The 144,179-nt window shown below is 46.2% G+C and overlaps 1 protein-coding gene and 1 long non-coding RNA gene across 7 annotated transcripts; one reads left to right on the forward strand and one right to left on the reverse strand.

Moving 5' to 3' along the window:
• Positions 1 to 34,228: 34,228 nt before the first annotated feature.
• Atp1a1 (ATPase Na+/K+ transporting subunit alpha 1) lies at positions 34,229 to 62,332 on the reverse strand. The gene is made up of 23 exons (NM_012504.1): positions 62,084 to 62,332; positions 52,562 to 52,672; positions 51,744 to 51,803; positions 49,969 to 50,172; positions 49,304 to 49,417; positions 48,761 to 48,895; positions 48,535 to 48,652; positions 47,872 to 48,140; positions 47,187 to 47,385; positions 46,395 to 46,504; positions 44,333 to 44,467; positions 43,690 to 43,882; positions 42,350 to 42,525; positions 41,264 to 41,400; positions 40,166 to 40,316; positions 39,728 to 39,896; positions 39,451 to 39,605; positions 39,168 to 39,291; positions 37,871 to 38,016; positions 37,619 to 37,749; positions 37,095 to 37,196; positions 34,984 to 35,075; positions 34,229 to 34,584 (listed from the first exon to the last, which is right to left on the reverse strand). Exons 1-23 carry the CDS (start codon positions 62,093 to 62,095, stop codon positions 34,556 to 34,558), a joined length of 3,072 nt encoding a protein of 1,023 aa, NP_036636.1. The 5' UTR covers positions 62,096 to 62,332; the 3' UTR covers positions 34,229 to 34,555.
• A 211-nt stretch (positions 62,333 to 62,543) lies between these two features.
• LOC103691652 (uncharacterized) lies at positions 62,544 to 78,936 on the forward strand. Of its 6 annotated transcripts, none has more exons than XR_001836836.3 (8): positions 62,544 to 62,810; positions 63,791 to 64,032; positions 64,138 to 64,238; positions 67,682 to 68,352; positions 69,648 to 69,828; positions 71,073 to 71,163; positions 73,054 to 74,083; positions 76,256 to 78,936. It is a non-coding gene; the product is annotated as an uncharacterized LOC103691652 (long non-coding RNA). The 6 variants fall into 6 exon arrangements; XR_010064366.1 differs by having other exon boundaries at positions 67,682 to 67,886; positions 68,256 to 68,352; positions 73,054 to 78,936; XR_010064364.1 differs by having other exon boundaries at positions 73,054 to 78,936.
• The last annotated feature ends 65,243 nt before the right edge of the window (positions 78,937 to 144,179 follow it).

The raw sequence follows: 144,179 nt of genomic DNA on the forward strand, positions 1-144,179 counted from the left end.
TGACAAAACCAAATTTACACAATATCTTTCTACAAATCCAGCACTACAAAGGATAATAAATGGTAAAGCCCAACATAAGGAGGCAAGCTATACCCTAGAAGAAGCAAGAAACTAATCGTCTTGGCAACAAAACAAAGAGAATGAAAGCACACAAACATAACCTCACATCCAAATATGAATATAACGGGAAGCAATAATCACTATTCCTTAATATCTCTCAATATCAATGGCCTCAACTCCCCAATAAAAAGACGTAGATTAACAAACTGGATACGCAACGAGGACCCTGCATTCTGCTGCCTACAGGAAACACACCTCAGAGACAAAGACAGACACTACCTCAGAGTGAAAGGCTGGAAAACAACTTTCCAAGCAAATGGTCAGAAGAAGCAAGCTGGAGTAGCCATTCTAATATCAAATAAAATCAATTTTCAATTAAAAGTCATCAAAAAAGATAAGGAAGGACACTTCATATTCATCAAAGGAAAAATCAACCAAGATGAACTCTCAATCCTAAATATCTATGCCCCAAATACAAAAGCACCTACATACGTAAAAGAAACCTTACTAAAGCTCAAAACACACATTGCACCTCACACAATAATAGTGGGAGATTTCAACACCCCACTCTCATCAATGGACAGATCATGGAAACAGAAATTAAACAGTGATGTCAACAGACTAAGAGAAGTCATGAGCCAAATGGACTTAACGGATATTTATAGAACATTCTATCCTAAAGCAAAAGGATATACCTTCTTCTCAGCTCCTCATGGTACTTTCTCCAAAATTGACCATATAATTGGTCAAAAAACGGGCCTCAACAGGTACAGAAAGATAGAAATAATCCCATGCGTGCTATCGGACCACCACGGCCTAAAACTGGTCTTCAATAACAATAAGGGAAGAATGCCCACATATACGTGGAAATTGAACAATGCTCTACTCAATGATAACCTGGTCAAGGAAGAAATAAAGAAAGAAATTAAAAACTTTTTAGAATTTAATGAAAATGAAGGTACAACATACCCAAACTTATGGGACACAATGAAAGCTGTGCTAAGAGGAAAACTCATAGCGCTGAGTGCCTGCAGAAAGAAACAGGAAAGAGCATATGTCAGCAGCTTGACAGCACACCTAAAAGCTCTAGAACAAAAAGAAGCAAATACACCCAGGAGGAGTAGAAGGCAGGAAATAATCAAACTCAGAGCTGAAATCAACCAAGTAGAAACAAAAAGGACCATAGAAAGAATCAACAGAACCAAAAGTTGGTTCTTTGAGAAAATCAACAAGATAGATAAACCCTTAGCCAGACTAACGAGAGGACACAGAGAGTGTGTCCAAATTAACAAAATCAGAAATGAAAAGGGAGACATAACTACAGATTCGGAGGAAATTAAAAAAATCATCAGATCTTACTATAAAAACCTATATTCAACAAAATTTGAAAATCTTCAGGAAATGGACAATTTCCTAGACAGATACCAGGTATCGAAGTTAAATCAGGAACAGATAAACCAGTTAAACAACCCCATAACTCCTAAGGAAATAGAAGCAGTCATTAAAGGTCTCCCAACCAAAAAGAGCCCAGGTCCAGACGGGTTTAGTGCAGAATTCTATCAAACCTTCATAGAAGACCTCATACCAATATTATCCAAACTATTCCACAAAATTGAAACAGATGGAGCCCTACCGAATTCCTTCTACGAAGCCACAATTACTCTTATACCTAAACCACACAAAGACACAACAAAGAAAGAGAACTTCAGACCAATTTCCCTTATGAATATCGACGCAAAAATACTCAATAAAATTCTGGCAAACCGAATTCAAGAGCACATCAAAACAATCATCCACCATGATCAAGTAGGCTTCATCCCAGGCATGCAGGGATGGTTTAATATACGGAAAACCATCAACGTGATCCATTATATAAACAAACTGAAAGAACAGAACCACATGATCATTTCATTAGATGCTGAGAAAGCATTTGACAAAATTCAACACCCCTTCATGATAAAAGTCCTGGAAAGAATAGGAATTCAAGGCCCATACCTAAACATAGTAAAAGCCATATACAGCAAACCAGTTGCTAACATTAAACTAAATGGAGAGAAACTTGAAGCAATCCCAATAAAATCAGGGACTAGACAAGGCTGCCCACTCTCTCCCTACTTATTCAATATAGTTCTTGAAGTTCTAGCCAGAGCAATCAGACAACAAAAGGAGATCAAAGGGATACAGATCGGAAAAGAAGAGGTCAAAATATCACTATTTGCAGATGACATGATAGTATATTTAAGTGATCCCAAAAGTTCCACCAGAGAACTACTAAAGCTGATAAACAACTTCAGCAAAGTGGCTGGGTATAAAATTAACTCAAATAAATCAGTTGCCTTCCTCTATACAAAAGAGAAACAAGCCGAGAAAGAAATTAGGGAAACGACACCCTTCATAATAGACCCAAATAATATAAAGTACCTCGGTGTGACTTTAACCAAGCAAGTAAAAGATCTGTACAATAAGAACTTCAAGACTCTGAGGAAAGAAATTGAAGAAGACCTCAGAAGATGGAAAGATCTCCCATGCTCATGGATTGGCAGGATTAATATAGTAAAAATGGCCATTTTACCAAAAGCAATCTACAGATTCAATGCAATCCCCATCAAAATACCAATCCAATTCTTCAAAGAGTTAGACAGAACAATTTGCAAATTCATCTGGAATAACAAAAAACCCAGGATAGCTAAAGCTATCCTCAACAATAAAAGGACTTCAGGGGGAATCACTATCCCTGAACTCAAGCAGTATTACAGAGCAATAGTGATAAAAACTGCATGGTATTGGTACAGAGACAGACAGATAGACCAATGGAATAGAATTGAAGACCCAGAAATGAACCCACACACCTATGGTCACTTGATTTTTGACAAAGGAGCCAAAACCATCCAATGGAAAAAAGATAGCATTTTCAGCAAATGGTGCTGGTTCAACTGGAGGGCAACATGTAGAAGAATGCAGATCGATCCATGCTTATCACCCTGTACAAAGCTTAAGTCCAAGTGGATCAAGGACCTCCACATCAAACCAGACACACTCAAACTAATAGAAGAAAAACTAGGGAAGCATCTGGAACACATGGGCACTGGAAAAAATTTCCTGAACAAAACACCAATGGCTTATGCTCTAAGATCAAGAATCGACAAATGGGATCTCATAAAACTGCAAAGCTTCTGTAAGGCAAAGGACACTGTGGTTAGGACAAAACGGCAACCAACAGATTGGGAAAAGATCTTTACCAATCCTACAACAGATAGAGGCCTTATATCCAAAATATACAAAGAACTCAAGAAGTTAGACCGCAGGGAAACAAATAACCCTATTAAAAAATGGGGTTCAGAGCTAAACAAAGAATTCACAGCTGAGGAATGCCGAATGGCTGAGAAACACCTAAAGAAATGTTCAACATCTTTAGTCATAAGGGAAATGCAAATCAAAACAACCCTGAGATTTCACCTCACACCAGTGCGATTGGCTAAGATCAAAAACTCAGGTGACAGCAGATGCTGGCGAGGATGTGGAGAAAGAGGAACACTCCTCCATTGTTGGTGGGGTTGCAGACTGGTAAAACCATTCTGGAAATCAGTCTGGAGGTTCCTCAGAAAATTGGACATTGAACTGCCTGAGGATCCAGCTATACCTCTCTTGGGCATATACCCAAAAGATGCCTCAACATATAAAAGAGACACGTGCTCCACTATGTTCATCGCAGCCTTATTTATAATAGCCAGAAAATGGAAAGAACCCAGATGCCCTTCAACAGAGGAATGGATACAGAAAATGTGGTACATCTACACAATGGAATATTACTCAGCTATCAAAAACAACGAGTTTATGAAATTCGTAGGCAAATGGTTGGAACTGGAAAATATCATCCTGAGTGAGCTAACCCAATCACAGAAAGACATACATGGTATGCACTCATTGATAAGTGGCTATTAGCCCAAATGCTTGAATTACCCTAGATCCCTAGAACAAACGAAACTCAAGACGGATGATCAAAATGTGAATGCTTCACTCCTTCTTTAAATGAGGAAAAAGAATACCCTTGGCAGGGAAGGGAGAGGCAAAGATTAAAACAGAGACTGAAGGAACACCCATTCAGAGCCTGCCCCACATGTGGCCCATACATATACAGCCACCCAATTAGACAAGATGGATGAAGCAAAGAAGTGCAGACCGACAGGAGCCGGATGTAGATCGCTCCTGAGAGACACAGCCAGAATACAGCAAATACAGAGGCGAATGCCAGCAGCAAACCACTGAACTGAGAATAGGTCCCCTATTGAAGGAATCAGAGAAAGAACTGGAAAAGCTTGAAGGGGCTCGAGACCCCAAAAGTACAACAATGCCAAGCAACCAGAGCTTCCAGAGACTAAGCCACTACCTAAAGACTATACATGGACTGACCCTGGACTCTGTCCCCATAGGTAGCAATGAATATCCTAGTAAGAGCACCAGTGGAAGGGGAAGCCCTGGGTCCTGCTAAGACTGAACCCCCAGTGAACTAGTCTATGGGGGGAGGGCGGCAATGGGGGGAGGGTTGGGAGGGGAACACCCATAAGGAAGGGGAGGGGGGAGGGGGATGTTTGCCCGGAAACCGGGAAAGGGAATAACACTCGAAATGTATATAAGAAATACTCAAGTTAATAAAAAAAAAAAAAAAAAAAAGAAAGTAAATTAGCTAGATATGCTGGTCACTAATCATAGATGGATGATGAGAATGTAGATTGACCCAAGGAAGAATCCCTGGGCTTCTGGCTTGAGTGGACTCCATTGAGATGAGCAAACTTTGCAGGTGGGAAAAGCAAGGTCAGATTTTTGTCTGAGTCACTTATCTATAATGACACCATACAGGCATCTCTACATATCTTTGTAGATATGTAGAACATTTAAGCACTCAGCGAACAGTTTTGAAGTACTGCTTATATATCTGACACTGTTCTAAGCACCGAAGCCAAAAGAGGACAAAATATGGGAAATTCACTGTTTCCCAAAAATATTGGCCTTTTGCTGTTTCCTGTTCACTACATACATTCAAGAAACAGTCCTTGTTGGGTTAGTTCCCAGAGAGGCAGACATGGGTAGGTCATGTGGAAGGGAAGAGAAAAGGATGGAAAAGAACTTTCTAGTAATGTGTAGTGGCCTCTGTTATTATTAGAGTCATACCATGCTCCTCACAGCACCTTCATACACACCATTGTCTATTTTTGTCAGGGTGTTAGTATGTAGCCCTGGCTGTCCTGGAGCTCACAGTAAGGACCAGGATAGCCTATAGATCACCGAGATCCACCAGCCTCTGCCTCAGCCTCCAGAGTGCTGGGATTAAAAGGTCTCTGCCACCACACCCAGCACATTATCTCCATTCTTATAGAAAAGAAAAGAAAAGGAATCCTCTCAGGAACAAGCACTTCATCCTGAGGCTCACAACTAGTAAGTCTCATTGTGTCAGACTAAAACTATGCCTCTCTGCAAACCAGAGTAAGGAATGTCAACCCCTCATTGTCTTATGAGGAAGATAAGGCTGCGAGTGGCTTGATTTGGGGCCCAGGCTTGACTAGCAAGCTGAAGACAAAGGCGAGGTAATGAGATAGGTGTTTGCGTTTGTCTGCCTGTGGCTCTGCACAGATCACACACGTGCAGCCATAGCCACCTGGGAAGATACTGCTGTTGGGATGAGATTCGAAGAGGTCAGCCTCAGGGTCAAGAATAACTGTGGACTGTTTAGCTGAAGAGCCAAGGATAAGACACAGCAGGAGAAAAAGGAACCTGTGGTTCTATACTTTGCCCAGATAGACCTCTGCTGTTTAAAGCACAACCTTGACCTTGTAATGCTGAATTTACCTTCTTAGGAGTTGGTTTGGTCTTGGGGGAAATCCACAAGTGAGATAAAGATAAGCAGGGGTTCTTCTAGCAGTGTGTGATCAACAAAGGAACAGAGATTTGCTTTGAGAGGGGAGGAATGAAACATCAAGGAAGGACTGAAGGGCCATAGTACATCCAGAGAAATAGCCTGAGCCTCACACGCAAGGCCTCCAGAGCCCTTCCCTGGAAGAATTAATTGAGCTCCCAAAGGATCCTATTACAGGGGTTGTCAGAACCTGTGCTAAGGAGGACAGTGATTGGATTGTCCAAAGTATGGGAAGTGAAGTCAGAAAGGATGGAGGGCACACAGAACAGGGCTTGATAACCACAGTGCTGACGCCTGCTCTCTGAGGGCCTGGAATCTTCATCTAAGCCTACATGCTGGACCAACTTGCAGGGCAGAAAGAGGGCATCCTCCCTCCTAACTCCCTTCCCAGGGTGCCCCATCTTTGCTTCGCCCTTCTCTGATTGGGGCTTCCTGCTGGTCACTAACACAGCAGGCCCCTGTGTGAATGCTAATCTCTCCCTCCCAAACCCACGGTTGACTAAGAGCAGTAGGAATCCTTAAAGGGAATGTGTCCCTAAAACAAAGCCTAAGAAAAGGCCTAGGGGCCCGAAATGCAGGAGTGCAACTGCCAGCCAAGCCTGCAGTGGGACTTCCCTCCCCTGTGCAAACCTGCCTCTCAGAGCATCAAAGTACCTGAGGTAAAAGCTAGTGGCGTCGTGCACATCTCCTGAGACTTGAGGATGGCATCCCCAGACGTCCTGCTGGCCAAATGGACCTCTTTCACGTGAGCAGCATCCTTCTCTCTCAGAACTTCTGGGTGGCAGCCCCTGGGTTTGGCTCATGGAAGCAATGTTCACTTTCAGTTCTGCGTGAACTGTCGAGTACGCAGCCCTTTGGGGAGTGCAGACTGAAATGCTTCTTGGGATCCCACAACTCCAGATCTGCATAGGGTACCTAAGTAGAATCTTGGAGGAACGTGGCCAGGGAGGGTCCCAAGGTCTCTGTTTTCACCAGTTTCATCACCACCATAATCAGAAAGGCATATTTCTGTATTCTTTATCTGTTTTTTATTTTCTCGTTAACTAGAGGATCAGTGGATGAAACCTTTATCAGAATTTATAGACACATGGCAATAAGAAAGTGGCAAGGAAGGAAAATGTAGGAAAATAAATAAAGAACTGACCGGCATTCTAAGGTTTTTGTTTTTGAGATGGGGTTTCACCTTGTATACTTGACTGGCTTGGAACTCTCTACGTAGACCAGGCTGGCCTCAAACTTACAGAGTAATGAGTACTTACCCTACCTCCCAAGTACTGGGATTAAAGGCATATGCCACTCACCACACCTGATTCGATTCTAAGTATTTTTAATGCCCAGACTAAATATCACTTCCTTTGGAGCACCTTCTTCATTCCCAGAGCTGGTCGTGGGTCCCCGTAACAGTCCAAGAGCGCACTCTGTTTCCTCTCAGCAGGACCCCCTGTCATCTAGAACAGTTACCTCATCAGTGGTGCTTCCTGCTTGCTAGACGTCAGTGAGCTCATGGGGGGCAAGGCCACTGCCCACCTCACTCACATGTCATCCCAGCACCCAGCTGAACCTCAGCCACGATACTCATTAAATGAACCAACAGCCGATATCAACATTCACTCTCTCCCAGATATTGATTGCAGGCAACGTGACTGGATAATTTCGTGGATTTGATCAGGAAAGATGTTTCTAGAGAGCAGCAAGAGTCAAGACTGTGGTGCAAGTAGACATGAGACACTCATCATGCACGCATACAACGTCAGCTCTTTGTTAGCATTCAGAACATAGTGGATGGGAGGAAGTACATTCCCCATTGATTTAGCTTACACAATGATTCCAATTAAAATCGGGGGTTGGGGAGATGGCTCTGGGCAAAGTGCTTGCTGAGCATGTATAAGGACCGGAGTTTGGCTCCCTAGCAGCCAGTAGATACCAGGCATGGCAGCACACACCCACAACCCCAGCACTGGTGGTCAGAGGCAGGCAGATCTCAGGGAGGCTAGCAGGTCAGCCAGTCTCTCTCCACACTAGCAAGCTCTAGGTTAGTAAGAAACTCGGCTCCGAGAACAATGACTAAGTAGAGAAGCAATCGTGGGAGATATGTGGTCTAAGCCCTTGACTCCCACATGTACCTGCTCTGGTGAGTACACTCTCACATGCCACATGCTTATGTGCACACATGCACATCACACACACACACACACACACACACACACACACACACACACACACACACACACACCTAAACTCATAAAGATGAAGGACAAGTGGGTCATGCTAGGGAGAATCCAATGGTTTGGAAGTGTGGGTGAGTTGGAGCAGGAAGGCAGAGGGGGTTATGGGGCAACCCTCCTTCAGAGCCACTTCCAAGCAGCCAAGACAGTCACGTTGATGCTCAGGAAAATTGAGCAATGTCTGGAGTCCTAGGCCGTCCAGCAAGGCCCTGGCTCAGACATCGAGTAACAACAGAGTCCATGTATCAATGTTTATAACAGCTGTATTGATAGCAACCCAAACCTGGGGACATCCAGATGTCCTTCAGTGAGTGGTAAAAAACAAGCTGTGGCACATCTATGCCATTGAATAACCCTCAGCAGGGACTTCTGGGGTGATGGAATATTCTCAATCTTTCTTTTGGCTGTAGTTACTTGAATGCCCAATTCATACACACAATGACTTGGGCACATCTCCAAAGATTTACGTTGGGTTAAAGAAAAACAAAAGTGAAACCCCAAACAAAACACTAAATAGAGGGCACATTAGTGTTTGCTGGGAGCTAAGGAACAGTGGGGTTTGGAAGCAGAGGCAGCATGAGCAGGAAGCGGGCTCCTTGTGATTTATCACAGCCTGTTTCTTACTGTTTTACAAGATTGCCACTGGGGACATGGGAGAGGCAAGCTCTCTATCCCTCTTACTATGGTGTGAAATATGTATTATCTCCCAAATCCAGGTTTAAAGGACTGTATGTGGAGGCACTCAGTCTGTGAGGTGTTCCGGACAAACACCTAGAAGATGGAGCATGGATTCAGACTTAGGAGTGGCTTCGGGTGTGATTGCAAAGACATAGTGTGAGGGGATTTTTTCTGTGCCCATGGGACATTCTGAGTCTCTCATAAGTCTACACATGTATTAAACTTTGTAGATCTGTATACCAAAAAGAGGAAACTTTAATATATAGTCATTAAATATGAGAAGTTTAAAAACACATGTATTGTCTCCCTATTCTATATAGCTCGGTGTACAGCAACCAAACACAGCAGGTTTTTTTTTTTTTTTTTTTTGCTTCTTTTTTTCGGAGCTGGGGACCGAACCCAGGGCCTTGCGCTTCCTAGGCAAGCGCTCTACCACTGAGCTAAATCCCCAACCCCCAAACACAGCAGTTTTAACGGCAGGAGCAGCTGTCATTGTCATTGTCATCATTATGTTTACTGATTACTTTAGTCAATCTTCACAGCAGCCTGTGAGGCAGTGGTTCTCAACCTTCCTAACGCTGTGACACTAATACAGATCCTCACGTTGTGGTGACCCCTTCCCAAGCATAACATTATTTTCATTGCTACTACATAACTGTAACTTTGCTGTTGTTATGAATCGTAATTGTTGGGTAGAAATCTCGGCTTGCATCCGGACAAACCCCACCAGGCCAACACAGTTCCACGTGGAAAGGTTTAATGAAAGGATGAGACAAGAAAGAGAGAGAGAGAGAGAGAGAGAGAGAGAGAGAGAGAGAGAAGAAAAAGAGTAGAGTAGAGGAGTAGGGTAGAGTAGAGTAGAGGCTGGCCATGAGCACATGAAGAGAAGGGGGGAAGGGAACAGGGAGAGAAGGGGCAAAGGGGAAAGAGGGTAAGAGCAAGAGAACAAGAGCAAGAGAATGAGGCGTGGGCAAGCAGACCATTTTATAGTGTCAGGCACACCTGGCTGTTGCCAGGTAACTGTGGGGCGGAGCACAGCTGGCTGTTGCCAGGTAACCGTGGGGTGGAGCTCAGACAGAATGCTGACAGTAATGTAAATGTCTGATGTGCAGGGTAGCTCGTATGCAACCCAGAGGGTAGCAACCGCAGGTTGAGATCAGCTGTGAGGGGATGAGGGCAGGAACTATAAACCCCATCTTATCCCGAGATCAACTCAAGCCTTCAGGCTTGGCTGCAAGTCTGTTACCTGCTGAGCCACCTCACTGGCTTCATGAGCCCCTTTTTATGGTGAGAACACGAAGGGTTAGAAAGGATAATCTCTCTTCCAAGATCTTACAGTGTGAAGTTGTCTTCCTTGGAAGGAGAAGCAAGTTTTCCAGCCGTGAGCAGATAAGCCTAGGAGGCCAGGGGAAGTGACCATTATGCTAGCCAAAGGATGTTTTTGTTACATTTAGAGAAAGATGCGCTTCCCAAAGTAGCTGAGCCATCAGTGGTCCTGCGGTGTGACCGAGCAGGATAACAGGTGCTTTATCTGTTGCATTTGGCTTTGGCACATAAAACCATTTGCTTTGGAAACAATCAGTCAGGGTTAGGAGTCAATCTAGTGACAAGTCTTTTTTTCCAAGCCTGTCTCCCTCTGGCTCCTTTGGGATGTTGTCTAAGGCCTTTGGTGTGAGGCCAGGAATCACGGGGAATAGTCACACAGTAGGTCTCATTGGCAGCTTGGGAGAGTCCCATAATATTCCCTCTGCCTAGAAGCTCTGTCCCTCAGAAATCTAACTGGTTCCACCCCCAACCCCTTCAGATCCTATCACCTCAGTAAGCTAGTTAACAGAAAGTTCACTGAGGTTGGGGAGTTTATGCTTTTGATGGCCTCTGTCCCTGAGTCTGTCATTTCCCTGAGGTGTGGACTGGCTCTCAGGGCCCCTCAAGCACCTGAGTTCTGAAATTCTGACCTCTGAGAGGCTGAGTCTGTAGCTCTCAGAGACCCCTGTGAGCCTCATGCCCAGGGTTGGGGCCAGCTATGCACTCTGTGCTCAGTGACAAGGGGAGCCACAGCCCAAGCAGAGTGGGTACTAGAGGGACTGCCATGTTATCTGATCTATAGCTGCTCAATCTTTTAACAATATATGCTGGAGACATGTCCATGAAGGATGTCACTGAGGTGGGGGAAGAATGCAGCCGTTGTCTGGGCCCAGAAAACAAAGGCGGGTCTGTGCACACGTGGGCACTCCCGGCCCGGCTGGATCAGCTGCTCTTGCTTCCTCCTTTGCCATCACAATACAACTACAGAGATACAGCCCGCCCTTCAACCCCCGCCCCAGGAGAACCAGGCAATGGGATTTCTGCCCACTGGGTGCCCGCTGAGCAGAGCCAGCAACTCCGGCCTCCCAGCCCCCTTGGCTCCTGGTGAGTCTAGAATTTCCGTTGCCTGCCTCTCCCTGACCTCATTTGCTGTGCCCTCTCGTCTTCCTTTTCTCTTGTCCTCCCAGGCACACGTGGAGGGGCAGATCCAGGGTGATCTGGACTCTGCTGATTACCAGGGAGCCAAGGCTGGAAGCTGAGTCCTTATCTGCTGGGTGGTGGCCAGCTGTGGTGCAGGGTTTACCCCAGTGCTGGGGAGCAGCAGCTGTCCTGGCCTACCACCCTCACCCTAGACACTAGACAAGGGACGTTTCTAGTCACAGTCCCTACCATTGCCCAGCATGGGGACGAAGTGGGATCAGGGTGCGAGTGCCTGAGATGTGACCATAGGGACTCGGCATTCCAAGCAGCAGAAGTAGCACAGGCTAGGTCCTTCCGCCCTGAGTGTCTCAGTTTCCTTGATGATAGACATCTAGGAGAACGTTCTTATATGGAGGGCTGTTGAGAGCTCTGTGGACCTTGAAGCAGTCCTTGGCGTGGTTAGCTGAGAGTAAGCCCTGAAGCCACAATACGTGCACCGAGCATCAGCACCTAAAGCCCTTCATTTGTTCAACTGCTGAGTGCAGACATTCAGAATGCTCGATAAGTCAGTGAAGAGACAAAATCCCTCCAGCATATAGGTAATCTCCCTTCCTTCCTGCCTTCCTGCCTTCTTTCCTTCCTTCCTTCCCGTCCTTCTCCCTCCTTCCTACTTCCTCCTCCCTTCTTCACTTCCTCTTCCTCTTCTGTGTCTCCTCCTTCTTTCACAAGCTCTCACTCCTAAATGGAGAAAAGTGAGAACTGTGAGCCATATTAAATGAAAGGGCACCGTACATTAGAAGGGAGCTAGGGCTCAGGGCTGAGAAAGAGGGCTCCGGTGTCAGGCATCAGGAGCAGGAGTCAGCCGGAGGATGCAGTGCTGAGGCCCGGGGCTGTCTTTGGTGATGACATAAAGGTCTAAAGGAAATTTGGGAGGGAGCCGTGTGGGTGTCTGGTGGGGGAGAACTTTCTAGGTGGAGGGGGTACCTCGTTACTTCCTAGGGTGGGCAGCTTTCCTGTTGTGTCTGTAAATTGGGAGGACGGCCATTTCGCTGCATAGAGTGCAGGAGAAAGAACTGAAAGATCAGGATGAGGGCATAAAGCGATCTGATAGCATGAGACATTTGAAATAGCGTTATGTCTGCACTGAACGCCCAACAGGGCGGCTTACATAATGGTGCGTCGGATGCCAGGAGTTCGGCTTCCTTACACGGTGTCAAGGACTCCCCCAACAGGTTCTTCTAATTATTCTTGGGGTGTGTGTGTGTGTGTGTGTGTGTGTGTGTGTGTGTGTGTGTGTGTGGTTGTTGTTGTTGTATGGACTTGGTACCCTCCCTCTTCCCACCTTTCCTGTTACCAAGTTAGATCTCAGCAATCTCTTGTCACTCTCTGGTTTACCTGCAACATTCCTGGCAGGCCGCTGTGAACTGGCAGCCCTGCCCCTTCCCGCAGTGACTGACACTGAGAACATACAGGCTTCCTTATCTCTACCCTCCTCCCTGACCCCAGAGGCCCTTTCCTGACTGGGGTTTGTTTCTCCTCTCTCACTTGGCTCTGCCCTGAATTCAGCAAACACCCAACCCACTCATTCTCTTGATGGGTATGTAGAAGGTTCATCCCTAAAAACCCTATTCTTGCAAAAATCCAACAGGAATCCCCTCCTAATGATGGTCCTCCTGTTTCCGGTCCTGCTATGTATTGTCATTGGTTGGGAAAGTAACTTGGCAGAGCTATAAGGTTACAGATACCCTTTGATTTGGAAATTTCGTGTTTCGTGTTTCAGCTAAAGAGAATAAATCCGGTTAGAGAAATACCCCACATGGGCCCGGAGACGTTCAGTTGGTAGAGTACTCCCCCAGCATGCCGGAAGCCCTGAGGGATTGCCCACCTGTGATCCCGGCACTCTGGAGGTAGAGGCAGGATGACCAGGAGTTCAAGGTTACTCTTGGCTACTTAGTGAGTTTGAGGCCAGCCTGACTACATAAAACTTTGAGAGGGGGGTGGGGTGGGGTGGGGTGGGGTGGGGAGAAAAGAAGGCAGAAATTTAGAAAAGAGTGAAAAGCGAGTGTGAAGTCGTTCATGTAAATAAAAATGTGCATCTTAGAAATGTTTATGATATGGAACACAAAAATGGTAGCAATGACTAAGTATTTGCTAAGAACCAGGCATCATTAAGTGTTTACTAGTATTGTTTTATCCAGTCCTCTCCCTGTCTCTTTAAGGAACAATGATTATCTAACAGAGAACTACAACTGTCATGTGTTCAAGTGAGGGTCATGTGTTCTCTAGAGGAACAGACCAATATATTTTAATATATTAAAAGGGATCCACTGGACTTGTGGATTGTGGATATAGGTAAAATAGTGCCATACATTAGATCCAAGGCATATACAGCCTAAGGGAACGCCTGCCCAAGCCCTGCAAGCTACTGTACCTATCAGAGCTGTAACTGTATCTTTAAAGGGCATTCTATCACTCTATCAAACTGTTTGCTTCAGGATGGTGGGGAACATCGTAGGGCAAATGAATCTCATAAGAATGAACCCACTGATGCACAACGTTAGCTGTAAAGCTGGTTCCCTGGTCAGAAGCAGTGTTATGTGGAGTAGTGTCAGGGGAGAAGCCATTCATTCCCTAAGCCTGGATCTCCCCATCATGGAGGATTAGTGTGTGTGTGTGTGTGTGTGTGTGTGTGTGTGTGTGTTTGTCTGTGTGTGTATATGTGTGTGTATGTGTGTGTGTATATGTGTGTGTGTCTGTGTGTGTGTGTGTGTGTGTGTGTGTGTGTGTGTGTGTATAGTTTTATTTTATGTATTTGTTAAAACACCTTTATTGCTACTCAGGACAAAGGCAAAAGTCACCCTCTGTAAAAATTTGGAAGTACAGACATTTACAGAACTTCAGCTGAAGCTTCCTTCTGACCAGGAATGGAGTAAAGACAGAGAAAGGAAGAAGACAGTGGCCATCTTAGTCAAACTTAGCTGCCGTCCAGACATTGTCTTGTAGTGGTTACAGATTGTAGCTATTTCTGCAGAGTCTGTGGCCAGTGCAGGAACTTCATGCATTTGGCTATATCCCTGGGTGACTTAACACCAACCAGGTCAATGTCAGTCAACTTCCTGGCTGCCCAAACTCTTAAGTTCCTCTGGAAATCATTCCTAACTGTGGCAAAGTGGTAGACACTATAACAATAGGACAGTGATAGCGGTTGGTTTGGGAAAAGAGCTGACATGAAATTATGTTTCAGAAGTGAGCATCATTGAGAGAGAGAGGGTCTCACAACCACAGGAGCTGTGATCTGGCCTTGAGGTGAGAGAATATTATAAAGGGGTAGTACATCATATCTGCAATGACGTGATGGAGAGAGAGAGAGAGAGAGAGAGAGAGAGAGAGAGAGAGAGAGAGAGAAAGCGCCTTTAAAACCTGGGGAGAAGCCTTAAGAGGATAGCTTAAGATAACAGAGAATCATACATGGGATGAAGGGACATGCCCAGAGGGAGCCTGAGAGAGCATAGGGAAACACCTGACAATATCCTTTCAGGGCAACAGGACAGCCTGTGACACAGGAGGCATAGAGGGTAGAAGTATAAATAGGGGCTCTGAGGCCACAGATGTCATAGATTCTTTATGCCTCAGAGAGAAAGCTGCAGTGGGCGTGGCCTGATTCCTTCAGGTTTGGGGAATCTGGCTTCTTGTAGTGAGACACCATGCAGCTGGTCCCCCACATAAGTTATGGAGGTGTCCTTTGCCAAGCTGTCCCACTCGCTGAAAGCAATAACAGCAACTTTACTGAGGATTTGGTTTTGAACAGCAAATCTATTTAAGTATTCCATCTCCTCTGAGCCTTTGAATCTCTTCATCAAAACTAAGGCAGGGGCATTAGACCTCTCCAAGTTAACAGCAGGTCATCTTGTGACCTGTGTGTCAAAATCAACAGTCAGCCGCTTAAATAAGCTCTCGGTACTCTCTCTCTCTCTCTCTCTCTCTCTCTCTCTCTCTCTCTCTCTCCCCTTAAAGCTTGGTACCTTCTCTTTTTAACACAAATTATTTTTTCTTGCAAGAATTCAATAGCAATCCCCAGGGCTAATGATGGTCCTCCTGTGCTCAGCGCTAAACAAGACATTCAGAACATTTACCTACCAACGTTCAGAGAACACTGTGGACGAGGAGGCAAAAGGAACCTAAGAGTCGGAGGATAAAGGAAGTGCTAGAAGATGCTGGACCAGCATGGACTGTGTCTCATGAACTCACAGTCACAGTGGTTACCTGCAGGAGACCCGAGCAAGATGGAACCCATTAACATTCCAGCACAGATGCGGGCTGGGCACATGTGGCCCAACTTCTAGGAGCTATTTGTAATGGCTGCTGGGGTTCTTCGGGTATGTAACCACTGACAAGGCACCTGTAATCGGACGGCCACTGGTGGGGGAATAGAGCCAAGAAGGGTTGGGGATACAGCTCAGTGGTAGAGGACCTGTCAAGCTTTTTATAAGGTACTAGATTCAATCCTTAATTAGTTAGAACAAATGTGTTATATCCATAGTGAACATTAGTCATGAAAAGAGAACATGATCTCGACACTTACTGCATTAGAGGAACGTACACGCTAAGTGCCAAACACTGGGTGGAAAAGCCTTACTGTGTGCTTCCACCTAAGTGAGACATAATCTCTAAGATTTCTATGGAGAAGTACATTCGTGCTCATCTTGAGTTAAAGAGGTGATAGGATGGGCTGGGGAGCTAAGGGACACCTGACAGGGTGTCTCTGGTTTCTAGGTGTTCTGCCTCCTTCCTCCGACAGAGCAGCATCCAATCTCTCAGTGGATCCAACCCCTCTCCCAGCACCGTCTTTCAAGTGATTCACCCTTCTGTAAACCGACCGGGCAACTTCCTACCTCTGTCTTTTCTTCTTATTGTGTTCTCTGCTCCGAATGCCTGCTCTTCATTTCCTCATTAAATTGCCCTTTTCCTTCCATATCTAAACCTAATTCATCTTCCTTCCCTTCCTATCTGCTCCTCTACCCTCTGTTCCTCGGATCATCCAGCATCAGAGTATGGCTCCTGCCCTCAGAGGCTCGTTATCCTTTGTAGCTGGTTTACAGTGTTACCCATTCAGACCATTGTAAGCAGTTTTACTTCTCCAAAACATGTTGACTCTTTTAAGACCCAATATAATTACCAGAGTTTTTAGGATAAACACCTTAGGCCAGTGGTTCTTAACCCATGGGTCACAACTTTTTTGGAGGTCACATCTGAGATATTTACACTATGATTCCTAACAGTAGTAAGATTACAGTTATGAAGCAGCAACAAAATGATGTTATGGTTGGGGTCACCACAACCTGAGGAACTGTATTAAAGGTCGCAGCTTTAAGAAGGTCGAAGATCCCTGCCTTAAGCTCTGGCAGGCTTGGCAAGCTAGGCTCTGCCAACCATCCCCAGTAAACCAAGAGAGGAAAAGCAAAGCAAAGAGATTTAGTCAATATGGACCACATTGAGAAGAGGAGCAAATAAAGTGGTCCTCAAGTTCATCCTCTAGAGTCAGACATAAGGTTCAGCTTCAAGTAGAGGCCAGAAGATTTGGTTAGCAAGCAATGGGATGGGGGTGGGGGAGTGGGGGTGGGGGAGGGGTGGTCTGTGCAGGAAAGGGAGGGAGGAGGGACGGACAACACCAAGGATGTCAAAATTAATTTAAAGAATTAAACAAAAATGGCATCCTGCCCATCATTGCCTCAGCATTATGTCAGCTCTGGTCTGGCTGGCAAGGTGGTCTGGTAAATTGTCAGACTGTGTGCACTCCCTTCCTGGGAGGCAAGGTCCTCTTCTGACTCTCATGGGGCTTCGGCCTTCCCCTTTGGGTTGGGGGTAGTTGTTTCAGTAGTCTGCTAACGGAAGGGAGAGGCACTCGTACCTTTACACTTTTTTTTTTTCCTGCCTGGATGATTACAATGTAACAACTAAACAGAAGGGAAAGGCACTCGTACCTTTGTACTTTTTTTCCTGCCTGGATAATTACAGTGTAACAGTCTGTATCATCTCCGGGTTCCATGGAACACGAACATGTGGAGAACCTCGTTTCTATCAACGATGGCCTGAGCATTTTCCTTACTTGTTGGGCTGTGCTTCCCAGAACTTCACATGACAAGTTTGAAACTCCAGATGTGCTTGTAAAGATAGTGTGCCTCTTTACAGTAGTACCCTGTCCTCCTTTAAAGCTTTTCCAGCCCATTCATTTGCATGGGGCTGCTGTGTTTATTGCTCTCGTCTGCATTTGAGTCTCCCTGTATCTTTCCTTAGGTCAGTTCCAACACTATTAAATGTCAGGAGAACGGCTCACCACCCTGAGAGCAAGTTGACTTTGTCCCTCAGTGCCTAAGGACTGCAGAGGGAGTAAGGGAAACCCAGAATCCTCAGCTCCTGTGATCTGTTCAGCTGAGCCCCGCAGTGAGCTTTCTTTCTCAAATCTTGCTTTTCTGCTCGACATAAAAACCCTCCAGCCCTTAATAGCTATATTAGTAAGTTGCAGAGAGTAAAGGTGGATCTTTGAGCAGAAAACCGTTTTTCTTCTGTGTGACTTTCAAAGGTCTGCTGTCCTTTTGCCCAGAATTCTGTATGGGCAGTGGCAGCTTGTTTTCCAGAGGGACACATCTCCACCGGCCCTTGGCTGGACACCAGGCGATAGCTCACTTTTATAGAAGGGAAGATGAAATAAGAAGTCCTGGACTGCAGTGTCTGGCCACTTCGTTCAACTAAAATTGAACGAAGAATTCCTGCCTTATTTAGGGGTTAGCGAAATGTTCCTGTATTTTGAAGAAATTGCTTCATCTTTTAGATCTTCAGTGTCTTCCATGATTGTCAAATACCCTTCAATTGTTTACCTTTGGTTGGGGCTGATCGGATGGTTCAGTGGGTAATCGTGCTTGCTGCCGAGCCTGTTGACCTGAGTTCAATCCCCAGGCCCTACATGGTAGGAGAGAACCAACTCCTGCTTCGTGGGTTACTTGTTACTTTATGTCTCTCCTCGGCTGCCATCTGATCCTTAGCAGGCACACAGAGAAGATAAGAGTTTCCATTCTGTAAAGGGAAGCTCTGTTTATGCTTGAAACTATGTATTTTATTTATGTTTACCTGATTAATTACTGACTCTGCAAGGCATTGTAAGATGTGGTCTATGAAACTTCTTGTAGCCTCACTTGCTTCAGAAAACAAATGAAGCTCTTAATTCAGTTCTTATGCCAGAATGTAAACTTCGTAAGGCCCTAGTACAATCCTCCCTTGTCCCCCCTCCCTCCCCCCTCCTCCCTCCCCCCTTCCTCTCTCTTGTCTCCTCTCCTATCTGCAAACCTCCCCTCCTATCTTCCCTCTCTTTTTAAAAAGTATTAGACGGCGATTTATTTATTTTTAGCTCATGTGTATGGTGTTTTGCCTGCCTATTCGTCTGTACACCAGGTGTAACGTACCAGAGGCCAGAGGAGGGTGTTCTATCTTCTGGAATTGGAATTACAGACAGTTGTGAGCCACCATGCGGATGCTGAGAACTGAGTCAGGGTCCTCTGCAAGAGCAGTCAGCACTCTTAGCCACTGAACCATCTGTCCTTTCCCCGCTATCTCCTCTTTGAACTAAGTTCTCCTTTGAAGCTTTCCATTCTGTGTGATGTCTGAACTCTGCCCCACTCTCCAAGGGTGCCGATGAGTTAGCTTACTTCTGACCCTTTCAAGTCGCATTTCCTGAGTCTAAGAAGTACATGATTACAAGAGCCTTAGAGACGACTGAGTGCCGACACTTAGGATTGCAAGCAGGCAGAGCGTTTGTTAGGGCTTGATTTTAAGGACGTTTTCAGTATGACACAATGTACATCTCAGAATCATGGACTGCATTTCAATTTTGAAGGGAGACTCCTTTAGGATACACAGTTTGGTAGGGAGAAAGGCTTGAAATCACAGGGGGCTTTGGCTGTATATGACTTTCCCATTACAGCTGTAACAAATGATCACAAATTTAATGACTTAAAACAACACAAGCATATCAGTTTACAACTTTGTAGGCTGGAACTCCACCCTGGGTCTCACTGGGCTGAAGTGGAGGCGCCAGCAGGCTTGTCTTTTTTTTTTTTTGTTTTTGTTTTTGTTTTTGTTTTTGTTTTTTAATGGAAAAGAATTAGATTGCCTGTTTTCTCCAGTGTTGGACAGCCATCTGTATTTTCTGTGTATGGTCTCTTTCTCCACCGTCAAGGCAGAGTGTTGCTTCTCCATGACCATCCATAGTCTTGTCTCTCTCTGCCTCCCTCCTCCCCTCCGAGATCCTCACAGTGACCTTGACATCTTTATAGTCAGTATAACCTTCTCATTTGAGGATCATCTGATTATCAACTTTAATACCTTAATCCCCATAGCTCTGCAATCCTCATATTCACGGGGTCTGTTAGCATGCAGACATCTTTGAATGTCACCACTGTGTCTGTCAATCCTAAAAATAGAATTCCCAGTGTGGCAGAGTTTGTGAAAAATCAGGGTTGGGAGGAAACATGAAAGAAACCAGTCATAAACTAGCTTCTTTTTGAGTTGTGACCTTTTCGCGTTGTGTGTTAGACAAAGGGGTCAGAGAGCAGCAAGTGAGTGTTTGCTGTCCCATTGGATATCATGGGCATCCAGAAGTGTTTACAGAGAAGGCACTGTCTGTACTGTCCATGCAAAACACTCCTCGGGAACCCCCTGGGCTAAACACAACTGGAAGGAAAACTGCTAATAGTTGGTGGGGGTGCGTGGGAGAGAGAGAGAGAGAGAGAGAGAGAGAGAGAGAGAGAGAGAGAGAGAGAGAGAATGGGTTGCAAAGCAGTCTCAGAGAAGACTCCATTTGCAGCTTTGAAGGGAGCAAGGAGCCAGACGTTTGTTGAAAGGATTGGTGTTGGGATGCATGACTACAGGTGCTGGTGCTAAAATACATCATTTTCTCTACCTTCTCTGCTCTTGGTGACTGGACATCAATAGCCTGCTTGTGGGCCTCACTGTTTGTAAAGCAGAATTAACAGATATGCTGTAAATATTAAGAGAAAATAGCATACAGAATTGAGCCTTTGCCCAGGACTTGCTGATGGCATCCTCCTTCCCCACCATAATGCATAGGTTGCACTATAGTTGACAAGTGTATTTTGCAGCTGCTTTTTATAAATGTAAGGAAACAGAAGGCTGACACCGTGAGCAGGGAGCAGAAAGGAACCAACCAAGTCAGGCATCCAGCAAACAGTAAGGACTGTGCCAGGGCCTCTCCGGTGCACCTACCCTCTGCCCCATCTATCATTCGAGACTGTGTACTCCTAAGTTGCTCTACCCAGGACACTACACGCACGAGTCTAGACATTGTTCAGATAATGCAAAAGAAATCTAGCACAAGCCAACAGTGGTGTCTCTGCAAGCCAGCCCTGCCAGCCAAGGGAGCCCTGCAGCCTCTAGGTAAGGGGTGGGGGATGGGGTAAGTAGCTCCCTGTAAGCAGCTGACTTTTGGGCCTGCTTAGGCCAGTTGCTCCCTTCTCCAGTAAATCAGACTTTAGAGTAAGCAAAGGAAACACTGACACACATCCACTCCGAACAGCACAGAGGAAAAGCCTTTGCCTTGTCTTTAAAGGGCACCTTAGTACCTGCCAGCCGCATGCGTGAAGCCCTTTGTGTGGTAGCCATGGTGCCTGCCCTGTAATCTCACTTAATCCTTATTTAACCCTCAGGGCTCTGCCCACTTTACATATTGGGAAAGAAAGATGCAGAAGTGAAGAGAAGGTTGTTGTAGGTCACAGGGAATAAACAGCCGAGGCCGAGTGTGAGACTGGTTCGATCCGGACGGTTTGCTCCCACTGTCCAGATGTATGTGGACATCTTTCTGGAATCAGTTCTTTTCTTCTTTCTTAAGGCAGAGTTTCTTGTTGGTGTTTCTGTTATGCTGTGTACTCCAAGTTATCCAGACAGTCTTCTGCCTCTGTATCCTGTCTCGCTGTAAGACTGCTAGGACTACAGATGTGAAACCATCTTTATCTGGCTTTGTCCAGGTCACCAGACTTACCCAGCAAGCGCTTTTACCTACAGAGCCATCTCTAACCCTCCCTGACCCTTTATTCGATATACACACGTAATAGATGCTGTTGTGTGTGCAGGACTGCGTTTGATTGGCTTTGGGAAGCGAATTCAAGGCTAAGATGCACGCTACCCAAACCCTCAAAGCCAAAGCTGGGAGCACGAGAAGGCCTGGCTCTGCAGTGGTACCCACGCCTGTGTCCTGTCCCACATGGGCCCAGCCTAAATAACGCACTGATTCCCCTTTCTGTGTGTGGCTCCAGGTGTTGTATTTAACTTTAAGAGGTGAGACACTGCAGTATAAATGTGGCCATATGTCAGGTGTGCGAGCACATGTGTGCATACGCATGTGTACCCATGTATTTATGTGTAAAAGCCATCTCTCAGTGCCAGCTAAAAATAAGAAGCAGTGTGTCTGTGCTGAAAATTGAGGGCACCATATGCTTGCATTTCTAGGTCTTCCTGAGAATTATATAACTGACCCCAAAGCTGAGAGGGCAGGATCAGGGCCAGCCGTGGGACATATTTCTAATGAGAAATGCCGAGGAAGGCCTGACCTTGAGGAGAATGAGCTTGCCAGCCCATGGAATGTTCCCAGCCTTGGGCTTTAAACAACAACGTATTCAGAGGTTGAGTGCTCTGCTGAAAGCAATCTGTCCCCTTGCTTTGTTTTGGGGACTTATCAAGGTGAACCCTGGCCCTTAGAGGCACTGGATATCGAGTTTAGAGCTGGGCACTGCTGTCAGAAATCTTCTCAGCCATCTCTAATTAGCAGGCTCTGGGGCCGCCCAGGGTCACACAGTCCAGGCAGAGGAGAGACAAGCAAGAGTTCTAGTCTCCCCACTCCCAGAAAAGTACCCCAGAAAGGCATCCTGGGAGAAGAGAAGCAGAAAGGTTTTCTGGGAGAAGAGCCATGGGAGGCAACATAGCCAGCAACAAAAGCTTATCAAGGGCTCCCTCTGTGCTGGCCCTCCACAGGGGGGAGGTACCTGATTGCTGCAGACCCATTGTGGGCCTCTGCGGCATTCTTCCCTAGAAAAGCCTCCCTCAATAACCTCTATTTCTGCTTTCTCTTACTTGACTAAGTCCCTAGTACAGAAATCTGGGACTTAAAGTTGACTTTTCGAACAATGGATCATGAATCACCTGTAGCCTATATGTTTGGTGTAGTGGGTGATATTCACCATGTAAAAAATACAGCGAGAAATTTGATTAGACTAGACTAGAATAGGGTGTAACCAAGGGCACGGGGGATAAACAAAAGTAAGTGTGGTTCCTGTTATAGTCCTGTGAATGTGGCACCATGATCTAAAAAGTAATTTCTGTTTCTCCTTTCAGTACTAGGGATTGAACCCAGGGCCTAGGCAAGCACTCTACAAAGTGTTTATAGGTGAAATGACAAACTCAGAAAGAAGTCATGATAGACAGACATAAATAGACAAATAAAGATAGACATGATGCCAGTGATCATTCAGAGTAGACGATAACATATCTGTTTCATAACCATCTGTGTTTCCGTGTCCTGTCAAAAATGTTTTATAATTAAAAAAATTAAAATCACACACAAACAGAAAAACGTTCATGTTGCAAAAATACATTAAAATGATGACGATGATGATGATGATGATGATGATGATGATGATGAATATAAACAACCACCAAGGGAGCTAAAGAAATAGCTCAGTGGTTAAGAATGTTTACTGATCTTACAGAGGACCCAGCTGGGCTCCCAGACCCCACATAGCAGTTCACAACCATCTATGACTCGGGTTCCAGAGGATTCAGCATCCTCTTCTGGCCTCAGTGACTCTGCACACAAGTGGAACACAGGCATAATTTCAGGCAAAACACTCATCCACATAAAATAAAAATAAATAAATCTTTAAAAAAAAAAAAAGGAGACAACAAATCACTTGGGCCTATACGTCCAGGGGATCTGATGCCCTCTTCTGGCCACCATGGGTATCTGCACACATGGGTGCACATAACCTCATACAGTCACAAGCACATGTTATGTTTAAAAAGATAAATATCAAATCAAATTGGTTAAGATAGGTCACACAGGGGTTGGGGATTTGGCTCAGTGGTAGAGCGCTTGCCTAGGAAGCGCAAGGTCCTGGGTTCGGTCCCCAGCCCCCAAAAAAAGAAAAAAAAAAAAGATAGGTCACACAGCACAGCACTATAGAGAGCTTGTTCTGCATGTGTGTAGCCCTGGATTTGATCCCTAGCAAAATTCAGCAGCTCTCCCTGGGGTTGTTATAAGAGTGAGAGTTTGGCAAGATAGAGAAAAATAGCAAAAAGAACTGGAGAAAGATTTGGCCTTCCTACATTCCTTCAACTCCCCCACCCCCACCCCATATAGCATATATCAGGGGGACACAGGTCAGATTAAGGGACAAAAAGCCAGCAGGGGCTTTTCAGAATCTACCATTTTTTCTTAAGAGGCCTCCTTCAGTCCCAGAGCATGGTCTGGCTTTTCCTTTAGGAGCAGCCTTTCGTGCACTTACCACCCATCATCTTGAGGCATGATCATGGCTCTGTCTTCCCCACTATACTGAGCAGCAGGTTTGTGCCTCTGTGTCCACAGCCTGTGACACAGTGTATTCTGTAAGAGTTGTTTAGTGAGAGACAGTCCGTGCTGGTCACTTGTTATCTGTGTTGCCTTATGGTGTTTTAAGGGGGAAGGAGTGTCTCCATTTGACCCACAAGAGGACAGAGGCCCAGAGAGGCCAAATATCTTAAAGTCACACTATTAAGTGGAAATAGAGCTAGGATCCAGTCTGTCCATAGAGCCAGTATTCTTAGCCACTGCACCATATTGTCCTGAGGGAGGGAGGGAAGCCACTGGAGTTTAGAAACCCTGGATTCTCTTGGTGAGGTTGATGATATATGTTCTGGGTGTTGTGTGGCTGAGAAGGGAGGGGCATGGTCAGGGACATTGAGAACGGAAGAGACGAGTATAGCACAAATAGCCACAGATGGCCTCCAAGTGATTATGGTCCAGGCTAAGCAGCTTCCCTAAATTGTTAAGGGGCTGATTGGCTGAGGCTCAATCCCTTCTCGGGAGAAGCATAAAGGTCTCTTCCCTTCAATCTCCCCAATTTCTTTTCCATTTTGAGGTAGGATATCATGTAGCTCAGGCTGGCCTCTCACTTTCAAGGATGACCTTGAACTCCAGATGCCTCTACCACTGTGTGTTCATTGCTCCCATCACAGGTGTACCCCAGCACCTGCAGCTTCTAAACTGTTCTTAATCACTGGCTCTCCGTTAAGGGTGATTGGGTGATTTTGTTCTCTAACACACATCCGGTGATGCTAACACATCTGGTGATGTCTAGAGATAATTTTCACAGTCACAATGTGGATAAGGTTATGTGCTGGTCGACCTTAACTTGACCATCTTGAGACATGTATAGAAGATTGGTAATAAGAGTGTCTGTGAGGATGTTACCAGTGGGTAGGGGGAACTGCTCTGAATGTGGGTGGCATCATCTCCTAGGCTGAGGACCTAGAATAAAAGAGGAATAAAAGAGGAAGGAGGAAGAAGCCCCACAGCACAGCATGCTGTTCTCTCTATGACTTGGCGACTTTGTCTCTCATGCTTTTCCATCACTAAACACTGCCTTGCTATGGCTGAGAAGCATGGAAGCTGGCTTCATGAGGGCCAGAGTGAACCTACCTACCTACACACACACACTCACACACACACACACACACACACACACACACACACACACACGGATGTTGACAAAGACCAGGGGTGCTGGTAAACATGGTATGGGGCATGGGCTACAAGAGAAGAATCCTCCACAAAGGATTTTCCCCAAATTATTAGCAAGGCCAAGACTGAAAAAGCCTCCTCAAACCATTCTTTCTTGTTTGTTTATTTGGTCTTAGGTTTTATTTGTTTAATTTTGGAAGATATGCCTATTTAAAATAGAACTTAAACTGAAGCATGAGAAAGACACTGACAGTATTTATTGCACATTAATCTTTACTTACTGAATGTGTTATGACCAGTGCAAATAATTCTTTTTTTTTTTTTTTTTTTGGAGCTGGGGACCGAACCCAGGGCCTTGTGCTTGCTAGGCAAGCTCTCTACCACTGAGCTAAATCCCCAACCCCCAAATAATTCTTAAATGAAGGATATCACGTTAGGTACCATTGGGTTTGAGAAATGGCAAAATACAATGCAAAATATAGTATACACAGTTAACACACATAATAATGAAATGAAGCAAATGGTTATACCTTTTCAATTCATACACATTTACTTTGTTAAGACAATATCTTAATGGAGCCATTTTCATGGTATAAAAATATCCTGCCTTCTCAATCACTTGATGAATAATTGGCCAAAGTCCCAGTGGTATAGATTTAAGGAAGACCCTTTCCGTCTTTTGGGAGAAATATTTAAATAGATCTCAGGTAGTTAAATATGTGTTAAGGTAGTTTAGATTGCCAAGTGTTAAAATTCTGGGTAGTTCGTTACCACACAATCATACCCATCTTAGTAAACATATTGGTTTATTAAAGCTGGCTTGCTATTTCCTCTCCCTTTATTTCTTACCGTCTTCATCTATAATATAGTCACATATAGTGTTTGCAGGACTGCAAAATTCCAAGTCCAGTTGATAAGGAAATGGGAATGGGAAACTTTCACAAGATCCGCTGTAGGCATAAATCTTTTGCAACCTACTTTCAATAAACATTCAACCTTTCCTTTTGCCCACCGCCCAGCAGAGGCAGTGGAAGAGAACAGTATTAGGATATGGGGGTGGACCTGTTAGCTACTGGGAGCAAGCTTGATCCTTCTCAGTGCTTCAGTCCCACAGCAAACACCAAGTATGACTCAGCAGCTGCAGACCAGGCCTCTCGGCAGGCAGGCAGACACCGCATGCGAACCAGCAGCTGGCGTTCAGTTCTGAAGAAACCGCAAGACTCTCCAACTGAGGGGAGGCTGCAGAAGCCACAGGAACCTCATGAGCAGCTCTCGGGCGAGTTTCTCTCCATGGTGACATTACCACAAGTGGAGCTCAACAACACTATGTGAGGCGGACCTATAGGAGCATGTCATTATTAGTGAAGAATAGCGAGGCGGAACAAACCAAACCAATGCTCAGTGCTCGTCTCCCACTGTCTGTGGAGTCATATTTATTCTCCTTCATCTGAGGTCCTTTCATGTGTTTGTTCTATCAAAACATCCTTTCACCCGTGTGCCCCAGCAAAACACCATTTGACATGGCTGACTTTTCGAAGAAACTAGGAATTTCTACTTCAGTCCAAATAACAAGCTCTGGGCTACCACCAGCTGTGAAGGGAGAAGCAGCGTTCTCCAGAGATGAGATCCATCATAAGTGGTCAGGCCTATGGCCATATGAAGACAACACAGGCAGCAATGAGTGGATTCAGCGTGTTGTCCACGTGCACACCTTCATGTTCCATATGCATATATATGTAAAAATAATGATTATGGAAGGAGAGGTCATGGATTTGATAGGCAGGGGATGTCACCTGGTTGTCCTGAGACTCATTATGTAGATCAGTCTGAACTCAAATTCATAAAGATTTGCCTTTGTCTGTCTTCCAAGTGCTGGGATTAAAGGCATGTGCTACCATGCCCAGAAAAAAAGTCTAGTTTAAAAAAAAATATTTATGAGGGGGTGAGCATGTACATACACCGTAGCACATAGTGTGCATGCCAGGTGCCTCAGTGGTTAGAAGAGGATGTCAGATCTGGAACCAAAGGTACGGGTGGTTGAGAACTATCATGTGACTGCTGGGAACTGGACGTGGGTCCTCTGCAAGAGCCACGAGTCTTCTTAATGGCTGAATCATCTCTACAGCTTCCCTTAAAACATTCTGTACATGGAATATGCTTCTGAAATTTCATCCACTCTGCTTCTCCAAGTGCCAGCCTCTCAGCTTCCAGAGGCTCTGAGTCCCAGGACTTGGCACACACAGGATGCTGAAGAGTGGCTCCTGAGTGCTGGGCAGTCTCATGCAATGGCATTTATTTGATGGCTTGTCGCAGCCACCCCACTGCGTTTCCACTTTCTGGTGCTCAGCCCCATCGGTGTGCTAGCTGACATTTTACAGCTGCTCTGGGGGGAAGCCCATTTTGTCCAGTCTGTGGTATTTGACAATTTCCATGGTGTAACTCTTCCAACCTTTGCCAATCTTGCGTTACCAAGGTGAAGTTTGCTGGCTTGCAAAATTCATAAAACTAAATAAAACAAATGAGCTGCTGCCGGCGCAAGCTAGCTCCCCCGCCCCACTGTTTAATCTTCTACCGTCTCTCTTCAGCCACACGAAAGCTTCATCTATGGAGCCAATGGCTTGGTGAAGTCAAAGTTGACTCTTCACCCTCGTAGTAGTGCGACACACTGAGCAGTCCCACGCTGGGAATCTCACATCCCACCACAACCCCACAACTCAGGACTCAGCCACCTTCAGTTCTGTGGTTTCCCCTCCTCCTAGGCTGACTTCTCAGATTCCCGGAGTCTGGAATCACTTGGAGAGCTTAAAAGAAGTTTCCCTCCCTGCCTCACTGCCTCCTTCCCTCCTCCCTGAGCCCCTCCCCTCTCCTTTCCAGTCCCCCACCCCCTTCATCCCTTCCTAGTCAAGGTACACAGCACAGGATGCATCTTAAACTTCCTATGCAGCCCATGAATGTGCAATCCCCCTGCCTCAGTTGCCCACGTTCTGGAACTGCTGGTGTTTACCATCCCACGTGGCTAAGAAAGTTCATGGTCTAGCAAGTCCACAGGTGTTGCAGATACTGGCAGACTCGATGGTTTTGAGAGCATTGCCTTAAGGCAAAGGCTCTTAGCATTGGCTTCACATTGGCTGAAGTACCCTGGGAATTTTAATAGGTTCTGATGCTTGGCTTCCACTTTCCAGAGCTAAATTTCTCTGTGTGGTTTCAGGGTGCTTTCAAAGAGGAACCTGTGCTAAGGAGCACCGCCGTTCCCCCCACCCCCACCCAACCCGAGACGTGCAGCTGTTGGGTCTTGTGATGTGAGCGTTGCTGTAAAAGGCACAGGTGCTGACGATGGATCCAGTCATCGACGGGGGCAGATCTAGTCCCGAGGACTCTGCGTTTATGAGTGAACTAATCTGTGGATGGATTCGGAATATGGTGGTGTTATGGAGAGGCGGTGAAAACTTCTAGATATGGGACCTAATTGAAGAAATAGGTGACAGGTGGTGTATTTTTAGGGGCTGTATGTTGCCTTACCTCTTCCTCAATCTGTATCTTGTCAGCTGAGGAAGACTGGTTTGGTATTAAGTGCTTCCCTCTATGTGACAAGAATACACCTTGACCTCTGGCCCACAGCAATGGAGTCAGTTGGGGATTGGAACCCTGAAACCATGAGCCACAATAAACCCTCCCTCCATCCATCATGTCAGGTGTTCTGTCATAGGCACATGGAAAGATGACTACCGAGGTGAAGGAGACGATAGTGTTGTGTGAAAGGGCATCCTAGGTAGGGTTTCTAGTGCTGTGAAGACAGCATGACCTCGTAGCAACTCTTAATTGGACTTAATAAGGCACTTAATTGGCTTACAAGTTTACAGGTTTAGTCCATTATTGTTACGGTGAGAAGCATGGTGGCTTGCAGACAGACACGCTGGAGAGGTAGCTTAGAGTTCCGTATCTGAATTGGCAGGCAGCAAGAAGAGAGTCAGCCACTGGGTGTGGCTTGAGCATTTGAAAGCTCAAAGTCTGCCCCCTCCCCACCTCTAGTGACAAACTTTCTTCAACAGAGCCACACCTACACCAACAAGGCCACACCTCCTAGTAATGTCACTCCCTATGAGCCTATGGGCTAACGTTTTCTTTCAAACCACCACCAAAGGCTTGTGGTTGAGCCAGGGAGTGATACATGTGTTAGCTCACATCCCATTGCCTCAAAGAGTCCCTTGACTGACCCTCCAGGAGGGTGGGAAGTGCGATTCAGCCGGCTGCTGCAGAAGAACAGGGATGTGGCTATCTGGTTGCTAGCTAGCATCGCTGCTGCCGTCTGGGAACAAGTGCATCTCGGATCCTACACTGTGCTATGTTAGAGCGCGGGAGAGTTCAGATGTAGGGTGAGCACGTCAGGTTAAAACGACCAATGGTGATATGAAATATTCTTATACGCATGCCCAGATGGAGCCTATGTCAAAACCACGTTCCACAGACAGTGCTCAATACTTCCCCATCCACTCCAGTCACTCGCTTTTCCCGGCTTCAGTTTCTCACTGTGAAGTGTCTACTTGTATCTGGTTCCTGGGATTCCACATGGTAAACTCCCACGGGCGGTGATGCAGGCAGAGCAGCCGCTCAATGGATGCTGGCTCCCCTCCCCCGTGGGTGCCAGGGCTGAGGAATGGAAACAGATGGCCCAGGGACACACAGGCACACGGGGCAAAGAGCTGGCTTTGAGGCTTTCACTGTCTGCTTTGGTGTGGGGGGAGACTCACCCCAGAGGACTCTCACTGTAGTAAAGGGAGAGTGTACGTTTCCAGGGCAACGGTTGGCACCCATGCCCTTCCTGTCTGTCACTCCAGGAAAAAGTTTTAAACCTTGCCATAGGTTTTTTTAGTGGATCCATTATTCGTACTATAAAAGGATTCTTCAAGTATCGAGCAGTCTCTTTAGACATTTCTGCTTTCCTACACACAGATTAACTACACTGAGTCAGAGCCCTAAATGGAGAAAGGGAAGGGAAGGGAGGGCAGAGGGGACAGGCAGGAGGGAAGAGGAAGGGACCTCTGCCTTTCAGAAAAGCTGGTCTGAAAGCCACAGTGTTTAAAAAATTACCACCATCGTGAGCTGCGGCAACAACAGAACAGACATGTAAAACTCTGACAACTAGGGGACCGGTTAGCAATGCTGAAACCCAGAAACTATCCTCTGCAACCTGTAGGAGGAACCAGACCTGCCACCTTCCCTGGGAAGCTGCCCCAGACGGACTGCCCTGGGGCCCGATGGGAGAAGCAGGCTGAGCTGCTCTGGATTATAGCTGCCTGCCTTCACGCTTCCTGGTTACCCGCTTCGCAGCCAGATTACTCAGGTCCTGGGGGCAAATTCATTTGAGTAACTGTTCAACAGCTTGCACTCGGTTTCCGAGAAACTTTCTGCGCTCGGGTTTGAATGCCAGCTCTAACCTCCCCTGTTCTTTGTTCCTCATAAAAGCGCTGCCCTTCCCAGGCCCTGGGCCTCAGCACTGCTCTCTACCACAAGGTCAAAACTTGCCAAGCATCTGGGGTGCCAGAGTCAAAGCATTAGCATCCCACATGGCGTGCTGGGTGTCCTGGGTATGGGCTGGGGAGGTGGATGTGTCACCTTCAGTCACTTGTCAGTGGTATGGCACGGGGAAGTCACCTCGCATCTCTGAACTTCCGGTTGTTGCTTGCTTCACTAGCAGATGGTTATTATTTAGAACATTGCCTGGCCGGTGATAAGTTCGATGTATAAGTAAGAGTTGCACTAAGTAGGAACGCCAAACCTTCCCTAGTTTTACCTTTGCTGAAACGGGTTGGGGGAACTTTTATCTAACTTTATGAAGGCCTAGCCACATGCAAGCCCTTTCTGCGGTTTATTTGATCTCTGCAGCAACCTTGTGAGGAGTGGGTAATGGCCGTGGCACACTCTATGGGGAGAGAGGCCTATAGAGCCAGTGACTTACCTAGGAGAGCTGAGGAGCCAATACCTCGATGCCTACCCAGAGATACCCCGCTTCCAGATGCGCAGGAGAACTGTCCCCTTCCCATAGGCGTATGTGCGTGCGTGCGTGCGTGCGTGCGTGCGTGCGTGCGTGCTTGTTGTCTGTGTGCCCAACAGGAGGCCCTGTCTCTGTGAACATCAGGACATGCTGTGTTTGCACCTCAGGGGAGTGGTTTGGGGGAAAGTGTGATCCTGCCCCCAGATTTGCCCTTTGTCTTCCCTTCTGTGCTACATGGGACTCTGGGCTTGGTCTCTTTGCCCTTCTCTTTGAGTAGAGAGTTCTGGCCACTGTGTGACACTGAGAAGCACTGAGCTGAGCACAGAGTTCCCAGTGGTAGGTGACTACAGAACACATTAGCAACTGTAGTTAGAATTGGTTATGAGGCACAAGTCAGCCATCTGATGGGCCAGACCATCCTCACTGGGGAGAGAGGGGTTCTCATGAGATCCTGTGACACCCAGATCAACCACAATGCTCTGGAACCCGCAGTCCAGGGTGCAGTGCCTTTACTGATGCCTCTGTACCTCTTAGATCTTGTCTTCTTCATGACTAAGACGTGGTCCCCCACTCTAACTCCATATCTAGCTTTAGATATCTGCTTGTCCTTCTGATTTCAAACTCTGATTTCAAACATCGGTGTTGAGAGAGAGGGACCGTAAGCCTAGATCACAGGCTGATGGCACCCTGGGCTTAGATCAGATAGGCTAAGCTCTTCCCTTTGGGAGATAGTGGCACCAGTGACCCTCCGATTTAAAATTATGGCTGCATAGGCATGGTGTACTTTTTATGTTATATACTGTAATTATGTACATATGTAATTATGCAATATACAGAACTACGATATATATATAATTACATAATTATATAAATATACACACACACTCATACATACAGATATATAAATGAGGAGAAGTCATTCAATTACTAAGCAGCCATACCTGAATCTGGGCTGAAAATGCAAAGCCTGCGTCCTTGGCCACCTTACTAATGCCCACATCCTGGCGATTGCCTCAGCATGGGAGGAGGTCTCTAGAGCTTCAAAGTTTTTGGCTTGGGAACAGGTAATGGACACATCACTGCCTAGATTATGTTCTTTCTGCAGGTACTCAAATAGGTTTGCCCTTTACGTAAACTGTCTAATTCCTGTGGACTGTCTAATTCTCGAATACACGACCATGTCCAAGATTCAAGCAGATTTAGGGAGGAACAATCAGCTTAAAGGTGTAGATCACCCCAGCAGGAATACAGAGCCAGGAGAGAGAAGGGTAGGAGGCTATTCCCATGAGGACCAAGGAGCAAGGAGCTGGTAGAGAAGAGGGGCTTGAGTGAGCCAAGATGGCTCTAGGACAGGAGCTGTTCTGGAAGTGAGTGGTAAGGCATGTGGCATGTGTGTCACTGAGGGTACGGAGGATTAAGGAGTGTCCATTACTGGACGGTCTGCTCAATGTGATTTCAGTCACATGGTTTCAGTGGGCTGCTGTCAAGGGAAGAGGGAGGAAGCACTTTCCCATTGGGAAGTGAGCAAAGAGAGGAAAAGAAGTCATTGTTCTTCTTGGGCCTTTGTTTGTGGCCTACAAAAAGTGTGCAATGGCCACAGGGAGGGGTGGGAGCTCAGGACCTACAAGGCCAACAAGACTCACATTCAGAGGCTTAAAGGACCAGTAAAGGAAACGGTGCACGGGCCAAAGCCTTGGGGACCACTCTAGAGGGTGGTCAGGGAAGGCTAAGATGCCCATCTGTAGGGCACAGACAGTTGACTGGTCACTGACGTCATCCTTAGAAATTGTTACTATGAGGAGATTCCTCATAGCTCATGAAGCCTGAGTGTGAGGAGGATAGCCTAGCGCTCAGTTTCACAAGGGTGGGAAGCCCCAGCCATTAGATTTGTTTTTGGCAATAGCTTGCCCTGAACTCAGGCTACTTAACTTCCTAGAACAGAACAGTAGAGGGGCTCTGGCAGGCAGCAAGCAAGCCGTCCTCCAGGGAGGGCCTAAGGTTTCAGGCTGAGTCAGATCCTTAAGTAGCCCTCACCTTCGTCGTCAGTGTACTCTCACTGGCCAACACCCTGGAGTGACAGAAAATGAACATAGAGTGTTAAGGTTGGGACAAACAAGTTGGGGGCAGTCTAAGGTCACAGAGAAGTCTCCTCTAGAGGACACCCCAGGGCAACTTATTAACCTTGGTGGGGAGCCTTCTAATCCCAGGGTCTCATCTTTCCTCCCAGTTTAGATGTTGCTTTGAGAGACAATTCTTGTTGAAGATGACTTGCTTGCAAACAGTGATTGGTAAAGAGCCCAAGGCAGGAGATGGACTAAGATGCTCGTCCCAGGCTTGAAGTTCTAGTGGTAGCAATGGGGTTTGTGGCATTTGCTCACCCATGCACACTTCAGAGCAGCACGGAAACATGACTAATGGGTTCGACTTCTCAGAAGAACACATAGATCATCTGGTAGATGAAGGTCAGTGTTTGGAACCAGAGGTGAACATAGCTTCCCTCGGGGAGTGGCAATGAAAGAGTTAACAGCCCTGTTTAGCACTCCACGTGACCTCAGAACCTTTCATGTTTCCTCAAGGCCTCTGCACATAACTGCTTCCTAGAACTGGTGCTGGTGGTGCTAATTTAGGGAGGAATTTATGGACTGAGTACCAGACCACACAGGCTTGACAGCCATGCAGACTTTCCCATTTAGAACAAACTGGCTCTGAGGCACTTGGAGCTGTGCTGGATTAGGAGAGCAAGCAGGAAGGCCTGAGGGACTGAGATTTGCATAGGCCTTGGCTGAGGTCAGGAATTCTTCCAGGTGAAGTGTTCCTCACTAAGAAGCCAAGAGCCAAGGAACAGGTGGGGTTATGGCTATGGTAACCAGGGCCGTGTCCAGGAAAATGGGTCAGGGAAGCTCATGTATCTGAAGAATAGGAACAGTTTCCTCCCGGCCCCTGGCTCTCCGATGTGGGTGTCAGTCACCTGGGGAGCTTATTAAAGTCTGCCGACAGCCTTGTCAGGGCTGGGCTGCCTCTCCTAACAAGGCCCAGGAGATGCTTCAGAGCTGATGGCCTGGGGATCCGCCAGTGGAAACACTGCGATGCTCCTCACATACAACCTCTGCCCAAGAAGCACAAGGACTCGAAGTGAATTCCGTTATAATAGCCATCTTTATTTGTAAAAATCCAGATATAAAACGTAATCTTTCAGTCTTTCCAGGTTTTCCTTTTTTACAAAAACAAAAAGGCACATATAAACCTTCCCCGCTGTCGTCCCCGTCCACGGTGTTTTTCGGGCAGCCCTCCCCCCGCCCCCCATTACAGCTACATGCTTCATTCCAGGACGTCTGGATCCCCACATGCTTTGGTGCTTTCCTACCAGGGTAGAGTTCCGAGCTCCAAGACTTGAAGTACACAAAGGGGGGGTAGGGGTAGGTGCAGTGTGTGGCACAATGTTCCACGGCGTGCAGGGCAGTGGGCTAGTAGTAGGTTTCCTTCTCCACCCAGCCTGAGAGAGACAGAGAGAGAGAGAGGGACATATGTAGTGAGTCCACTTTTGGGAAAAACCAGGACAGTGACTCCCTAAGGATAATCGTGTGTGTGTGTGTGTGTGTGTGTGTGTGTGTGTGTGTGTGTGTGTGTGTGTGCGCGCGCGCGCGCACGCACGTGCGTGCCCGCTCACACATATGCATGTGTGTACCCTGGACCTCAGATGGAGCTAATTAACTCTCTCCAGGAATACTGTGTTATTATTTGGTTTATGTCCAGGGTGTCTTTACATTTGCTTTGCACTTGTTAAGGTCTTAAAATCCACGATGCGTTTCTACCTTAGTTCAGTTCTGTCTGTGGAAGCCACATCTGTAACCTGACATGGGAGGGTGTCCAGCCTGCCTGTTGGCCCACTTACCGCCAGGGCGTCGCCTGATGATGAGCTTCCGCACCTCGTCATACACGAAGATGAGAAGGGAGTAGGGGAAGGCACAGAACCACCAAGTAGGTCTGGAAATTAAATCAGCGCCAAGTCAGACAACACAAGAAACAAGTCAAAGGAAGACAGAGAAGGCGTACATCTTCTCCAAAGTGACCAGAAAACCATCAGAAAGCTGACCACAGGCACACTTAACTATGGATTCATTCACAAAATTAAACAAACAAACAAACAATTCTCCCCAAACCCAATAGAAGCAGCTTTCCCTACATTGCTAGGCCCAGCGTCAGAGGCCAGCCTACATTGTATGCTGGAAGCCTATTCGCCTTAGTTTTCCTACGAGTCAGGCTGAACCCACTATTTTCTGTTGCCGATCTGAGAGTGCATGAACATTTTCTTTCTTCCTTTCCTGAATTACTGAAGCTCCCAAGCGCATTTGTCTCTCGCCTTGGCATCGGCAGACAAAGCACTGCCAGTGTGGGTCAAAGCCACTTAATTCAGACCCTCAACATGGTCTCTGACCATGGAATCCGGGAGGACCAGCTGAGCCCTGACAGATGACAAAGGTCTTCAGACGGGGAGCCTGGAGAGGCTGCCACATGGTCCCCAGCAGAGACAGGCTCCGGGAGGCCTCCTGCAGGCACCAGGCTTCCTTGACTACAGGCTCCTGGATAAACAAAGGAGGAAGGATGGCCCTGCCAGCTTTGCAGTCTCCGCCCTTCCTATGTGCCCAGAACAGCAGTGGGAAGGTGACCTCAGAGCCTCAGCCAGGAACAAAGTCCCGATCAAATGGAGGAGAAGCTGCCAGGAGCAAGTCAGGTCACAGAAGAGTCAAGTGTCCAGAAAAGGGCAGTGTCCTGAGGCTCGGCTCTTCCTCACTGGGACGTCCCAGAGGCTGTGTGGCAGCCTGTGACCTTTCTGTCCCTCTCTCATTCAATAAGGCTCAGGCCAATATAATCCAACCTGGACACTTCCTGCATCCCGTACTCTATGCAGGGTACTACGGAACCTGACGCAGTAACCAGAAAAAGCCATAAAGATTATCTGGAGAGCAGAAACAGCCAACGCCAACAGAGATGTTGCAAGGACTCCAGCCCAAAGGGGCCATCAGGATTGATGGGTTGGGTGGGAACATCCTTACCAAAGACATAAGTAGGGAGGATAACAGTGAACTGACCTACAATGGCCTTGGACAGGCTGAGAGACACACCCTGGATGCCTGCCCCACCTTGCGCCATAGACTCTGACTGTAAACTTGATGAGGCCAAAGCATTTCGATTCTAAGATGAGATCAGTGCATGGACGTTGGCAAGGGGCCGGGAAGGCCCGGATGCGTCTGAGCAATGTCAGGGCCGGGTGGAACTCAAGAGGCTGATGCTCTCAAAGGATCTTATGTTGGAAGAGTGTTGTATTTTGACGCTCACCATGTTTAATCAAGTTGTAGCTGCTTAGCCTCAACCACTTACTGGACAGCAGCAAATGGATGTGGAAGTTTCCACTGGCTTCCAGACTTTGTGGTGAGCACTGCGTATAAAAACTGAGGCCACAAAACTGAAGCACAAAGTCATTCATTCACTATGTTTAAGGCCGGGCTGCTTCTGAACACAGAACAAATTGGGAATTTAGTTTCTAAGCTGCAGAGCTCCCCTCACAACTGACTGTGAGGTCAAGGGAATCACAGATCCTCTCCAAACTCCTTTGGAGTCTCCAGAAAGGTGGAAGTGATATGTGACTACAGCAAGCAAACAGGACTTGGGCCTGGGCCTCTAGGTCCCAGAACAGCTCTAGGTGGCTCTAAGGACAGCTGGACTTTGCAGCAGAGGACCTGAGGGCTCAACAGTCTGCCGCTGAGCAATCTCAAGGAAGCAGATCCTGTACAGTCTCACCTTGGGCCAAATCCTTGGCTCTGGAAGGTCTAGATTTGCCGGTCTGGTTTATTGGCAGGCCTGGCTCTCCTGGCTTTCCTGTCGTCTAGTGCAGAGGAACTAGTTCACACACCACCCGGACTTCAGGCAACTCACACTCGGCAGGAGGGGAAAAGGCACACAGACTATGTCTACACCTTTTGGAATGTAAGAGGCTCAACTTACTTGAGGGGATACATCCTAAGGGCTGCACCCATCCCAGGGCAGTAGGACAGGAAAGCAGCAAGAGCTGTCTCTTCAAAGAGGCCAAATATTAAGATCTTGTTCCTAAAATTCAAGGGAGACAAAAGTTCATACGTTGCAAATGCAGATTTCTTTCCTGGTGCTGTGTGTCAGGTGGCAGCATGAGCTGTCATCGAGATCTGAGTGGCAGGATGGGGGTGGGGGTGGGGGCAGGGGGATGAGCGTTCTTCTTGGCTGGCATGGATAGCATTTTGACATTGTAACATCCTTGTACAGACTTGAGATCTGCAGGTGGCGGGGAGAACTTAGAAACAAGCAAGAAAACCCAAACCTAAACTACCCTTCAGGCTTAAAACTTTTACGCTGGGCTCTATTCACAGGTATCCTGACGTGATGCTGCCTTCAGGGTGCAGGCCGGTGGAGATTCCAGGAACTAGGTCATGGATGTCGGGTGCTGAATTTATTCTGAGGGTTTGTGTAAAATTACCAGATCCTTCACAACTTACTTCATTCCCTGCTGGAAGACAGAATTCCTTCTGGTCTTGCAGATGACCAAGTCAGCCCACTGCACTACCACGATACTGACAAAGAAGGCCGTGTGGCAGGTGAACTCCACAATCTTCCTCTGCTCGTAGGTCTGAAAGGTGAAGCAGGCACCTTAGCCCAGGCTCCTCCCCAGCTCGCACAAGTGGCCATGCTGCCGGTCCTCAGGGCTGGAGGAGCACTGGCTTCCATCCCCCCAGTAAACGGTTACTTACCCACTGCTGCCCGTAGCTGTCCTCCACATCATTGATCCAGCGGTCATCCCAGGTCTCTCGGATGCCCAACAGGTGAAAGGGCAGGAAACCGTTCTCAGCCAGAATCACAAAATAAGTGAAGAAGCCTCCCAGGGCCTGGATCATACCTAAGTTGGAAAAACCCTCTGAGTGCTAGACCTGACCCAAGGCACCTTCTCCTCTCTCTCCACACCATCACCTCAGCAGCCCCAGAGAATTCTGGAGCTGGAGACAGAAATAGATGGGTTTCCGGGATCCCCAACTGATGAAGGCACAGGAAGGCTGTCCCTTACATGCTGAGGGATGGGAGGGAGTACATGGAACACACTGGGCTCAAGGCCACTCTGCTCTTTGGGAATAAGATACAAAGGTCTTCCTTTTAAAACACCCCCTCCCCCATTAGCTGCTTCTGTCAGGGCACAAACCCAATAGGAAATCAGTTTTTCTACTATTTAATCTAAAAAATTATAATTTTTTTCTACTTTAAGACTTCCACACACTGCCACTTTGATGACCACCCTTTTTCTCTTGCTATCCAATCCAGCCAGGAAACCCAAGTTTCCCAGGACAGAGTCATCACTCTTTCAAAACTTGGTCTTCCTCAAAGATGTGGAACCTTGCTGCCAAGGGTCAACTAATAAACACTGGTCATAGTTTTTATATACTGCTAACCCATGCCTTCTCTAGCAAGTATTCACAGACCTAACTGCTGGCCAGATCCAATCACACATGGTGGCTTTCACCTGGCTCTCTTGAAGGAGACAGCCATTAAGAAATAGGGGATTTGGATTTCCTATCTACCAGCTCTCCTACTGACTGGTCAGTCTGCTGGAGCAGAAACCAGTGGGAGATGGGGATGGGCGAATAAACCATCATTTGGAGAGGACCCATTGAGCAAACTGTCAAACTGATAGGATTTTATGGTGTCAAATTCTCAATCCCATGAGGCAAAGCGATGTGCCCCCCCACCCCCCCCACCCAGGGGAAGCGTCTAAGTTGACAAGTGCAGACCCAGGCACTGATATTGCACAGGGCTCTCAGATGGGAAGGTTGCCACCGCTGCCATCACAAAAGCCACCAATCAGGCAGCTGAGGACATCTTCCATGGCAGACTCCAGTCTGGTCCCCATCTCCCTTTACTGCACACTCAGAACTGAACCCAGAGCCTTACTCTATAGCTGAGCTCTCTCCTCATCCATCACTCTCCAGTCTGAACCCTGCCACAGCTTATCCCACCAGGTCCTTCCTAGCACATGCCCTACACAGGGGCAAGGCTCACCGATCTGTCCATAGGCCATGCTGATCAGACGCTCGTTCACAAGTTTGTCCGTTTTGGGATTTCTGGGCTGCCTCTTCATGATGTCACTTTCAGCCTGTTCATAGGCCAGAGAGATGGCGGGAACCTACGGGAGGCGAGAAGGAACAGAACCTTTTATTATAAAACTCTTGCTCCACTGAGAACCTCTTTTCATATACCAGACTCACGGGTCCCAGGAACAAGACCTGGTAGCAGCCCTCGGGGATATATTACCACTACTTGCACGGTTACGACACTCACGTACCATGTCAGTGCCCAAGTCAATGCAGAGGATGGTCACGGTGCCCAGGGGCAGTGGAATGTTTGCAATAATAAATATCAAGAAGGGGGTGATTTCCGGAATGTTACTTGTTAGGGTGTAAGCAATGGATTTCTTCAAGTTATCAAATATCAGACGACCTAGAAAAGCAAGAATGTTTTTACTGTCGGGGCTTGAAGAAACGGACAGATGAAACGGAGCACAAGCTCGCTAACTGCCCTTTGGGATGAGCTGTCGGTGAGCCTCTTAAAGGTGCTCTCACCTTCTTCTACTCCAGTCACGATGGAGGCAAAGTTGTCATCCAGAAGAATCATGTCAGCAGCTTGCTTGGACACATCCGAGCCAACAATCCCCATGGCAACCCCAATATCTGCCTTTTTCAAAGCTGGAGAGTCATTGACACCATCCCCTGTGACAGCCACGATGGCACCCTGTCCAGAGGAGGAGATGGGTAGGTTAATAAAGCACAGCAATGGTAAAAATTAGGGGAGGGCCTTCTGGCAACCTCCACTTCACTGAAGACAGGAGCACCCATTCTGTTGTTCCACAAGACTCCACTGGGGCTTAGCTCTGGGCTATAGTACAGCTGAATCCTTCTTCCTTCGCCTGGAACTCCCCACCACACAGAGAGCCTGTTCTCTCTAGTTAGGTGCTGCTTTCCCCAGAGCCTGATGCCCCATGGCCATTGTGGCTCACTGACCTGCCGCTGGCAGCCCTCCACAATGATGAGCTTCTGTTGAGGAGAGGTCCTAGCAAAGACAATCTCCGTGTGGTACCGCAAAATGTCATCCAGCTCCTCAGAGGTCATGTCCTTCAAGTCACTGCCATGTACTACACAGGCCTTGGCATCTCTAGAATTGGGACCAAGAAAGTAACAAAGGTCACCTACCCATTCCACAGCACTTCCACAACAGAACCAAGACCCAAATGACTTCCCTGTCACTTAAGAGCTGGTCCTGTTCAGTATTTATAGATTGTCATATAGATCTCCTCATTCAAGGCTCACAGCCACGGGTGGGAGGCCTGCTTGCCGCTTCCCTCTCCCCAACTCCATCAGACAGACTAACAGACACATTCTTAGAAATGGCAGAGCTGAGAGAAACCCTTTCCTAAACCCAAATTAGGGCAAGAAAGCCCAGACCACACCAGAATGAAAACAAAACATCAGTCTCCACCATATGCTTTTTAATTAATGAGCATGTATGCTCGGGTGTGCATGCATGTGGCTGATGTGTGTATGTAGAAATGCATGCCAAGCCACACATGTGGAGGGCAGAGGACATCTTAGTGGGGTCCTTTCTCTCCTACTTTCAGATGTGTTCCAGGGATCAACCTCAGGTCACCAGGCAAGCACCATTACCGCCCGAACACTTTACCTGCCTTCTATTACCCACGTTCTACTTTGATGAACTCTCCCTTCTTTGTTGCCTGAGCTACCTGAACAATTGTCTTTTCTCCTTTATTTCTTCAGTGTGGAGCTGGAAACCGACCAAGCACGAACAGCCCAGTGGCTAGTGCAGACAATTTATCACCTGACCTCTCCAGTTCCGGGCGCTCTGAACATCCCTAAGCCTCTACTTCCCAGTTCAGCAAGTGGGATTCCCTCCCTGCCTATTACATCATCACAGTAAGAACTCAGAACAGCAAGCACCATGTGGATTAATGTGACCTCTCCCTATGAGCAACAAGGTCACGCTCTCTCTAGTAGTGTGGGAGCACTCCCTACTCCCTTGGTGCAAGCCAAGAAACAAATCAGTCCAGAGCCAGGAAGGGACTATACTTCAGCTTCTTGCCGTACCTGGGGTTCACCTGGTTCACTGGAATGTTGAGGCGGGCAGCAATGTCTTCCACGGTCTCGTTACCTTCTGAGATAATGCCCACCCCCTTAGCAATGGCTTTGGCTGTGATTGGATGGTCTCCTGTGACCATGATGACCTGAAACAGGAAACTGAATGGTAGGCATCAACTCATCAAAAATATAAACACATAAAATATAAACACATATTTCAGAAAAAAACACAGCCCAATGCCATGACTATATCCACAATGCATTATGTTGTATCTCTTTTTACAGAAACATAAAAGTCACATTTTTTTAAAACTATCAGAGTAAGAAGACCTAATATCGGTTGGGCTAGGACGCCGTGTATACTGCTGGATAGCACTTCCACACTCATCCGGTTCTGGAGGACGACTATAGATTTTATTTAGAGTATGTGTGTATGAGTTTGTGTCAAGGGGTTGGGGACAGCACACCAAGTGCGGGAGTCCTTGGAGGCATCAGGCCCCCTGGAGTCTGAGCCACAGGTGGTTGTGAGCTTCGTCAGGTGGGTGCCGGGAACCAAACTCAGGTCCCTAACCACGCAGCATGTCCCCAGCCCATGGTTTCTTTTTTTTTTTTTTTAATATTTAGAAAAGTATCCTTTAAAAGAAATAAAGTACTGAAAAGATAATTAATATCAAGCTTCTCAGTGAAGGATCCTCAGGAGCCTGAGGACAGCAGAAGCAGCCTCGGGGGTAAAGGCAGCACAGTACTGAGGCCCTCAGAAAAAGAACAGAGACCGAATCACTGAGAAGCCAGCTCAAAACATGGGGTAGCATGCCATTCACTGCATTTCCAAATTTAAACCTCAACCTTTCAAGAGTATCTGACCCTTCAGGGTTACACCTAAGGCTTAGGAAATGAGAGATGGATAGACACTATTGGGGGGGGGGGGGAAGGGAGGGAGAGGGAGAGGGAGAGGAAGAGGGAGAGGGAGAGGGAGAGGGAGAGGGAGAGGGAGAGGGAGAGGGAGAGGGAGAGGGAGCACTGTATGGACCAGGGCAGTGTTTGGACCAGGAACCACAGCTCTGTGACAAAGCCAAGGAGACAAACAGGCCATACCTTAATCCCAGCGCTGCGGCATTTGCCCACAGCATCGGGGACAGCAGCTCGAGGAGGGTCAATCATGGAGATAAGACCCACGAAGCAGAGGTTATCCACGGGGAAATTGACTTCATCAGTGTCAAACTGGAAGCCTTCGGGAAACTGTTCGTCAGGCAGAAGGAGGTGGCAGAAACCTACAAGGGAGGGCAAGTACCTGTTAGGTTTCCAGTGCCATAGGCTGTGAGGGTCAATTGCAGTCCTTCAAACCATCATGACTATATGGGCTACATGTTAAATGTCAAAGTTTAGGAATAATACAGAGTCAGTGAGAGAATAAAAATGGCCAGAGGACAGAATTCAGAAAGAATTATCCAGGGTCAAGAATACTCAGTGTGGGGACCATTGGACCACTAGCTTTAGCACCATGCCGTTAGGCTGCTCAGTGTGATGAATTATACATAGGCACCTTATCTGGAAAACTGAGACTTTCTTCCTATCTAGTCATTGTTACTGAGCGCCTGTATGGGCATTCACAGGAGCGTCTCTGAAGACGGACACAGAACAGACATCCTGCTGTGATTGTAACACATGGCTGTCCATTTTAAGACATAAGACATTCAGACTTTGCCTTCAGCACTGTGTGACAGTCCCAAGAAGAGTAGATCCCTCTTACTTGGGGTTGGGAAAAGCAAAAAAGCAAAATGACCTTAGAGAAGACAGTAGTCTTTCTATTGGGCAGACATGTGGGAGAAACTGCCTATAGGTTAGTTTTGTAGGAAAAGGTGTCTGACCCAGAGAACTAGACCAAGTGATTGGTTCTCAAGTACCTTTAGATACCAGGAATAATCAAATAATGGATTTGTATCTACCAATATATAAAATATTGTTAGTGCCAGTTGCCCAAATAAATTTGAACAGAGGGCAAAATAAACTTCTGTGCCAACCTCAGCAGTTGCCCGGTTAGGATACAGTCAGCATCCTGGCTTTCTGGCTTGCTGCTGGTTTTATGAGTGGAGTGGTCACTTCCCAGGGGCCAAGAACAGTCATCTTAGGTATTACTTAGGCACACCAGAAACAAACAGATTTTAATTAAGCTTACAGACCATGGCCATAACAATGAGGTTAGACAATAAACTGCCACCCCCACCTCCTGCCATATAGAACTGAGTATCGTGAAGCCACAGGTCAGCCAAGCAACAACACTGTTTGCCAATATAACCATTATTTCTCCACACCTCTGCTTTAAACAATGTAATCAGCAGCGTGGCTCCCCTACGTTAAGAGGAACACCCCGAGAACACGGAGATCGCTGTGCTTGACACAGCTGTGCTCAGGAGCCATGGCGGTCACCTGCATACCTAGCACACGCTCTCCAAGGCCCCCCAGCTCTAGGTAGGCATTCTGAAAGGCGTCCTTCAGCTCTTCGTCCAGGGGCTGCTCCTTGCCGTGGAGGAGGATAGAACTGCATCGGTCCAGGATCCTTTCTGGGGCGCCCTTCATCACTAGCAGGTGCTTAGGCTCCGATGCGTTTGGGTTCTTGTGAATGGAGAGCTGTGAAGATCATTCAGACGCAAGCATTAGGAGGCTGCACGAGGCAGCTCAGGGAGGAAGGTCGGCTTTCCTAACCAGTTAGTACCTGCTATAATATAAAGCAAACTAAGAGCTCCTTTCTCACGGTACATGCTGATTTTACAGAAGCAGGCATTTACTGTATGCCTAAGTGAAGACACATCTAACATACACATGCTCACAGAGACAATCATGAACTCCTGGAGAACGCTTGGTACAATCTCCCTCCTCTTCCAGCCCCCAACTCCAAGGTCCCCAACAACATTCTGAGAGAGGTTTCATTTCTCCTACTGATATTCAAATAAAAGGAGACTCCCAAATTTAAAGTCAGACAGAGCTTGGGGAGCCTGACTGCGTGAAGAATGTCTCTTCCTCTAGCTCACGAGCCCCAGGGTCCCCCATGCCCCGTGTGAGTGTCCCTGACTGGCACACCTGGTACTTGTTGGTGGAGTTGAAAGGAATCTCCACTATCTTGGTGTACTTCTCCCTCATCTCCATCACGGAGCCACAGCAGACCTCGATGCACTTTAAGAGCGCCGACTCGGAAGCATCTCCCGCTACTGCACGCTGGGAACAGAGACATCGTCTGTTAATGACCTGGGAAGGCTGATTCATACGGCATCGCTGGGAAATAGTAAACTCTGGATGTACTCCAATCTTGTCAGTGGCAGAGAAAAGAGGTGAGAAGTGACCCAGACCAGGCTGTTCACAGTGCCCCAGGCTCCGGGCTAACCTCCTTCCCCATCCATATCAGCTTCAGGTGAAAGGGTGCCTGGAGACATCACCGACTTCCCTACCTACTGGAGTCTGCCTTTACCTTCCCCTGGGCTGCTACAAAGCCTCGCACTCAACACTATTCACAACTCAACACTTGTGGCTGTAAGTATGGGAAAAAACAAAACAAACAAACAAACAAACCAACCAACCTCAAAGATTTCTATATCACTCATTGCCTCAGCCTTTAAAGCGACATGGCTTAGGGCTCAGAGCCAGGCACAAGCTGTCAAAGGCTCCATGTATGTGCAATGTGCAAAATCATCTGGGCTTGAAGCCTGTGAGCTGGACGCTCTTCCCAGCCCTGGCAGTAGCATAATCAGGTGGTGTTAAGTCACTGTCCTTGCTTTGGGACACACACCTATGTTTTCTATGATCCACTTACTCACATGACCACACAACGGTTTTGACCTACCAAGCATTTCTCCTGTAAACAACTTTTATACAGGTGAGCATTTTAGACCTCTGACATGTGAGCCTGGACACGAAGGTGAGCAAACAGACTCTCACAAGGACAGCAGCCCTGTGAGAGAGGGGTGGTGGTGATGACCATTTGAAAAGAGGAAAGAGGGGTTGGGGATTTAGCTCAGTGGTAGAGCGCTTGCCTAGCATGCCTAGCAAGCACAAGGCCCTGGGTTCGGTCCCCAGCTCTGAAAAAAAGAAAAAAAAAAAGAAAAGAGAAAAGAAAAGAAAAGCCAACTATCAAGCAGAATAAAATTACTTTCAGAAACCTTGACAGGGAGGGAAAATAATGCTATTATTTTCACAGCTTGGCTACCCTTCAAATATCTCTTGATAATTTTTTCTTTTTCTTTTTTTTTTGGTCAAGAAAGATAGAAAATGCCCACTCTGAGGTAAGGCAAAACATGAGGCAGCCATCTTCAAGTGACTCCCAAGCTAAACAACATCTTTCTTAAACCAACTCCAACCCAACGCCAAGCAAACAGCCTTCAAAGAATAAAGCCCAGCCTCACAAGACAAGCTGCCTCAGTTAGGTCTGAGCCTCATTCGCTGATGGCTGGTTTATATAGAGAACTCCCACAGGCCAGCAGCATCACAGAGGACAGTTGGGGCCCGGGAACCTCCCCCAGCACCTGAACATCTGTAACTCGGGGTTCTTCTGAGACTCAGTAGCACTTGAGCAACACAGTAAAACCCCAGCCACCGCAAACTGTGTGAGTATTCCAGGAGGCTGCGACTGCCTTGATCTTATTTTTGCATCATTAGCAAGCAAGCTAAGAGCAAGTAGTAAGATAAGGGAAATAGCTGAGCTATTTTAAGAACATTAATGGCTTAAGAGATTTACTGGAATCTAGTGTATCTGAACATGCGAACACAATTAGAATCAGTAAGGCAGTCTCACTGTCCCCTTGGTTAGGTGCTGTCTGGGGGATGGGGTACAAACTGGTCTACTGAGGCTTTTCACCAAGACTTTCTCAGGTGTGATTTTTTACTTTCTTTTTCTAGTCGTCCTTGATCAGTATGGACTGTGGCCACTGAAATCACTTTGGAGTTCTGGGCAACACAATCTTTGCTATAAGGAGCGAAGTTTCCCACAAAAAATCTCGAGCATTCTGCAATGAAGCTGTTTGTCTACATACAAAAGCAAGGTGCTGTTTGGAAAGAATGATGGCGTTCTTATGTTCTAACCACATCCTTATCCCCATTCCCCACCCCAAACAACCAAATAGGCCAGAGCCCTTCTCAGGGGCAGGCATACCTTAAGGATAGGCAGGTTTTCTTGGTTAGCCTGAAACACTGCCCTGTTACAGAGACCAGCAATTCTGGACAGAGCGAACCAGGTGGCTGACGTCTTGTCAAAGGAGACCCCTGATGGAAGGAAGCAAGAACACATGACAGAAACACGATGTGTTGGCTTTTTAAAAATTAATTTATATGTGTGTGCTCTCTGTGTGTGCGGGCACACTCTCGTGAATTTATGTGGGTCACATGCATGCAGGTGCTCAGAGAGACAAGAAGGCCATTGATTCCCCAGTGACTCGAGTTACAGGCACTTGTGAGCTGCCTGCCAGGCTCTAGGAATCAAACCCAGGTCCTCTATAAGATAAACTGCTAAACCATCTCTCTGGCCCTAATATTTGTTCACTTTGAAGACTGTGCCAAGTTATCAGTTCTGTTAAAGCCCCATAAAAATCTGAAATGATACATCCCACCTCCTAATTAAAGACATTAGCGTCTAGTAGTTCCTACTCGTGGGCACAGGGCAAATTAATTGTTCTACCTTCTCCCTCTCTCCATCCAACAATAACTATTAAACCAAAAACCAGAACAGTGTCATGGGCTTAGAAAGAAGCAAGTAGGAGGGCAGGAGGGCCCAGAGAGTGAAGGCTGGCATGATGACCTGAGACCTACACGTCAGGAGAGAACAGACTCCTGTAAGCTGTCCTCTGACCTCCATGTGTGTGTAATGGCATGCCCGCACCCACAGATACACAAAATAAATAGGCCAAGGTGAGAAGGAGCTCCGGCGTTAGGTGGGCTCCAGTCTTACCACTCTGATTCTCTGTGGTGTCAGCTTCATGGATTTGATTGTCAAACCACATGTGAGCCACTGTCATCCGGTTCTGAGTCAGAGTTCCAGTCTTGTCGGAGCAGATGGTGGATGTGGACCCCAAGGTCTCCACAGCTTCCAGGTTCTTCACCAGGCAGTTCTTCCTCGCCATGCGCTTGGCAGTGAGCGTCAGACATACCTGCAGACATGGCAGGCAAGACGGGGACATCACCCATCCAGGCGGGAGCACACGAACTCCACTACATCTCAATATAGAAGACATCTGCTTAACATGCAATTTCTTCAACCTTCTCCCGGAGTCATGATGTCATGAAGATGGCAGGGACTTCCTCCCATTTCCAATAAACAATGTGATAAAAAAACGTAACAAAACAGAACTTATCAAGCCTATCCTCCGTACTGACCTCCACGTCACTATTTTCCATTGCCCTGAGCTGGATTACATAACTTAAAAACATGATATGCTTTGGGGCTTCTATAAACCTGTGCTAATGTTTTCTCTGTCAAAGTTTACCATGTGATGTGGAACCAAAGACCGCACAGACATAAATAAAGAACATAAATATAGAAGTTGGCATCTCCCTGTCAGAGGCTCTTGGCTGAGCCCTGCACCCACACAAGCTGATCTGAGCGATGGCAACTGCTGCTGTCCCAGGCATCTTACCGTGACGGTGGCCAGCAAACCTTCCGGCACGTTGGCTACGATGATACCAATGAGGAAGATGACAGCCTCGAGCCAGGTGTACTCAAGGATCAGAGAGAGAATGAAGAAAGACACCCCCAGGAACACGGCCACACCCGTGATGAGGTGGATGAAGTGCTCGATTTCTTCAGCAATGGGGGTCTGGCCGCCTTCCAGCCCAGAAGCAAGGGTGGCGATCCTGCCCATCACGGTGCGATCCCCAGTGTACACAACGATGCCACGTGCAGTTCCTTGAGAAAAGGAGTGTGGGAACTGTGTTAGCCAGAGGCCAGAGAATGTGCTTGGTTTCAAAGAGTACACGCATGTAGATTCTTGTCGTTTATTTAAGCAGAATCAGCTCTCTGGGTAACTTGCTGCCTGTTTTAAAGCAGCAATCCAGTGATGGGATTGGTACACACTGCCAGGAGAGCAGAAGCCACACTGGCCTATTGCTACCAGCACAGAGCACTGTGAGGATGAAAGGAAAACTTCCTGGACTTTCCTGGCAGCAGGTAAAGCCTCTCTGCTCTGTGCTGAGAAAAGCTGTCAGGATAAAGCCAATGAAATGAAGAACTGTGCCCCCCTCCTTCTGTTAACACCCACAATACTACTAAGACATGCCAAAGAGTGCCTTAAATAGCCCACCTTCAACACAGTTGGTTGAGAAGAAGGCAATGTTCCTTGTCTCCAAGGGGTTCTCGTTTGTGAAATCCGGGGACCGAGTCTGGGGTTCTGATTCACCAGTGAGTGAGGAGTTATCCACCTGTGTGTGAGGAAAATAGTACCAGGTGATTCCCCAGTCTCACCGTGGGCTGCTGTGCCCATGTCTACCGAGCCAACCTAGCCAAGAGAGGTCTCCTGCTTTGCCTACCTTGCAGCCATTTGCAGATATGATTCTGAGATCAGCAGGGATTCGGTCTCCGCCCTTCACCTCCACCAGATCACCAACGACGACATCCTCTGCGTTGATGCTCATCTTCTCTCCATTTCGAATCACGAGGGCTTGCTTCAGAGGGGAAGACGGTTGACACCGTTAGATGGAGCCCAACAAAGCAAGGGTAAAGCTCAAGAAGAAAACCAAGTTACAAATGCACTCATCCCTGGGGCTGCAGCAAAGAGCACCCTCATATTTACACAAAACACTGCAGCTCAACAGTTACCCAGAGCTCCTCCCACTCGGCACTGCCCTTGTTCTTTTTTTTTTTTCTTTTCTATTTTCGGAGCTGGAGACCGAACCCAGGGCCTTGTGCTTACTAGGCAAGCGCCCTTCCACTGAGCCAAATCCCCAACCACTGCCCTTGTTCTGAGACCTCTTAGGCAACACCGCTTAATACCTGGACTATCTTAATGTCACACTAATTTATGGTGTGAGAGCTGTCAATCTCCCAAAAGGGAAGGATAAAGCCTTGGGTACCTGAGGGACCATGTTCTTGAAGGATTCCATGATCTTGGAGCTTTTTGCTTCTTGATAATAGGAGAAACAGCCAGTTATGATGACGACAGCAGACAGCACGACCCCGAGGTACAGCTAGAAGGAAGCAGACAGGTTAGAGCCAGTTGGAATAGTCAGGTATCTCAGACTGGATAAAAAACACGTCTGGAGGGGTCACGGCTTCAGAGACAGGGAGCTCATGTCTTCACATTTATCTCTCTAGAGCCTGCAGGCAGGAGGGTCAGACAGAGACAGAATCCGCTACAGATCCCTGGCCACTAACTTTTTTTTTTTTCCAGAGCTGAGGACCGAACCCAGGGCCTTGCACTTGCTAGGCAAGCGCTCTACCACTGAGCTAAATCCCCAACCCTGGCCACTAACTTAATGGTCTTTTCCAAATATCCTTGGTGAGTATATTTCCCCTGCTTCATGAAAACAATGGTATCTTTCCAAGAACTCCTACAGAACAGACTTTTCTAGGCAAGTCCAGTACACATCGACTATTGGGAGCCAGAGCCAGGCTAAGACCAGAGCAAAGCCACTAGCACCATCAGGCAGACCTGCTGTAGGAGGACCCAGAGTGGGAGAGGAAGGGAAGACCACACAGGTCTAGGAGGCGATGGCGCTACCGTGACTACACAACTCACATCATCATTTGGTGGTTCCTCTTCTGTAGCACTTCGGATGCCATAAGCCAAGAAACAAAGAATGGCTCCAATCCACAGTAACATGGAGAAGCCACCGAACAGCTGCCGACAGAATTTGACCCACTCGGGAGTAGTGGGAGGGGGCGTGAGGGCGTTGGGGCCATCCCGAGCCAGGATCTCAGCGGCCCTTGCGGGTGTTAGGCCCTGAGGAGTAGAGAGGTGTACATCAGACAGAGCACACCAGCATCAGCTACCACACTCTTCCAACAAGAAATCCACGGAAGAAACAGGCTCTCGGCTGCAGAGCCAGGTGAAGCCTGGCTAACTCCCCCAAAATAAGCAGGAAATTCCAAAAGACAAACAAACCCCATTCCCCTAGGAACCCAAAATACCCTAAGACCTCATTTAAAACTCCTTTTAAAAGGAAATATGGAAAATCTGAATCAGGTTGATTTTTTTCCCCCTAAGTTTTATACCGAAAAGATCTCGATATTAACTAACTGGTTTGGCTTTGCGAGTTAGGAGCTCTGACAGTTTTCTGTACACTGTCTCTATAAGGGGAAGGAGGGACATCTAAACACAGGAGGGCAGGAAAATTGTTCTGCAGGAATCCAAGTCTCACTGAGTTAACAGCCAAGTTGTAAGTACAGAACTCCATTCTCACAATGGTAATGAAAACACTGGTCTGGCAGGGCAGGGCTCACCCGCACACATAGTTCAGCTAACTCCTGGGAAACCTGTCAGTTTAACAGTGCTCACTGGAAAGGGCACTGCACAGCAGTCTGCATGGTCTAATGGGCCTTAAAACCTGTCTCAGTGGCAGACACAAGACTCACATTAAGAGGAGAGAACAGGATTACTTTTGTACTGCTGAAATATCAGGTTAAAAAGAGACAGAACTCATTTCAGTCTAAAGTATGCTTCCGTGGACTCAGTGTCTGTTATTTTTAACATTGCTGCTGCCTAGTAAGTGAGGAAAGAAGAAATAGCTTGAGAGAAAAACCAGTGGACTACTCAGCCTCCTCACCTGGTTCATGTGCCTGCTGCAGAACCCACTGTCAGCTCAGTAAAACAACGACCTAACATGGGCCCCAGCCACACTCCAAGCACTGGGTCGGGGCCTTTAACTAGCCTGCCTAATTTAATGATCATCTCTTACAGGCTATTAACCCCAGTTTACAAAGTAAGGGGCCCACAGTGTCTGAGTTGACTGACTTGGAGTCCCAGAGAGCCCGCTGACCTAAGAATCTAATAAGAACAAAGAATAATGGGTGAAATGATTTGAGAAGGCAGCCTGGCCCACGGCGAGCAGAGAGGCTGAGTAGAACCCTTTTGGTGGTAGGAAACTTAGAGATACAAAACACATCTGGGGGGAAGGTGTGTTTTGAGGTTTGTACACAGGTTGTCCCACAGGGTAACAAAGTTCTGACACACCACCAGGAACCAGGCTGAGAAAGGCACAAGACACTAACTGCTAAAACCCCAGCTAGCTGCTGCGTGTCTCTCAGTTTTGCAAACACAGACAAATAAAGTGAAGGAGCCTGGCTTTGGAACCTGCTTCAAAACCTGGCGTTCTAGAAAACAGAGAAACTAATGTCCACTCCAACAAGGTTTCAGGGAAGAAATGGCTACAGACAAGCCCAAGTTCTGTACATGTCACACAGCCAATGGTGGCTGTCATACAATACTCCGACTAAGGTCAGACCTGTAAGATGGGACAAAATACCACAGGGAAAACTATGATTTGATACAGCAGGCTTCTAATGAGTACCTACTCGGCTCAAATCTGTTCCGTATTTACGATGGAGTTCATCCAGGCTGAGTTTATGGTCGTCCTAAGGGAAACCAGGAAAAAAAAAAAGAATTATACACCCTGAAATCAAAAGGGAAAAAAAGCATCCACACTACTCATCCCTCATCAGCTCAGCACCGAAACTTTCTTCCCACAGCTGCCTAGGCTACGCATCAACCTCATGACTGTCTCCTGAGAGAGCTTCCTCAGGGGGAGCCGATGCTGGGTGACAGAGGTCCAGTATCACTTGCTGAACTGAGTCAGAGAAATCCAACAGCTCTTGGATATCTAGGACAGTGGCTCTCAACCTTCCTAATGGTGTGACCCTTTAATCTGGTTCTTCATGTTGTGGTGGCTCCCAGCCATTAAGTTTTTCCATTGCGACTTCACAACTGTAATTTTGCTATTATGAATCGTAATGTCCATCTCTGATAAGCAACCCCTGTGAAAGGATTGTTCGACCCCAAAATGGATTGCAACCGGCAGGTTGGGAACCGCTTGTCTAGATAGGGCCACTTCATTTGTCCAGGTTGGCTATAGATGGGTTAAGTCCCTGAGGCCTCCTTAAAGACCCGCTGTAGTATCAGCATCCTTCAGACTGTGGTACCAAGAACACTTGCATTGCTCATGGAGGGGAGACAAAGACCTTGTTTAACCCTTTAATAGCTTTCAGAATGAAGACTCTTCAACATCAACCCTGTCAGTTCTCTGCCCTAGGTAGGGTGCAGAAGCACACACTCACAGGGTAAGGTGCAGTTAATTAAGAAAAACCACCCAACCGATTTTCCTCCCAGTACTCACCATAGACACTTCCTTCTTGAGTTCGTCCATGTCCCTTTCCTTCTTCGCCTTCTTGCTCTTCTTGTCCCCATGTTCTGATACAGCTGCGGGCTCATACTTGTCTCGTCCAACCTACAGATGGGAGAAGGGAGAAGGGAGAAGGGAGAGAGAGAGAGAGGGTGAGCTCTGTGCAGCACCTGGGAACTCAAGGTTGTGTGGTGTGTGTGTGTGTGTGTGTGTGTGTGTGTGTGTGTGTGTGTGTGTGTATGTGTGTTGGAGGGATGGAAGCTACCACTGGGTTAACATTCAGCACAACACAACCTAGGAGCTTACACTGTGCTGTACCTAACAAATCCATCCATGAGGGATTACAGCCACCACCGCTAAAGGCATTTGTGTATTAAGAACAATGGGGAAGTTGTAACAGGCTTCAAACAGCCTCGCTAGGGCAACAGGCACTTGGAGTAAACAGTGGCTATAATGTTAAAATCCCTACTTTGCAGTCTTCTGCCTTGCCCACTGAAGGAATGAAACCATGTTTCCATTAGTAATCCAGTGCCTAAGTTTGCATGGTGAATCAAACAGACAAGACGCTAAAGTCCTGCACCCTACTAGCCACCAGTTAAAGCGGTTCAAGGGAAGTCACCAACTCCTAAGGACAACGTAAGGACGTAACTCAGTCAGCATTTCTGAAGATTTAATGATACATCTGAGTGCCAGTCACTCTGACATGATTAAGTTCTTTTCTCTGTAAAGCCACTAGGCACAGTTTAAACACCATTAATGTTCACATAAAGTTACTAATTACATTTCATTTTTTTCAGAGTGAAACGAAACATCTAAAAGTCCCTAAGAAATTTTAAATAAGCCACAAAAAAACAAAAAAAGAAGGAAAGAAAATGAAAGAAAGGGAGTCTCCACCCCATTCTGTAACCTAAAATAAAATCTCCCAAAATGAAAGGCCCTGGAAATGTTTTGACACAAGCAGGATGCAGAAAAAGCGTGTGAGTTATCGCATAATTCACAGGATCCACCTACGCCTCTCAAAACTGGAAGGATTTTTGGAGAAAATGTTGATTCTATAGTTTAAATTTAGATCCTTCTACTCCCTCACATGTTGAAGTGCTTGAGCCGATGTGTATGAAACCAGGACTTGGTACTCTAAAGTCAGTCCGTGGAGAGGGCTGCAGGCCACTTCCCAGGGAGGGGCTGGGGTGGGCAGAGGCTGACGCCTTACAATGAAATGAGTGCTTGGTGATGCTGCTGCTATTATTCCGTGGGTCTCTCTCCTAACGTAAGTGGTACATTAACAGCTACTCAAGCTACATCTGGGAACTCTCCCCTCTACATTTGGTTTTGTTGTCCCAAATGAAAATAAAACTCAAAAACATGTATTTCAGTCACTTCTAGTTAGTAAGTAGCAAATAAAACACAACATTCACTTGATTTTAGAAAGCTTCAAAGAGAAAGCCTACTCCGATGAGTGGGTGTTGGAGAAGTGGGTATTTGTGACGCTATTCAACACCGTGTGACTTGACAAGTGACTTTCCTTGAGAGCAGGGCACTTGAATCTTCTTCATCTTATCTGCAGAGTGGAGGACAGTCAACATTCCTAACATTCTCTCCCTCTGCTATGGAGTCAGTGCAGCTCCAAGTGCCTCTCCGAGTGGAGATCTGTGCTGGAGTTAACACATGCACGAAAGACGCCGCTACATGCACTGAATAAAAAGCAAACTAGAGGGCTCTGACCAGAGGTGGGCGCATTTCTCTACATATCTGACAGGAAAGCACAATGATGTAAAGCCACAACATAGATGTCGACTCAGGGCTCCTTCACATAGGTGGCCAGATTAAACTGACTTTTCTTTTTCAAGACAGGATTTCTCTGTGTAACAAGCCCTAACTGTCCTGGACTCGCTATGTGAACTAGTCTGGCATCTGCCTCCCAAGTGCTAGGATCAAAGGCGTGCACCACCATGCCCAGCTTAAACAGATTTTTTAAAAAAGAAATCACCCTATACGTTTTCAAGCAAGTTCAGTTTCAAGGAAATACACTTTCATGAGGAGCAGTGTTAGAATCCCCCAGCCTCACTGTCTGCGTGCTTCAGTTATTCTCAGACTTCTCACATTTTCCAAAAGGGAGAAGAGAAATATTGGCATAGGCCAACCCTCCCTGGACACCTTCCAAAGTTTTATCAGCCATCACAAAGGCAGTGTGCAGCCTGTACCGTCCCAGCCATTGAGAGTAAGGTTGAGGCATCTACATTTCCTAAGAGCCAAACCCCTTTATAAATTCATGCTATGTAAGGTACTTTAAATGGGGGCATCTGTAAAGGAACATGAATAGTATTAACATGTAAAATCATTTCTTCAAAAATCTTAATTTTTCCAGTAGGCAATGTTTGTTTAAAAGAACGAGGAAGCTTATCCGATCAGTTCTTGCCCACAAGTAAAACAATAATTTAATGTTAGTTCTTCCTGGTGCGGATCAAGAGATCCTTAGGTTCCTATGGGCACTAAGGACTATAATTTCAAAGCTGAAAAAGTATGAGTTTGTGGTGTGGGGTAAGACAACATTTTCCTTATTTCTTTTAAAAACAAAGGTCACAGCAGGAAGTGGTGCGGTGTTCTTCCTCGGACTCCATTGACCTCCCTGCTTGTTTGGGCACCAGGCACAGAACTTCTCCTTTCTCAGTTAGAAAAGGAGACTCCTTCTTCACTCAGCCCCACAGAGCAGGAGTGACTGTGACTCCAGCGACTCCCTTTGAGTGTTTTTGAGCTTATCTGGAAGGGACATTCAACAGGCTGTGCCATCCTCAAAGGGGCAGCTGGTGAAAGGGGAGTCAGCTAGGTTATTAATTTTTTCCATTCTAAGTTAAGAACTAGGAAGTTATAGCAAGGCATTGTTTACTCCATGTGACACTTCAAGGCTGGGTGTGTGTCATTATTTTAACCTATGTGTCCTCTGGATTCCACCTTCCCAGATTCCCAAAGCTACTGTGTGCTTTGGACCTGAGGAAGACACGCTGAGGGAGGGGGGGATGGGGGGGAAGGAGGAGAAAATCCTGGACGGGAAGAACAAAGGACAAAATAGATGTATATATAAGACTTCATGCTGGCCCTCACAATAAGGGAACAAGAAATCCCCGTGACCTTTTGGAGTGGAAAACAATCCTTCCTCTTCTTCAGTTAATTCATCACTTATAGGAGAAAATGTGTTTGGGGAAGGTAGAAGACAGCTACAAATTTACCAATTACAGTAACAGTGAGGATCACACACCCACACAGCTCACACATACAACTCACAAAGTCACACACATACTCACACACACAATTTGACACACACACACACACACACACACACACACACACACACACACACTGCAGTGAGACTTAAATAGAGATCTTCCTCCCCAGTGGACTGCCACTTGAGGCCTACAGAGGCACTAGCACTGCCTCTGCTATGTGACCCCCAGAGCACATAGCACTAGCACCCAGGGGTATCTTCTAAGGCTTCCACTCACCAGCAACACCTCTGGTTCTACAGTCAGAGAACTCGGGAGGCCCTTTCCAGACTTCTGAAATCCCTTCTGAATTGCCTAAAGGTGGAAGCCTAAGATCCCCACTCACTTTAGCCAGGTCAGTGGCCTACGTCATTACTCTACACTGTCACTTGCCAGCTCCATGTCCTTGAACAGTCAGCCTTAGACACCTGCTCTGTCATAACTATTAACTTACCTAATGCATTCTGATAGTTTGGTTAGTAGAATCTAAAAACAGAACACCTAACAAAACTAAACAATCCCCCACATTGTTTCCAGAACCCAGAACAGAAGCTTTTGACTAGCGAGAGAGGCTACAAACACAAAGTAACTGCTCCAGTGTTGCCAATTCACAGCTGGCCAAGAGGGCTAGGGAGACGGCACCTTCAAACTCAATTTAGCAAACTCCAATTTGGCAGGGAAGTCAGACACAGCCTGATTCAGCAACAAAAGGCTCTGCCTAATTTTGGCCAACTGTTAGTATAAAGTGGGGGAGTATCCCCCAATTTTCCTGGTTCTCTTATCAAAACCTCAAGCTCAGCTCTGTCTATAAAGGTCTTCTGCCCAGCGCTGTACAAAGGTCTCTGTGATAACCCAGTCACTACTCACATTACTGCCATTCCTTGCTTCCTATAGAGGTAGCTTTCAGAGACATGTTAAAGAAAGTATCAATCTGTCCTACATTTCCAACCATCCTGAGTCTAAATGGCTTAGTATAGGTTCATCTTCTCTAGGTAGGGACCTAAGGGCTGTACCAAAGCCTGGGCTAGGTAAGAATTGGTAAATGGAAGACAAGGGATAGACAGTTATGGTCCTTTAGCTGTTCTCCAGCCCACAGTGACCCTTTGGAATAGAATTTCTCTGCAGAGGAGGTAACCAAGGGGCACCCCCATCCCATGCCGTGGGTTCCTCCTCTCACACCTGAAGACAACATGCTGAGAAATGAACTCTTACAGAGCCAGAGCCCTGTGAACCCACTTCTGTATCTAAACCTGGGCTGTGTTCATCAGCCACAGGGATGAGATCAGCCACAGCTCCAGCCACTGGGTTCCCTCATCCCACGGGAACATCACCAAACATGCCTCCCCACTGAATTCTCAAACAACCCTGCCAGTCCACCTTTCCACAGAACATACCATGACCATTTGAAAAAAATAAAAAATCCTAAAGTATGTGAAGAGTCACTGTATTTTAGATCTTCCTCTTAAAATGCATTTTGTTCTTGTACTTACTAAAAAGCACCAGCCCCATGGACATTTGACCTCTCCAAGAGGCCTGAATGAATCAAAAATGTTCTGCTTGCGCCTCACCACCTGCCACCTGTCCTCCCTCATAAGCCCCCTTGCTTGCCCCATCACTTGTTTGAGAGGAATAGCTTAAAAAAGCAGAGCCGCCGTCAGTTTCCAGGAGACCACTCTTTAACAGGTGGTTAGGAGCCTGGGAAGCAAGCGGACTGCTGGGCCGGAAGTGGGCAAAGGTGCTGACTGGCTTCAGAAGCGCAGCTTGGTGCCATGGAAGCACGACAGGGAGCATGCAAACAGAGGCTGCGCACCCCAACTGCCCCAAGGCTCTGAATAACATCAGGAGAACAGACTGGAAAGATAAACACCGGGGCCCAGGGATGACAAAATGTTACAGTGATTACTAGTCCTCAAATAATGAAGGCCCCAAAGATAGAGCCAGAGCCACCATCAATCAACCTTTCAAATTACCGGCAGACAATGCTGTTAGCAGATAGCTGTTACTAAATGGGGTTTGAGTAAAACCCGCTAAGAGACAATGCCCAGATGCATTTCATTGTAAAGTCACAAAGCAACTAGAGGATGAGGTCTATTGGACTAAAAACAACAACAACAACAACAACACCAACACCTTTGGCTCAGGACCCAAATGAAACCAAATCAGGGTTAAAGTGTGTGTGTGTGTGTGTGTGTTTCCTCTTTTCTAATTCACAGAACCTGTTACCCCAAACATCCAACAAATACATGTTAAGAACGTCTTACGGATTTCTCACACCAGATTTCAGCACAGCTAATGAGGTGAGTCATATGCAGAGAACACTCGCTCTGACTCCAGCCAAAGAACATACTTCCTCTCGCACTCTCAATTCAAGGCAAAGTGAGAATGTTCAGACACAACTAGGCTCCTTAGTCCCCGCCCCAAATATACATATAAATGCCGGAGTGTTTAAAGATGTCACATTGTAACATTCCCTTTACCTCATATTAGTACCCCCTAGCCATATTCTCAGAGTAGTCTAGAATTAGACAGGGCTGGAGAAACAATCCGCCCAGTGCTTTGTTATCCAAACCCAGCCACTCTGATTACTGTGAGCCCATCTGATCTGACACTCGGATTTCTTCTTCAGGCCTGCTGGCTGGCAGGGGGCCCTGGGCATCAGTGTTTCTAGCTGAGAAACCACTCTCTCTTCCTATGACACTTTCAAGAAGTTAAAGATGACCACCGCTCATGGTGAAAGTCTTCCCTTGAAACGTGAATGCTGATGGGATGTCTAAGATGCTGCCGACTGGATTTGCTTGTTGGGCAGTGATAGAGTGCCCAGTCATACCAATGTACCCTGGAGGAGCAGTTAACAGCATTTCTCATTTCCTCCTATCTTTAATATTTCTCAGGGGAAAGGAAAATTGTTCCATAGCTTTGAAAGGGCCTGGGATTGAAGAATAGCAGTTTATGAAGGTCTGTTTGTCCCATGACTTAGTAAGCCCCAGCAGTAACATACTGCTATGGCACACTCTCCACACAGCACAAAGATGACTCCATTTGATCCTCAGGGTGAGGACTCTACAGCTGGCCAGACCAGAAACCAGAGCTTCGAGGCTTTGCTTTTTCGAAAAAATTGTTTGTCTTCCCCATGAAGTAAAAACTTAACTTAGTTCTTCATACAAAGTCCTTCAGGGCTCTTTGGTTAATGGTTCCCTCTCATTATTGAGGTACTCCTAAAAGAACAGTCTGTTGAGAAGAGAAAGACACTTCTCTGTGCACTTGTTGCTAAGAAATCCTTAGGCGTTGGTTTTGAAGAGTGCAGGGATGGACCAGTGTGAGTGCCAAGTCTCTGTCTTGACACTGGGCCTGCTCTTTAGTCTTAAATGTGATTTTAAGTTTTAGCTCTCATCTGGATAAACGCCCTACTAGATCTTTCTAAAGCTTCTTTGGGTGGGGTGGGGGGTGTTTTCTATCATCTTGGGTTTATAAAGAGCAGCCTCCCATTTCTTACTCTTCACCCCAAGGTGAGTCACCATTGTTACAAACTTGCCAACAGAGAACGCTACAAATTAACAGACAGACAGCAGCCAAGAACATACAGCCTTATAATTGGGGGGTGGTGGTGGAGGTGGGGAGTGGGGCAGAGAACCTTCCAGGCAGGGAACTGTTTCACTCTTACACTGTATGACTGGCAGAGAAAAGGTGGAAACAACCTACTCTTCTGTTTTCCGGGACTTCCAGGACCAGCCCCAGTGTGTCCTTTAAGTGCCTTACTTGTTCCTATCCAGGCTGAGCGGCTCTCCATTGGGAAGACTCTGCCTCACCGTGTTGTGAGTCTAAAGTACTAGCTTTATAGCAGCCAGTGGGCATTTACTCACACTTTCGAGTTTAGCTCCAAAAGGGCGGCTGATAATGTTACCCTACAACCAAGATTCCTGCTGACAAGAGTACCTTGTGTCACCTCCACTAGAGCCTCTTTCCCTGCCTGGTCTTTAAATCACTACCCATAAGCTAGGATTTCTTTTCTCAGCATCTAAGTTAATATTAAACCAAATCCAGAACTGAAATGAAAGGCTAGGTTAGACCCTCCCTTCTCCCACCTTTTATAAACTTCAAACAAAACAAACCAAGTCCCCTGCATTTCTAAACAATTATGATGTGTACCTTTGGTGAGCTAAACAGTTGTGGGTGGTAGGCCTCATGAGGATTTAAGCCGAGTCACTGGCAAATAAACACTGAATAAGAAAAAAAAAAAAGGAACAAAATCCTATTTTATCCCAGGAATGATTCAGCAAGCTGGTCCTTCATTTTTCTTACCAAACGTTCAGGACCCCAGTTTTGAAAGCTAGGAAGAATCATCTGGAAATATCACCCACACCTAAACCCTAGATGGCACTTAAGAAAAGGGGTGAGGGTGGGGGAAGATCACGATGACCTTAAAAATTAGCTGCCCTTAAGCTTCTTGGTTAACCAATTATCAACAGGGCTTTAGTCATTGCTCCACCCACATTTTAATCCCCATGTGGAAAAATCCCAACATTTCAGTATGAAATATTCCTCTGACCAATTTGCCATTGTAAGTCATTGAGAAAGACCGGCATTCATACATGAATGCATGCAGGCAATTTAATATCCAATGTATCAGAGTACTTCAAATACTAAGTACTCTAGACATCTTTAGGGTTCATAAAACACTTAGGTTGAACTTGACCAAACTCTCAGTTGAACTGTTATTGCACTACTCCAGTGTATATGCCCTAGGCCTAAAGGCGTAACTCCAACTTAAACATCTTCCTGGTTTATTTACTATTACAAACACCCCGATTTCTTCTGGAGGAGAACTTTAGAGTTCTACACACAAAACGATGCTTCAGAGGCAGACGTTATGAATAAGCTTGAGAGCAACAGGTTGTAGAGCACCTGTTGTCACTAAACAACCGTTTGACCTTGAACAAGTCACTTCACCTTCCTAGGCTTCCGCCTGTCTCTGTGCTCCTAAAAGCTGCTCAAGGTCTCCAAATGACAAAGATTCTTTTTGAAGGGATAGGAGATAAAAAGATGGGGCTTTAACGAATAAATGGTTTATAGGAACGGCTAGAACAGTATGACCTACAGATCCGGTTTCCATCCTGGAAGTGGAGGCCAGGAGGGAATCAGTTCTTTGCTGCGATGCTGCAAAACCTGTGCGGGGGCACCGTCAGGGTCCCTAATCTCTCTTCCTGGCCACGTTTTATAATCGTCTCTTCCAAGTCTCCAAAGAATGTGCTCTCGCTCCATCTCAGTATACACCCAGGTGCCTTAGGACCTGCAGAGTGTCCTCAGCTCGTCTGCTTGGTCAGCCCTGAAGAGGGTGGAGTGGACTCTCCCACCTGTATTCTCATGACTGGTGCTTTTTCAACCTAGGAACTGATGTTTTCAGGGTTATTTTTTAAGTTTTTATCTGCTGCTGAGAGGTCAGGAACTAACTCTTCCGAGGTGGATAGCAGTTATCAAGGTGGGACCTCGGCGTTGTTCGTGCCCCGAATCCCTCATTCTTTTCGGAACACCTCTTGGATGAGACAGCAGTGCAGGAAACCCGCATGGCTTTTCTAGCACCATTAACTGTCCAGTCTCCAGTCCTTTGTTGGATTGACAGTAGCCTGCGGCCCTAGAGGGTCAGCCTAGCCCCCTTTAAGAATCGTCCCCTAACATAAATTCACACACCCCTCCCCACCGTTAAGACAACACCAGTTACCAAAGGCACATCCTGTTATGGACAGTGGCCCATTTTAAAGCTCTCAAAAGTATACCTTAAAGGCTATCTTTGGGCTGTGAAGTCACACCCTTTCTGGCACTAGCTTCGCTGGGCTGGTTCGGCCTAAGGGGAAGCCAGTTTTTTTCCTTTGGGGGAGGGCGGTCGCCTCTGCGGGGAGCTGGCCGAGCCCCAGAGCCTCCTGGAGAAGGGAGTCTCGACCCGGAGGCTGCCCTAGCCGGCGCCGGGCCGCGGCGAGAACGGCCACCGCGAGGGGGCCCTGGCGGAGCTCCCCGGGGGAAGGGGAGGAGCGCTCCTTTCCCTGGGCACGGTGGGAGGAGGGAGAAAGGAAGCGCAAGGCGCGCGGTGAAGGCGACCAAAGGGCTCAGGCAGGGCAGGCGCCGGGCTCAGGGATGCCGCCCCGGGTGCTACTCCTCCAGGGCCGCTGCCGGCTCTCAGCACCCGCCCCTCCATTGCGGAGAGCCGGGTCTCCAAGCCGCTTCCTCCCGCGCCCCCGCCCGCGGCCCGGGCTCGCCAGACACTCACCCCCTTCCCCATGGTGGCGGCGCTGCGGGCCCCGCGCCGGGTCCTGTGGCTGGAGACTAGAAAGAGGAGAGAGCAGCTCCCGGCTGGGAGAGTGGAGCCGGGGGAGCCGAGAGGCGGGAACTAGGGCTGCCGCCGGAGGAAAGAGGGAGGACGGCCGGCGCCCCGGACCGAGGCCGCCGCTGCTGCCGCCGCTGCTGCTGCCGCTGCCGCCGCCGCTGCCACGTGTCCGCCTCCTCCCGCCGAGGCTCCGCGCCCCAGACCCAGCCGCAGCTCCAGCCCTTGCCTCCTCCTCACTTCCTAAAATATGCAACCTGCGTGATGGCTCCGCCCACGCGTGCACGTCACCGTTACCGGAGCAACCTGACACCGGCTCCAGCTGGCTCCGCCTCCGCCTCTAACCCCTCCCCGCCGGGCCCGGACCACGCTAGCCGCTGCCTAGCCCGGGCTCCCGGCAGGAGGGCGCCCGGGCCCAGTACCCGAGTGCCCCGGTCTCTAGAGGGCTACGGAGCGCGTCTGCCTCCAGGACCGGGTATTTGACTGAGCAGCCTGCGAAGTAGAGCGCGGAAGGTCCGCAGTGGGTGCGGCGCGGCGCAGTCGGGGCTAGCCCACTTGCTCAGCGTAGCTTTTCTAGAGCGTCGGGGGTCTCGAGGGGCCGGGGTTGGACAGCAGCTGCGCGACTCCGAGGGACTCTTCTCTGCAGATCCAGGCCCGCACCTATCTGCAGATGGTACCTTCCCTTTGATTCCTCTGTTCTGGGATCCTCTTACAACTTCTCATTCCACCACTAGAGAAATGCTTCAGACATATACACACACACACACTCGCGCGCGTGCGCGCGTCACTTACACTTCCCTTTCCTTATGACCCCAAGTGACTATTAAAAAAAAAAAAGCCAGTAAGAAGTTCATTCACAGCACTGTATGAATGAAATCTACTTGCAAGAGGAGGGGGGAGGGGTGTTAACCTGCTTTTCAGAGAGATTCCCCTTTTTATGGTAGAGAAATCTGAAACCCAAAAGAACACCTATCTTTAGTAAAAGAGGTGGCTCAAAACGCTCTGCAGCTCCGCACCTCCCAACAGCAGCGCCCCACATCATGCACAGCATCCGTGGTTACCCTGAGGGACTAATCAGTCTCACGCCCAGCCAGTCGCCCGCTCTTGGCCTGGCAAAGTTGAGAGCAGGGCTTCCGTTTCAGTGGCTTAGCAGGTGCTATGATGGCTGAAACTTATCATTAAAAATAACAAAGTATCATCATCATCGTCATCATCAATGTCAGGAAAGCAAGCACTCTGGGAAAGCGCAGGATTCGGTGGAGAAACTCGATTTCCATCTCTGGAAACTCCTGGGAGAAGCAAGGAAAACATTAACTTCTTAGATCTAGACCTATCAACTTCAAGCGCCAATGCTTTTTGTAGGATGTGGGGCTTGCAAAGAAAAGGGGGGAGGGGGGCTGGAGAGATAGCTCAGTGGTTAAGAGCATTGTCTGCTCTTCCAGAGGTCCTGAGTTCAAATCCCAGAAACCACATGGTGGCTCACAGCCATCTGTAATGAGATCTGATGCCTGCCCTCTTCTGGTGTGGTGGTGGTGAAGAGAGCAACATACATAAAATAAATGAATAAATGAATGAATAAATCTTTAAAAAAAAAAGAAAAGGGGGGAGGGAGGGAGGAAAAACACCCAAAACAACTAATCACTGTGTTATCAGTTCTTCCATAGAGCAATTCTCTGCACTTCTTAGAAACAACTGTTGCTTATACAACTGTTGCTTATAGCAGAAGACAGCCTTTATCTCTTCCAGTGATCCACAGACTTGATGAAATCAGTTCGGGCCTCAGAGAGAAGATGAATTGTAAGCAAAATTCAAAAATCACGATTCTGGGGAAAAAGACCCCCAAATCCAGAGCCCTGTAGTACCAGCCCTGCTAGTTCAACTGAAGGCTGCAGCATGTGAGTTAGACTTAAGAAAGTTCATTACTGTGCCCGGCAGATCGCTGCTACTGTGCGGGAGGCTTTGCTTACTGAAGACCTTACTTTAAGATTAATTACCCATAGGCCCTGATCTAAACGGGAAAACACAACAAGGAAAATATCAGAAGCACAAGCCAGAGCTGTTGTCCTCCTTACTCATCCACTCATCCATCAAGATAAGTCAGGTAGGTCAAGATGCTGTCTTCTCTCCTCAGCTGCTTCCTTGCAGCTGTGGGGTACTGCCAGCCTCTCAGGGGACCCTGGGCTTCTGGTTGTGTTCAAGGGTGGAAAGAGCAAAATAAGTATGGATGTCTAATTAAACCCTGTATTTTGCTCTTGACTTTATTCAATAGTTTTTAACTTGTCCTGGAGTTCTTACATGGCTTCAAATGAAGCAGTGAAACTGCACAGTGTGTGTGTGTGTGTGTGTGTGTGTGTGTGTGTGGTCTTTGAATTTGGAAACTTAAACCAACTTAAACTTGAACTTCATACTTCCGTGTCTAAACATAGAACCAACTTCTCATGGACAAGTAATGGAAAGACTCCCTGTCTTGTTGAAATGCAGAGCTGTGGATGTGGGTAGAGAACCAAGTAAAGGTGGTGGTGGTGTATGCCTTTGATCCTAGCACTCAGAAGATAGAAGCAGGCAGATCTCTGTGAGTTCGAGGCCAGCCTGGTCTACAGAGCAAGTTCCAGGACAGCCAGGGCTACAGGGTGAAATCCTGTCTCAAAAAACCAACAACAAAACCAAAAGGGAAACAAAACAACACAAAACACCAGAATCAAGTAAAATCAAGGCATGGTTAAGATGGGGGTTTGGCGGTCTCAGGTGTAAAAGTTCACCTTTTTTGGAAAGGGATTTCCCTCGATATTCTCAGGAGAGATTTCTGAATCAAATCTTAGACATCAAAGATGAACAGGCTCTTCCTTTTATGATGACAAAACTGAGATTCAGGGAGTGATGAACACTAGGCCTCCCTGCTTCTTAATCTAGCAACTCCTTAACGCTGCTAGCTTGGAGCATAGTTAAATGGATGGGCTTGGTCTCCGCATTTGCAGACCTCAGGGCTGCCAGGTGTGGATGGATGCCTCCAGGAGGAGGCTCTGATCCCGGCTAGGAGCATTGACCCAATCACCGTGAAGAGAGTCAGCAGATGTATGAAAAATATGATGCAAGTCAGGGTTCTGAGCCAAGAACATTAGCACTTAGAGTGAGCACTTGCAGAGTTGAATAAACAATTGCAATTAAGGACTTTAGGAGATGGCTGGGCGCCCACACTAATTAGCATTTTCTATAGGAAGCAAATACTTGGGCCATCAGTGAGCTAGGAATTTAGGATGATGAGATTTTCCTTGGCCTTGCTTGCCCTAGAGTTAGCATGAAAACATTTATTTATAAGTATCCCTCTTTATGTTTTCCCATTCCCAGGCTCCCAGAAGGAGCCCCTCTCCTTCCTTCAAACCCTATTTATCACCTGAAAAGTTCTTCCTAACTCATTTCTACCCCTCCAAGGAAAATCCACCTTTTTTTTTTTCCTGTTTGGCAGCAGAAAAATTGTTGCCTGCTTGATTTTTAATTTTAAAAAAATCACACCTACTTTTTTTTCTTTAGGTGAAGGGCACACCACAGCATACACAATGACAGCTTGCAGAAGTTGGCTCTCTTTCCACTTTGTGAGTCCCAAGGATTGAACTTAGGTTGTCGTTTGGCAGCAAGCACCTTTACCCACTGAGCCATTTCACCACCCCATTACTGCCTACTTTAAAAGCACAGTCCATGCACATAGCTCGCCATCCCAATTGGCAGAGAAATAACTCCAGCTCCTGTAAGCTTTCCTCCCAAATTCCATTTCCTGCTGAGCTCTTAATTCCTTTTGAAAGCTTTTTGGTATATCCTTCCATACTAATGGCTACAGAAGACCTCAGGTTGTACCTCTGGGAATGTCAAAGGCTCAGCATACAATGGTGACTGTCATGGATTATCGCCATCCATAACAGTCTACGTTGTAGGTCCTTTACTTACCATCCTTTTAAGGAAACTGTCACCTAAATAATTTACTCTCATTAAGAGCAGCATTTAAAAATAAAGCAGCAGTAAAGGTCTTTTAGCTATTTCTTCTGTGTTCTACTTTGGGTCCTGAATTTACAAATCAGGATTCTGTTTTCTAGTGTAGAAAGACAGAAACATTATAGGAGTATGTTTTCACTTTAATCCCAGGTGTGGGATACGCTTCAGATGGTCTAGAACAGCTGACTATGATTTGCCTTTTGCAGGGATGTGATTTTGCCAATGGCAGATAGTCTCTGTGATTGTGTGATGTTTGACATTTTGCGAACTTCTCAGAGGGTGTATAAATGCCAGGGCCCCAGAGGTGGTGGTTGGTGGTTGATGGTTGCTGTTGGTTGAGGTTTGTTAAATATTCATGTGCAAAGAAGAGGAAGAAGAGGAGGACGAGGAGGAGGGAGGAGAAGGAGAATGAGGAGGAGGAAGAGGAGGAAGATACTAGGTATCTTGAAGGCTGTAAAGATCAAACTTGCTCCCAAGGAACTAGATGCCCCCAATGATCAGGGAGTACTCTAACAATAATGTTACTTCCTTTTCTTTGTATCATTTTTCCTCTCCTTTTTAGTGTTAGGGCATTGGAAGATGGAAAAAGGGTGGAGAAGGGTGGAAAAGAAAAAGAACCCACAAAGTAGCAAAAAGATAGCTACATTCTAGCACTCACTACCCAAGACTTCTACTCCCTTCATCTCAACCCCAAACACTGTGAAACAGTATAGCATCCTTGCAGTGAAAAACACATTGTTTACACAGATCAACACTGGTTGGGGAACAGCAAAGAAAAATCAAATGGCAAAAGGAAGGGATCTGGGACTTGGAAATACTCTGTTCCTAGAGTTTCATCTTCAGCCATCCAGATGTGCAGCATCTGAGCATGGGCATGCCCTGAGTCTAGAATAGGCAACATGGGTGACTGACTTCAGGAGGGTAAAGTCATGAGGAAGGAAGCAAATGCCATCTCTGGCCAAGATGGGTTCACTATTCCTGGCCTGAAAATGTTCTATACAAAAACAACCAAAGGTGTTGTATGGAGGTTGGTCCTACTGAAAGAAACACTCTTCTAGAGATGCCAAGATGCCAGAGCTAGGAGTCAGAGAATATACAAAATTTCTTTTAGGAAAGAGCTACCTTAAGAGGAGAGAATACAAGGCCATCTTGGTGTAGTTTGATTCATTTATAAAAGTCTGGAAGCTTTTGTAATGGTCATAGAAGCAACAGAAAAGTAGGTCAGGTGCAAAAATAGTAACCAGCTCAATTCCTAACAGCTTATGTTTAGCCAGGAGGCTGCCATTTTAGTGATGGATGACCCCCATGTGTGAACTCTTACAAGGAAGTCCCTAGGAAGTGTTCCCTCTTTTACTTCCTCTCTCATAAAGACCCTTCCCCAACCCATAACTCTGGCACTCCTGTATTAGTTAACGGCAATAAGAACCATTTAATAAAAAACAACACCCCCTCAAAGCACAAACAAACAAACAACCCCCTCCCAAGCACCCCCAGAATAACTATTACAGGATCTCCAGGCTTATTACAGAGCCTGACACAATGTCTGGTGTTAATGTGTAGAGATCAAAAGGAATTCCCTCTCCATCCTCCAAGAAAGACACTTGAGGAGACAATTAGTAACATGGTGAGAGGAGCTGGATCTCAAGTCCCCAAAGCACAAAGTAAGAAGCAGCCAGCTCTGCCAAGAGACAGGAAAAAACCCTGACTGGACCTTCAGAGACAGATCAGGAGGATCAAGGAAACTCCAATCGAGCACATCACATGGGTAAAGTCTTCAGACTCTATGCCTGGTCTGCAGGACAGTGGGCTAGCAATTCATAACGGTTGGAGCCTGGGTCAGGAGGGAGAGGAGCCCGTGTGGCTTGGGGAGGTGGCTGTCAAACAACCTGCTGAGGGACTTGAGCTTCATTCTGGAAGACACAGGAAGATGTGGCAGGGTTTTGAGAAGGGGTGTGGCTTTGCAAAGACTTCTTTGGCAGGAAGGAAAGTGTGCTAGGTTTCCACAGCAGCCAGCTTATCAACGTTCCTCCAGCCCTGCTGAATTCAGAATCTCAGGACATCTGTTCCTCCCGCCACCTTCCTGATGGCCTACTCGTTTTATTTTGAAGCACATACAGTATCTCTTCGTTTCCAGCATCGTCCCCATTATCCACTACTTCCTCCCAACCGCGCTTTCTAAACTGCTGAGGATGGAAGAGAAAGCAGACTGGACTTGCAGTATACATTTCACAGTACGTTAACATACAGCCCCAACCCCGAAGATGGCCCAATTTTCTGGGAAGGCAGGGCATCCCTCTCCCCTTCTGGTTTCCTGATACAGGCTGTTAAATGAAACTCCCGAATAGACCAGAGGCTTTCTGTTGTTGTTATTGGCATTGTCAGAAACCAGTGCTTAATGCAATTGCGTTGACTAAAGAAAAATTAAGCCACCTGGCAACCGATCTCACAATAAAGATTGGCATTATAGGGGATAGGAAAAGGAAGAAGAGTCCAAATTAATTAATAATTTAGCTTCAGTCGCCCAAAGCGTTCAGGTTATATTTGCTCTTTGTGGCAAAGAATCTTAGCGTTCTGCTTTCTTAAAAGGTTCCTGCCAACTTGACATTTGCTATTTGATTGCAGACATCACAGTAGAGGTAGAGGTGGTGGAGACAGTGATGGTGGGTGATGACAATGATGGTGGACTAGATGCTGATGGGAGAGATGAATAGAGATAACGGTGGTGGTGGTGATGGTGGTGGTGGTGGTGGAGATGATGGTGGTGGAGATGGTGGTGGTGGTGGTGGTGGTGGTGGTGATGGTGGTGGTGGAGATGGTGGTGGTGGAGATGGTGGTGGAGGTCATGGTGGTGGTGGTGGTGGTGGTGGTGGTGATGGTGGTGGTGGTGGTGGAGATGGTGGAGATGGTGGTGGTGGTGGTGGAGATGGTGGTGGTGGTGATGGTGGTGGTGGAGATGGTGGTGGTGGTGGTGGAGATGGTGGTGGTAGTGATGGTGGTGGTGGTGGTAGTGGTGGAGATGGTGGTGATGGTGGTGGTGGTGGTGGAGATGGTGGTGGTGGTGGTGGTGGTGGTGGTGGAGATGGTGGTGGTGGAGATGGTGGTGGTGGTGGTGGAGATGGTGGTGGTGGTGATGGTGGTGGTGGTGGTAGTGGTGGAGATGGTGGTGATGGTGGTGGTGGTGGTGGAGATGGTGGTGGTGGTAGTGGTGGAGATGGTGGTGATGGTGGTGGTGGTGGTGGTAGTGATGCAGATGATTGTGAAAATGATGGGGTGCTGATGGAGGTGACAGAGATGCAGATGGTGGTGGTACAGATGCTGCTGATGGTGGCGATGCTCACAGTGGTAGTAACAAATCAAAACAGTAACAATTCCGAAAGTGTAAAGAATTACTTGGTTCTAAACACCTATTTCGTCTCAGTGATGTAAGGGCCCAAGAAGGAGGAAGGTCCACTGACATTGATGTAAAAGAGGAGGGCGGGTGAGCAGAGCCTACTTGTGTTCTCACTCTCTCACTCCCTGTCTCCAGCTCTCATCCAACAAGCAACTTAGCCGCTGACACACTGCCAGCTGGTCCCATCAAGTCAGGTGGCATGGGTCACCCAACAAGCTGCCTGTTGGAATAGCTGGCTGTTACATAGCCTGTTAAGAACCAGGCGAACAAGACCACCAAAATGTGGCAGCTGCTGTCCAGACAAGACACCTTCAGGGTAAGAAGCCTGGAAGCCCAGGGTCCTCACTGTAGGGGCTGATGCCGAACAGCCTTAGGGAGAAAAATACTGTCGAATTGTCTCCAAATGCAATTTAAAACCTATTTTCCTTTTCTCCCCCCCCCCCCCCCGCCCCAGAAGTAGATGCCATCTGCTAATAAAATTGCTAATTAGCTGAGGAAAGCTATTCCATCCTCCTAAGAATGAACCCAAGAGGGAGCTGTGTTACGGGCAGGTTACTTATGTTCCAGGAAGCAGCGGCCACACCATGCCAGGCAGGCATCTTGCTTGGGGCTGGAGCTGCAGGGAGCCAGCACAGGCCAGAGACACACTTCCCTCCCATAGCTCTAATCTCATAAACCAGAAGTGCTCAAACTCAATATATTCTCTTCGCCCTCTCATTTTTCATAATGGAAAAAAAAAAAAAAGCCGCTGTGAAAGTTTTGAATTAAGAAGCAGTTGCCATCTGGGTAATTGCATTCTGCTTGAAGCAGGCCGCCTGGTTCACATCAGCGGCTCTTGGCAGGTATGGATGTAGCAGCACAACCCCTGCCTTGACTTCTAAACACAGGCTTGCTCACGTTCCACGGCCACTGGAGAGACCTTAATTTCTAAGCAGTGACAGCCGCCTTATATCATGTTACCTCGATGCACGGGGAGGTTTCCCTGACTGCAGACAGTTGAGAATTACAGCACGAATGGTTGGCTTTGTCGGTTCCTGGTCACACGCTCTCTTTATAAACCCAACGCTAAAACGCCAGTTCCCTTTGGCTTCCTGTTTGGACATCCATGTCAAAGTCACACAAGTGGCTTAAATCACCTCGCTCTCCTTGAAGAGTCAGGGAGTTGAGTGTTTGCAATTTTCGAATAGTGGAGGAGGAGTGGGCAGCCCTGGAGGAATGTCAGCCTCCTCCTCCCCGCTGCTTCCTATGGAGCTGCCCACCCCTCTTCACCAACGGGAGATGTATTTCAGGAGGATGCACAGCATGAGGGGGCTGCAGCCCAGGCTCCCCCTCCCACTTCAGAACCATACACTCAGAGAGCACAGGAATCATAGCGCTAACTGTGTGGCTTCCCAGCCAGGGCTGTCTTAGCCAAGACTGTCTTGTATTAACATGGAGTGACCTTGCTGATGTCAAGAGGAAGGGTTGGCGCAGACGAGAAAAGCAAGGAGCTGGGAACTTGGATGGCCATGAGCAAGTCTTGTGTCTCAGCCTGTTTCTTCTGTTCCCCGGGGTCTGTAGCAGAGCTGGGTGCAGCCCGGTGACTCGTGCAGACAACATCTGGGTTTTAGTTGGAAGACGGCCTCTGCATTGGATGAAGCTCTTCCCACAGGTATGGAGTTTTACAAAGGACTTTATGGAATAAGAATCTTACAGCAGGAATAACGGTCCCAACCTCCTCCTACCGGATGGGATAAGGCTGAGGGCACAAAGGTTTCTCTGCTGCCTTAAGAGCTGATGCTTAATTGGAATGATTTCCAGGCCTTGCCCTTTCCAGCAGCTTCCTCCTCTGTAGGGCAACTAGAAAACAATCAGCTTTGGGGACAGAAATGTTTTGCTTCTAAACAAGACAAAAAGGGGAAAAGAGGGTTATCTAAAACATGCAAATAAAAAAAAACCCAAATCCTTTAAAATGGAATTTTCCATGATGGCCTGGGTATTCATACAGTACATCTTCAAAGCCTCATTTCTCTAGAGAGATGTATCTACGGGGGGGGGGGGGGTGTTGCAGGGTGAGGTCAAGGCCAGCATGGGCTAAATAGCTAATCTCAGAAATAGAAAACAAAGAGGAAAGGAGACAAAAAGGTGAGCCAGGTGTGGGGCTCATACCTTTAATCCCAGCACAGGAGGCAGGAAGATCTCGGAGTTCGAGGCCAGCCTGGTCTACATAGAGAGTTCCAGGGTGGCCAGGACTACAAAGAGAGACTCTGTGTCTAGAAGAAAAAAAAAAAAAAGAAATGTCTGTCTTTCTTTCTTTCTTTCTTTCTTTCTTTCTTTCTTTCTTTCTTTCTTTCTGTCTGTCTGTCTGTCTGTCTGTCTGTCTGTCTGTCTTTCTTTCTTTCTTCCTCCTTCCTTCCTTCCTTCCTTCCTTCCTTTCTTTCTTTCTTTCTTCCTTCCTTCCTTCCTTCCTTCCTTTCTCGCCTATGGAGTTATATCTAAATGTATACATAAATGCACACTATAATTTTCAACTGTAGAGCATTCAAAAAAGCATCTTTCTCATTTCAACTTGATGTAAGAGTAAAGCTAAGTTAAAAACAAAACAAAACAAAACAAAACCAAAAAAAAAAAAAAAAAAAAAAAAACCTCTGCAGGGTTTCTAGGTTCAGGGACCAAAACCATTAGGACCAGAGTAGTGCATGACTTTAATCCTAGAACTCTGTAAGCAAAAGCAGGGGGATCTCTGTGAGCTTGAGGCTAGCCTGGTCTACACACTCAGGAAGAGTCCTTTATGCTTCTTTCCTTGGGAGATACTTCTCCCCACAAGCATAAAACCCTGGGCCCACCTCACACCTTCAGGGAGGTACGCCATGCTGCTGGGTGCCTTTGTTCCCTTCCATTTCAGAGCCTCTTCTCTCAAAGAAGGGGCAAACAGGAGCCTTTCAAGGAAGATATGATGGGCAGTGGCTGAGGTGAGAGGTGATGGGGGATATGCTTGGTACACACATTCTGGAGCCTGGGGCAGAGAAGTAGGAGTTACCGAGGAGCCTGGTCTTGTCAGCACCAACTCCCAGCCAGCAGCTCTCTGATGCTCTGGAAGCCTTGGCGCTCCCTTTTTAATCTAATAAAGGGTCACTTGTTTAAATTTAGAAAGTTGTCTTATCCGTAGTATCTTGTCCTCGAGCATTGAAGTCCTCAAATTTCCTTCGCAGAATGAGTTTTATCCCATCTAAAACAGTGGTTCTCAACCTTCCTAACACAGTTCCTCATGTGGTGGTGAACCCCAACCATAAAATTATTCATTGCCGCTTCATAACTGTAATTTTTCTACTGTTATGAATTGTAATGTAAATATCTGATATGCAGTATGTCTGTTATGGGATCCCCCAAAGGGGTCACGACCCCCAGGTTGAGAACTGTTGATCTAGTCACTCACATTTTTAAGCCTGGGAGAGACTGCTGTCTCTTTATGCTCTTTCTCTTGCCAAGTGGGCAGTATCAACTCACCGTGTTCCTGCTGCTGTGGTTTCCATTAGCCTTGCCTCTCTCTCCTTTTATGCAGAATGGCCTCTTCTCTGGTCTGGAATCTGCTAGGACTCCATCTTCCCACACTGGGTCCATGCATGGTGTCCAGAAGATCAAATCCTATATGTTGGAGTGTATGCGTTCTGGATAAGTTACGGAAAAGGCACAAGGAGGCAGAGGGACCCGAGGTCCCAGGACCTCAGACACAAGAACTGATTTCTTAGCAGTGTAGCTGGTCTGTTTCAACATAGGTATCAGTTTTGGTGTTCTGTTTTCTCACAGCACCCCCACCAGTAATGAAAGACTGGGCTATTGTAGGGAACTCACACTGTGATTGTGGAAGAGGGCTATCCCACAGCCTCTGTGAACATCAAGAAGACAAGGTTCTCTCAGGAACTTCTTTTGAGGGTCAGTGAGACATTGGGGAAATATAAAATACCGGACAATGCTTCCTTCTCACCACAATACATTTCTGGAAGCCACATGGAAAATCCTAAAATTGATCTTCCCCGTGGGATCTGTGTTATAATTGGACACTGCATTCTTGACCAGAGACTTGGCATCAGATAAATCACAGATACTAAATATGTCACAGAGACAAGGACTCACAGTTTAAGGCAGTTGAGTTCTTAAACTCAGCTGAGCATCAGAATTGTCAAAGGAGATTGAATAAGAAATACTGATGCCTAGGTCCCATCTGGAACCAGATGAAGCCAGATTTCCATGGGTGGGTCCAGGTAACCATTTAAAAAAATAATTTAGAGCTTTGTATTTTGACTTATCAAGAACCAAGAACAAATATAGGGAAAAAGTGTCATCGGCACTTAAAATATTAGAAGGAGCCACACGGGAAAACATGACAAGGGAGGAGGAAACTGCTGTCGTCACATTTACTGTTAAAAACTGCAGCAAATAAGAACAGTTTGGATGAGAGAAGAAAAGGACAAGTCAATTTTGATTCTCTAAGGAGAAAGTCAGACCACCCCACCCCATTTGAACAGTGAACCATTGCTTTCTGTATCCACGGTCCAAGGCTGACCTTGTCAGGGTACCAATTCCTAAAGCTGGTGAGTGGCTATTGTATGTTCTCGTAAGTCTTCGTACCTAGGCCTTGTCAAGGAGTCTGGAAAAGAACAGGGACAGACCCTGTCCTTGAGGAGTCTCAAGAAGAGAGGAGCATGGCATTACCGAGTTAGGCACCTAGTCGTCTGGAAGCGTGGGAATCCTGCATTGCCACAGCAATTGTATCTGAAATCGTCCTAGCCAGACAAACCAAGGCGACCATCTCAGGGCTCTTCCCTTCCCCTGACTAAAGCCTAGAGGGTGTCACAAGCGAGCCCAGTCTCTGCCTTCCTGGAGGTACAGTCAGGGCAAAGAGGAAGTCCTTCCAGAGGTTGAGTGTCCACCCAGGCTGTCTCTGCCAGGGCATGGAGTGTGGGCTGGGAGATCGTCACAGATCTGCACAGTCAGGGCAGGAGCACGGTTTCTCTTTCAGATTCCAGCTCTTGGAATGAACTCTGTGATTACAGGCAGAGCGTTTTCACAATGCCCCAACGCCTCAGTAATTTCCCTTTAAAACAGAAGGGCAAAATCGATCCCCCACCTACTCAAAAGATATGTGAAATATGATTTTTTCCCATAAAACTATCTCAGCATCCTTATTAACATTTTTGAACTTTAAGGGTCATATGTATTGACCAGAATTCAGAAATGCTGGAGGAACTGTTAAAAAAGAGAAGAAATAAAATTCACCTGTAATTATACCCAGAAGCCCATAATCATTTTAAATATAATGAAACGCAATGAAAAATGTTCTCTATCTTTAGTTTTCTAGGCTTTTAAAAATAGAAGAGCTTAATAGTGAACATTTCTGAATGTTATCATAAAATATGGCTTAAAACGTACAGACTTGTGGGTCCAGACTACTCATTTTTTTTTTACATCATAGTTTATATGTTTGTTATAAGGGATATAATATGAATTTTTTAAAATGCAGAAGAGGAAATAATGCAAGGCAGTTTTTAAAAAACGTACTTTTATTTACAACAATACCCTTGGAGTTTTTGTTTCCTTGGGAGGGGTTAAGAAAAGATCCCTCCATATAGCCCATGCTGGCCTGGAACTCATTCTGTATACTAGGCTAGCCTTGGACTTGTGGGAAATCTGTTTCTTTGTGGTTGTTGTGTTGTTTTCTTTTTTTATGCAGACAAAAGTTGGAAACAAAGTCAGAAACAGAAAATGAGATTTAAAAAAAAACAAAACAAACCCAAGGCAATCTTCTTTTGAAAGGTCAGTTCATTTACTTACAGGGAAGCAGAGATCTTGCAGCAATTGCTGTAACTACATTCCCATTGACTTCCTGGTGGTGATTTTTATCTTTAACACCCCCTACTGGTTTGCCTGATGGTTTTAGGGTTATTGTTTCCCTCCCCCTACCCCTTAAAAGTTCTTTTCAAAAACTTTTATTAGTTGTCTGTCACCTTTCTACTCCCTGGTTTCTTAATTCTCCTTGGAAAAAAAAAAAAAAAAGCTAGAACCTGATCTAATGGCACAAGTCTATAGTCCTAGCACCCCAGAGGCTGAAGCAGGAGGATATTGAGGTCAGCTTGGGCTACATGATAACTTGAAGACCCTGTCAATAATGATTATTATAATGATAATGATAGTTGAGAGGTATCAGTAACAAGAACAAAACACTTGCATGTCTCTTCGTATAAATCCCTTCCCCACAGCCCTCCCTCCACATGCAATAAACAGACCTTTACGGAGCTTCATAATCTGCTGCATGACTCATGCATGCATCCAAGGTCACCATGGGCCTTACATCTCTGCATACTTAGGGGTAGTTATCTAAACACAAATCAGGAACGTGTGGATTCACAGGGTGTTAAAGCAGGGCAGGGACGCCTTATGAATAAAGTTCCAGGAAGATGGGCTGAGGTAGACCTTAACCTAGAGGTTGTTTCTTTCACCCAAGTGTTTGATAGCAGGCTCCAACTGTGACTTTAATTCCTTCATGGAGGTCACTATTTGAGGAGAAGAAGCAGGAAACTGCTGTGTGGTGCTTAATTCTTAGCTGTCAGGCTGGTAGGTTTTAGAATCACCTACAAGACAAACCTCTGGGCGTGGCTGTAAGGAAGTTTCCAGAGAAGCTTCATGGAGCCACAACTCAGTGAGCTGGAGACGATTCGAAAGGAGAAACCAAGCTAAGCACCAGTGTTTGTCTCTCTCTGCTTCAGACTGCAGATGCCCTGTGGATGGCTACCTTCCTCTCTGTGATGGACTGCACCCTTGAGCCAGCCCAAAGAAACACTTCTTTCCCTGAGTCACATTCACCGGGCATTTTTTCACAGCAAAGAGGAAAGTGACTAACACAAGTTGTTACCCCATTTCTGCTAGATCTGGGCTCCTTTCATTAGTCAACATGACATGGATTGAACACCCACTCTGCCCTACTACTGATCTACAATGAAGGTGCCGGAACAAGGAAGTTATGGGAACAAGACAGAGTTGGTTCAAAGAGATGATCGACAACAGCGCAGACATGAATGAGCAGGATAATGCATGATGACAGCCCAGTGAAGACCATAAAGCAGAGGATCCGGGGGCCAAGGAGAATATGTCTGCCCTGTGGTCAGGGAGGTCAACTTTTGGGGAAGTATTTAACATTGTCCCTGAGGCCTGTGCTTTGAATCTTCTTGGCCCATTTCTTAATATCATGGCTCTCATGACTTGATCTTAGTGCCTTTCCTCCGCCATTTCAGCTGTAGGACCCCAGGAAGGCTTCTCAGAGCCTCCCACAGCAAGCCATATGCTATCCTACTACTTATAAACCCACACTCTATAATGGTCCTTCACTCTGGCACCTCATTATAGAAAGTAGGATGAAGTTGGCACCGAGAATGATTCCTATTTGCTTCAGCCACAGTAATCTCTTCATTTTCTAAGACTTCAGTTATGTGTGTTCAATCATCATGGGAAAATATTGAAAAGAAAATTATTAGAAATAAGCAGTTTATTAATTTAAGTGACTTTTATTATAGCATTTTGTTATATGGCTCTACTTTGTTATTAGTTGTTGGTAATCATTTACTATGCTTTATAAATTATTTGTCAATATTAATATTTGTTTATAGGAGAAAAGAGTGCATATAGGATTTGATGCTATCTGGGTTTCAAGCATTCACTGGGGGTCTGGGAATGGATCCTCTGAGATAAAAGGGGCATGTCTCTTTTAATACGCATAAGGTTTACACTGCAGTACTGCTAAGTTCACTTTACTATTTGGGACTCTGCTGAAATTATCTCTTTGCAGAGGAAGAGTATCTCACCACCCACATCAGCTTCCTCCTTCACCCAGAACAGATTCCCAGAAAATAAAAGTTCCTAAGACTGTTCTAGAAAGTTCAGAGACACAGATGAGAACTTTGCTCTTTAATCATGCTTCAGGAATGCAGGTGTTATCTGTACACACTATTATCAATTGTCTTTGAGATCGCTGGCTAGAGTAAGCTTGGTCATGATTTCTAATCATTAGAGATAGGTTGGGAGTTTTCAATTCATTTATTCTCTTTATTGTAGCTAATTGAAGAATACGTTGCCTTTGGATTCAAATAGCCATTACTGGTTCTCTTTGCCAAGCCCTATGCAAGACATATCTCCTTGGGATTTTGTGATGGCTTAGTGCTCTGTGTCAGGGATAGAGAGGTGAGGCTCAGGTGAATTAAGGGCTAGCTCAAAGTCAAATGTAGGGGTAGAAACACGTGCAAGTCTTCTGACCCCAGTACATGGACTTGCAGGCTGGAGCTCTCCTACCTTTCTTTTTACACACAGTATTGACTCACATCTTGAGGAAACTGAGGTTAAATGTAATGCGCAAGCATTCATCTTTGTAAAGATTTGTTTCATTGGGACCACTGGTTACAAGTGAAAGCTACAGTGGATGTGTCCATGACATAGATTAAACACGATTACAGAGGAGGTGGTGTATCCCTCACATCTTGACTTCTCTTACGTTTAATATAACCCTGAAGAGGACACAGAAGTTCAAATAGAGCATATGGCATTCATAAGGTTACATACATGTAATCATACATGATACTTTTATTGTAAATAAAAAACACTATTTATAATGGCAACAAGTGCATTATACAGATAAAACATAGGACTGCAGCTTCATTATTTATTAAAGGAAAGAAAAAAAATCTACACAAGTGATCGGGGAAACATAGTCTTACTCTGGTGGCATTTGTCCCTAGATTGTCCCTAGATTGCTTTACAGATTTCATCACAATTCAAATCAAAATCATAGCAGGAATTTGTGGGATTGTGATAAACTCATTTTGAGTTTTCTATGAAAGTAATAAAGGCTTTTGAGTAATCAACACTGAAAAAGAAAACACAGGAATGGGAGCACTCGACTAGTAAATGAGACATTGTTGAGAAGGTGCAGAACAAACAAATAAACCGATGGAGAATCCCTAAAGCAAGGTCACTTGTGCTGCAGTGCACTGACAGAACTCAACACAGCAGCTGTTCTTCATCGGAGAGGCTGCGACCATGTAAAATCAGGAAATCTTCAAGATCAGGCCTGTTGACCACTGATGCTCCCTTACAGGGGAAAAGGTGGAGAGAACATGGGGAAGCTTATTACACCTTCTCTTGAGACTCCAGCTTTTTCTTCCTGAACCTCCCAGCCAGTTGTATATAATTCTGTTCCACCTGCACATGGTCTCATAGTCTTGGGAGTATACAGTCTGTGGCAGGCTAGTGGAAGGGAGTGACTCCATATTTGCAGTGGTGGGGAAGTCACCCATCATTGACATTGGGAGTGGTTGTGTGGCTACTTTGGGGTCATTAATATACCTATAAATAATTCTTCACCCATGCTCTGTAAGTAAAAATAAAGTTATTAACTCACCAAGTTGGACTTTAGTGGAATGGAGCTTGGGTCTGTCATTGGTCTATTTCCCCAGAGAAAGGGTTGATAAAACGATGAGAAACAGATGGACAAGCACGGCAGATGGACAGTGTGGTGGTTTGAATGAGAGTGACTCTCATAGGCTCATGGATTTGAATGTTTGGTTCCCAGTTGGTGAACTGTTTAGGAAGGATTATGAAATGAAATATGGCTTTGGGAGAGGAGGGGTGATACTAGGAGTAGGCTTTGAAGTTTTAAAAACTCAGTGCAGGCGCAGTCTCACTTTTTCTGCCTCCTGCCTAGGGACAGGATGTAAGCGCTTAACTACTGCTCCAGCACCATGACTGTCTACCTGCCTGCCTGCTTGCCTTCTCTGCCACAATGATCATGGGCAACCCTTTGAAACTATAAGCCAGCCAAGTAAACACCTCCCTTTATAAGTTGCCTTGGTCATGGTGTTTCTCCATAGACATAGAGCAGTAACCAAGAGGCTATTTAGAATATGCTTTGGAGAAAGTCTTATGTGGAGAAAAATGCACAGTTGAAGCCCTGTCTTGACCTATTCACAAACAACTTCAAGATGGATTAATGTTAAAATATGAAAGGAACACCCTAAAGCTAATAGGAGAAAAGATTGGGATATCTGTCTGCCCTTGGAAAGCTGAGACTCTCTTAAGGAAAAGCTCTAGTCACAAGATTTCAAAAAACAAATGGTTGAATTTTAACAACAATCAAAAGCAAAAAGACTTGAGTCCAGTCTAGACAAAGTAGACAGTGACAAACGGTTGGTGACACTCTGAAAGATCGCTGCAAGGCATGAAACCTTTAAAGCATCTGTAGCAGCGCGCACAGAGGATTCGTGGCAATCAGCAATAAGAGAGAAAATGGAAAAAATTTAAAAGAACAGTAAGAGCTGGGGCGAGAATTCGGTGAAGTGCTTTCAGGACCTGAGTTTGATCTGCAGAGCATGTATGAAAACCCTGGCCTTGGTTGTGAGGGATTATAACCCCAGTACAGGGAAGACAGATACCGGTGGTCAGACAGCCTAGCCAAATCTGCAAGTTCTAGCCACTGCAAGGCCTTGTTTGAATAAAAACGAGGTGGCAGCACCTAAATAATGATGCCTGGGATTGACTTCTGGCTTTCACATGTACACACGGACACACACATGCGCACACACACACACACACACACACACACACAGGACAGTAGGCAAGCATAGACAATTTGCATATCCTATAAAGAGATGATGTTCACCAGGACCAGCAATCACAGGGAAATGCCACAGGGTACCACTGAGAGGCCACTTTACCTCATGAGTCTGGTAAAATCTATGCAGCCAGGCAGGAGTGAGTTTTGCAGAGTAGAAGATGAAACAAAGCCTCTGAATACTGCTAAATACTGCTCTTCTAGCTGGAGACCAGCACAGCAGATTTTATAGAAATTACATGTCCATGAACCTATAATTCAGTGATCACCTTCTTGTGGACGTACCCCAGAGGAACTGGTCACTAGCAGAAACGGCACATTCCTCTTTGAGGGAAATTTCTCTGACATCTAGAGCAGTGTCGATGCAGTAGATTTACGGAGTTGTCCACGAGGTGATATTTCGAGGCAAGCATGCATTCTGAAGGATATAGATAAAAACTTCTGGTGTGTGATGGAATGGAGTTCAGCTTGCGGGAATATAAATTAGATTTCCATGTAGCACATGGACGGTTTTCATAAACAATGTTTGAGTAAGAAATCAAACAGGACTTATAGCCCCATTTGATTTACATATTTTAAAACACAGACATACACACATTCCCTTATGAATTCACATTTGCCTAAACAAACACAGCCAAGCTGGTCCGGGAGACTGAAATACACTAGACTTGGAGCTGTAGCAGAGAGCACCCTAGGGACTGAGGATGGAAGGTACCATAATTAGGTTGTTGTCGCCTTGGTACTCTTAGGTACTCTTAGGAATGGAGGACCTCAGTTGAGGCGTTGTCGCCACCACACTGGCTTTGGGGCTTTTTTTTTTTTTTTTTTTGCTAATTGACGTAGAGGTGGCACCATCTCTAGGGAGCTGGGCTTGGGATCTGTTAGCTGAATATGAGCCCAGGATCAAGAGGTAAGTCAGCAGCGGTCCTTCATGGCCCCTGCATCACTTTCTACCTTCAAGTTCCTGTATCTACCTCCTCTTGATGATGAACTATGAGCCGTAAGCCAAACAAACCCTTTCCTCACCATGTTGCTTTTGGTAACGGGTGTTTATCGCAGCAACAGAAAAGCAAACCAAGACAACTGGAAAAGGGGTAGAAATAAAACAGGCGTTAACACCAACGAAGAAACACAGGCTGAGGAACGTCAAAGAAATGGACTGACTCCAAGTTTCAGAAGGCCCCAGGGACTTCAAGGAAGAGATAGCCTATGAATGGACTCTGGGTAAAGAAACCCATGCATGTAAGGCTGGAGAGCTCAGTGGTAAACAGCACTCGTTCTTGCAGAGGATCTGGATTTGGTTCCCAGCACCCATATGATGGTGTGTAATGGTAACCATCTGTAACTCCATTGCTGGGGGGTAAACTGGTGTCTTCTTCAGGTCTTCACAGGTACTGCATACACATGGTGCCCTTACACACATACAGGGAAAATACCCATGCACATAAATAAACCTAAAAAAAAAAATTAAAAGGCATTCACGCATAAAGGTGACAATGGTACCACAGTTGCAAGGTGAATTTCCTACTGACAGTGAAATGGGATTTAAAATGTGATGAAGGGGTTGGGAGTAGATATGAGCAGGGTGGATTGTGTATGTGAGTGGAACTGACAAAGACAAAATACCAGCTATTTTAAAATGATAGGAAGGTGTGTCTTACATTTGATCACATCACCCACATGCTTGCTCTCCTCGTTAATAGAAAATCTTACTAAAAGTGGCTCTTACTCTGAGGCCAAGTTGACGGTAGTGATCACCTGAAACAATTTCCAATGTATTAAAACTGTGCCCCCGGGCTGAGGAATGAGACCGTGAAGCTGTATGGACCTCCAGCATTTGCTTTGATTTTTGAAACACTTAAAAAGAAACAGATTTTCATGTATCATAATTGAGTGCTTGTGTAACCTATGGAAAATTAGCTTCATTTTGATTCAGGAATGACAAAAAATGTAATAGTGAAAAATCTACCCCTTAGGGGCGAGAAGTGACTCATTGGTTAAGAGCTTCTGTGGCTATTCCAGCTAACCCCAGTTAGGCTCCCAGAACCCATGCTAGGCTGCTCACAACCACATTTGTTACTCCAGCTCTAGGAGATCTGATGCCATCTTCTGGTCTCTAAAGGTATTTACACACACACACACACACACACACACACACACACACACACGCTCAGGCATGTGTGCACACATAAATAATTTTTTAAAAATCCATCTCTTGTATATTTCTGACATGCAGAAGTCGATTGCCTGAGCAAGAAGAGATGACATATTGTTTCACAGGTGACAATATTGAGATGAGTAACAGAATGAAATTCAGTAGGGCCAAGCATTAACTCCAGCTCTTAGATTCAACAAAATCAATGGCTCAGTTGAGAATGAGAGAGGCCAGCTCCACAGTGGTCAACGAGAACAGGACGGCAGGGCAGTGCGTTGGGTGATGGTTTCATTTTAGTCATTGGCACAATGTGGCTGCTGCAGAAGTTGGCCCAAAGCTTTGACAGCAATAGTGAAATGGAGAACTCATGCACAGGCAGCCTCACTGCATACAGTCAAAGGTCAAAGGTCATCTGGATGATTACATGCCATAGTAGCTATCAAGATATTTTTATTTCTTAGTGTTGGGGGTGGTTGTGCTTGTTTTTAGTTTCCGAGTCAGGGTTCCATGTGTGGCCTTAAACTCCCTATTTAGTCGAGGATGACCTTGGATTTCTAACCCTCCTTTCTCCACTTCCTAAGTTTGAGGATTATAGGTGTAGACACAGAATCGTAACTGTTTTCATGTGCGGGCTTTGTGTGTGCTACATGGGTGCTCTACAATCTGACTTTCAGCTGTAGCCTGCTTTGCATGGTGATAAAAGTGATGCATTTTGCCAATTAACACAAGGCGTTCACTGTCATCAGCCACTGGGAGCTGCAAACCAACGCATACTTAAATACCACCCCATGCAAACTAGAAGCACCGGGATTGAGATGGCCTGAGTTGGGTGGTGATAGCTCATTTGGTAAAAGTGCTTGCCACACAACCATGGAGTTTTGGATGTGATGCCTAGAATCTTTTAGGATGCTGTGGGCATCTGATCGCCACGCTGAATATTGGAAACAGGAGGATCCTTGGGCTTGCTGGCCAGCCAGGTAGCCTAATCAATCAGTTCCAGGCCAAGGGAGAGACTCTGTTTTAAAAAACCCAAGGTGGATAGCTTCTAAGGAATGACACTGAAGTTGACCTCTGACCTACACACACACACACATTCACACACACACACATTCACACACACACACACATACACACACATTCACACACACATTCATACACATACACACACACACACACACACACACACACACACACACACACACACACGGACAATAACAAGTCCTGTTAAGAACATGGAGCTCTTGAAACACTGTGGGTACCAATGTAAAATGGAGTGGCAGTTTGGCAGTTGCTTTAACCGTACAATGCAGTTTTACTAAATGATTAAGCAGGTGTACTCCTAAATTAGATCGTACTGATATGTTCATAGCTCCATCAATACACTAAGATCGATGAATTCAGTGAATTTTATGGTGTGGAATTTGTACCATAGTTGTGAAGAAGGAAGCACCTGACAGAGGCAAGCTCTCCTGCACTGCTGTGGCTAGGCTACCTAATGCCACAGTAGACAGAATGCAGGGTCTCCTCTCCTGGTCTTGTGCCTTTGGGGCTTACTTACCTGCACGTATGCCTCCAGAGCCAGTTCTACTGTGATGCCCAGTTGAGTACAGGGCCCACTCTCCCAAGTGCTACAGCTGGCAAAGGGCTGGGCCAGCTCTCCCACTCGCACACCTTCTGGGAAAGTTCACCTGTGCCTTTACTGTTGGAGTCAGTTCCACTGTGTCACCCAAGGTGCTCTCCCTACTACTACAAACAGTGAGGGCCACAGAAGTTCACCTTTTCTGATGACCCAAGGGCCACCTCTCTCAACTACTGTAGGCACTGAAGTGAGAGGGGTGGGGAGGGCATCAGCCCTGGACCCATGCCATCTTATGGTGGAAGAGTGGTGGGGTTATCTCTCCCTCACTCTTGCCCTCAAGGCTAGCTCACTCATGCCCCTTCCACTAGGGCCAGCTCCATTTTGCTGCTCAGAAAATGTATAGGACCTGCCTCTCCCTCCTCTCTGGTGGGAGACAGGGCCCACTTTCCAGAACTGTGAAGGTCAGGGCCAGTTCTTTACAGCCCTTGGCCATCCATGTGGTTCCAAGTGACTGCCAAGATCAGGAATATCCCCATGGTCTCTGTGGGGCCATGGACATCAACACATTCCCCTGCCACTGCATGCCCGTGGACCCAAACATGACCCTCAGTGGAGGCGTAGTACAGGACTTTGCCATGGCCTTAGGTGGCAGGGCTGGCCACTCACAAAAGGCTATTTCTCTCCTCCCTTCTGCCTCCAGTTTCGTTTCCCTTCACAACGCTCCCACGGTTTCACTTCTCTTTCCCATCTGTCCACCACACACTTGCACACTGCAGTGACTCTCCTTGAAGGTGGGCCATGCAGCTGGGAGGCCACTGGATAACCTCCTCTGTCCATGTTGCACGGCATGGGGGTAAGCAGGCCTCTGGAGGTCTACAGTGGCATGGTGGCGGGTGTCTTCTCCCTCCTCCATGGAGAGGGGGGTTGAATTTGTGCATCTATCGTCCCCTCTGCCCGTGGTGAAGGGCTGGTCTCTGGGTGTCTTTTCCTGCCTCTGCTGTGCTGCATGGCGGTTAGCAGGTCTCTGGATGTCTCTAGACTTTACTATTAACCTCTACTGCCATCAGCACAGCCCTGGGATACTGTGATGACCTCCTTGTCACTGACCTCAGCACAGAGGTCAGTGACAAGCACAAGGCAAGTCAGTTCTTAAGTTACTTCCTGTTGGATATATGACCACAGTGATAATAAACATAACTAGTACAATAGGGCATTAGCTTTAGTTCAGGCCTCTGCTCTGGGTACCTGAACTGTAAAGACAGTTTGTCACTAGGCTTATTCAACTGTATCCACTTGATTCCACAAGTGTTTTTACTTACTACAAATAGAAAGTCAGGCTCTGACTTCCGAGAAGCCTTTTCCTCTCCAGAAGTATCTCAAGCCATTTAGCACAACAGTGGATACATTGTCTCTGTGTCCTCCTTCCTGATGGTCACCAAAGCCCAATCTAGAAATCCCCGTGGACTCTGCTAGAATTCTGCATCCTAGCTGTCTTCGCGGGGACCAGCATCACTTCTCACCTCTCTGGATGTTTCCCCGTAATCTGTGATTTCAAAAGACTCTGTTCAGTTCTTCCATGGACGCCCGTTTTCATGGCCTAAGTCTCCAGTTGCTCTTGTTAAAGATGTCTTCCATTTGTCTTTGAAATTTTGTGAATTGGAAGATTTAGGTGACTTTTAAGGAGAGCATCAAAAAAAAAAAAAAAGACCATATTTTGGGGAAAATGTATCGCTAGTTAAATGAGAATACGAGTGAGTAAGAAAAGGGTGCTGGTGACTGCCTTACAGGCCACCACGTTTGACTTTCCACACTTTAGTGATGCAAGTCAGCAAACTTATTTTTCCCGCCAACTGGGTTTCCGGTCCTATGAAGGCAGTTGCTACAACTTGTGTCTTTCTTGTCCCAGCTCCACATAAGGGACTGGGCACCAGTGTCCTAGGAGCATTTGTCTCAGCAGGGTCACTTACCATCGGCACAGTGGCTCAATCCTGCACAAACCTGCAATCCTCTCAGAAGCCTGTGAGAACATTCTACTCCCTTTTAGAATTAAGGGAGAAATGACTGTTGTCTAACACAGAGGATGTATATCTTAGGTCTTTCACAATATAGTCACAAGGTACAGCCTTTTATATTGTTGCCTTGGTTTTGATGGAAGACGAGGCAAGGAAAGCAGAAGGGGCCGAACCCATGAAAGTGCTAACATAGCTGGGATTCAGTGGTGCTTCCCACTCTTGGTGAAGCGGGAGGCTTCTGAACAGCCTTTTGGTTTATGCTTAAAGAGTGCAGAAAACTTTGCATTGTGTGTCTTATCCTGTCTCATTGACTCCCAGACAAGAAGAGCCCTGAGGCTGTTCAGGCTAGTTGAACTGAAGTTTAAATTTAAGAGGCTCTGACTTCAAACGTGGAAGATAAAATGAAAAAAAGAAAGCAGACAGCCGGCTCTAATTCTATCCCAATCAAGCATTTTTATTTCAAAGGACTATTTAAAGTACCTGGTACATGAGAAACACAAAACTCTTTTTAAAAACCTGAACGGACATGACAGAAAGTCCCAAATTAGACCTTTCCTTCTCAAAGCATTACCTATCCTGTAAATGCTGAAAGACAGGCTATGCAGAGGGCAGCTCTATTTTGCCTTGTTCCAGGGTCATGAGTGGCACGTGATGTTATGCTACCTGGACTTCCTATGAGCTGTTTGCGGTAAGCATTTTCCTAGTGAATTGGGCAAAGAAGCATAAATCCAGCCTCGAAGTGAAGGGCTCCCAAGGGCCTTGCATACCTCACTGGGTGGATGTGTGGTGGGGGGTCAGGATGGATGGAGAGGACTTGGGAGGTAGAGAGATGTTGCTAGACAACCAGCTCCAGGGTCTTTGTACATGTAGGTGCATTTTGTTTGAAGCAGCAGCTGGCAGACATCACCTTCCTCTGTCCCTATCCCTTTTGCACCTTTCCCAGAACTAAGATCTAGACCCCAGTTCTCAGCCAGATCCTGGGTGGACAATAGAGAAGCTGGTTACGGTGCAGAAAGACAAACAACTTCAGAACAGCATAGATCTGGTGGAGACCCAACCTTTACATTCAAACCAGGATCGTGGGCAAGTTTATTTAATCCCTCTGACACTTCGGTTTCTTGGATATGAAATTGAGGACATAAGTCTTTTATAGGAATGGTGCGAATATCTGAGAAAATGTATGCAAAGGACCTGTCTGGTACCAGGAATACAGAAGAGCTCAGAGGCAGAGTGGGAAGAGCGTGGGCTCGGGCTCCAGATTGCCTGTGTCCTCATCTCAGCTCTGCCACTTTGCTGCGGGACCACAGGCACAGCCCTTAGCCTCTCCGTCTTGGTGGAGTTTTCATCCAGGATTAAACACAGCTTAGTGCAGCATGCACAGTCAGTCAGCACTCTGTAGATGTCCACAGCTATCTGCAGCACTCCTCGTAGTTTGTCTTCAGAACAGGGGAGGGTTCCAGGAGAGCTCACATTCATGAACTCCTCTTCTAAGGACTTTCCCGCTTAGTAGCAAAGGTAGTGGAAGAAACTGAGATTTTGTGGTGCCGTGGTGGGGTGAACAGAGAGTTTAGTAGAATCTGTGTTCTTCAGTGAATAGTGTGCCTTTGGACAAATTACTTAAACTCCGTTGGCTATAATAAACTGTTTTGCTAGAGGGGTATACCAAGGGTGATTAATTAGTGCCAACAGCATGGCTTCAGGCCTTGTTCAGGATCTTATCAGGCCGAAGCTGCAGTTTCCTCATGGGACTCAGGGTCCCCTCCAAGCCCATAGGTGGCTACTAGCAGGGTTCATTTCTTGTGGCTATGGGGCTGAAGTCTCTGTTTCCTTACAGGCTGATCAGCTGGTTTGGGTTCCTGGGACTCTCCGCTCCAAGAACTAGCCATATCGTTCACCTCACGGTTCCTTCTGTCTTCAAGCAAGCAATGGTAAATGGTCCTCCTGCGTCTCCTGGCACCAGCAGAGGAAACTCTCTGTAAAGAGTCCATCACTTAGGACGAGTCTATCAGGCAATCTTTCTTAAAGTCCATTTATCGGGAACCTTAATGGCGCAGGCAAAAATCTTTTAGAGAAGAACCAGCATTCATTCTGGAATAAGTAGAAGTGGGAGTGTGTATGAATGAAAACCAAGGCTAAGGATCTTGGCGGTGAGATATCCCATAGACCCCCTTTCATATCCCCATGCTAATCTATTCAAGCCACTATAAGAAAATACCTCAGTAGAGTAACTGGTAAGCAGCTAATTGGCACTGCTCATAGCTCTGGAGGATTCTGAGATCCAGGTGGCAGCATTCAGTGTGGTAGCCTCACTCTCACAGGTCAGGCAGAACCTATCACCCAGTTGCCTCCCAAAGGCCCCACACTCTAATGTCACAGTGAGGATTTGGTTTCAACATGAATCTGGGGAGGGTATGACTGATCAGCTCCCCATCATCCCTAGATCCTATTTTAACCCTCGGGTTCTGTGACCCAAACATGTGTGTTTTCCAGATTCCAGCAGAATTCCTGGTAAATATATCTTTCTATTAGGCAATGCTCGAATGTGTTTGTACAATGTTCTTTTCCTCTCTTTTTGAACACAATTACCAGACTGGTCATGAAGGGTATCGTTATTAGTAGAGCACAGTGTGATCTTGGAGCTAAATGTACGAATGAACCTGGAGCTCTCCTAGCTCCTGATCGCAGCGGGAATCCACACACTTGGTCATCAGGCTCAGTCTCTGGGTATATTTTCACAATGCAGAATAATTTCCCATTACCTAGCGGGCAGACTTGACAAAAGGCCGACTTGGCGTATCTGTGGATCCCATAAGGGGTTCTAAATGAACTCATCAGTGGTGCCACACATCTCTCTTGTTTTAGACTCCAGCAGGACTTTATGTCGTTTACCACTCCTTTCCTTTCAGGAGGGCCCATCTTTTGTTTCAGCTTTTCAGAAACCTGTAAAAACATTGACTCCACTTTTTAACTCTCCCACCTAACTAGACAATCCTTGCAAATATAACGGACACTTTTTTTTTTTAAATTTCTCCAATTAGTTCATTAAAAATGTTGCACGAGGCAGGGCCAATTTCAAAGCCCTAAGGTGTGCAACTTCTTTCAAGCTGACAACGGTTTAATCAGCACATTTCAAATAAGGGTTGCCTAACTTGCAATGAAGCAGCCCTCGCCATTATTTCTCCAAGCACATTATGCAAGACTTAGTGAAATGCTTGGCTGAACAGAAACAAGCCAGTACAAAGCCATCCAGTCATACTCCAGGGTAGGAAATACAAATCTTTTGTTTTTACATATGTCAGGAAAATCCTCAGATTTTATTGATGACCCTCTGATATTTTCTGAATAAAATCTAAGAGGACTCTCCCATTGGTCTGTAACTGGCAAGTACTTCCACTTCTAGATGCCTGGACTGCAGGGCAGAAGCGAATGACAGGCTCTGGGCCTGTTGAAGGGACCGTGGCTGAGTTGCCTGGCTCCTCTCTGTCAGTTGTTCATACTTGAAGTTTTCCCAGTGTTCCTGACTCACTACACTCTGGGTAAACTGAGGTTTCCCTGTTGATAAGAAAAGATTGGGGTCTCTATGAGTTGATGTTGCTAGTTAGCTCCTAAGGTTTTCTTCTTAAGCAAGATTGGAAGTCCCCAAACCCCTTTACCTGTGATGACATGAGAACAGGTCTGTACTTAGGTTCCTAGGTCGGTGACCTCAAATAGGAAGAGAGTAAGGAACGTTCTCTCCTTGGTGTCTTCAAAGGGAGCACAATGCTCTCTGTCTCCACATATTCTCCTCATCCATCACAGTCAGCTTGCATGTCCTGTAGACTGGAACAGAAGTCACAGTAGGGGTGGCGAGATGGGTCAGTGGGTAAAGTGCTTGGTACTAAGCACGGGAATCTGAGTTCAGATCTCCAGCACCCATGTAAGAAGCCAGGCACAAGTGCATGTGTCTGTAAGCCCACGGGCACAGGTAGAGCCTACAGCCCAGGGGCTGGCCAGTCTAGCTGAACTGGTGAGCTCCAGATTCAGTCTCAAAGATTAAGGTGGAGTGCAATTGAGTATCACCACCAATACCGACTCTGGCACACACACACACACACACACACACACAAACACACACACACACAGACACACACACACAGAGAGACACACATACAGACACACACACAGACACAGAGAGAGAGAGACACACACACAGACATACACACACAGACACAAACACACAGACACACACACACAGACACACAGAGAGAGAGACACACACACAGACACACAGACACACACACATACAGACACACACACATACAGACACACACACATACAGACACACACACACACAGACACAGAGAGAGAGAGACATACCCACAGACACACAGACACACAGACACACACACACACAGACACACACACACACAGACACATACACATACAGACACACACACAGACACAGAGAGAGAGAGACACACCCACAGACACACACACACATACAGACACACACACAGACACACAGAGAGAGAGAGACATACTCACAGACACACACACACACAGACACACACACACAGACACACACACATACAGACACACACACACAGACACATACATACAGACACACACACATACAGACACTCACACACAGACACACAGAGAGACAGACACACACACACAGACACACACAGACACACACACACACACACACACACACACACACACACACACACTTGCACCTACCCACAGGCGCATACATGACTAAAGCCCCAACTCCGCTTGCACTGCAGAAAGAAGTCTCAGTGCTCCATTTTGAAAACAATACAAATGTCACTGTGGTTCTGTCTTGGTTGTTGAACAGTCACACCAGGACAAGGGAGCTGGCCTAGTAGCACTCTGTAGTAAGGCCCACATGATGAGGAATCAAGACCAATGAGAATCTTGGACAAGTTATATCGGGAGTTCTGGACACCAACCCTCTCACCCCAGGCGAGCATTCAGATGGCTATAGCTCCAGACGATATCTTCATCACAACCTCAGCACAGACCCTGTGACCACAGCACCTAGCCATGTCACTCAAGGTTCCCAGTCTTTAAAGGATTCATGAGACAACAATGGTGGATGTTTTGAGCTGGTAAATTTTAGCATAATTTGTTATGCAGCACTGAATAGCTTCCTTACCGGGAGATGAATTTTCCTTACCGGGAATGATTGAATTTCTGTAAAAAAAAAATGGGTGAGAGCTGTTTCCAGAAAACAATGGAAGACTGATGAATTTCTAAGACTAAAGCCCTGCAGGAGAGTGCTCTTCATAAAATCCATACAGGAATATAATAAAGAATAAATGTTCTTTTTTTACTCTCCTGGTCCCCTCCCAGCAGCGACAGCTGACATCACATTGGTTTTATTTCAGTTCTTTTCCTCGGCAATTATAGCCACACAGGCACAATTACAAGTCCTGATTTATGCATGTACTGTTTGGCAAATTTTATTTTGCTGTTTCGCAATATATCATAGCTTCCTTCCCATGCCAACAGACCTGGCTCCAGAGTAATTGCTCTAAAAGGTACATTGTATCCCAGTGTGGGGCTCTGTTATCCATTTAAGAATGACTTCATCGGCATCAGTCTGTAACATCTTACCAGTTAGTTGTGTTTATCTAGTTACTATATTAGATAAACTAGATAACGAGGTACTACTAGATGACTAGATAACTAGTCAGTTACTAGTTAGTGTGTTTTTGTCATTGCACATGATGCTGTAATAAACATCTTAGAGGACCCCTAAAAATAATCCTATGAGATAAATTTCTAGATGTGAAACTGAGGATAAAGAAGCGTGTCTATTAAAAGGGTTAATAGTTGATACCTAATTACCCTTTACCATTGTTGGCTTACATCGTTTTCCACCAACCTTCTCATACCCTAACACCACATCTGTGCTATTCTGGGCCTCCTCCTCCTCCTCTTCCTCCTCCTCCTCCTCCTCCTCTTCCTCCTCCTCCTTCATCATCATCATTATTTGATGGGGATAAACATGTAACTTATCTCTATTTGCATATTCATGATGGCTAAGAAATCCTCATCATTTGGCCTGTTATTCCGTAAGTAAGAAGCCATTGTTTTGGATGTTTTAAAAGTCTTCATAAGAATAGTTTTGAGTTAGCTGTGGTGCATCTGGAGATGGGTTTATGGGTTTATACTGTTTGGAGTCACTATGTTTCTAGAATTTTTGACTTCATATCTCTTGTCAAAATCTGAGGTGTTTTTAGTCATTATTTCTTCCCTCCTTTGCTGGGACTCCAGTGACAGACACTAGAGATGCTGACACCATCCCTCTGAGCTGGAAGGATCTCTTTTCTCTACCTCTTCCTCTCAGTTACACTGCTCAGTTTTTATTCGTCTATTCGGGGAGTTGTAGGAGTTCAGTTCTATTTTTGGCTCCAAAATTAACATTTGGACTGTCTTTATAATATCTATCTCTCTGTCAAGACTGTCCGTCTTTCCACTCATCCTTCTTGGAATAGTGAACACAAGCTTTAAAGCCTTTATCATCAATTACAGAATCTGCATCTTCTTTGCATTCCCAGGTCAGCTCAAGCGAGCTGAGACACCATGGTCCTGCACATGCTCAGAGATAACGCTAAAACAAAGCATCCCTCACAAATGTTTAAAAACACTTTATTTTCATTGTGATGTGATGGCACATGCATACATGTAGAGGTCAGAGGACTGCTTTGTGGCCTTCCTTTCTTCCTTCCTTCCTTCCTTCCTTCCTTCCTTCCTTCCTTCCATATTTATGGAAGTTCTGGGGGGATCTAATGCAGGTCACCAGACCTTCAAAGCTAGCCCTTTACCTATTAAACCATTTTGAATTAAGGTTGTTGAGGGAATTGGTTTGTTTATGTGATATTTTTAAGTTACGTTTTATTTACTCAGTAAACAGTCTCTGTCTGTCTGTACCTCTCTCTCTCTCTCTCTCTCTCTCTCTCTCTCTCTCTCTCTCTCTGTGAGTGTGTGTGTGTGTGTGTGTGTGTGTGTGTGTGTGTGTGTGTGTACATACAGGCACCCACGTGGGTCACAGGACATGTGTGTTGAAGTCAGAGGACAATTTGTGGAAGTCAGTCCTCTCCTTCCACTCTGTGGTTCCAGACACTAAACTCAGGTTGTCTGGCTCTGTGGCAACTGCCTTTATCCACAGAGCCAGCATACCAGCACACCAGAAACATTTTTAAAAATTTAAAATACCCTTGGCTGCGGGTAGAAAGGAATGTGACACCATGAGGGTCAAAGGGATATTATATAGCTGGCTTTGAGCAAGGAGGAAGAGGGTTTATAAGATGGCTAGAGGCTAGGCAAGACAGATTCTCCTGAGAGCCTCCAGCAGAAACCAGTTCCACCAGGGCATGGCCTTTGCCTGGCAAAGCTGTTTTTAGATGTTCGATGTACAAATCCTTAAAACAAGGCAAGTTGTAGCCAGGATTGGTGGCATTGGCCTATAATCCTAGTACCTCAGAGGTTGAGGTGGGAGGACTGCTTGAGTCAGGAGCTGAGGACCAGCAATATAGCAAGCCTTATTCTAAAAACAAAACACCCAAACAGAACCTGATCTTTTAAGGTCAAAGCTGTGGTCACTCATTCCACAACCTGAATCACTGATTACTCAGTATTTTGCTATTGTGACATGACACTGACTTTGGGCTGTAGCTTCTGTGCTGATATTTTTCTCTGCAGCTCTTAGAGTTTGCTGGTGTCTGTGCAGTCTGGGAGCTGGATGGGGCTCTGTTTCTCCTAAGCTTGTTTCTTACAGGCATTAGTGTGTTTCGATGGCATCTCAACACAGGCCTGGGTCGGGGTGGAGGGGAGGAAGACACTCCCCTTTCTGTGCTCTTCTCAGCCTGCATGGCGCTCAGCTACTCTTCTTTCCTACCCCGTGGAAAGCAAATGTGTTTATCCTTCTGTACCACATGTTCGTGAGTGTGGCCACTGAAGTGGAAGAACAGCGAAAGTTATGGGCATTTTCCCATTCTTTAAAGACCACAGCATCTCTCTATCAGAGCAGGGATGTTTCTGGTGGGCGCCAATGTCCCTGCTATTGGTGTCATTTCAGGTGCCACATGAAAGAATGGAGAAGAAAAACAGGAGGAAGGGAGGGAAGGAAGGAAAAAAGGAAAGAAGGAAGGAAGGAAGGAAACCTGTTGAGGCTTGGAGTTATAATTCAGTTAATAGAATAATGTCTAGTGTGTAAAAAGCCCTGGGCATGGTGATACATGTACTCTGGAGGGGGAGGCAGGAAGACCAGAAGTTCCAGGTCATCCTCAGGTCATTGTGAGCTAAGTGCTCACCTAGTCTCCACAAGACACTGTCTCAACAAATGCCAACACCATTCTGGACTACCCTCTCCACTGTCCTGGTATCCACCTGTTATACTTGGCCTTGAGCAGGAAAAGGCCACAGACCAGCATAAGTAAATCATGCTGGAGAATGCCCTTCATGAGAGTCACCTAGCCAGCCTTGCCTACTGTGGGACCTTTATTGAAAGAGCCACGTGAAGGCCAAAACTTTGTCAAGATATCCCTGCACGAAGACATGTAGAGAGGCTGCAGTGTTTGTGAACAGCAGAAGATTCTATTGAACGTGCCCCGCCTTGCGATGGAGCATTTTGTTAGCCCTTAACATGCAAGCATGTGCCCTACCATAAGCTCTTGCTACGCTGCCTTAGGTTGAAATGTTTCTCCTTTAGCGTAACCTTTAGATGGACGTGGCTAGGCTAATGGAGTTTCCTCAGGTGTGAGGCCATCTGGCTCCTTGAATATGTATACACAGTTTTAGGGACAGCTTCTTAGATTAGGCTCCTATTGCCACCCAGAGAAGATCCATTCACTGCTTGAGTTCAAAGCCCACTGAGCATATGCCCAGGGAGACTCTTCGTCTCTTCCTGGATGCATTTCATATCCTCTTCCCATTGCTCACTGCAGAAGTTCGGGGCCCCTCTCCTTACCCCGCCCCCTCCAGCCCCTTGCTCTCTGTGCTTTCAGCCCTCTTGTAATTCTATGGCAAGATAATTTCTTCATAACTCCTATTAGCGAGTTAGCGAAGGGCAACCTATCCCCATCAGACAGGAAAAGGTGGGATCAGGGTATCCTGGGGTACAGATCACACCTGCAGAAGCCTTCCTCACCCACTCATTACTTGGTTGGGGCCTGGAACTTCATGGTCCTTATGAACTTCATGGTTCTTATGAATCAGCTACAGATTCTAAAATGGGGCAGGGCTTTTGCATTTCTCAGCTACTCCAGGGATAGCCTGATGTCTCCTGGGAAGCCGGCATCTGAGGTGGAGATTAGCAAGGAGGCATGTTCTAGGAAGAGCTTGTGAGACAGTGAGGTGTACGCCAGTGGATATTGGAGGTGGGGAGATTGGCCATGGTACTGTCTCTCTCTGAAGCAGAAATATTATTCTAGAGTTGCCTGGAATATAGGTGAAGAAGGCCAGGCCTTTATCAACCAACTCCAAGAGTTGTTGGTCACAGGCTGCCCAGGAAGGTGATGGGACCTTGAACATGTGACACCTGGAGCCAACACGCTTCCTGTCCAAGGCGACAATGGAGACTCTGCAGGCAACATGGCTAATACCTGAAGGAGCATCTGTGTGCCATGGGAGATGCGCCCATATAGACCCATCTCTGGCTGCTCTCCAGTATGTGTATCAGCTTGGAGCCCTCATCTTCACCTTCCCGCTCAGAAGGAGGCCTCGTAGTCCTGTCTCACGGTCTCAGCCTGACTGTCATGTCAGCTATTGGTGACTTGCGATTCCAAGCACGTGATAAAGAGTTCCAAGGCTATAGTTCAGCACACAAAAGGTCCCAGCTAACATCCCCTCCTAGATTCCTGCTGCAGCAGAGATTCCAGTGCTGAGAGAAAAATTCCATCCAAGCTCCAGGAGAAAACGGAAATCTGGAAAGACAGAGGTTTTCTTTCTTTCAGTGGACAAAGGCTTTGACAGTCAATTATGGATACTGTGTTAAAAGGAAATATGTAAGGAATGGACAAGCCAATTTATAGAGGAGTAAAGATAGGAAGGGCCTACGGCAAACTGTTTAGTGATCTAGACATGAATTCCACTGGTTGTGCAATGGGAACTTTAAACACTGCTAAGTGTGCATTCTACTATGGAAGACTCTCATACTTTAGTAAAAACAACTACACACTAGACTGGTTCACATATCTAATGACTGCTGGGGAATGGCCTGGAGATATTGGAAAATGAGGAAAAAGGGGCTGGGAATTCCCAAGGCTTGGAGTCTGTAGCCATGTTTCCCATTTAAACACTCCAGATACCTGGGCTGGGCGCTTGCCTAGCATGCAAAAATCCACACAGCAATGGCAGTGTTACTCAACAAAACCATCAGGAAGAGGCAGCCGGTGGCTGTTAGATAGTGATCTTTAAGTTCCCTGAGCAATGACATCATGGGACTGTGAGGCTGCTGCATTACTCGGCACTCCTCTGTGCTTCACTCTTCCCCGCCCAAGCTGAATGGTGATGCTCAGGGAGCAAACATTCCTGTGTGAGGTAGAGCTTTGCCCCTACAGCATTGGTAAGCCCAGTGCTCTGGGGTTATGAAATGTGGATTCCAAATGACACAGGGCCTGGAGAAGAGCCTGAGGCAGTGTTGACCTAGAGACTGGTTCTGGAGTGTTCCACAAAAGCAAGAATAGGAATAAAAGGCCACAGGTACACCAATGGAGCAGAGACCTGGGAGGATGCACTGTGCTTCCACTGGACTAAGGTTGATGCCAAATTATGATCAGGAGCAGAGGATTAAATGCTCAGGCATTGAGAGCTCTGAGAGGAACTAACTGATATACACGCTAAAGAAAATACAGGGAACAAAGGCACCAGATACAGTTGGGTGCTCATGGGCCCTCCCGCCCCAAACACATATAAATTGTACAGACTGCAGAGAGACACTGGCTCTGTTGGCTAGAAGACTTCCAACCAAGCTGCCTGAACGATAGAACAGATCAGTTGAGTTGTCTGGAGAGGACACTCTCCAGCCGACTGAGCTGCCTCCAGCCTGTGCTCTGTGCTCCAGGCTCCCAGCTTTGTGAGCTGTCAACCCATGGTGCAGTGGGCTTTGGTGATGCCACTGTCTTTTAATCATTTCTGTTTCAGCCACACTCCTGTCAGTGACTCCTACAAAGCTCATTGGTTCACCAAGTTGGAGTCCAGTGGTCTTACTTTACTCTGTTGTCAGTTCTCTACCTGGGGTGAGTAGACAGTTTCTCATGTCTCTCAAGAAATCATGTCATACAATAGTACAGCTGAGATCGACATCCTGACCAAAAGGGAGAGTGCGCAGGGCTGAGAGAAATGCAGATATATTGGTTCTGTAACAAATACCTCTCACAATGCGAGGCCCTATGACTACCCTCACTCTTTGTCTCCTTCCCAGGATGGCTTCAGGCTACTTTCTGACCTATCGGTGTCTACAGGGAAGGGGAAAGATGTCAAATGTACCGGGAAAGCAGTATACACTATATGCTAATACATTTAGATGGTTGTAATATTCCACCACAACGGATGTGCTTATAGCATCACAACTCTTCCCTTCTTTCTGTCATCTATCTATCTATCTATCTATCTATCTATCTATCTATCTATCTATCTATCTATCTATCTACCTATCTATGTATTTATCTATCAGAACTGCTTTCGGTATTATAATTGCTATACTAATTTATCAGCCTAACCCAACTTGGGAAGAGGGAACTCCAATTGAGAAATTGCCTCCATCAAATTGGCCTTTGGGCAAGCTTGTGGGGGCATTTTCTTGATTGCTAATGAATGTGGGAAGGCCCAGCCCACTGTGGGTGGCACCATCTCTAGGCAAGTGGGCTTGAGGGCTTGAGCTGTGCCAGAAAGCTGACTGAGAGAGTCTGAGGGAGTAAGCCGGTGAGCAGCATTCTTCTGAGGTTTCTGCTTCAAGATCTGGCCCTGTGCTCCTGCCTTGGCCTCTCTGCACCATGGACTATAAACAGTAAGTTAAAATCAACCCTCCCCTCCCCAAGTTACTATTGGTCATGGTGTTTATCCTAGCAACAGAATAAATGAATATGAATTATTTTCAACTCCTATATAGGTACACACACACACACACACACACACACACACACACACACACACACATATTTGTGATTCGTCAAATCGCTCAGGATCCTATATCAGGAAGTTGAGGGATCAGGACCACCAGAAGTAGTCTACTGCTTTTCTGCATAGTTCTGACCAAAGCCTAAATGAACAATCTGGTCCATTTAGGTCTAAGGCTTTAGATCCTTGCTGTCTAGTTTATTACAGGAAGTCAGAGTGTAAAGACGGGCTTTTATTCAGGGTTAGGGACTTTTATAATTCCAGTTCTACCTGATATGCAAACTTTGCTTTCTAGTAGTTCTTAACCCTCTCTGCACATGTAAATTTCCAAGGAACCCTAGAAAATGCCCCTGCCTGCAACCCCAGCCCACACTGCACTCATGAGAACCGCTCCAAGTACAGGTGGCATTGGACTTCCCAGTCTCCGAGTAATCACAGAACTGAAACCCAGCAACTGCCCCTCACTGCCTTTCCCTACCCAGGACAAGCCCCAGGCTATGGTCTTCTGCTTGCTGTCTTTGGCTTTGCAGAAATAAGCTCACCCTGATTGTCACAAAAGCCCAACAAAAGAGAGAGAGAGCCTTGAGAGCTAGGGAGGACTTGTGTATGGCAAATGCATGCAGGACACAGGCCAGGCAGGCTTTCAGGGTTGGCTTCATCTAAAGGAGTCTGATGATATTGTTTAAAATGCAGCATAAGCAAAAATAGTGGGCCTGAGAGATATTAAGTGGCTATGCTGTAATTGGTTTGTGAGGTCATAGTCAAGGCCTCAATCGCTGCAGATTGACAGCTTTAGGATGGGAAGAAAATCTCCGACCTCATCTGATCCACATTTTCCTTATTTGTAGAGTGTGTGTGTGTGGGGTGTGTGTGGGTGTGTCTGTGTCTGTGTCTGTGTCTGTGTGTGTGTGTGTGGGCACGCACTCGCGTGAGCATGCACATGCACACATAGGTGGGGTGCTTGAATGGGAATGAATTGTACTTCATTAGCTTCTCTGGGCTGTGACATTGCTACTGTCTCTAACCCCTCTAAAAGATGGCTATACCATTTCAACAGGGTCTATTTTTATTTTATTTTTAATTTAATTTTAGTTTTTGAAACAGGATTTCTTTGTGTAGTCCTGGCTGTCCCGGAACTCACTCTGTAGACCAGGTCAGCTTCAGACTTGGAGATCTGCCTGCCTTTGCCTGCCAAGTGCTGGGATTAAAGGTATGCACCACCACTGACCAGCTCAGATTTTATTTTACATATTTTTATCTCTTTATAACAGAAACAAAGTCTAGGACCCAGTAAAGGTTATGTTTCCTAAAGCTCTCCCAATTAAAAAAAAAACCACCTCCCTCTCCTCTCCCCATTTTACGCAGAGTGAGGCAGTCTAGAGAGTCTAATGCTATGCTTGCACGTTAATTATAGGTTCTCAGTGACATGTGTGACCTTGACTTTTAGTAGCTCTGGAGTGTTGAGCAGAGAGCAGTAAGTGGGTTGTTGATACAATGTGCTTGGAAGCAGGAGAGCCCCCTCCCTTTCCCACAGCAGAACACGTTAATTTGTTTTTGGTGCGAGTACTAAGGGTGCATTCATTCTGCAGGAGATTAATTTAGACCGGCTGTATAATTGGCCATCACAGGGATTATTCATGGTGGCCGACAGTGAATGAGAGAGGGCATCCACGAGCACAGCTCAACCAAACTCTTGTTGGTTCGGGGCTTATATAATGAAGGTTCCAGAGACCAGCAGCAGCCTATTCCTGGGATCCAAGCTACTGGTTTACTTAAAGGGTTACTTCAGACTTGGCCCTGGGGCCTCCTAAAGTAATCAGGACAAATACTGGCCAAGTTGCCAGCCATTCTGGTCTCCTCCAACATCTCCTCTCAAACCTATGTGTGCGGGTGAAGGGAGCTGGAGGCAAGGCAGACTCTTAGTGGTGCTGACCAACTCAGGTTGTTCAGCTGAACTCAGAGGAGTGAAGGGCCCAGGGGCTGTCCTAGAGGAGACCCGGGAAGTGTTGGGAGATGCTGAGCTCTGGAGGGCACTGGGCCTACCTACTGGTCATGTTACCCAGGAGGCTGGATTTTTCTACCCCAAGTCCCCAAGTAGATTTTCTTTGAGAAAATGTCATAAAGCAGCAAATAAATTAAAGAAGGTTCCAACCCCAGTGATGTTGATTCTTACCTCATTCAAACTGTAAGGATTTAACCAGCACCTCTTAGTTCCTGAGGAGAGTTGCCCTTTCCCATTTCTAGAGTAGGTAGTAGAGAACCATAAGAAAGGGACCCCTGGCTCATGTGGTGGTATACATCGTCAATCCCAGCATTCACTGGGCAGAGGCAGGGCATGTCTGTGAATTCAAGGCCAGCCTGGTCTACACATCAAATTCTAGGCAAGGGTTACATATCATGAGATCTTGCCTCAAAAACAAACAAAAGGAAAACAAAAACTAAAAAGAAAAAAGAAAGGAAGGAAGGAAGGATAGAGAGAAAGAAAGAAAGAACGAAAGGAAGAAAGAAAGAAAGAATAAATTCTGCCTTTTTTTTTTTTTTGCCTTGGGTTTCTAAATTAGGCTACTGACTGACAGATGAATGACCACGCCCACTCAGATTACTTTAGGAGCCTAAACCACAAAGGGGGAGGAGCCAAGACTTAGTTTGAGCTCGCCATGCCTCCTCCCTCTCCAGAGCGCTGGGGCCAGAAATGGCCTTTGTCCCACTTCTCTCTTTTTCATGGAACACTGCCTCGAAAAGTCGTTTCTTTAGGTTTAAAGTTAAAGCCTTAACATGTCAACTGATAATTAAAATAGGGACAAATTCATCTGGAAAGTTCACGGACTCAGCCGGTGAGACGAGTATGTTCCAGCCTCAGGTACTTGGGACCCTGAATTCCATGGCTCCAGGCATGCCCAGGTGTTTATCGCTGGCTGCACAGACCGTTTCCAACTGGAGGGCTTTTTGCACTGTTACTGCTCTGTGTCAGCAGTCCGGCAGCCTTAGATTTGTTCCCTGTTGCTTGGCTCCCCTTCCCCTCCAGTAGTAATAAAGATCTGCTATGAGATGAGATTTGCATCCGTACACTGTGTTTCCATTCCATCTGATCGAACAGTTCCTGGGCTTGCCAAGCCCGTGACAGTCTTGTCAGTGCCCCAGTCAGTAGTTGCCTTTCTGAACCTCTAGCCCTCTGAAGTCAGGACAGGGCTATTCTCCCAAGTGGTAAGCGCTAGTATTTCTTCCCAAGAAAACCCTCTGAAGAACAGCTGGCCACAGCTGCCTTGTCTTTTACAAAATATGGCTTATGGATGATAAGAGAAGAGTCTCAGAATGAACTCGTGCTAAAAATTCACCTTTTAGGTCGGGCAGTGGTGGGTAGTGACTCGTGCCTTTAATCCCAGTACTGGGGAGGCAGAGGCAGGTGGATCTCTGTGAGTTTGAGGCCAGCCTGGTCTACAGAACCAGTTCCAGTACAGCCAGGGCTACACAGAGAAATCCTGTCTCAACAACAACAACAACAAAAACAAATTCTTATCTTTTTATGAACGAGAGGAAGAAAATAGAAATTACCTTCTAATGTACCTGCATCTTGGCTCCTTGTGAACACTGAATTTCTAGACCTTTTTCCAATGGGGAGACCCTTGAATGGTCTCCAATGTGATTTTCCTCCCTCCCTGTGGACTAACTCCCCACGGTCCCTCCGTTGTCCTATTTCATATAGAAATGGTGTGGGCTCCCTTTTTTCTGTAATCCTTAATATCCCAGTCTCCTCTGGACCATGCCTTGGAGCTCTGAGGTGGGCCAGACTATACCGAAGGCCGCAGAAGGAAAGGTGAGAGTTCACAGCTGCCTGGTGCAGGTTCCTGATTGTCTGTGGAGCTTTGGCTCGGCCCCAGGTCTGGCAGTACAAAGTAAGATCCAAGTTGGTGTCTTGTTTATCTGAAGTAAGAACTGCGGACTGGATTCATTTTTATAATGACTCAGGGCCAGCATCTTCCGCTCTACGGATGACTTCTGAGCTAGGGCAAGCTCAGCACACTTGCTCATGAAAAAAACTGCTCAGGGAAGAACTCCTCCTTGCATAGAGTAGTTGTCCCTCCACCTCCTTCTCCAGGGACAGTGACAGTTGAGGGTTGGGAAGGACAGGGCTGTGGTGGCATTCACCCTGTATCGTTATCAGCCAGGACACGTGCTTACAACACCCTGTGGGCTGTTGGCACCATTTGCTCCCGTGGCTTAAGCCAGCCAAGTGCTGTGCGGGATAGGTCTCTGTTGCTGCCGATGGCCAGGGCTGACCCTGACAATCACTTACTCCACAATCGGCTTGCATGTAGATGTTATGGGAAGAGGCAGCACAGACCATGCCCACTTCAGCTTTGTTGGAGATTGCAATATTATTATTATTATTATTATTATTATTATTATTATTATTATCATCATCATTATTGATTATGCTGCAGAATTCTATCTTCAAGGCTTCTGAGCTAGCTCATCTAGTCCTGTGAATATAACTTGTGTTACATATACCTCTATTTTAGGGTCTGCTACATTTACGCTTCCAGATTTCTCTAGTTCATTAGACTCATATATCTAACCGCCATTTGATGTCCCTTTGTGGATGCGTCATGAGACCTCAAGTATAGCAGGTTTATATACATCTTCCCTCCCAACAGCTCACGCTCTGAGACGCGTCTATGGGTTGCATATTAGCACATCCATATCAACTTGGGCATCAGCCTTGAGTCCTTCCTTCTTCTCCTCACGTCTTTACCACCTCTTACTGACCTGCTTTAAGATCTCCAGTGGTTTCCTATCTCTTTCAAAACAGCACTGAAACCACCGGGTGTCCCGCAGAGGACTCTTATTATCCTGTCCCTGCCTATGCGCCTGCCATCCGCGTCTGCTTCAGTCAAGTGCGGCTTCTGGCGGCTTTCTGAATCTGTGTGTTTTTGCACACTCGGCCATAACATGCTAGTTTATCATTGTTGTTGTTTTAAATTTCACTTCTTGTACAGATGTTTCACCTGCCTGTGTCTGTGCATCATGCGCATGCCTGAGTCCACAGAGGTCAGAAGAAGACATCAGATCCCCCAGAATTGAAGCTAAAGTTTTTTTTTTTTGTTTGTTTGTTTTTGTTTTTGAGCTGCTGTGTGAGCACTGGGAATTGAACTTGGGTCTGCTGCAAGAGCAGCAGCCAGTGCTCTTGACTGCTGAGCCATCCACACTAACACTGTTTTTCATTCTGGAGCATGTCCACCTCTCCTCCCTCCACCCCCACTTGTCTATTGCTTCAAGACTGATGTCATCCTGTTCTCCCCATAATAATCCACCCCCGAGGGTTAGCAGCTATTAAATTTCTGTGAGGGGCTTAACACTTTAACTCTATGGTCTTCTTATCTTCTTTGTTTTCTAATCTGCTCAAACATCCTATAAAGCTTTATCCTGGTAAACACGGCAGCCTGTTAAAATGGTGATACCCAGGCCATTCCTTTGGCCTACTAAGCTGGATTCCCTGAGGGTGCATCCACAGTCTGTGGTTTGATGGTTTCCCCCAAGTGATTCTGGGATACAGGAAGTCTAAGGAACCTTCTACTACCAAACTTCCACAGACTACACAGGTGGTGACAAAGAGCAGGGCCAGGGCCTCAGCCCAGAGAAAGCCCTTCCTCTCAAGTACGTGGAAATACTGTCTCCCAGGAATGGTAAAAATACTGTGGTAAAATGGACAGCAGCTGGAGGGTTGGCTCTGTAAGGCTCTGTGGACACAGGCACATGCATTGCTAAGCTTTAGGGAAATCTCCTGGACGCCCAGAGTCACACTCCTAATACTATCTTATTTGGCAAACAATGGAGACTCCTTAGAGCAATGGTTCTCAACCTGTGGGTCATGACCCCTTGGTAGGTCACACATCAGATAGCCTGTATAGCAGATATTTACATGGTGACTCATAACAGAAGCAGACATCACAGTTATGAAGTAGAGACAGGGTAATTTTATGGTTGGGGGTCAGCACAACACGAGGATCAATAATAAAGATGGCAGCTTTAGGAAGGGTGGGAAACACACGGTGTTATGAGGCTGAGAGGAGTGAGCTGTGAGGGATTGTTCCAGGTGTGTATTTTGTTTTTGTGATCACTCAGATTTTCTTCCGAGCCAGCAAGTGTCTTAACTCTATAACTTAGAAATAGAAAGATCTCGCTAGAACTTAGGGGTTTGGCCCTCCGGTAGTTAGCCAGTACTTAGACTTCCTTTCTCGTTTCTTAAAATTTAGGCTTTTAGTTCCAAAAATATCTGTGCTTCTCTCAAGGCAACACTCCAGATTGGAAAGGAACATTGGGAAAGTAGTAATCGTTTGCTTCAGGAGACAACTTCTGAGTCAGGGAGGTGGCTCAGGAGGATAGGTACTTGGCTGCCAAGCCTGGTGACCTGAGTTTGATCCCTGAGACCTACAAGGTAGAAGAGTGGACTGACTCGCTACAAGTTATTCTCTCCACATGCTTTGCATGGTGACAAGTGTGCCCTTTCTGTGCACCTGCGCGCGTGCGTGCAAACACACACACATACACACACACACACACACACAGAGAGAGAGAGAGAGAGAGAGAGAGAGAGAGAGAGAGAGAGAGAGAGGAATGCATTTTAAAAGTCTTCCTTCAATAGGTCAGTGGCAGAGTCTGGTGGCAGAGCTCTTCCCTAGCACACAGGAAGCCATGTGTTCTATCCCTACAGTACCATAGTGGGTATGGTTGGTGATGGCTTCCCCCTGGTCAGCTGAGGGGAGTGACTGGCAGGAAGATGCTAGAGAATGTCTGAGGAAACCTCAACTCCCCCACTGTTATGTAAAACACGACCAAAGGCTGCCCACACTTTGTTTCAGACAAGTACACTGAAACATAGACTGTTCTTTGTCCTGAATTCTACTCTGGGGTACTAACAACTGTTCTTGTGGAATTTGGAATGAAGCAGGAGAGACCTCCCCCAACACACTCACCTCTAACAATAAGACTCAAGCAGAAAGTTGGTGTTTCATTTTACCCAAATTTAAGCCCCAAGCCAAGGTAGCAATAGCATCACTGGTTGTAGTAAAACCTGCCGGTCACTTAATATCACATTCCAGCTACTAATATCTGGAAATACCTGTCATATTTAACATTATGTCAATATTTTGGTTCTTATGAAGCCTGCCTCTAGACTGCATGGCCTATGAACTCAGGAAGCAGAAGGATTATGGTAGCATCAGTTGTAAACATTCAGAGAAATTTTGACATTGTTTCATTTGTATTTTGATAAAATTCATTCCTTCTGTCATCTTATATACATTATTTATGCATTAAAAACTTAAGATTAAGATATTGCCCATAGGCTCTGCCAGTTGCTAAAGAGATTCATGACATTAAACAAATAAATAGCCCTGAGAATGACCAGGCTAGGTAGAACTCAGATCCACGAGGTTGGCAGGGCTAGATAGATTTCATATCCAGCTGCCCTGGTGCTAACACCCATTTTATTCATGCCACCTGCCAACTTGGTCTATTTTGGCCCAAGGCTAGCAGTGAATTGATGGTCATTCTGTCAGCTCTCAGAACTGTAGCCAACCAGGGCTCAGGCCATCAAGCAAGTGGGAATGAGGGTCTACGCTGGTTTTAATTCAAACTCTGGCTTAGTCCTTCAGTTGAATCTAAACTGCCTTAACCATTTGAACTAAACCTGAGTTCTCTTTCCCATTACCTCTGATAGGGGAGATTTCAAAATCATTACCTGCATTTCTAATATTTATTGCATGCCAATAATCTTGGTTTCTATCCAAGCATCTGAAGAGAGCTCAGTAAATATTTATGGGCAGTTGCCCTATCCAGTTAGTCAGACAGTGGGGGTAATGGAAGGAAGAGACCAAGGTTCTGACTTCGGCGGACACAATGTAACAGGAGAAGAATGTAGGCAGAGCCTATATTTGGGCATAGTGCTTAGCATAAACCAGAGAGCAGATGGAAATCAGTGGTGGGATGGATTCACTCTGACAGCATGGGCCAGGGAAGCCCGAGGAGGAGAAGAAATAGCTGGGGTCAGGAAAGGAATGTAGGGCATGCGGATTTGAGGGGATGGGAAGGAGCTGTGGCCCTTTTGCTGAAAGACAGAGGATCTGGAAGAATCCTCTGTGATCCAGTGTGTTGCTGGAAGAAGTCGGGAAAGATTTGTCAGGAAGTGCCAAGCACAGAGATTTTACCCACGGAGACAAAAGAGGCTTTCTGCCAGGGTGCACTGCAGTAAGGGATAGGCTTGGTGAATCTCCTGGGAAGGTGTATAGATCAACTGTGTGTCCTTGATAATTAATTGATAATTAGGTAATGAGCTCTTCCGCCCCCCCTTCCCCCATCCTTCCCCTTCTTTTTCCTTTTCCTGTTTAGGTTTACATCTGGGAACCGGTAAAGCTTAATGGTACAACCTTTGGAAAGACACCCTCGGGCTTGGGATCTCATTCAGCACTTCCTTTTCCCAGCTGTGTGACAGGGACGTTTCTCTGTACTTTGTTTGTTCCCATCTGTAAATTAGGAGTGCAAAGACCTATCTCATAGGATTGAAAGAATGAAATGAAATGGTAACTGGGTACACAGGGTGGGGCAGGGAGTACTTAGCACGGCACTTGCATCACTCAGAATAGTGTCTGCAGCATTCGGTGTAGAGCCTATAGTACCCAGCTTAGAGCACGCAGCACTTAATTCAGGACCTACAGCACTTAGCATGGGCCGGCAGTGCTCATTGCAGTGCTCACAGCATCTATCACGATGCCTGTGCATTGCTCAGCACGGGGCTTATAAGTACTCAGCACAGGCTTGCAGCACTCAGCATAAGGCTCGTAGTACTCAGCATGGTGCCTTCAGCACTCAGCACAGGACCTAGTATGCACAGTGTGGTCCAGGAGCTGTTATTTATTTTCAATATTTTATATCATGTTTGTATTTCTCAAACTCTCTGAGCTTTCTCAAACCCCCAAGTCAAGACTCCCTGGGTACTATTTCTTTGAGTTTTACTGTATATAGCCTCACGGTGCCTCCGGTATTTTATCGAGCCTATTTTACAGAGAAGGCAAGTAGGACACAGTGAAGTTGAATGACATATCAAGATCACTTTCTAGCCACAGAGAAAAGCCAAGGCTGTAGGTGAAATTTGCAGGCTGATTGATTCTTCATTCCACTACTAGGGACATTAGCATCAAGGAACAATTAGGTAAGTAGGGAACAGTCTGTTCTCTGGGTCCTTAACAGATTAGCCTTTATCAGCAGTTCTACCACATAAAATATTTTATGAGTTTGCCTTGCAGTGGTGAAATGTCAGGCTTTGAGGTAACTGTGGATGCAGACCGATTTTACTCGCTGTAGTCTCTCTTGAGTTGTCTTTCGTAAGCAGATTTTCCAGATTTAGGCATTGGAGATGAATCTTCAGAGCTGAGCAGACCAGGATCAACTCTGTGTTGTTCTGTGAACCGCTTAGTGTTTAGGAGACTCTGTACACACGGGGAGCTAATCCTAAACCCTTAGCTCCCGGCAGAGATCATAAAAGAGAAGATGTATTTGCGTAGACTACTGGGTCCGGACCACATTCACCAAGTATGACTTCTCTTTTATTGTCTTCTCTTTTCCTCTGATACCCAAGGAAGAAGAGCATGGCATAGCATAGGCAGAGGGGAACACTGGAAGTATTTATTTTATTGGAGGCATTAAATGCAAGTAGAAGATGTTCTGACTGCTGGGTGTGACCGTGCATGACACATGTCTATGATCCCAGCACACAGGAGGCTGAGGCACTGTACAGTGAGTTAGTGACCAACCTGCTATACAGAATGTGACAAAAGAAAATGAGTTCTGACAACAGCCTCCTGTGAATGATGTCTAAATGGGCCCAATCTGTGAGCTGTCATCACCTATACATCTAAAATGTGCCCAGGATATGTTTGTTGTAGTGAGGTGTCTATTTGTCTGTCTGTCTGTCTGTCTGTCTCTATCTCTAACTCTCTTTCTGTCTCTGTCTCAGTCTCTCTCTCTCTCTCTCTCTCTCTCTCTCTCTCTCTCTGTGTGTGTGTGTGTGTAAGGGAATGTCTGGCAATAACTAACTTCCAGACTTCATACCCAAGGAGCAGGGTAGTGTAGACATAAATGAGCCTGAATTTCAGAGGGGCTCCCATTTCACTGGGAGGTGAAACAGAGAGGTCCTGACTGGGTGGCTATGGTGACAGGGCTACTGTTGATCAATATTTAAACAGAGGCTCCTGAGCACACGCACATGGAGGAGCACAGGTGCTGGGCGTGTCTGCATCTCCTTCCTGGGGCTCAATGGCAAACATCCGTTAGAGAACAAGTTTGTGCGAATGGGGCACTGGTAGCCAACTGACCCGAATCCAAATGTCTTCCCTGTATTCCACAGACTTAGAGCTAGGTGACAGCACCAAGTGCTCAGACGGTATGTTTAGCTGTATACAGGGACTGGCTAGAGGGGCTGGGACACTGTTCACTTTGTTTTCAAGAACTGGCTACTCCCCAATTGTTCTTCCTTTAGTATTTAGAATGAATTCCAAATCTCTCTCTTATTTTTGTGAGTGAACTTACTTTGCTTGAGTTCCTGTCATCTGGCACCATTAGGGTTTTCAGCTAACACGGTAAGTAGCTGGTAATAACCAGAGTGCCCGCCTTCTCACTGCAGACATTCATTACTAAATAACAACTTTTGTGGTGACTGGCACATCGGAAGACCTGGGTCCTAATCATATTTTCCCCCTAGGTCAAGTAAAACTAATAGAAGACAGCTTGAGCCTCCCTTCTGCCTCCACACTTGTTAAATGGAAATTGTTATCCTTGCTCCATTTACCCCCTAAGATTTGGTAAAGATAAAAATAAGACAGCATAAATGAGGTAGTCAAAAAACCGAGAACGGATACAGAGTAACGAGTAGTAAATCCTTGTAACAGCGAAGCTCAGTTGCGTTGGCGTTGGACTCCACTAGTGCAGAATTCATGAGCACCCAGAGAGGGCATTCAGAAGTTCACTTCTGCCCTGCTACAGAAAGGGATTTATTAAATAATTGAGCACATGAAATAATAGATAAGGGATATGTTTAACCTTCTTATGAGGATGATCCGGCTTCACACACTTAAGGGTGGCCATTTACAGATTAAAAATTCATGAGTCACTCCCGCATTCTCTGCAGCAAGCCCTGGAATACCTGGGTTTAGCTACACTCAGCTGTGCAAGACGGAATCAAGAACTGAACGGACTTCCAGTGAACTGTACTCCACCTTTGCAGCTTGGGTTTCAAGTACAGCTCTGTGGAACAGCATTCGCCAGATGTGCACCAGGCCCTGAATTCAATCCCTAGCACCTTGAAAAACAAAACAAAACAAGACTTAGACATAGACACTATGGGACTGACTCAGGAAGATGTCTGGATTCTCATTCTATCAGACAACCAAGACTAGAACTGAAAAATCATGTCTGCTGTCAGTCCAGGCTGCATTGTGGGTCAGCTTGGAGAAGGACCAAAGCTTACCTCCAGTCTTGCCCCAAATACAGCCTGGGGTGACTAATGAAAATCATTCATGACTTTTGACGTGGAAAACCCCTGCAAACCCATATAAGTCAAGAGGTTCAAATAGTTGTGTTCTCTTTAAGAAGGTCCACGAAACTGCTCAAGTCATCATGGGTTTGTGTATCTCACAAGCCACATCTGAAAGATGTCACTGCAAAGACACAGTGTGGGGCAGGGTGGTGTGGTGGTAGCATGTGCCTTTAATCCCAGCATGATGGAGGCAGAGATAGGCAGATCTCTGAGTTCGAGGCTAGCCTGGTCTACATGGGGAAAGCCTGACTCACTCAAAGTGAAAATAACAGAGAACTTGCGTGGCATTCTGGTGGTATAGTGGTGGAGTTGCTAGGTGTGCTCAGAAAGAGCGCTGAGCTTTTACTGCACATGCTTAAACATAGAGTCATACTTAAGCATCTAGGTGCTGATTCTCTGGCTCTCCATATACTTAGCTCACCAAGGTGTCCAAGATACACCACCACTCTTAACAGAGATCATGGTTAGAATAGCCCGTACACGAGATCCCACGTCACAAGGAGAGAACACTCAGGTTTGAATAGGAACGGCCCCCATAGGCTCATGTATTTGAATGTTTGGTCATTAGGGAGTGGCACTACTTGACAGAGATTGGGAGGTGGCCTTGCTGGAGAAAATGTGTCACTGTGGGTGGGCTTCAAGGTTTCGAATGCTTGAATCAGGCCCATTCTCTCTCCTTCATGTTGCCTTCAGATCCAACCGTAGAACTCTCGGCTACCTCTCCAAAACCATGTCTGCCTGCACACTGCCAAGCTTCTCACCGTGCAGATAATGCACTAAACCTCTGAGACTAAAACAGCCCCAATTACATGCTTCTTTTTTTTTTTTTTAAATATAAGAAAGAGTTGCTGTGGTCATGGTGTCTTCAAACAAAAATGTAAATGAAAGGAGTTTTATTGTTGTTGTTTTGCCCTTTTATATTAGTGTTCCTGGGGCTAGAGCGATGGCTCAGCAGGCCAGAGTACTTACTGCTTTTGCAGAGGACCCCGGTTTAGTTCTCTGGCCCATGTCATGAAGTTGCTCACAACACTTTACCTTCTGTTCCCGGGGGCACTCTCTCCTGACCTGCACTGATGCTTTTAATCATGTGTACACATTCACACACAGACACAGACACAAACAGAATTGAAAATAACAAGTCGTTTTTACATGTGCTGTCTGTTTCCTCCTAGACCCATCTCCCTTTTCCTCTATGCGTGACCTCCAACAGAGATGCAGACCCAGATGAGGAAAGCAAACTTGGGCTTCACTATCTTTCCCTTCCTCCATCCTTCCCAGGCCAGCGGAAGGCTGGGGGTAGGGATGTTGAAGCTCTAGTACTACGAAGCGTGGATAAACCATCACGTACGCATAGCAAAATTCATAAAGACTGGGAGAGGAATCCTAAGAAACTAAATGTTCTAAAGGTGACAGATAGCACAAGTACTACAAAAGTATTTTATGAACTGGCTGGCATAACAGCGCATGTTTTCTCTTGAGAAGCTTTCGCTGCAGATTCTTTTTATGGGTGCTGGGGACGGGTGTGCACATACCATGGAGTGCATATGCAGTCAGGGTACAGCTTGCCTGGCTTGGCTCCCTTTTACCATGTAGATTTTGGAGATCAAATTCAGGCCATCAGCCTTGGTGGCAGGGATGTCTTCCTGCTGAGCTATTTCCCTGGCCCTTGATTGTCTTTTCGGCTGATTACAGCCCTACTTAAAAGAGAAGGCAATTTTATGTTTTCACGTGGTGGATCAGAATTTCGTTCTAGAAGTATTGTTTTGAGTGAGTATGTGTGTGTGTGTGTGTGTGTGTGTGTGTGTGAGAGAGAGAGAGAGAGAGAGAGAGAGAGAGAGAGAGAGAGAGAGAGCACATGCATTCCTGAATATAGATGCCACAAAGGGTAGAAGAGGTATCAGGTCTTCTAGAATTCAAGTTCCAGTTACTATATGGAGTAATCATCCATATAGATGCTGGGAACCAGACTCAGGACCTTTGCAAGAACAGGATGTTGCTCTTAGCCACCAAGTCATCTCTCTAGCTCCAGATTTTTTTTAAAATTTTCTTGTGTTTTGGCACCTCATCTTTTCACTGGTCAAGTCATATTTATCTTTTTTTTTTTTTTGGTTCTTTTTTTCGGAGCTGGGGACCGAACCCAGGGCCTTGTGCTTCCTAGGCAAGTGCTCTACCACTGAGCTAAATCCCCAACCCCCCATATTTATCTTTATAATTATATTCAAACTTGAAAATCTTTTCTATCATGTGTCGCCATGCCACACCATGCAAATAGGAATCCCCATCAATTCTGTTGCTTACAACACTCATCATTAGGAGCCGTAGGGCTAGCCCCACTAGCTGGGGCTCAGTGGTCAAGCGCTTGTCTTGGGTTTGATCGCTAATCCAGTAAAACAACAACAGAAGTTATTCATCCTTGATGGTTTCATAACTGCACTTTCAGGTTTCTTCTTGATAAGAAGGGACTTCTGGTTTGACGAGGTATGGAGAGAGCAGAATTATCATCCTGCCTGTCTTGAGAGAACTTTCCATATATTTTCTGCCTTCATACATTTCTGATTTGCTTTTTCCTTGAGGCTCCAGTGTGTCTAGTGATGGGCACTATGGAGTCCATTTCATTTCCACATATCCTCAGTCCCAGAGTACACCAGTGGGTGGGCTAAGTTGGTGCAGTGGGCAAAAGGAATGTTCTAGAAAGCTATTCCTCCTCTGGATGACTTGCAATAGTGCGATGTGTGCAGAAATGGCTGTGACCCACATGAAAGCAAACACAATGTAGTTCTCTTCCCCCAGCATGCCTGGGGGACTCTATATGATCACCTCTCCTAGAGAGAGAAGTATGACTAGAGTGGGAATCAGGAGAGCATGGGGGATAACCAAGTACAGTTAGAAAAACCTTACCTTTCAAATTCAAAATAGAGTTGGTGAACCCCCGAGTTTATTTACAGCTGGCATTTATGGAAGCTCTTGGTCCCTTAGGAAAATCTCACAAGTGAGGGTTCCTGAGGCCAAGCTTCAGAGACCTCGTGGTAAAAGGGGGTCTGTATTCCCCAGAAGAGAAAGAGCTGCAGTTCTTGGCACTGCAGAAGCAGCCATGTAGCTCATGGCCACAGGGAAGGCCAGGATTGTGGCCTAACAAACACACTGAGGCATCTACAAGTGTGGTCAGTTGAGGGTCCACTGTTTCATCAGCAGGTTTAAGCAGAGGTGGCTGCAGTCCTGTACACAGCAGCAGGATCCTGCTACATTGCTCTGGGCTTGCTGTCACTGGTGCTAATTGGGAGTAACTGTGTCCTTTGCTCTTTACAACCCAGCGTTTATGTGCTGAAACATTCACGAGAAAACGACCCATAACTCCCTTGGAATGACATCACCAGGAAGCAGCCACTCTGTCATGGTTAAAACAGCTTTAGGTATAAACTCAGGATGCTAAACACAAGCTGATGCATACACAGCATACATACTCGACATCAATCGAGATCAGAGGAATGTGCTGGGCTGGGCACACCGGTTCCTACAAATGTTTGGTATATGAATAGTAGAGACCTTGGGAGAAAGGAAGACTGTGAAATTTCTGTTCAGAGGAGAGAGCCCTTTGAAAATAAAGCTAAGCTCAGAAGCTAGGAGGTTGGGTAGTGAGATGAAAGCCATAGATAGGGCCCAGATTAATGCTCTAAGAGCTTTGAGTGTGGCCAGGCCTGAAGCACTATTTGGCTTCTGCTGAACATGAGTACATTTTGTCCCTGACATGCTAAAGCCAGTTTCACTGACTTTCTGCTCACTGCAGCGGGAAGAACGCTGATTGATGTAGTGGAGAATCAAACCAAGGCAAGAGGGAGATTTGAATCTGTTACCATGGTAACCACGGCAGGGTCAAGTAAGAAAGCTACATGGGAGATGGGAAGCCGCTGGGACTTTGGTCAGTGGCTTGGTGCAGCAGACGCAGACTGGTCAGGGATATGCTCACCCTGGGGACACATTGATCAGGGTTTTACTAATAGCACATCTGCTTACTATTGTCATAAACCTGAGGTCACCGAACTTCAGGGGTCTTAGCTTTCCTATTCATGAAATGGGGAGAGCATCCTTACCTGGCCAGTAAGGTGATGTGCATGAATTTCCCAGCACACGATGCTTTCTGAGGAGCCAAGCCTTCCAGGCACCATAGCAACAGATATCAAAAGGGCTGCAGTTTGAAATATCTACATTTGTTACTAGCATTCTTGGGATTTCCCCCCTCCTTACTACCTTTTCATGTTATCTTCTTTCTGCTATTAATCCTGGAAGATGTCATTGGAACTGTAAGGGCTGCCATCACGTGAACACACACTTTTGTTCTCAGGTTTTCTACCTTTAATCAAGACGGTAATGATTCCGAGCAGGGAGGACCCCTCTATGGTTTGAATGCGTCCACACAAATGTCTATGGGTTGGACATTTGACTCTCAGTTTCATTCATGAGTAGAGGTGCAAGTTTGATGTCAACTTGACACAAGCTAAAGTCATCTGAGAGGAAGGAACCATAATGAAAGAAAATGCCTCCAGAAGGTCCAGCTGCAGAGCATTTTCTTATTTAGTGATTGATGAGGAAGAGCCCGGCTCATTTTGGGTGGGGCCATCCCTAACTGGTGGTTCTGGGTTGTATAAGAAAGGAGGTTGAGCAAGCCATGGGGAACACGCCAGTCAGCAGCAGCCCTCCATGGCCTCTGCATCAGCTGCTGTGTCCAGGCCCTGCCCTGCTTGAGTTCCTGTCCTGACTTCCTTAGATGATGAACAGTGATGTGGAAACACAACCCAAATCAACCCTTTCCTCCCCAGTTTGCTTTTGGTCCTGATGTTTCACTCCAGCCATAGTAACCCTCACCAAGATTATTTAGATGTGGAGCCTGTAGGAGGGAAGTGGTTAGAGATAGATGAGGTCACTTGTGTGAGGTCCCCATGATGGCATTGATGGCTGAATAAGATGACGGAACAGACCCAGTCTAGTATGTTTGCTGTGTGTCACCTGATGAGGCCCTCACCAGAAGCGAATCCGACACCAGTGTCAGCCTCTAGAACCGTGTGTGTGTGTGTGTATGTGTGTGTGTGTGTGTGTGTGTGTGCACGTGCGTGTTTGAATGTGTAGGCACCTGGCTTTGCAAGGCTAATAAAACCCCCATGCGTTCATGTACATTCGTGAGAAGGCTGTCAGTTGATGTTGGATGTCTTTCCTCAGTGCTCTCCACTTTACTTACAGAGATAAGGTCTCTCTCTGAAACCGGAGCTTGCGAATTCCAGCTAATCTCCCTGTCTAGCCTGCCCCAGGAAATGTGTCCCCTCTGCCTCTACGGTATGTTGAGATTACAGAGGGCTGCCATGCCTGCGTGGCTTTTACAGAGCTTTGGGGATCTAAATTCCCATTGCCCTGCTTATGGGGCAAGTATTTGCTGAGTCATCTTCCCATGCCAACTTTTATTCTTTATAAATTAACTAGTCTCGTTTATTCTGTTATAACAACAGAAAGAAACTAAGGTACAGCATGTTGCTGGCCAGCAAACATGAACTTAGAGATCCAACATCTGTCTACACCATTAGTATAAGCCAGGCCAGCATGGTGTGGGATGCAATTCACGGCGAAGGGGAATCCCCAGTGGAACTGTTCACTAGGGTTTTTATTTCTCAGAAAAATTATGAAGGGCATACTATTGTTTTGAACTTTAAATCTTAGTTGTTTGTGTAACTGAAGACTCTGCCAAGCCTCTCAATAGATAAGGGTGGGAGCAGCCTAGCCAGTGCCCACCTGAGGATATCTACAGTTGATGTCCACCCAGAATCTAAGTGGGATAATGTTCCTGGATGTCACACAGCCTGGTCCCAAACCAAGACTTCAGAAAATGCTCAGATTAAATAAAAGACACATGGCTGTAGAACTGTGGAGCTAGGGGATGAGAGTCATGTGAACTGAGCTTTTTCCTTCTTTGGAAAGTTCTCAGGCTAAGCTCATCCTTGACCACTGTCATCCACGTGAGAAGCACTGATACCCATTTCATAATAAGAGTGCTGGAGACTTGGGAGAAATAGAAGATGCTTATTTTACAACCTTGCAAAGTTGGGTGTCAGCCTAGAGAAAATGGCTGACGCGCCGATTTGGCACAAAATGGCATTTTTGTATTTCTAATTGTATTTCTCTGCCTCCTGAATTCTTCATTGGCCAAGTTCTTCAGGGAGGTATAATCTTGCTGATGTCCACTATTGTGCTTACACAGATTCCCCATCCTATTGGTTCAGAGCACAAGCCTTATCTAGGGTGTCTCCTGGGATTCAAGGTTCCCTTCTTTTCTGGTCTGTGGGCTAAATCACCTAGCAGACTGCCTGAAACTTTTCAGCCCCTGGATGAACTGAGCATGCCTAGACAAGCAGGCACCAGCTGCCAGCTAGGGAAGACAGGAGCCAAGTTTCTCCTGCTTCTCTGTGAGTCTCTGGTGAGTTCTAAAAGGTACCTCATACCACAGGGGATGACAATGTAATAATCATTACAGTTAGTGTTAGCCTCTGTAGTCTACGTACTTTATCTTGGCATTTGTTGGTAAAGCTCAGAGTTGCTTTTTAGTTTGTTCATTTGTTTTAAGAAATTTAGAGAGAGGCTGGGGATTTAGCTCAGTGGTAGAGTGCTTGCCTAGCAAGTGCAAGGCCCTGGGTTTGGTCCTCAGGTTCGAAAAAAAAAAAAAGAATTTTAGAGGATGCAGAGAAATGATTGAGGTGGCAAAGTGTTTACCATGCAAGCACAAGGACCTGGGTCATGACCCCCAGCATCCACATAAAAACCCCACACATTTCAGCATGTGTTTGCAATAGCAGTAGCTGGAGTGAGAGTCAGATGACCCATGACCAGTTGGTCTAACTGAATCAGTGAGCTCCAGGTTGGCTTAATGAGAAAGATAGAACAGGATAAGGGGATGCATCTAACACTGTACACACACACACACACACACACACACACACACACACACACACACACTGAGGAAAAAGAAACTTGCAGCCACACAATTCCCCTCTCACCCGAAGGTATCAACATCGATATCACATCTATGGTTCCCAAGCAGAACTAAACAAGACTTAAAAAACCAAACAGACCCACATGTATTTATCATGTATGTGTGTATTTGTGTGCATGTGTGCCCTGACATGTGTGATGGTGCTAATAATCTTGGTTGGCAACTTGACTACATCTGGAATCAGCTAAAACCCAAGTAGCTAGACAGGCCTGTGCAGGATTTTCTTGATTGGATCATTTGAGGTGGAAAGACCCACCCTAAATGTGGGCCACACTTTCTGGTGGCAGCCCACATATAAGAAAATGGAAGAAGGAAGGTTTTGTTTGTCCTCACCCTTGTGGGCAAGTTCACCTATCCTGCTGCTGAGGTGACCCCTTGTTGGTGTTAGAACCCAATGGAGCATGTGTGTGGAGGTCGGAGGATAACTTTTGGGAGTCAGTTCTCTCCTCCCACCACCTGGGTTCCAGGATTTGGACTCAGGTGCTCAGGCTTGGCATTGGGTACCTTTGACTACTGAGAAATTATGCCATCTTAAGACTAATAGTTTTAAAAACTTCTCTAGTTACATATTTAGTTAAAAAGTCTTCTAGATTTATTCAGGACCTGTCACTTACAGAGTGCTTGATAGGAGAGGCCCTGTCTTGTACATAGTTCAGGCAAAGAATTCTGGGAGAGGAGGCAGGTGGGCCATGGGAATAATAACACACAGTGATGCCAGCTGTCTTAGGGTTTCATTGCTATGAAGAGACACCATGCCCAAGGCAACTCTTATAAAGGAAAACATTAATGGGGGCTAGTTTAAAGATTCAGAGGTTTAGGCCATTATCATCCTGGTGGGAAGTATGGCCTCATACAGGCAAGGCAGACTTGGTGCTGGAGAAATCAAGAGTTCTACATCTTGATCCTAAGGCAGCCAGGAGGAGACCTTCTTCTGCAGGCAGCCATGAGAAGGGTCTCTTCGGCCTTGATGGGAGCTTAGGCATAGGAAATCAAAGCTCACCCCCACAGTGATGTACTTCCTCCAACAAGGCCACACCCCCTTAACAAGGCCACACCTCCTAATAGTGCCACTTCCCATGGGTCAAGCATATTCAAACCACCACACCTGCCTTGCTACAAAGGCTTTTCAGCATCCACATATGTGTCTGTGTTATTACTCTGGGGGTGCAGAATGAATAACATAGTGTCTGGTCTTACAAAGCTTGAAGCCTGAACCACAGAGATAAAGGTAATGCCAGCCATTGAATATGTATTTTAATATTTTTCTAGTAGTCACATTAAAAAAGCCAGAAAGTAGTTTTAATTCTGTCTTTGACTTTATTCAATACATCTGAAACATCATCTTTACAGTAAAAATGATCATGATATTTTACACTTTCTTCACAGTAGATATTCATCGCATCTAGAATGTATCTTTGATTCATGACAATATCTGTTTTCAAATGCTCATCACAGCTGGCAGCTACGCCGTGGGACAGGACAGATCCTCAGGGAAGGGAAGTTCATAAACAAATCACTTTGGAGCAACTTTGTGAGAGCTCCATGGGTGAAATAGGAGGGAGAGAAGAGAAAAGGAGGGGCAATGTGGGAACAGAGGCAGTGGGTAAGCCCAGGGAGAGCCAGTCTGGACCGTAGACTAAGAGACCTGAATACGGGCTCAGGGGCATTGAACAACCCAAGCAGGGCTCAGCAACATCTTAGAAACCTGGAAAGCATAGACTTAAAAAAGTAAAAAGTCAGGGCTGGGGAGATGCCTTAGGGGTTAGATGCGAGCACTAGACTTCTAGAGGACCCAAGTTCTGTTCCCAGTACCCACATCAGGTAGCTGGCAACCACCAGTGACTTCAGCTTCAGGAGATCCAGCCTTTGGCCCCTGTGGGCACTTACACTGCGATGCCCACACACCCTGTATATAATTAAAAGTAAAGATAATAAATCTTCTTATTTTGTTCTGTTTTCTGTTTTTGGAGGCAGGGTTTCTCTGTACAGCCTTGGCTGTCCTGTAACTCACTTTGTAGACCAGGCTGGCCTTGGCTGACCTTGAACTCACAGAACCTGCCTCTGCTTCCAAAGTGCTAGGATTAAAGGCCCCGTACCACCACCAATAAATCTTTTTTTAAAAAAAAATAAATGAAATGAAAAGTCTTAGCAGGTAGAGTAAGACTGAAGTAGGAGAGAAATTAGAGAGAAAGGGCTGGAAACTTTTTCCTCAAAGGTGAACCATGGTGGTGCAAACCTGAGATCCTGCACTTGGGAGGATGGAGCATCAGTTCAGGGCTAGCCTCTGCTACAGTGTGAGTTCAAGGTTGTCTAGGGTTGCTTAAGGTCTTGTCTCAAAACAAACTGAAGGTAAGTTTCAAACTGTATCAGAAAAACAAGCCGGTTTGCAAAATGGCTACCCAGTTGGTGGCGGGCAGGGTAGGTTCTGGTACTGAGGTACCACATCCTCTTTAGCTGTCTCTCCACACTTGCACAATGTCTGATCTGGTTGGAGAGTGTGACTTGAGACTCTCTGATCAGAAGCACCAAAGACTGCTTGAGTCTTGCTAACTGCATGTCAGACCTCCTTTTTGGAAGTTTCTCTTCCTGGGCACTAACACCAGACACACACTACCATTGGAAGGTTATCTGAGCCTGCCAACCAGGGAATGGAGCCCTGAGAGCTCAGCAAGAGTCTAGGCTGTAGTTATCTGAATTAAAGAACTAAGCACAAGCTACTGTGAGACCTTGGACCAGTCACCTCCCGTCGGTGGCCTTCTCTACTCTGTGAAAGCTGGAAGGTTACAAAGTGACAGAATTACCTGCCCTCAGCAAACTGCTACAACCCTCCTGGTCCCCAAGTCCCAGAACCCACAGGAACCTGACCACTCAGCACCCTCGAACTGCCCAAGTGCCTCCTTGCTCAAGCTGAAAGAACGCTGGTTATTACAAACTCACCATCTCCTTTACTCCGTTGCTGGTCCTTTAAGAAACACAATATTGGCCACAAGGGTTATGCTTAGAACAATTCCTGGGAACTGGTTGATCCAGTCTAGTGAGAAGCTGGGGGCACCTTCAGCAAGGGCCAGCCTCTCCCTACCTGGTTGTTATTCCCTTCCCCAGCAGCTGCTTCTCCCAGCTAAGAGTCAGGTGGGGTCACAGGGAGAAGTCTGAACCAGCTGAAGCTGCCTGGGACAGCTCTGTGGATCCTCGCCTTGGCCAGGCTCACTGGGGCTTTAATAATGCAATAAAACCCAGCTTCTAAGGCACACAAAGGCTTTTGGAAAGCAAAAGATAAAAGGGACTTTGTTCTGCTCCCGCTGGGAACAGTATACATCCATAGGTGTTCCACAGACACTGGTCCCTTGGTGAAGGCTGTTGCTGGTCCCTGCTACCCACATCTTGCTGCTGCCTGGGAGGCTGTGGATAGCTTAGAATGAAAACAGCCCCTGGAAGGCATGCTTTAAAAGCACCCAGTGACAAGAGCAGGCTGGAGAACCAGGTGTGTTTTCTGCTGCTCTCCCTGCCTCCCTCTGAGGTTGTGGGATTGCTGGCCCTGCAGGAGGCTGTGTCCACTTTGTCAGAAAGTCATTGTGGGCTCAGTGTGACCCTTAATGCAGCCAGAGCGTGGGTGGCTGCAGAAACAAAGCCATCTTTCCTCTTTTTGTCCTGCTCTGAAGCCAGCATCTCCTGCTGCTGGAGAGGCAGCCAGGCCATACACCACAGGGAAGCCCAAGATTTGCATCTCTTGTCTTAGGACCCCATGTGGCCCAACATCCCTTTCTCCCCTTGCTCCCCTAGCTCACAGGATTGACTTTAAGCAGCTGCTTTCTTCACAGTCATCTCCCTTTATTTTATCCTTTTGAATAGTCCAAACCCGGGGCTGGGTGGTAGATGGCATTGATTCAGATAGATATCCTGCCCCATCTCTAATACCATGGAGTAAGAAACAGGAGTAAGAGGGGTACGGGTGCTCACCTGATAGAGTGCTTGCTGTTGGACCTGAGTTCAGATCCCCACCATCTGTGTAAAGGCTAGGTAGGCATATCTGGCAGAGACAGGTGGATCCCCAGTACTCATAGGCCAGTCAATTTCAGTGAGAGAATCCATCTCAAAAAAAAAATGAGGAGAACAGCAGAGGAAGTCAGCCTCTGGCTTTCATATGCATGTACACACATGCATACACACACACACCACACACACACATCATACATACATACATACATACACACACATATACACACACCATACATACATACGCACACACCATACACACACATATCATACATACATACATACACACACATACACATACCATACATACATACACATGCACACACCATTCAAGCACACTCACCATACAACACACACACCATACAACATACATACATACATACACACACATATGCACACACATACACACCATACATACATACATACATACATACATACCACACACCACACACACACATATACATACACATATCATATATACATACATACACACACATGCACACACATATACACACCATACATACATACATACATACATACACACATACCACACACCACACCCCCCCCCACATATATACACACCATACATACATACACATGCACACACCATACTTACACACACATACACACACACCACACACACCACACACACACACACACACACACACACACACACACACACACACAAACACTGTTTCCTTGGTATACATCCCTCTGCACACATATGTGAAACAGAGCCTGAGAACAAACTGATAGTTGGGGGGACTCGATCTTGTGCTCATTGCTCTGCATTCAACAAGAAAATACTTTATTCCTTACCCATTAGGGTGGGCCTTAAACTGTGAGAAGAGTAAACCTTTACCTAACCTGGTCTGTGTGGAAAAAAAATCCTGTGTGGTTTTTCAGCAAAGCGTATGGCTTGGTGCTATTTGTTTATGTGCGTGCGTGCGTGCGTGCGTGCGTGCGTGCGTGTGTGTGTGTGTGTGTGTGTGTGTGTGTGTGTGTGTGTGATATACAACAGGATATTTAAATATATTTACATATTGTGGAATTCGCTAATCAAACACGTTGCTTCATGCAGGTTTCGTTTTTATGAAACGTTCATCATCCACACGGCTCATCTTTCCAGATTGTAAGAGATTGCAGACCATTCAGCAGCCCTCTGAACTTGTTCTTTCTAATTGTATGTACCTTTGACCTGCACCCCAACCCTCAGTCCTTCCCTCTAACCTTTGACCTACACCCTACCCCCACTCCCAGTCCTTCCCTCTAACCTTTGACCTGTACCTTTCCCTTCCCCCAGGCCTCCCTCTAACCATTCAAATCTCTGGACAGCATCATTCTGCTCTCTCCATGAACAACTCTTTACCTCCCATACATGAGTGAGATCAGAGCAGGTTTGTTTTTTTCCTCTGTCTCATTTCACTTAAAATAATTCCTTCTGGGTTATCATAAATTCAGGATTTGGGGTTTTATGGCTCAGTGGTATTCTGTGGCTTGCAGGTACCACGTAGGTCCCTTGCTATTGGTTCATCCGATTGACACTTAGTTGCCCCCAAACTACAGTGAACAGGGTTGAGGCAAGGGCAGACATCTGTTTTACACTCACTTTCTTCCCTGTGGTAACTACCCAGTAAGATGGTGATAGGCAACACAGTTCCTTTGTCTGTATTTTGGAGGACTTCCACACAGGTTTCCATAATGGCTACATGCATAGGCAGACCGGCCTGCAGTATGGAGTTCTCTGTTCCTCCCTAGGACTCCACTCCACCGTTTCTATTTACTCGCTGTGGGATGGGAAATGCAAACTCCCTCTTGTATCTTCCTGGAAATGTCCAGAGCTCCTCTGTTTCCCATGATGGCTCTGCCACTAGACTCAGGACCCAAGGGCTGCTGAAATGTGTCTTCATGTTGACAAGGTATGAAAATGACAGCAGCTACAGAAGCCTGTGGGACCGAATGTCACGGGTCTACATGCAGCCTCTAAGAGGCGAATGGCCTCTGTCCCGTCCAACCACTGAAAACCAATGGTGCCCATCCCAAGATGTTGAAACCGCTTCCAGAAGCCGAGGAGTTCCATCAGTTCTCACAGCAGCCTGCCGGGTTGATGCCTTTGGCTTCTTCCTAGCTTCTGGGCATTCTGGTAGAATCTTTGCTCAGTCAGTCTGACATGTAGCTCTGGTTCCCACCATGGGCTGCTCTCACACTCAGCCATATGCGTTCAGCCCATCACTGTTGGCTATGGATAAGAATGTTGAAGTGAAATGTCACCCACACCTTCAGGATTTTGTACAGCAGACAGCTGAGGTTTCCTATAGCCCATGGTACCAAGCTTAAAGTCTTGATGCTGTTACTCAAAGTTTAATTTTTGGCCTTGCCCTATATTCATTCATCTATATATCAAATACTTAGTTTGACATAACATTACTGAAGACCTGACATGTGACAGTCATTTTTATCTCCTACTCTAAGAAGTACTCTGTGCCCTCTCATTCCTCCTGGCACCATCCTGGTTGACCCGGCCTCCTGGAAGGCTTTTTCTTCTCTGTCAAATTGAGTCTGCTTCAGTTTAGCCCTCAACTGTCAATCAGTTACCAGGAAAGTCGGAGTGAGGTGTGGCTGTCAGACCGCATGCAGGCTTAAACAGCTCTGGCAAGACATCAAGTTCCCAGAGGACCCAGTACAGGCTGCCTCATAGCTTACTCTTTTCCTTACGCATGGCCCCCTGCTGAGCGTCTGCTCCTCTCCTCCCTAGCTGATTCTGCTCACCCCACAGTTTCTGGTTTCTAACAGTGTTGGCTTTTGTGTGACTTCAGCTAGCCTTAGACTCTCTAGTCTCACAGGAAGCACTTGCTCCCAGTCTTTGGGCATCTGCCTGTGGTGTTATTTCTGTCATTTTTGCTTCTCAAATTGTAAAGTTCAGGCTCCCAAGGAGAATCCGATCTACGTATTTCTTTGTATGCTGGTCTAAGTCATGGGTCTCAGGCTGCCCAAGAGTGACCCATGCCTATAGCTTAGTCACTTGACCGTGGCTTCCTGAAGATAGTCAAGGTTTGTCTGTGGGGAAAAGAGTTCCAAGAGATGTTCTTGTCTCCATGTGAGCAGCTTTGTGTGCGTGACTCTGTTCAAAAAAGCTTTTAAAGCCTGATTGAGATCACAGCCCGTCTCAATCTCAATTTCTCTTCTCATTCTTTTCTCACTGGTTTGCTGCCTACAATATTGAATTCTCACTTTCTCACTTTGGATTTGTCTTTTTAAACTTAGACGTCTACCCAAACAGATACACAAGTCACAGCACAGAAACACACACACGCACGCACACACACACACACACACACACACACACACACACACACACACACACAAGCAAAGCAATGTGAGACACTTAAAAGATCATCACTGCTCAATTATTGAACCCAAAGATATCAAGATGGATAAAAATGCCAGATGAAGGAAGCCAAAGCGTACTTGTGGAATGAACAGCGAATGACTCAAGGAGGATTCAAGCAAGTAAATGAGTAAAACAGGGAAATAAATGAAGGACCTAGAAAAGAAAGCCTACTACTTAGATGGCAAAGCCAGCAAAGAGCAAGATATTTGAAAAACGAACAAAGAGAGATGTTGGTAATAAAAAACTCAGTGACTCAGATAAAAGAGGGAAAATAATTAGTTAATCACCAATAGACTGGATCCCAGAAAAACAAGAGCTGAAAGACAAGGTCATGAGAAATACTTCATCTATAAACTGACAATTAAAGAAGTAAGCCTTACTCACCATAGACACCCAAGATCTTGGACACAACCAAGAAAGCAATTCTAAGAATGCACAGGGTAGAAGAAAGAGATGAGATAAAGCCAAAGGCATGAAAAGTAAATGGAACTATAGCAGAGAAGTTTCCAAATCTAGAGAAAGAGACGTACGTCTAAGCACATGAGACACTTAGAAACAGGAATGACCCAAGGGAGCCTGTTACACAGTGCATTGTAGTACAATAACAAAATCACAAAACAAAGAAACAGGACTAAAAGGTGAAAAAGAAAAATGATAAGTCAACAGTCAGGAAAGATATGACAGGTTAATGAAAGGAAAACAATGATACTTATGAGTTAGACATCAGACATCTCAGTAGGAACCCTAGGAGCCAGAAAAAAAGCATAGAACAGTGTTTCAGCTAAATAAATGCCAATCCCATGTAAATGATATTAGCATTCTGGTTAAAAGATGTATACCTGGCTCATGCTGAATGTATATTTAAAAACTTACTGTTTGGTTGAGAAATGCCCCCACAGTCTTGGGCATTTGAATACTTGGTGCCTAATTGGTGGTGCTGTTTGGGGAGGTTTGGGTGGTACACAGCCTTGCTGGAGGAAGTGTATCACCAGGGTGGATTTGAAATGAAAATCCAGCAACCACATCCAGTTCCCTCTCTCGGTTTCATACTTGTGGCTAAGATGTAAGATCTCAGCATGGCTGCTGCTTGCTAAGCATAGCTCCACCCTGATGTGACAGACTTATCCTTCTGGAACTAAACTCTTTCTATTAGTGCCATGGTTGTGGTGTTTTATTATAGCAACAGAAAAGTGACTGATCTCATATATATATATATATATATATATATATATATATATATATATATATATATGTATGTATAAAAGTAGAAGGGAGATTGTATGGTGGAAAGGGAAGTCTATAAAGAGTAGGTAGAGAAGCAAGAGAGAGGGGGTGACAGGGAGAGAAAATAGTGTCTTTCATGCAGACTCTATCAACTATACATGTATGAAATATTTGAAAATATTTCAGTGGTTCTTAACCTGTGGGGTTGTGCCCCCTTCTGGGGGAAGGCGAATGACCTTTTCACAGGAGACACCTAAACTCATTGGAAATCACAGATATTTATTTACATCGTGATTCATGACAGCAGCCAAATGACAGTTCTGAAGTAACAATGAAAGTAATCTTATGGTTGGCGTCACCACAAAGTAATAACTGTATCAAAGGGTCTCGGCATTAGGAAGGTTGAGAGAGACTGAAACAGGAAAATTAAACACTTTCTATATGAAAGCAGAGATGACTATTTGGGGAAGGAGGGGTCCAGAAAGAAGGGTGGCTGGGACAGGGGAAGGTGGGCGATTATAACAAAGTACACTGATATTCAAGTATGAAAATATCATGAACCCATTGCTTTGCATGGTTACTGAAGGTTAATGAGAAGAAAACAATAGTACTTGTGAGTTAGACATCAGTGGACACCCAGATTATCCAACAACCACAGGAGACAAAACTCCACAGAACAGACCATGTTCCTCAATGCACTCACAAAGGAGAAAGCCATCCAGAATATTCTCTTGGATTACAATGGCATGAAACTGAAAGTCAGTAATAGAAGGAATTTTGGGAAATTCATATATAGAGAAATTGAGCAAGATAGTCCCAATTAATCAGTGGATTGAAAGAGAACTCAGAAAGGATGCCCACAGATAAATGAAAGCCAAGGCACAGCCTTCTGAACCTTGTGTGTGTAACTAAAGCATCGTGGAGGGCACCCTTAAATCTGTAAAGTATATACTATAAAGATAAGAAAATGGCTCAAATCAACACCCAGGAAGGGCTGGCGAGATGGCTAAAGGTGCTTGCCACCAAGCCTGACAACCTGAGTTCGATTCCCGGGACCCACATAGAACTGACTCCTTCAAATTGTCTTCCAATCTCCACACATGAGTTCCATCCTCACTTGGACTTAGGGTGGGTAAGACCCTAGAGTAGAGTGAGGAGATAAAGTTGAAATCAGGGCTCTCTGTTTTGACCTTGAGTGAGTGACCTTGCTTCTCTGAGCTCCAGGTTTCTGAGAACACAAATGACCTCAGCCCCAGTCCTGTCAAAGGGTCCCGGCATCAAGTAAAAGTGAATGTTTAGTAAGTGCCACCCAAACGTGAGTCTTCACAACCCGGGTCTCTCCAGATCAGTGACAGGAGAGAGGTTGTGGCATGAGGTAGCATCATCCTAGGATCCAAAATCACAAGAGCTGGTGTCTCCAGTCTTCCTGAGGTGGTTGCCGTGAGCTGCCTGGGAAGGATGGAGCTGAATTCAGACCCAAGAGAATGCTGTCCTGTTTGTTTACATTGTTTTCTTTTTGAAAGCTGTTACTTGTGTGTCTCATTATTCTGCTTTTATGCTTTTGTTTATTTAGATGTGTAACACATTGTGTGTGGAGGTGCAGCCATACTCAGTCTTTGGGCAATCATCAATAGTTGGGGATTAAAGTCTCACACAACTGAGTGCCCACCCCCGACCCCCCGCCCTGACTGTCCTCGTAGAAATGACACAACACAGACCAGATACCTAATGTCAGGCCAGACCTGGCTATAAATTTCACTTTTGCCGTTTGCTCAGCATGAGACTGAGCCAGCCGTGTCACATCTCTAAGCCTGTTTCTTCATGTATAAAATGGATTTCTGACTTTACTGAGGCTTTGTGCAGCTAAAAGGAGACAAGTCTCAGCTCATGGGCCGTCACATAATAAGAAGTTAATTACCTCTTGCAACTGTAGAAACCAGGCAGGTCTTAGGCAAGGGGTAGCACATAGGAAGACGTTAATAGATCTAAGTCCTACAACTGAGTCTGGTCGATAGGTGGGTGATACAACTGGGACTCTGAAGGTGGTGGAGCAGCCTGCCAACGGAGACAGAAGAGACCATCCTAATAATTCTTAAGCTCTCACCCACACGAAGTGTCTCCATAGACTTAACACTCAATTGTCACAAGTCTGAAACACGGTATTAGTTCATACTTATATGGGCTAAAATGGGCTCAGAGAGATTAGATAATGTGTGTGAGACCTACATTGGAATCTAGGTCTGACTGAGTCTCACGTCAAGATTTTATGTGGTCCCAGCCAATGTGCCCTGGTGATCTTGAATCTCCTTCCTTGCCAGACTGTCTTGTATCAGGCCCATGCCCTTTACCAAGTGACTTTGCCTATCAAATTCAACACCTCTTCTGCCCCAGCCACTCTCTACACGCACGTGTCTACTCTCCAGCCTCTGAAGCTAAGGCTGGATTTCCCTGGGATGGAACGCTGTGGAAGTGATCGTCTCTGCGTTACGTATGGTTGGACCAGGTGAATAGTCTCCCAGGTTTACTTACCCAGCTTTCAATCATCGCTTCAAACGTCCCCTGTCACTTCTGAGTTCTCCAAGATGAGGTGGCTTTTCTCTTTGCTTTTCCCTACCCTCGTTCAGACCTCCCGTTTAGACACCACTGTCTCCAGACTGCCGCCCTGTTTGTCTTCTTGTCTCCCAGGGTTAATTTCTACTTTCCCCATCTCCGAATTTCCAGCCTCGATTAATACATATTTTGGAGCCCAGAGAGGTAGCTCGGCTGTTAGAGCACTTGCTGCTTTTTGCAAAAGATTTGAGTCTGCTGCTTCCCAGCACTCACATGGTGGCTTACAAATGTTCATAACTCCAGGTCTAGGGAATCTGATGTCCTCTTCTGACCCTTCCCCTATGAAAAAAGTCAAATTTAAAATGCAGGATTATGCAGCAAATTGGAAATTAGTCCTATTGAAATACTGTTATTCATTTACTTATTGTCTTAGGGTTTCTACTGCTGAGATCAAACAGAACTCATATAAAAGTGCTGACAATGAGGTGCTCAGTCCTACCTGGGACATCTATACTAACATCTCCCTCCTCTCTACATGCCACCAAAGCTCACGGAATATCTCAGAAGGGGTTGGGGTGGGGAGAATGTCAATGCTGTTGGGTGGAGAGCAAAGCTGTGGAATACTTCTTCTGGACATGACTTGGCCACCACACTCACGAACTATTGTGGTTATTCCACAAGGTCCAGCCAGCCAAGGTTTCAGAATAGATAGGGAAAAGGCTCATGAAATCCCCTACCCCTGGCAAGGAAGCTATGGGTAGTCAATAGCTGGTAGGGAAGAGAGGGTAATTCTCTCTGTGAGTGCAGCCTCTGGTAGGTTGCCCATATTCCAGGGCATGGCCCCATACCCAAGCACGTATGGGTGACAGTAACCAGACTCAGTGGCTTATTAAAAAGAGGATGGGCATAAAGTTGGAGGGAGACAATAATCAAAAGCAACTTGAGGAAGTAGAGTTAATTTCTTCTTAAAGCCCATCATGGAGGGAAGTCAGGACAGGAACCTGGAGGCAGGAACCTGGAGGCAGGAACCTGGAGGCTGGAACTGAAGCAGAGGCCATGGAAGAACACTGCTTTCTGGCTTGTTCTCCTTGGCTTGCTCATCCTGCTTTCTTGTGCACCCCAGAATCACCTGCCCAGAGATGGCACTACCCACAGGGAGTTGAACCCTCCTACATCAATCATCACTAAAAACAAAAACAAAACAAAAAATGCCTCACAGACCCACTTACAGGCCAGTCTGATGTAGGCATTTTTTTTCCATTTGTGATTCACTTTTTCCAAATTACTCTAGCTTTTGTAAAGCCGAATGACAGACAAACCCTCTAACAAAATATGCATTTATTTATTTATTTATTTATTTATTTATTTATTTATTTATTTATTTATTTATTTGCAGTTCTGGGGTCAAACTCAGGGCCTCTATCCTGTTAGCTAACTACTCTGTCACTGAATTTCACCCCAGTAGAAGGAATGAAAATTTTAATGAGCTAGGTAAAGGAGTGTATTGCTGTTGATGAACACATTAAATAATAAGGTAGGTCTAAAGGCTACCCTAAGCCAAATGGCCATAAAGCATGCTAGCTGGCTTGTTTCTGGTGATGTCAGATAGGCTTCCAGGGGTTTACATTAAGGCTTGACATGACCATATTCAGTTCAGAAATATGTCTAAAGGCATGAGGGAAGACAGGTCTGGGGAAAGGTCCCTGGGAGGTAGAGAGATAAAAGGCTGTCTCAGGACTTCATATAAATGAGGACCATGGAAGGGATGAGGGACAATGGAAGGAGAGTTGCTAAGCCTCAGTCTGGCTGGTCATAGGTGGAGTGTTGGGAGGAGAGCAAAAGTTGGGATCCAGTGAGGAGCTGTTAACAGTACTGGGTTTGGGATGCAGGGTCAGTATGCTAGTCAGCAGGAGTACTCAGGATCAGAAGAGAGAGAGAGAGAGAGAGAGAGAGAGAGAGAGAGAGAGAGAGAGAGAGAGAGAGAGAACTGTGCTTTTTTGTGGGGGAAGTAATTTACTAAGAGCAGAGTGAGCTCTGTAGGTAAGGTAAGAAGCCAGGAAGAGCTAAGAACATTCTTTTTGTTCTTCATAGAATGTCTCAGTTGAGATCACAAGGATGAGGAAGCCATCGCTTTGCTCCTGTGACTCGCACATTCCCTTCTGAGTGTTGCCTCTGGGTTTCATAATTTCTCTGTAGAACCTAGATTTCTTTATATTTTTGGTATCTCCCTCTTTCCTGTGTTCCTTTAGATTTTTCTTTCCTTTTAAGTTGTTAGCAATGACTAGGAGTCTTTTGTGAGTGAAGTCTGAGTATCTCACTGATCCAGGACCTGAGGAACCAAGGTCTGTTCATTCAGTGAGGTATCTGGCGTGCTCAGCCCCAGGAAGCACTCTGCCTAGGGACTCTCTGGGCCAGAGGGTCACTTCCCATTTATCCCAGAAGCCTGTGCCTCCCCTCAGTCTGAAGGGTTTAGCATTTAAAAGTGATAGCTCAGTTCTTAAACAGGAGCCCCTCAAAACCTGATGTGGATGTGTTTGACTATATCTGCTAATGTCATGCCTACTCCTGTCTGTTGTGCATTGCTGTTTGTATTTTGATGTTAACGCTGCTCCCTAAAGAGGGGTGCCTCAATGAGGAGTAGATCATGTACTCAGGTGATTTCAGGTGAAATCCTAATTGGCCAAATAAAGGCTAGAGCCTGTGATTGGGCAGTGGAAGAAAAAGGTGGGGCTGGAAGTTTTAGAGAAGGGAAAATGGAGGAAGAAACTGAGGATGGAGGGAGAAGATGGCGGAAGAAGGGGGGAAGATGGAGCAGAGCCATGTGGCCTGGTGGAGCCGCAAGTAACCAGGCATCTCATAGCTGGGCAGTAGAGTAGTGTAGTGGCGTATTTGCCCAGTCTAGGCATGTAGCTTGTAAATGTATTAACTGAGTTGTATGTTCTTTGCACGAGCATATCGGGGTTAGAGAGTTACCAGTGTAAGTCTGGCTGCTATAAATATAAGTCTCTAGTGTTTTCCTTTCATGGGGCTAGAGCTGAGTGAGAACAGAGTGGTTGCTGGTGTTCTGTAGACCAGCCATGGGCACCAGAGTCAGATGGCTGCTTGGAGCTAACCATGGGGGCTAGTGAGACCACCGTTGCTGTCACCTAGCAGGAGAAAGTGTGGGTTATTTTTAAAATCACAAACTACACCCCAGCTCCAAAAAAAAGAACCAAAAAAAAATTACAAACTACACGGGTTCATTGACCTGGTGGCTCCACTCTTTCTATATCAAAAGTCAGTTCTTATAATTTGATTATTGGTAATAAATTATCGATAAATAAATATATAAATTGAAGACATCCCAGGTGTCCTCTGTTAATTGAATGGGTAGAGTAGGGTATAGTCCCATAATGGGATTTTATACAACAAGGGGAACAAACATCTCCAACTACACATCAACAAAATGTTCAAAGAAAGAAGTCAACCTCAATAGCATCCTTACTGCATGAATCCACTCACACAAAAGGGCAAGAGGTAGGACATGGAACCAGATGCGAAGGGCCTTTGGGGGTTTTGCTACATAAATCTTAATCTGGCTTCTGCTTCACTGAATGTGTTCTGCTCACGAAAATTCAGCAAACAGCAATACATGCGTGTTTCATGTACGATAGAATTAAAAAGTTAAGCCTGCATTTGCTGATATCAAACAAGGTCTGTTAGCTTCACCTGCAAATGCTAGAGGGTGTTACTCTAGGTGGGGCTGGCAGCACAGCTAACTGATTCTGATTCTCATCTGGATATTGGGACATACAATTGTGCAAAGTGAGTGCTTACTGAGGGCTGGCTGTGGGCATGGTCTGCCTCAGGTGCAGGCCGGAAGAGAGCCTTGGCTGCTGGGAATTTAAAACAACCATAAAATGGCCCGGAAGCCCATTGCTTTTTTGTTATTACTGTGCACTGGAAATCCTTTACAGTATCAGAGGCAAAGCAGTTCTATCCTTTCCCAATACACAATCTCTGTTCTAAACCCTAAACGATTGCCAGGCAACTGTTGAACCCCACTGGGGCTGCTGTTTGGCTCCAATGGGCCACTCCTGTTCTGCCCTTGGAGGGTCAGCAGTGAAGACACCAGCTCAGATTTTATAAGTTTGCATTGAGTTGGGGACTGAGCCGAGTCCTTTGGATTCAAAAGTCTTATTTAAAATTTATAGCCACGTGGGTTAGATGTTATCACATGTACAAGAACCAGCAGCTGCCTCCTCAGAGCATGCCTCTGGGCCCTCTGGGGCTCTCAATTTTATACCCTCTCAAAAGTTTACAGAATTCCACACATAAACTGTCTGCAACTGGGAAAAAAAAATCATACCTCTCCTAGTGCATGAGACAAAGCATAGTCACCTTATGTAACACAGCCTCCTAAAACAAAAACATATTCATGTAATATAACTAGGATTCTAAAGAAACCAAGATTCTCCCTACATAAGAATGATACAAAATAGGATTTGCTAATAATTTGTTCAGAAGCTCAGAAGCAGTGAACGCCAATGCCCAGAGCAAGCAGGGCAAGGAGCCTGGCTACTCATAGTCTTGGTTCCTGTTTGGATGCCTCTGGTGGGGCTGGGAGTGAGCGGTTGTCCTCTACTTCCAGGCCTACACTGACACATCATGTTGTCTCTCCATTGGCAATCCTGGAGTGCCTGTGGTGTTTCCAGCACGGATCTAAGTTCTGCAAATGTCAATGAAACATAGTCTGAAGCACAGTATTTCAGCTCCTAAGTGTCTCCTGCCAATTACAAGGCTGGCGAGGTCGCTGACAGCTCACTGTCTCTTAGGAGTATACCGCCAAACGATTTCAGCCTGGAAAGAGAGCTATTTCAGTAAAAATTGGTGAAAGGGTGTGATGTAATCTTCCTTGATATTCCTCAGTGAGGACATTCAAGGGAGGAAGTTAATAATTTAGCCAATCAACAAACCTAGCAGCACGGCACTCTATGTTCCTTCTACTACCTGCGTCCTTCACACTGGACGGAAGGAGTAACATATGTGGAGTAAGCTTCTTACTCTAGAGGTTTGCAGTCTCAAGTGGTGAGCCAGTCTAGGCAGGCCCTGGAACTCTTGATCCAGAAGGACCAGTGGCCTATTTGGGTCATAAGACCAAAATTATATGAATTAAAAGCAGGGAGAGAGCAATGAGAAGGTTAGAGGTCAGAGCTAAGCAGAACAGAAACTGGCAATAAAGCCTGCATCCTATAACAACTTGCTGGATGAGTGAATGTGTCGAATGTAACCATATGGATTTCAAGCTTAGAACATGGGTTTGCTCCACCACCCTCTCAGGGCAGAGCAAGTTCTCTGTCCATTCTCCCTGCAGCCTTGTTTGGGGTGACAGAGCTGGGTGGTGTGGTCTTCTTTCTCACTCTGCCTCCTCCTCACCTTTGCCTTCAGATTCTTGTGGTTAGGAGTGGAGATGAACAAGTCATCTAGGGCTGGGCTAGGAAGCAAACACCAGCCCTCTTCTCCCTTGCCCAGGTGAGTCCTAAAAGGGGCAGACTTCTGGATATGGCGAAGGAGAGGAGAAAGATGCTCAGTGGAGGGCGGGTTGGGTGTCCTGGGGAAGAGGTAAAAGTGGACATGAGGAAGAGAAGACCAAACCTGGTAGGGAGTAGGGAGGGGTGAGTTCTCAGAAACATGAGGCCAGCGGAGAAGCTCACCCAGGGGAGGACCCTGAAGAGATGGGGAGGATTGCCGATATCCAGAGAGGAGAATCCCACTCCTCTTCAGCTAGTGAGGTCCAGCCATTGACTGGCAGTGACTCGAGAGGACACTCAGATTTCATCAGAAGTGACCATAAAGTTAGGTCTGATGACTCAGGGATTTAACCCCAGCTCCTCAAGAGTCTGAAAGCAGGAAGATCAACAGTTCATGACCAAATCTGAGTAATTTAGTGAGTCTCTGTCTCAAAAAAACAAAACAAAACAAATAAACAAACAAAAACCCACACACACATACAAAAGCCATTGAGCTAAATCTCCTCCTAGTAACTCTGGGTCCCTTCCTCCATCAGAAACATTTTTTCTTAATATACTATCTCTGTGTCTACTTTGTGTCTCTGTCCAGTTCCTTGTTCTAGAACACAGGAACCTGGACATCCAAGTGGGTGCCCACTGGACCCCGATAATCGCTAGTGTCAGTGGATGAGACAACCAGTCAAGAGGATTCAAGAAAGACCTTGCAATGCACATGGTATATAAAGTGAGCTCTTCAGCTTCCACCCTTCCTCCTAGCTCTGGCATAGCATCTTAATCAACTTCCTGTTTTGACAACGAAAACCACGAAAGGTAAAGGGCAGGGCCAGGAATGGAGATCAGCTGGATCCTTTGCTGAATGTGCAGGAAGTCCTGGGTTCCCTCTTCGATGTCACAGAAGAAAAGAGATAGTGCTAACCCTGGCCAGCAGGGCCAAAGGTTCCTCAGTGGCCCGGAGCATCTGGGCTAGAAAGCTGGGGAGCACAGCCACGGCCTGGACAGAGTGATGAACAGATTTTGTACCAACGTTACAGGAGGCCTCTGCAGTCTATTACTCCTCATACAGAAGCATCACTAAGCCTTTAGAGATGCCTTCCATTTCTTGACGAAAAGTCACATTTTCATTAAGGGTCATGATGCCAATGACCATTGCCAATGTCATGGTCCTGACCTGCACTAAGATGGTTCAAAGGTGATGCCCACTCAGTAAGTTAGATCAGGAGGAAGGGACTGGTCCTCCTCAACTCTCTTAATTGAGACAGGTGCCAATGAATTTTGTTACTGCATTACAGAGGAAACAGGGATGTGTTTACTTGGGAGTTAACTTCAGGGGGCTTCCGCACTGGGAAGAAGCCATCTCTGTTTTATCTACTAAGTGTAGACACCTCAATATGTAATTGCTTGAGAGGAAGGAACGTGGTCCATGTGAGGATGGGAAGACTCATGAGGTGGGAAGGAAAGGTGACATGGTGGTGAGTCCACACAACCACAGAACTTCTGGCTTCTTAGCCCTCCTCCCTGAGATGGTCCTATCACTTAGCAAGTTCTCTTTGACATCTCTTGCACATGCTATTAAGAATTGGCCCGTCCCCAGCTCTGAAAAAAAAAAAAAACCAAAAGAAAAAAAAAATTGGCCCATGGTGTCTCTGAGTACCTTTTCCCATGTGTTGTTTCCTGAAAGGATGTGATAATGTCTGAGCTACTAGAAAGACAGAGTTTGGGGGGTTTTGGGGTGTCCTTAGTGATCTGCAGGAGTCTGGTTATTGATTGATAGTAGATGTTTACAGGATGAACGGTGGGGGCAGGTTGGAGGCAGCCGAGCACTAGAGAGACAGAAAATTCTGGGTTTCACTCTCTAGTGGTGACTGGCTCCCAAGAGAGAATATTGCAGCGTCTTGGATCCTGAAATACATAAGAAGCTAGAAACACATTGAAATAAAATCCAGGCTATATTTCTTCAACATTTCTTTTCATTAAACCTCTCTTCCCCAGAACAAACATAGCAGATTCTCGAAGCCTGAAGGTAGTGTTAATTGAACTCTACATGGCTGAGCGAGAAGCTCTTAATGAGATCTGTGGTTTGAGGGCCAAGGCCTAGGCTTAGAGAACGTGGGCAAGGAATTGCAGGGTACAATTCTCACAGGTAACAATGAACTTGCAGGCACCACCCCCCCCGAGAGTTCTGGGGATTACCACATTTCTCCCAACATGAAAGAGAAATTCAATTTACCGATAGGTAGGAAGCAGGTATGTGAGGTAATTTCAAAGCCTTGGGGTGGGGGTGGCAAAGAATTAACCAAAAGGAGCACTTTAGATCCTGAGTATGCTCCTCACATCCCCACCAGTGTAGAGTTGTACCTGTCTGTAATTATGTTTGTGCCTGACTTTACCTTGGGGAACTAGAGGCCTTGGAAACTTCTGCAAGAATACCTGAGCTATGTTGAACTCCTGACAGGAAAAAAGAAATGAATAACTCACTGGACCATGAATACCAAGAGCTCACAATGCCACAATGTGAAAAGCCCTTTCTTCTCGGGGAACTTAATGAGCATGTGACAAGAGCCACAGTGGGTCCTTCTGTGACCAGGGTGAGCCCAGAGGCTCATAGGCTTCAGACTGCTCAACTCTGGTCCCCAGGCAGTTATACACAGTTGGTTATCTGGGGACTAGGCCACAGGATGCAGGAGCATGATAAACTTTTCACTCCTGGAAATAACCATCGAAGCCTAGCAGGCTTGGGCCATGTGTGTTATACCGGAAAATTGTCATATGACAGTTGATATTGAGAAGCTGACTCTGGAAGTGGGGTTCCCTCGTCCTAAACATGTTTGTCTCAAAGTGTCCCCTAAAGCACCTTGTCTAGGGATTCTTCCCCCTTTATGCAATCAACTCTGTGATGCAGAGGGAGAAGAGTAATAAAATGCTCACCCACTGAAAACCTTGCGTTCTTGAGAACAGCTTGAAGGTAGACCACTGCTAATGGGTTACTATTGTTTATCCCAAACTATAAACATGTTGCTGTGGGAAGACTAACTGGCAGCTCAGCCCTGGAGAGAAAGCTAACTTGAGACCCCTCGCTCGCTTCCCCAGTTGGTTCCTGTAGGATGTTTGAGCTCTGGACCTGATGATACTATTTCTTTCTGTTGCTATTTGTTTTGTTATTGTAGTTTGTTTGTTTTTTGGAGGCCTCACCAGAGGGGTCACTCTGCTCTGCTGGAGACTCAGTGCTCTCTGTGGGGAACTCTAGTTGGCCATCTTAAAGGGGCTTCCTCAACTGATTTCTGCCAGATATTTTGAATATTCAATTTAATGATATATTGCGCCCCCTCCTATAACCTCACTCTCAAAACCGGAAGTAAGGATGTCACTGTCCTTCTCCTAGCTGTACATACAAGCTGCAGCCCACACCTTCAATCCCAGGCCTCAGAAGGCCAAGACAAGGAGAATTTCTGTGAATATGAAGCCAGACCAAACTATGTAGAAAAACCCTAGCTCAGAATAGAACACACACAAATGTGGAGAACCATCTAGGTCTTCCCTATTTATTCACTGTTTTCAAGGTCATCAGGTTTTAACTGACCAGTACCTCCTGTGAGAATAAACTGAGTTTCACAATCATCTGCTGCCTTTGAAAGAGAGCCACGGAGAGGCTGGGCCTTCCCATTGTCTGAATCTGTAGTCCAACCCTCTCTCTGAACACCTATCCCATGAGGAGCCTTCCTTCTTCCCTGCATCCGGCTCTGTGCTGAGTAGCTTGTAATCTGGTTTCTTGTCACAAAGAACTGGTCGGAAATGACCATTTGTTTTACAAATGAAGCTATGAAAGCACAGACTCAATATTTGCCTAAGGTTGGAGTCTTATAGACAGTGGAGCAACAACTCAAGTCCAGATCTTCAGCTCTTGTATTTCATTTCCTTGTCCCTCCAGCTCTCTCCTGAGCCAAGGTCCTGCACCTCTCTGTCACCAACAGAGAAAGAAGTCCACTCATTCATCAAATGTTTATTGAGTATTTGCCCACCATGAAGGCGATAGTGTGGATTAGGGGTTATCAATGTTTTTGTATAAAGGACCCAACAGTAAACATTTTGAGTTTTGCAGCCATGTGGACTATCATAATGATTTATCTCTGCTATTGTAGTTAAAAAAGAGAACAAAGTGATTGGGTGTGGTCGTGTTCCAATAAACTCTATTTACAACCTCAGGCTGTGGTCTGGATTTGGCCCATAAACTATACCCCTGCTCTAAGTACTGGGGTTATGATTAAAAATTAAAAACAAAACAAGAGCAAATCCTTCTCTTTATGGAGCTGACATTTCAGAAAAGGCAAACAACTGCATCCCTGGCTGTCCTGGCTAGTTTAATGTCAACTTGACCCAAGTTCATCAGAGATGAGGGAGCCTCAACTGAGAGAAAAATACCTCCATAAGATCAATCTATAAGGGACTTTTAAAATTAGTAATTGGTGGGGGAAAGCCCAGCCCACTGTGGGTGGTGCCATCCCTAGGCCAGTGGTCCAGGGTTCTATAAGAAAGCAGGCTGAGGAAGCCAAGGGGAGCAAGCCAATAAGCAGCATCCCTCCATGGCCTCTGCATCAGCTTCTGCCTCTAGGTTCCTGTCCTGGTTTTCTTTAGTGATGGACTACAACTTTGGTCATGATGTTTTATCATAGCTGTGATAACCCTAACTACCCTAGAGGCATATGAGAATTGTCCTAAAGACATTTCGATTCAATGTTCGATTGAAGTTGGGGAGTCACTCTTGGTTATCTATTTGAACCATCCTCCCAGGATAGTCTCTCCTTCCAGCTTCCCTAACTCTGAGTTAAAGGATCAGGAGGGAGCACCCATTGCCCCACCACAGAAAGCCATTCTTGTCACACAGACCTTTCCTCTCTGTCCTCCTGTCTATTCGACCTACGTGTCCTAACTCTGTCCTGAGTGTAGAGGGCCTCAAATGAGTGCCTCAGACTCATGACAACAGTTTCTTGGGCTCACCACAGTGATTCCAATTCAGTTGGAGGTCTGTGGTAAAGTCCAAGAGTTTCCACTTCTACTAACTTCCCAGGTGACACTAACGTCTGGTCCCTGGACCTTCCCTAGTTCTCTGGCAGTAAAGAGGAGATTCAATATTTCCTCTTATCTGGTTATTCAGGCCTCTGATCATCCGCATCATATTCCTTTTAAGTCCTTTTCAGGCAAAGCCTGTGCCCTCTAACTACCCTGTTTATGGCCTGTAACAAACTGCCACTATGCTGGAGCAGAAGCACTAGGCTACGGTGCCTGTAGCCATGAAGATGCTCACTGCAGCTCCAGAAGCAGTGACAATATTTTGCAGCTCAGGGCAGATGGCCAGTGTGTAAGAGTGCTTGCTGTGAGTTCAGTCCCCAGCCTGCAAGTAAGAAGTTGGGAGTGGCCATGAAGGTATTTGTGACCCCAGTTGGTAGCAGAGACAGGAGAATCCTTCTGTCTTGGCTTGCTGGTAACCAACTGGGATTCTGGTTCAACGGGAGATCCTGTCTCAAGAGAATAATATAGCAGGATATGGTGTCCTCCTCACGTACATGTAGATGTGTAATTTCTCATTTTTGTAGAGACTGTAGTCCACCCGCTACCTAAAAACGAGACCTAGCTAATGCTGAAGGGGCAGGAAAGAGAATCAAGAGCAGTAGCTCTCAGCCTTCCTAATGCTGTGACCCTTCAGTACAGTCCCCCAGGTTACAGTGACCCTCAACTATAACACTATTTTTGTGACTATTTTGTACCTGTAATCTTGCTATGTTTTGAATTGTATTTTTGCTACTGCTATGAATTGTAACGCAAACATCTGTGATTTCCAATGATCTCAGGTGACCCCTGTGAGAGGGTCAATCGACACCAAAGGGGACTGTATGGACAGGCTAAGAATTGCTGACCAAGAGAGACAGGGAGGCTGGGTTCTCGTTCCCTTTCTGCTTGTGACCTTGGGCAAGTCTCTTCTGCTTTCTGAGCCTGGTTTTTCTCATCCGTAACGGGGACGTCTGCTCTCTTTACAGCTCTCTTTCTATCTGGTGTTCTCACAGATAGAACCATTTCCATGCACATCCTCCCTCTTCAGTCCTGGACTACCCTCTGTGAGGCACACTGGCCATGCCCCTTTCCAGCATTCTTCAAGATCTGCCCTTCGCACCCCCAGTACATGAAGTCTGACTTTCCCCTGAAGGCTCCCTTGCCTTTTTCTGGAGTTATGGACAGTGTTGATGCCTTACCTATGACTTCCTTGGCATCTATCAACTAAATTCCTTTCCTTTTCTCTACACCTATGAGCAGAATGCTATTTGGGGCCCTCATAGGAGCTATTTGCAAAACTACAGAGATAAGTCAAATTGCTTTTCTATTTCTGGCTCTCAGAGGCAATTCTTATGGCTTTGCAATTTCTGTAGGAATCAAGAGTTGACCAGGCTCAGGGCCACCTAAAATGGCTTGAGATTCACCTACTACTCTGAGGTCCAGACCTCAGCTGCAAGAGATCTTTGGTTCCTGGCACCTACTCTTGGAAAAGGTAAACTACCATCTACCCTCTTTGTCTGAGGCAGTCTCAGCAGTTCTTCAGTTTAAATAACAACCCCACAACAGTTCTTCGTGATGGCTCCTACCAAGGGCTCTTCAGCCCTGGGAACACATTGAATCAGTGGAGACAATAGTGTGAGGTGGGTTCTGTGGAAAGCAACTGGTGATGTTTGCACAAAGGAGATTGACTTGATTTACGGAGTTGGGGGTGATAAGAGGTGGGGTGGGAGGTGGTGAGAGGTGGGGTAGTTCTCCCCACCCCAACATACACACAAATCAAGAGGCTGAGTGTTGGGAACTGGAGCAGCCAGATTAGTGTAGGCATAGGAAGCTCCAGGGTCACTGAAAAATTAACCCAGTGGAGGAGAAGGTACTGTTGAGATCACAGCAAACTTGGTTTGCTCAGTTTGTGTGATGTTTCTTTATCCTTTCTGAGCCCCTGTAATTGTTTCCAGAAGAGGCAGTGCATCATAGGGAAGTATCAAGACGTGGAGTCAGTCAGACCAGCATGGGTTTTTAAACTTTGGCTCTGTTGATCTCTCTTTGGGTGCCCTTTGTTTCTATTCCTCAATCTCTTGGTCTTTTAAAACTACGTAAATAAGGAGAGTATCTTCCCTCCCAGAACTAAGGATTAGAACATGACGGCATTCAAAATACTGATGTTAATATTATATACACTAATTGCTCCAAAGTATTAACCCAATTGCTTACTATGGATAACAAGCCTCCGGTAAACACTGTGTGATTAATTAGATGCTACGGGCACCATGTTCCAATTATTGTTTACAGAGAACCTGGCAAGGCATGAAATATGAGGAATTTCTCTTTCTGCTCTCTGCTGTCTGGGTTACCTACAATGCTTCTAGAAGTTTGGAGTCTAAGACATGTTGGAATCTAGAATCCTAAGAAGAGGCCAGGCATGGAGGTACATACCTTCCACTAAGAGGCAGAGGCAGAGGCAGAGGCAGAGGCAGAGGCAGAGGCAGAGGCAGAGGCAGAGGCAGAGGCAGAGGCAGAGGCAGAGGCAGAGGCAGAGGCAGAGGCAGAGGCAGAGGCAGAGGCAGAGGCAGAGGCAGAGGCAGAGGCAGAGGCAGAGGCAGAGGCAGAGGCAGAGGCAGAGGCAGAGGCAGAGGCAGGAGGATCTCAGCCAGCCTGGGGTACATATGAAATTTCAAGTCAACCAGGGATACACAATGAGACCCTGTTTGTTTGCTTGTTTGTTTGCTTGTTTGCTTGTTTTAATAACGATTAATTCTATAAAGAATGCTTATTGAGACACAATACACAGAGAGGAGTTATTTACCTGTCTGAGGTTGTGCATTGGACAAATGGCAAACCTGGGCTAGGCACACCCTACTGAAATACCATGCATATTTTCCTTGTGGCTTCATGCATTATCTCTAGTCTGAGCTCCTGGCCATGTTACTGAAATTGTTTTGGTTGTCAGTGCCAAAGCCACCATTACCTTTGCTCTGCAGAAAACAGATGCAGGAGGGAACTGAGGTAGAGCAGGAGTAGCATGGGGGGAGGAGAGAGGTGGCTGCACAGGCCTTTCCCACTCGTTTCTACCTGCTGTACTTCATCTGCCACTCACACATCTCCCACAGAGCTGCCTGCATGGGCACAGACTGTAGACTAGCCCTCACAGAGGAATGGAGTCCCATGGAACTGCCAGAACCGCTCAAAGGTTAGCCATGAGCCTTTTCCCTGACTCTACTATCTTTGCATGTTTGATGATCAGACTTTTGACTGTATCCTAGACAGTGTTCCTTTCCATCCTCTCCTCAGCTAGTCATCTGCTCTGCAAATCCATTTGTACTAGATGATGATGATGATGATGATGATGATGATGATGATGATGATGATGATGGTGGTGGTGATGGTGGTGGTGGTGGTGGTGGTGGTGGTGGTGATGGTGATGACGGTGATGGTGGTGGTGGTGATGGTGGTGATGATGATGGTAATGATGATTTGTAGGCAGACATCCCTGCCAAGCAGGAATTTCATCTCCAGGTAAACCTGAGACCTAGAAACTTTGGACTCCTCCATCAGCAGTGTTTATTTCCTCTCAACTTGGTCTCGTTCCTCTACTCTCTTTCATAGTGAAAGTAGGTCCTTACACTTGAGGGCAAAGCCTTCTGTCATTGTAACTCCCAGATGAGTCATTGCCTGGTGAAGTACCTGGTACACATCAAGAGCTTGGTGCATGCTACAAAGGGTGAGCTGCAGAACCCTTCCCTCCAACCAGACTTCGCCATTCGTTAAGATGGCTGGAGAAGGACCTGGAGCCAGAAGACATTGCAGCCTGAGAGATGCAGAAAGAGGATGCTTCAGGGGACTGAGGTGTTTGGTGCAGGGATAAATCACTTCCAATGACTAGTGAGGAAGCAGGAAGATTCACTCAGCATCCAGCTTTATAGAGAGTTCTGTTTATGCAAGAATATTTGTCTCACCAGGTAGTGACTTGGATAACATAAGGAAACTCTTGTCTTAAAAAGAAAAATCAAAACAAAATGAACAGTAAACCTAAAACATCCAAAATGACAGTATTCTTCATAACAGAGTTTGGGGCGGCGGAGGGGAGAGTTGAGTTTTGAAGATCTGTCTGTCTGTCTATCTAATGTGTAGGAGGGCTCTGTCTGCATGCATGCTTACAGGCTAGAGGGCAATGGATACCATAGGGCTACAGTTATAGACAGTTGTGAGCTGCCATGTGGTTGCTGGGAATTGAACTCAGGACCTCTGGAAGAGCAGCCAGTGCTCTTAACCGCTGAGCCATCTCTCCAGCCTAAGAGTTGAGTTTTGTTTGTTTGTCTTTAAATAATTTTGCAGAAAGGAGGGCATCTCCCTAATATTCATCTAGCCAACATTTCCCGAGAGCTTTTGAGCACTAGGTCCTGGGCTGAGAAGTCACTGTGACTGTACAACACAGCATGGACCTATGCTAAGGATAACTTACCAGTCTGCCTCCACAATCACCAACGCCAGGGTAACGGGGTGCAGGGATGGAGGTGTGCGAGCATGTGGCGGGGAATACCCTTGGGACACTAGCCTAGCCTACAGGACGGAGAACATTGAAAACACAGGTCCAGGCAGTAAGTGCCAAGGCCTGGGAAGAGGGCCACAGTGGCAGGTGTGTGGGGAGCTGCCAGGGACTCGGTGTTGCCAGGGCAGGAAGTGAAGAGGTGAGAGGCAGGAGGCAGCCCAGAGGAGGCTCAGAGGTATCCAGGGCAGGTCTTGGAAAGTTACTAAACAGCAAAATGCATACTTGTTTATTGGCTTATAAAATCAATACAGACAACCAGGACAAAAGGAAGGAAGGAAGGAAGATGGTGGAAGGGGTGGTGGAGGGAGGGGAAGGAAGGAGAAGGAAGAAGAAAGAGAGGGAGAGAAGGCGACAGAAGAGAAAACTATAAGTAAGAACAGCAAACTTTTCTTTCCGTGCCCATCTTCCTTCTTCTCCATAAAGGAATTGCAAAGAGTTTCTAAGTTCTTTCTAGGAGTGTATGTAGTAGTTGGACTGGCTAGTTTCATGTCAAATCGACACAAGCTGTAGTCGTCTGAGAGGAGGGAGCTCACAGAGAAAGGTAAGATTGGTCTGCAGGTGAGCCTGTAGGGCATTTTCTTAATTAGTGACCAAAGGCAGAAAGCCCAGGCCACTGTGGGTGGGGCCATCTCTTGGCTGACGGTCCTTCTGTTTCATAAGAGAGCAGGCTGAGCAAGCCATGGCAGGCAAATCAATAAATAGCTCCACTCCATGGCCTCCGCATCAGTTCCTGCCTCCAGGTTCCTGCCCTGTCTGAGTTTCTGTCCTGACTTCCTTTGGTGGTTAACAGTTCTGTGGAAGTGGGAACAAAATAAGCCCTTTCCTCCCCAACTTGCCTTTTGCTCATAGTGTTTCCCCACAGCAATAGTGACTTAAACTAAGAAGGAATGTTCTAATATTTGTGAGTATATTTTCATTTTTTTATTTATCACACACAATGTGTGCTACCCTGAATTTGATAACATGGAGTTCAGTTTAGTCTTTTGCATTAGAAGTTATCTTAAAGGGGTTGGGGATTTAGCTCAGTGGTAGAGCGCTTGCCTAGCAAGCTCAAGGCCCTGGGTTCGGTCCCCAGCTCCGAAAAAAAGAAAAAAGAAAAAAAGAAGAAGTTATCTTAAGTCAAAGTGCACAGATTATGACATTGGTCTTAATAGCTGCTGGATTCTCTACTGTGTGAGTGTCCAGTGCATTATTAAATTCCCTCCTGCTGCTGGACGCTCAGGTTGTTTTCAGTTTTTGTCTATTACAAACATCACTTCAACGCAGTGAATGTTTTCATTCA

This window comes from Rattus norvegicus, chromosome 2 (assembly GCF_036323735.1).
Source record: "Rattus norvegicus strain BN/NHsdMcwi chromosome 2, GRCr8, whole genome shotgun sequence".
NCBI classification, from domain to species: Eukaryota; Metazoa; Chordata; class Mammalia; order Rodentia; family Muridae; genus Rattus; species Rattus norvegicus.

Coding starts and splice junctions, on each gene's coding strand:
- Atp1a1 (NM_012504.1), bottom strand. Junction 49,418..49,968: donor AGGAACCACCAAATGATGAT/GTGAGTTGTGTA, acceptor GCTTCCTTCTAG/CTGTACCTCGGGGTCGTGCT. Junction 38,017..39,167: donor CATGGCCTATGGACAGATCG/GTGAGCCTTGCC, acceptor TTTCCAACTTAG/GTATGATCCAGGCCCTGGGA.